Source organism: Zootoca vivipara, chromosome 2, assembly GCF_965207765.1.
Source record: "Zootoca vivipara chromosome 2, rZooViv2.hap1.1, whole genome shotgun sequence".
Taxonomy (NCBI): domain Eukaryota; kingdom Metazoa; phylum Chordata; class Lepidosauria; order Squamata; family Lacertidae; genus Zootoca; species Zootoca vivipara.
This window is the reverse complement of record NC_142584.1, coordinates 6,539,390-6,659,408: the sequence shown is the minus strand read 5'-3', so window position 1 is coordinate 6,659,408 and position 120,019 is coordinate 6,539,390. Positions and strand designations below refer to the sequence as shown.

Here is a 120,019-nt window from a genome sequence, read left to right as displayed (position 1 = left end):
GAGACCCTCGTGCAGGGGTGGGGAACCCCAAGACCAGAACTCTCCCCAGGCCACCTTCCCAACAGCCCTGCTCTATTCCCCCCTGCCCCTGACACAGTGCACTTTTGTAAGGCTGGAATTTGCCAAGCAGCAACTGTGAAAATGCCTCTCGCTTGCCTGCAGAGAGGATGGAGGTGTGTGTGTGTGTTTGTGTAGAAACCGCTAACTTTTGTGTGGCTGGAATTAATATTTAACCTTTCTAAATTCTCTGCGTCAAATACACCTTAGTTAATTATGATATCTAAGTCATTATCATGAGCATCGCAGAGTACAGCGGAGCTCCATTTCTAAGTTGCTTAATGAAGGAAAAAAGGCTTCTAATTGGTGTAAAAACCTGTTACGACAAACATTTAACACCCGTAATTAAAATGCATGATAAAACAATCCAACTAAAACAACACTGCAATTACTGAATAGTGGCAAGAGCTGCAACCGTTGCTCTGCTCACTTTTGTCTCTGGTCACTGCCCACCATGTGGCCCCTTGAAAGATTGTCTACAAAGCGATGTGGCCATCAGGCTTAAAAAGGGCTCCCAGCAGCACTGCTCTAGTGGAACAGCCCCAAAATATATTAACCAGGAAAGAGTGCAGACCTATTTAAAGGGCCTAAGTGACTGTGCTTGCTTGAGTTTTAAGGAGGAATCAAGGTCCATTCCTGCAGAGCTATCGCTGAGAATATGAGCACATAATGTGGTGATTTCTCAAAGGCACACTCTGGTGTAGCAGGAGCCCAGTGAAACAAAGACTGTGAACATAAATCAATCATTCTTGTTTCTTCAATATTTGCCCAACAGTTGCAAGGCAACAGCCAAGATACCATTTCCCCTTTTTCATGTTTACAGTGAAGAATACAGCTAATACAGATGTTAATTGTACAGGCCCTGGCTAATTTAAACCGCCCACTCATACCAACATGAATGTTACAAAGGGACACCAAAAGTGCATAGGTTAATTATGATATCTAAACCATTCTTATGCACTGGTTTAAGCATCACAGATTGGAGCTCCAATGGTGTAGTGTTCAGAACTGTCTCCAAGCTCAACACCACTGTCCATCCTTCATGATTCCTTGTATCCTTTAGCTTCTTCTCACTTCCCTTTGCTTAGAGTGAATTCCCGCACTTGGGTTCCACCAGCTGGTGGGCTGTAGGGTTTAGTGGAAGCCTGCCATGGTCAGCATGGTGAGGGGAGTGCATTTGCCTGACCTCCCATCATCCGAGTTGCTGTGCCTTCCTGGGAAGGAGAGGGGCAGGAGCAGCAAATTTCCTCAGCCTGTGAAATTACAGCATGCCAACCTCCACACCACCTCACCCTCCCAGTAAAGCTCAATGATGCCAGCAACAGGAGGTCAGGTAAACAACGCTGCCTATCCACAAAAACCACTGTTAGTGGAATGCCAGGTACACAGGTGGCAAAATCTTTCTATCTATCTTCTCATTGTGAGTGGGGAAAACCTTTTTTGTGATTAAAAATGTGGTGGGACACACAGAATTGCCTCAGTTGCCAGTCTCTGGGCACAAATTAGCTTTTCCTGCCTGAATCAACACCCACTTCACTTGTTAGAGGATATTCAAAGGATCCTGGTTCTCCTCCACTTCCCCTCCCCCCTTTGTTTAGAAATTTGCTTACAGGGTGACCAACCCCACCTGTCTCATTGAGACCTCGGTCGCCCACTCTCTTAATTTGCTTTCTATTTGGGGCACAGATTATGTGGTTGATGAATATTGTGTATGGATGGTACTGACTGGCGACAGGGGACAGCTAAGTACATACAGATAGACCGATAGATGGAGTGAGGAAGCAGATAGAATAATAGAGTTGGAAGGGACCCCCAGGGTCATCCAGTCAAACCCCCTGCAATGCAGGAATCACAGCTAAAGCATCCATGACGTGGATACGGGTGGTGATTGTGATTGGGTGTGTGAATGAGGGAGAGAAGGGGAGAGATCTGTTAAACACTGGGCAATACTTTAATACAGGCATTGCCAACAAATTGAGAATAGCACAAAGGGCCCAATGCATATATAGAATACCCAGGAAAATCTTGTTGGCACTCCACAGCTCAGAAGCGAAGGTTGCTGGAGTACAATTAACAGGTAAGGGATGATGGGAGTTGTAGTTGTGTGACAACTGGATGGCTCCCACATTGGCTACCTCTGGCACAGAGCAAGCCCTGACTGGAAGAACCAGACTTGAGTTTTCCCCCTCAAAATTTATGACAATACTTATACAGTTTTATGTAAATATATGTCAGGGCCTGTACTCCAAGAACCTAGCAACACCCCTGGCTGCTTCCTTTCTTGAAATAAATGCAATTGGCTCACTAAATAATGTCAGCTTTCCAGATTCCATGTTTCCCACTCTGTGACCCAGACGACAACAAAAAAAATGCCAGCTTGAACCTGTTCATTCAGGCAAAGTTCATTCATTCCTCCTGTGAGTTTCCTCTATGTTTGCATAGTTATTGTTTTTATTGATCTCTTTCTTTTTTGCACCACACCTGTGAAATTTAATAATCATTTATACACTCCCTGAAACCCTTAGCAATGGAGTACTTCATTGTCTTCTTCAATACAATTATCATGTCATCAAACTGTGGAGGTAGGAAATGTAATTACTTCCATTTAGAGGTTGCAGGTTAATCCCTCTGTGACTTACCAAGGGAGGCACTGGAAGTCTGCAAGAGAGCAAACCGAAACCTGCTTACTAGAAGATATTTGCTCCAACACCTGTAGTTACAGTATTGCAACATACCCAAGTCTCAGGCTCCATAAGCCCATACAGTTGAAAGGGAGCCAGAAGACTCAGTGGGTATTGCTGTCTTGAAAAATCTCAAGACAAGAGTTCAGCATCTCTTCGCCTTCGGTGACACTACAGTGCTTGGAAATCATTGTTTATAAGAGGTCTATCTTGGTTTTCCACTACACTAGCCCTCAAAGAGGCTTACAGCTCCAATTAAACATAAAATGACAAGAAAAATAAATAAGATCAGATCAATTTTTTAAAAAAATCAAGCAATGCAAATAAACAGAAGTAACTAATACTGATAAAAAGCCAAGTTGCTAGGACTAACCTATTGAAACGCTAAGGCTACAATCCTATACACATGTACCTGGTAGAGTATTCCCATTAAAGCCAACAAGCGTTACTTCAGCAGGTTGACATGTATAGGATTCTGCGGTAGCGCAAATGGCCTTAGGACCTCGCGACCCTAAAGCCCCCTTTCATTTCCCCCATATTAACCTCCTTGCTCTCTTAGATCACCGACTCAGGCCTTGCTCTCCATTCCTACGGATTCAAAGTCTTCACAAGTAGGTGAATGCAAATCAAAGCCTTCTCCACCATTACGCACAGGCAGGGCAGGGCAGCAGGGCAGGGCTTCCCATTCTGCTTCAAGCAGCGAAATGGGACACACCGCCCTTTCACCCAGGCTCTGGAATTTCCTCATTAGCAGCTCTCCGTCGGATGGGTAAACCTACTTAGGATGAATGCTTTGAGTTCCTGCATAGATTAATTGAGGGGTTGTTGCTTTTTCACTTGCTCTCCTAAACAGTATCACTGGAGGACATCTACAACTTGAGGTTTTTTTTTTTTTTGCTGCCTTTTATTGTTTCTTGTATTCTGCTCAAGGTGCTGGTTTTCTTCATTCATTCATTCCCCCCTCCCAAGATGTAGTGGAGTGACAGAAGCTTCCACCAGTCCAATGTACACAGAACTTTTGGACATGTTTGTATATTCATTTTCTAGTAGTCTGTTGCAGCATAAACAAAGTGGGTGTGTATGTTTCAATGTTTAAGGTGTTATAAGACTGTTGTTTCCCCCATACAACAAATGGCCTCGGTCCAGTATACCTGAAGGAGCGTCTCCACCTCCATCATTCTGCCCGGACACTGAGGTCCAGCACCGAGGGCCTTCTGGCGGTTCCCTCATTGTGAGAAGCCAAGTTGCAGGGAACTAGGCAGAGGGCCTTCTCAGTGGTGGTGCCTGCCCTGTGGAACGCCCTCCCAACAGATGTCAAAGAGGAAAACAACTACCAGACTTTTAGAAGACATCTGAAGGCAGCCCTGTTTAGGGAGGCTTTTAATGTTTAATAGATTACTGTGTTTTATTTTTCTGTTGGGAGCCGCCCAGAGTGGCTGGGGAAACCCAGCCAGATGGGCGGGGTATAAATAATATATTATTATTATTATTATTATTATTATTATTATTATTATTATTATTATTATTACAGTACTTCCTTTTCTCCCTGCTGGTTGCACCTTTGGTCTGAAAGTGGAATCACCTATAGATAAGCTCGGTCACACGCCGTGTGTATTTCCAAGCTGGCAGTTTCAACTATAAACATTCTTGCATCCATCAGTAAAGGCTTTCTTCAAATCAAGGCTTTCAAAGACTGAGATCTTAACAGGATCTCAGGCTTGGGAGGGTGGGAAGGATGGAGACCTGCAGCCCAACCCAAGAAAATCCACCTGGAGGATGGAGTATTGTCTAATTTCTCAGGCAAAATGAGTACATCTTGGGGAACAAGCACATCAACATCTTAGGCTGCTGCTTATGATGGCAGATCTTTCTTGCCAAGGGCCCTGATATGTGTGTCACGCGATGAATATTTCACCAGGGCGTAGTGCTTATAAACCTATGGCCCAATCTATGTCCCTGCAAGCATTTCCATGAGCATCTCCCATCCTTAGCTCACTGAATGGAAGAAAAACTGATTGGTGGACTCCCAACGCTTCATTGATCTTCACAATGGGGAAACCAAGAACGACTACTGTCCATGTTAAACTCCAAAGGTGCATAGCTGCCAAGTTTTCCCTTTTCTCACGAGGAAGCCTATTCAGCATAAGGGAAAATCCCTTAAAAAAAGGGATAACTTGGCAGCTATGCAAAGGTGTTGGCTGTTTTCCAAGCATCAATAAACTAAATTTCTGCACTAAATAGCTTGCATTTCCACTGGTAGAGTTAGGCAAATGCTATTGCATGAATTCGAGCCCTTATCCTGGGGATTTCACAGAAGTAGGCCAAGCATTGTGAGTGGTACAAATTGCATCTTCCCAAACTGACTTCTAGCTGTTATTTTCTGTTTTGATAACATCTTCCTAATACGGTTGTTGCTTTTCTGCCTCTTCTGTTAGCAGAAGGGAATAACTGGCCAGTGTTGTGTGGTCAACAGAATGCTGGTTTTAAGGGTGGGAGATTTAGGGTCATCTATGAAACTCAGGGCTTTTTTGCAGCTCAATTTGCTATTTAAGGCACAAGTAGGGATGAGGGAGAAATTCACTTCAATTCACATTTGAAGGCAAACCTACTCCTAGTGGTGCAATGGGTCAGTGTGTCTGGCTGTTCACCAGAAGGCTGGTGGTTTGAGCCCACCCAGGGATGGCTGTGGGCAGAATTCCTACATTGCAGGGGTTGGACTAGATGACCCTTGGTGCCCGTTCCAACTCTACAATTCTTTGATTCTAACACAATTTGTTAGCATTTCTCCGAATTTTGCAAAGCTGCTCTTTAACCAGGTAATGTGTATCAAAATGCACATATTAATGTAAAATGTGTATTGAATACATATATTAGTGAAAATAACTTAAAATGCACTCTTTGAGGAAATTTGTCAGGAGTATGGGCTTTGCACGACTCGGGCCCTCCTGAGCTTGTTCTGGAGAAGCAAGGCGCGACTGCTCAGGTGAAGCCACTTGATAACTCGCTGCACCTGGTGGCAACAGCAGGGAGGGATAAAAGCTAGCATTTACCTTCAGCTCTTTGCCATGGCAACGCAATCCCTGCCTTGTTGCATCTGGCCTCTTGCTCCTTGACCCTCGGACCTTTGCCTTTGTGACGCCCTGTTTCCCAGCCTTCGGTTCCTCGTCTTCGCGCCTTCCTGCTGCTTGACCTTCAGCTCCGCGCCACCTGGACTTTCATTCCTGCTTCCACACCACCATCTCACCCCCGGTCCTGACATCCTTAGTTGAGACTGCTACCTCCCGCCCACCAGACCGTGACAAAATTGTCTTGCAACAAATTGTGCATATTGGGCAAATTTGCTTACAAAATTGCGGTATATTGGAAGAAATTCAGATTGAAATACTGATGAATTTTCATGAGGACTTTTTTAAAGCAATCTGATGGGGAAATGTGGAGAACTGATTAATGTACCTGTAGGACACATGTGTCTGCAAAATGAAATGTACTGCAGATCACCTGCTGTAGCAACCATGTTAAAGGAGGCCATCTGTTGTCTCATGCCTAATGCGATTTCTCTCTCTGGACAAGTGCTTTCTCAGGAACAAGGAAGGAATTGTGATTTCACAGCAAAAAGTTATTCCTCTCCCCCTAAGGGGGCACCGCTCTTTCAGAAAACCTTACCCCTTTTGAATTGTCGATTTTCTCTATGAAGAACAAACTACCTGAAAAGTCACCTGAGGCCTCTAAATATGCTTGATTCCTGATGCTGGCTTTCCAATTTGACTTGTTTCCGAGCACAATTCAAAGTACGTTTCCGAGCACAATTCAAAGTGTTGCTGCTCACCTTTAAAGCCCTAAACGGCCTCGGTCCAGTATACCTGAAGGAGCATCTCCACCCCCATCGTTCTGCCTGGACACTGAGGTCCAGCGCCAAGGGTCTTCTGGTGGTTCCTTCGCTACAAGAAGCCAAGTTACAGGGAACCAGGCAGAGGCATAGCTGCCAAGTTTTCCCTTTTCTCGCGAGGAAGCCTATTCAGCATAAGGGGAAATCCCTTTTAAAAAGGGATAACTTGGCAGCTATGGGCAGAGGGCCTTCTCGGTAGTGGCACCCACCCTCCCACCAGAGGTCAAAGAGAACAACAATTAACAGACTTTTAGAAGGCATCTCAAGGCAGCCCTGTTTAGGGAAGCTTTTAATGTTGGATTTCTGTATTTTAATGTTTTGTTGGAAGCCGCCCAGGGTGGCTGGGGGAACCCGGCCAGATGGGCGGGGTTTAAATTATTATTATTATTATTATTATTATTATTATTATTATTATTAGTTCTTGGGTCTGAATCGATGCAGTTTGCTTTATGTCATAGAAGAACTGGCCCTTTAATTGATGAATCTCATGCTTGCCTCAGAACCTAGGGTGAAGGAGATTTGTAGAGAACATTTTGCAAATGAGCTTCCATGCCAATCCTTCCACTAATCTACAGTTCAAGGAAGCTCGTGTGTTGCACACAGTAATCCTTAACTTCATTAGCACTAATTATTACTAAAATGCCTGCTTTGTTGGAATGCAGGCTGTGGTATTCCCCATGTAGAAAGGCTTTGTTCCTCGCCTTTTCCTGGCTTTTCTCTAATTGTTTCAAAACGTTCAGTATGTAGATCAGCTGATACACCCAAAAAGAGCCCTCTTCTCATTGCCTTCCAGGCTCTCCTCCTCTTGTATCAGCTGGGTGTGAGATGTATGAGGCAATGCACAGCTTGGGTCCATGGAAGGCACTGTGCTTGGGGTGAAAGTCTCCTCACCAACAGAAATATCAGTAGAGCCAAAGGAGTACTTTGGGGGAGGGGGAGAGCATGGAATTTAGTAAAACTGAGGCATAATGCCTAGTAGTCTTGAGACGTGCTGGAAATAAATTAGGAAAATAGATTTGCAACCATATTCCCCATTTCTAGCCCACCAATGCCCATCTTTGCCAACTTTTTGAACGCAGACTTTTATTGACACTTTGGTGTATGGAATATTGCAGTCATATACGCTTGTTCCAGTGTGTTATTTTGAATTTACAGTGGTGCCTTGCTTAACAAACGCCCCGTAAGACAAAATTTTCGCTTAAAGAAAGGATTTTTCTAGTGGAGGTTGCCTCGCTAGACAAATTCATTTTACGAAAAATTTGTCTAGCGAATCGCGGTTTCCCATAGGAATGCATTGAAATTCAATTAATGCGTTCCTATGGGCAATTTAAAAAAAAAATAATTCAATGCATTCCTATGGGATTCGCTAGACAAATTTTTCGTTATAAGAATAGACCCGTGGAACGAATTAAATTCGTCTAGTGAGGCACCACTGTATTGGTTTTGAGCCTAGCACAGTGGTCCCTCGGTTTATGAACACAATTGGTTCCGGAAGTCTGTTCATAAACTGAAGCGTTCATAAACTGAAGCGAACTTTCCCATTGAAAGTAATTGAAAGTGGATTAATCTGTTCCAGACGGTCCACGGAGTACTTAAACTGAAGTGTTCATAAACTGAAGTGAACTTTCCCATTGAAAGTACAGTGGAACCTCGGTTTATGAATTTTCGGTTTACGAACACCGCAGACCCATCTGGAACGGATTAATTCACTTTCCATTACTTTCAATGGGAAAGTTCGCTTCAGTTTATGAATGCTTCAGATTAAGTACTCCGCGGACCGTCTGGAAAAGATTAATGCACTTTCCATTACTTTCAATGGGAAAGTTCGCTTCAGTTTATGAACACTTCAGTTCATGAACAGACTTCCGGAACCAATTGTGTTCATAAACCGAGGTACCACTGTAATGGAAAGTGGATTAATCTGTTCCAGACTGGTCCGCAGAGTACTCAACCTGAAACGTACTTAACCCGAAGGATGGGTGTAATTGCTTCCGGAGGTCTGTTCATAAACTGAAGCATTCATAAACTGAAGCGAACCTTCCCATTGAAAGTAATGGAAAGTGAATTAATCCGTTCCAGATGGGTCCGTGGCATTCATAAACCGAAAATTCGTAAACCGAGGTGTTCATAAACCGTGGTTCCACTGTATGATAATGCGTAGGGAACAGTTTGAGGCCACATCATACTGTAACACTTTTGTAACTAAACAGGCCCCAGAAGTATTTGAAGGAAGTGTGGGACACTGATATAAATACCTCAACACTTTTAATTGTTGTAAGCTGCTTACATTTCAAGGAAAATGTACTTTCCCCCCAGAATTCTCAAACTTTTCATTTTTCATGCCAGAAACATGGGAGGTTCCCATGTAGGCAGGCTCCCTCATAGCAAAGACTCAATTGGTGAGTCTTTTTGGGTGCAAGTTAGATAAACAGATGTGGTCTGAAGGCACCAAGGAGTACATGTACATTTTAAAAGAAACCGGAAGCATTTTTATTAGGCAATTTCATCGGCAAACATTTCAAAAGAAAATAAAAGAGTGTTTCTCTACGTGTCAACAGCAGCCAGAATACTAATAGCTAAACATTGGAAAAATGAGTCAATACCAAGCAAAAACAAATGGCAAATGATGCTGTGCAAATACCTTGAATTGGCTAAGATGACAGAATTACGGTAATAAGAAACCACTCTGGAGACAAGATTTTTTTTAAAAAAAGAACTGTTTTTAAAAATATCTGACAAAACATGGTTCCAACAACACTTGGCTGTGCCTTGATTAAATTCACAGATATGAGGGAAAGTTCATTTAATTAAATAACTAAATACAGATTACGTAATAGTAAGAGAAGTATAGAAACCTCAAAGAGTTAGAGGGAAGTTAAATGAAAACAAATAACCGAGGAACAGAAAAAATGCAAAAAGTAGAAAAGTATAATTATGAAGGAAAATTTTCAGGAATTTTGTGTATAGATTATATAATACATGGTTTGTAGACCTGAAATGATTTTGCATACTGAAAAAATATTTGTTTTTTGTGGGTTTTTTCCTTTGTCTTTTTTGTCGTGTTTGTATTTTTATTTGTTTTTTGGGGGGGGTTAGTAGTTTTGATCATGCATTGTTACTGTTGATTGTTTTTTATTGGTAAATTAATACAGCATTTTTTAAAACATTAAAAAAAAGGAAGGCACCAAGGAGATATGTGGTCTGGTCAGTGCCTGGGTAGAAGATCACCTGGAAACCACATGACTGAAGAAATGTGGGATATGACTGTAAGAGAATTAATTAATAAATAGACATAGGGTTGGGTGAAGCAACCCTTTTTGATGTTGCTATCAGAGTCAAGAAAGAGAGCCACAGGGACATCTTATCTTTGGGCTGTGACTAGGGTGGAGACTGATAGATGCCACCACACCCTTGCAATCAGCAATGAGTCAAGTCAATTGTGCGGGCAAATCAAAGCCTTATTCCAAGTGAACCAAGCCCAAACAATGACCCCCATTGGACTACTTACATCATCAACACCAAATGTCACCACAATTTATTACTCGTGTGGGTACAGATTAATTTCAATGCAAGCTTCAAAGAGCACAACCCTCACGTTCCTGAATCCGATTTATAGATTACCCAAGCAATGTGGACTTGTATAGCTCTGCAAATTTTATGAGCAGATATTTGCGTGCCAAGACCCCCAGAAAATTCCCCCCAATAACTCAGACAGACACATCATTTTAGGTTTTGTTTTTTGGCATAATTTTGGCCACAACTTTATTCAAAATTACAAATTAAATTTGAGTGTTGGCCTTAGGCTCTGGTTAATCTTCTGCCCCACGGTGGGACAGGACCAGCTCTGACTTCCTACGGTAGGACAGTCAAGTAAACACCCCCTGGTGGAGGAGATAGCTGAGACCAGGCCATCTCCCCCACCAGAAATGTTCCCCAAGGCTCGTGCTCTGTATTGGCCCCGGCCCTGCACCATTGCGGGGGTGTAAGGACTAGAGCCCCGGAGCCCCAGGATTCCTTTAATGGAATACTTCTATAAGAGCAACACTGAAGGGCATGCACCTCCATGCGATGCCCCTCCCAAACTCATCAACCAAGGCCTAACCTGCCAACCTAACAAGTTGTGACTATTGCTAAGCAGTAGGCGAAAAACCAGATGGCAACAACCAATCAGCCAAATGGAAAAAATTCCTACTGGCCCCTGAATAGCAAGGTCACTCTAAACCTGCAAAGAAAAGGAGGTGGGTGGGAGGGAGATTCAAATCACTAGCCAGGAATGAGCTAATACGAAAAACGCTGAGTACTTAAGCACTTGCCCTGTCAATCAATGAATGGATACATGCAATTTACCCCAGCAACACTCAGCCCTCCAATCATCTTCTCACTTTGAGCTTAGACCCACCCCTTAACACACACACACAGTCTTTTCTGCTGGGTCCGGCCGCAACACTCATTATTCCCTATGGCAGGGGTGTCAAACTCAAATTCATCGGGAGCCGCATCAGCAGTTTGGTCACCCTCAAAGGGCCGGTTGTATCTGTAGGACTATGTGTCCACTCTTTATTATCATAAATTATTGTCACTGCATTCAATTATTACTGTTTTTTGTAATAATGTAAGTAATAACTAGCTCTGAAAGCAGAAACATAGTCAGAATAATGGCAAGTAGATATTCAAATGTACAATTATTGTACAATTTATTGAAAAATGATTTTTGGTAACTGCACTGGGTGGTGGAGGCTTGCTAGGGTTTCATGCAGGAGCTTTGCAGAGCTACTGGTACCTGGAGATGTTGGGGTCCTTCTGCATGCAGGACAGATGTTCTGCCAGTGAGCCACCACCCTTCACCAAAGGGACTGGCTGAGGTTGACTCACTGGAGCTGCTCTCCTGGTTCCAGGGTTTAAGGGTCAGAAGTATAAAGCAGCATCCTATGTTTCTGAGGAGAGGGAGAGGGAGGGGAGGGAGGGAGGGAGGGGGGAGGAAGAAAAGAGGGAGTGGGAGGGAGAGAGGAAGGAAGGAAAGAGGGGAGAGAAAGAAGAGTAGGAAATAAGGAAGGGAATAAAGAAGGAAAGAAAAAGAAAGAGGGAGAGAAGACAGAAAGGGAGAAAGAAGGAAGGAAGTAGAGAGGGAAAGAAAGAATAAGAATGAGGGAGAGGAAGAAAGATGGGAAGGAAGGAAGGAAGGAAGGAAGGAAGGAAGGAAGGAAGGAAGGAAGGAAGGAAGGAAGGAAGGAAGAAAGAAAGAAAGAAAGAAAGAAAAGAGGGAGTGGGAGGGAGAGAGGAAGGAAGGAAAGAGGGAAGAGAAAGAAGAGTAGGAAAGAAGGAAGGAAATAAAGAAGGAAAGAAAAAGAAAGAGGGAGAGAAGACAGAAAGGGAGAAAGAAGGAAGGAAGTAGAGAGGGAAAGAAAGAATAAGAATGAGGGAGAGGAAGAAAGATGGGAAGGACGGAAGGAAGGAAGGAAGGAAGGAAGGAAGGAAGGAAGGAAGGAAGGAAGGAAGAAAGAAAAGAGGGAGTGGGAGGGAGAGAGGAAGGAAGGAAAGAGGGGAGAGAAAGAAGAGTAGGAAAGAAGGAAGGAAATAAAGAAGGAAAGAAAAAGAAAGAGGGAGAGAAGACAGAAAGGGAGAAAGAAGGAAGGAAGTAGAGAGGGAAAGAAAGAATAAGAATGAGGGAGAGGAAGAAAGATGGGAAGGACGGAAGGACGGAAGGAAGGAAGGAAGGAAGGAAGGAAGGAAGGAAGGAAGGAAGGAAGGAAAGAGGGGAGAGAAAGAAGAGTAGGAAAGAAGGAAGGGAATAAAGAAGGAAAGAAAAAGAAAGAGGGAGAGAAGACAGAAAGGGAGAAAGAAGGAAGGAAGTAGAGAGGGAAAGAAAGAATAAGAACGAGAGAGAGGAAGGAAGAAAGGGAAGGGGGGGTCGCCACCTTGGGTCAGCACCAGAAAAGAGCGCGAAGGGACCCAGGGGCAAAAAGCATTTCCCGTGCAGCGTGAGGCAGCGGGTGTCCGTTTTAGGAGACGTGCGTAAAGCCTCAGAGTTGCACGTTCATGAGGCTGAGCCGCTGCTGAGCTCACGTTCATGAGGCTGAGCCGCGGCAGGAGAAGGAGGAGGTGGAGGTGAGGCAAGAGGAGGAGGATGCTTGCCGGGTCGGTGCCCAGCAGCGCCGTACGGAGAGTCCTGAGCCTCTGGGACGCAGCAGTGCTCTGTAGCACTTTGAATCCTCCTCCTCCACGCGGCGCTGCTGGGTGCTTTGTCTGTGCTTCTTCTTCAGCAGCAGCAGCAGCAGCAGCAGCAGCTGTTTCCAGGCGCCGAGCCGTGGCAGGAGGAGGAGGATTCAAAGTGCTACAGAGCACTGCTGCGTCGCAGAGGCTCGGGACTCTCCGTGCGGCGCTGCTGGGCGCTGACCTGGCAAGCTGCCTCCTCCTTCTCCTGCTGTGGCTCGGGGCACTCCACGCAGCGCTGCTCCGGCCGCCTTTCTACCCCCCCCCCTCAGGCCCCAGCTGTTTGTCGGCGCTTTGTCGGCTAGGTCCCGCTGGCTGGGGCGCTCGGCGGGCCACATGATGAGGTCTGGCGGGCCGGATTTGGCCCCCGGGCCTTGTGTTTGACACCCGTGCCCTATGGGGTTAATGAGCTTTGTCATAACCAGCATCCAAAATTGGCCCTATTTAAATAGTGCAAACCAAATTATGTGACTTCTAGCACTAGATCTAAGTAAAAACATTGTTGACCAAGGAATTTGTTTTAGAAGGGGATCCAGTCAGTTTGAACTTATGTCAAGTGAGGCATGTACAACATCAGGGATATGCCTCCTCTGTGTGGCCTTGATCCCATGTTGTTCACACGGGAATGAATGATGTAGGAACAGAGCTAAGGTATCCACAACTGCTCCTACATTGGCTGATTGCCAGTGCTTGCAGAGAGCCATGCATGGTGCTTTGCAGCCCCGACTACCAGCAGATTGTCGGGTCTTCAAAGCACCACACGTAGCATGCTTACACCTGTTTGGTTTAATTCCAAACTGTGTAGGCAAAATAAAAATGGATCATTTTACATCATTGTGATGTCAGTTGATTGACAGGTGGATGGCTTTGTCAACCTCTCAATATTGGTCTGCAGGGATGGGGGTACATAAGGATCCATCCCACTCCACCTAGCATTTTTATATTGACATATTGTGTGGCGTAATGGTTAGCATGTTGGACTAGGACCTGGGTGAGCAGGGTTTGAATCCCAACTCAGCTATGAAGTTCATTGGTGACCTTGGGCCAGTCACCATCTCTTAGCCTAACCTACCTCACGAGGTTGTTGTGAGGATGAAACTGGAAATTGGGAGGAGGAGAACAATGAACACCACCTTGAGGTCCTTGGAAGATAAAGGTGGTATATACTGTACATGAAATAAAATAATCAAATCTGGAAATTCTGTTGGCATTAGGTAAAGGTAAAAGGTAACGGGGCCCCTGACAGTTAAGTCCAGTCACAAACGACTCTGGGGTTGCGGCGCTCATCTCGCTTTACTGGCTGAGGGAGCTGGTTTGTCTGCAGACAGTTTTTAAAACCAAGCCTCTTCTGGCAAACCAGAGCAGCGCATGGAAACACCGTTTACCTTCCCGCCGGAGCGGTCCCTATTTATCTACTTGCACTTTGATGTGCTTTCGAACTGCTAGGTGGGCAGGAGCTGGGACCAAGCAACGGGAGCTCACCCCGTTGCAGGGATTTGAACCGCCGACCTTCTGATCAGCAAGCCCTAGGGCTCAGTGGTTTAACCCACAGCGTCACCTGGGTCTGTTGGCATTACTTTTCATCAAATTTTGCATCTCAACTCTTCCCCATGGCAAAGGCCCAAGCCACAACTGTTGTGTCCAGATTTTCATTTTTTGAAATGTGGCAACCCTAAAACTGGCTTATCTGAGGCCATACTGCAAAAGTGTCACAGTGTCTATTCTCTAGAACAGGGGTGGCCAACTCCCAAGAGACTAGTTACAGGTGTCTGAAGAAGTGTGCATGCACACGAAAGCTCATACCTATGACAAACTTAGTTGGTCTCTAAGGTGCTACTGGAAGGAATTTTTTATTTTTGTTTTGTCCCAAGAGACTGTGATCTACTCACAGAGTTTAAAAAGTGGCAGTGATCTACCCCCCATTTTGAGGTTCAGGTCAAAGAGCATTTTTTAGGAAGGAGGAAGGCCCTTTTTCTCAGGGAGGAGGTAAAATGTTGAGCTTTTTTTAGGGGAGCCACAGTTGTTCAGCTTCTTTGGGGGGAGCCAATGATCTACCAGTGATCTACCACAGACATCCAGTGATCTACTGGTAGATCACAATCTACCTGTTGGACATGCCTGCTTTAGAATATTAGCCACTTTTGTTGTGCTGTTTTCAACTCCCACTAAAAACGTCTTTGTTCAGGGAAACCTATCCAGACATGTGGTTTGATTGGGCATATTTGTTTCTAAACTCTGTTAATTTTACCTGCATTTTACCAACTGTGTTGTGTATACTGTTTGTAGAGTGTGTTTCTATTGCCATTTGGATTGAATACTTTATATCAAATATGTAAACCATTTAGATTTTGGGGAGATTAAGCAGTATAGAAATATTATTAAATAAAATAAACTTATTAAATAAAATAACTCAGGACCTCATTCACTTGTACAGCAGAAATCAGACATTCCCACATGGTACTATTAATAATAAGTTTTCTAAGATATTAAAGTGGATGGCAATCCCTGCCCACAGACTCACAATCTAATAAGATGCAATGCAGAAAGAAGAAGAGGGAGCACATTTGGCCAGAGAAAGCAGCCCCTTTATCTCACTGCTGGATGGGGCCAGGCTAGTATCTCCTACATAGTACATGAATGTAAGATAACAGAGTATTATGGTGAATTATTGGGCTGAGGCCCTCCAAGTAAAGAATCAGCAGGCTGACCTTTAGAGCATGTCTTGGAGCCACAAATCAAGGGCTGACAACAGTAGGAAGAAATCAAGTATCAAGAACAGTATCAGGGGTCCTTCCTATGTACAGCAATAGCATGGGAACTCCTTGTCCCACGGCTTAATCTTACTCCGGTGTCAACAACGCAGCAGCACGTGGCTGCTGGCCTTGATCCCAGCCAGATGGCAAATGGGTGGGAAGAGCCAGTGTTGACTAACCAGTGTTGACTAGCCCCACCCATGTGACATTGGGCCTTCAAGCAATGCAGGAGCGGTGTGGCATGGCGCCATAAATAAGTGGCTTCCACACCCCATCCATGCCATAGGAAGGGTTTCCCCTTGAGAAAGGACCAGTGGGAGAGCCTTGTGAAATGTTGTCAGAACACATTAACCCTTCAGAGGAAAAAGGACAACTGCTTCACTGCAATGGTGCAAAGAGAGACTTGAGTCATTCTATAGACAGTATGTAGGACACAGCAATGCAGCTTCCTCCAGAACAATTCAGAATATTGGAGGGGGGGTGGGCATAGCTGCCAAGTTCCGGCCTGAGAAATAAGGGACTGGACCGGAAGTAGCAGACCGGAAGTAGCACTGCCGCCATTTTTGGAACTGGGCGGAGCATGCTCAGAAGCTACTTTTGATGCTGCTCTGCCCTGTTCCAAAATGGTCGCCGCACCAGAAGTCACGCTGCAGCCATTTTGGAACTGGGCAAAGCAGCATCAAAAGTCGCTTCTGAGCATGCTCCGCCCAGTTCCAAAATGGCTGCTGCGCCAGAATAAACCGGGGGAAAACAAAAAAAATCATTTTTTCGGCTGGGGACAGCTGGAAAAACGGGGGTTTCCCGGGGAATACGGGAGACTTGGCAGCTATGGGGATGGGAGGTCTCATGCTATGCTAAATGCTTATTTTGGCTTTGCACTGGGTTGCAGGACTGCTTCATCAGCCCTGTCACCCTAAAACAGGTGCTACTGTTAGGAGAAGATTGTGAAAATTGTTTTCTCAAGTGCTTCAGTCTTGCACATATAAACTACAACATCAAAGCCAAGCGGAGAGCCTATCCCTTGGTGGGTGTTTTCAGAGGTTACCAAATCAAATGGTAAAGCAGGAGAAAACAAAAAGCCACCTTCAGAGCACCCCACTTAGGCTCAGTCTTAGGCTGCAGTTCTGCACAGGTTTAGAATACATCTGATGGCCACCAAATCTGAGCGATCCTGATCTATGCATGCAATATTGACTGCATATCTTTGCTGGCACTCTGAGAATGGCCAAGAGGGGCTGGCACACAGCAGTTCCAGGCTTTGCCAGATAGAAAGAAGATCTGTGTTGTTTTGTGTGTGGTATACACACCCTAAATCTATGCTAATCACACAACCACAAGTAGGTGGCTGCAGGGGGGAAATGTTTTGAGTTTAATTCCCAGCTCAATTGCTATGCCTGTTTTCAAGGGGGCCAGAAAAGTCGTGCATGCTGTGATCTCCCTTGAGCATTGGGGAGCATCAAGAGACCACAAGCTAACTTGGTACATATGTGCTCAGCAGCACACACACATATATATCCTCACCCTGCCTTGTGCAACTGGAAACTTTATCAAAGTTAACAATGCCCCCAATTACTTACAATCTAAGAAATGGATTTGAATGCTTTCAGGGAACTAGCTAAAATAAGAGGTGCCTTCTTCCCACTCCCTGACATTCACTCGCCCCTGTTTGCCCCCATCTCCCAAAATACACCCCTCTCAAAGATAAAGGTAAAGGTACTCCTAACCATTAGGTCCAGTCACGAATGACTCTGGGGTTGCATGCTCAACTTGCTCTATAGGCCAAAGGAGCCAGCATTTGTCCGCAGACAGCTTTCATGTCATGTGACCAGCATGACTAAGCCGCTTCTGGCGAACAATTATAATTATAATTATTATTATTATTATTATTATTATTATTATTGAGATACCTATTTAAAGGTAAAGGGTAAAGGGACCCCTGACCATTAGGTCCAGTTGTGACCGACTCTAGGGTTGCAGCACTCATTTCGCGTTATTGGCCGAGGGAGCCGGCGTACAGCTTCCAGGTCATGTGACCAGCATGACTAAGCCACTTCTGGCGAACCAGAGCAACACACAGAAATGCCGTTTACCTTCCCGCCAGAGCGGTACCTATTTATCTACTTGCATTTTTGGCGTGCTTTCGAACTGCTAGGTTGGCAGGAGCTGGGACCGAGCAACGGAAGCTCACCCTGTCACGGGGATTCGAACTGCCGACCTTCCGATCGGCAAGCCCTAGGCTCAGTGGTTTAGACCACAGCACCACACCCACATCCCACCCCTCTCAACCTTTACCCAAATTCTACTAATTGGCTCTTACACTCCTATTTTGAGGACTGTACATGGTTGGCCAGTTGTAGTGATGGCCAGTGGCTTAGATGCCTTTGAAAGGGGATGAAGCAAAATTCATGGATTGATGGCTCCATCCGTCTCTCCTAGTTATGGTGGCACTGTGGATGCACACATAGACACACCCGTTCAGAGTCAGTATATGCCACTGAGTGCCAGTTGTTGGGGAGCAGCAACCCGAAAGCACTTGTTGCCTTCATGCCCTATGTCTGGGCTTCCCAGGGGCCACTGTGAAAAGCAAAGCATTCACCTAGATCAGGCATCCCCAAACTTCGGCCCTCCAGATGTTTTGGACTACAATCCCCATCTTCCCCGACCACTGGTCCTGTTAGCTAGGGATCATGGGAGTTGTAGGCCAAAACATAGGGAGGGCCGTAGTTTGAGGGTGCCTGACCTAGATGGATCGTTGGTCTGATCCAGAAAGGGTTTACTATCAGTAAAACTAACAAACAAAAATACAGCTCACTTCCTGAGGTTCAGCTCAGTGTTAGAGCATATGTGCTTTGTATCCAAAAGGTTCAAGGTTCAATTCTCAGCATCTCCAGGTAGGATCCTGGAGAGCTGCTTCCTGTGTGTGCAGATGTCAAAACAGAGCTCAGTGGACCAGTGGTCTGACTCGGTATAAGGCAGCACCCTTACTTATTCCATTTGGTTCTGCAGCTTAGCAATTCTTAACAGGGCTCCCATCATCATTTACAATTACAGTGGTACCTCTACTTACGAATTTAATGCGTTCCGAACGCACATTTGTAAGTCGAAAAAAATTGTCGAATCCCATAGGAATGCATTGGGAGAAAAAATTCGTAAGTCGAAGCAACCCTATCTAAAAATTCGTAAGTAGAAAAAATCCTATCTAAACCACATCCAAGATGGCAGACGGAGCTCCATTCGTAAGTAGAAACATTCGTAAGTAGAGTTATTTGTAAGTAGAGGTACCACTGTACATCATTGCAGCACTGTTGAGGGGAACCTGTAACTCATGACTCTTTGACTCTCAAAAAGAGCAGGAGCCTTCATGGGCTGCATTCACACATAATGCTTGGTTTTATAAGCCATCCTGTGTGCAAGCTGGTGCTCACAGCCTGAGCACTCCCACTTTGTTGCTCCCTTTGGATTAAACCATGAAAAGAGTAGTTTACCAGCATGGCAATTGCTCTCTGAATCCTGGTTTATTTCACCCTCACAAACCACAATTGCTAAGCTAACAATGATGGTTTAGGCTGGCTAGCAATAATATTTTATTGGGGGGGGGCATGATCCTCAGTTCAGGCATTGAGTTACCCTTCATGGCTTGTTTATCTACTCGCCTGAAGTGGGGAGCAAAGTGAGAATTCACCTTGCTTACAGTATGGCTTGTGAAACTAAGCTATATGGCTTAGTACTTTGTGTGAACACGATATCATATTTTCCCATCTACTCTTCCATCACGTAAAGAGAGCACCAAAAGATAGATAAGCAAGAGCATCAGCATTGGTGGTGTGGGAATTAAAAACGCAGCTGTAGATGATGAGACGCTCTACCTGGGTAGGAATCTGTTCATGCATATACCTCTACAAACACAATGCAAAACTTTGAAATCACATCACGGGGGGGGGGGGAGAGAGCCCTTTCTGAGAACAGGGAACTGATTGCATCCCATCAAAGCGGCAACATATACAGGCTGCCATTTAACTGAGCTGGTAAATTGCAGGGTTGGGCCAAAACGAAGAAGCATGAAGAGGTGGGTCTGAAGAGGTGATCAAAGGAGCCCGGTCAGGAAAACAAGGCCAACACCTAGAACAACCATTTGTTAACAGTCGGATGCAACAAAGTGAGCTCTGAGCCTGGAATGTGGTTTTCTTACTGCAGTAAGTCTATGTTACTATGTGTAGCTTACAGGTAACACCTGTTCTTGCAAATAAGCATTGCTTGTGGAGCTCCATTAAATATTTCATTAATCATCATAGCAAGAGCACTTGTTAAGTGTATTTGCCTAATGGTGCACTGCTGTAATTATCAGTAAGAAGTATCTTTATTTTTCTTGCCACAGACACACGCACACACAAATCAGCTCTCTGGATTAGCTATCTCAGGATATTTGAGGTAAATTTATGAGGACAATTAGGAAGGGAAATGAAGTACCACAAGGCCTTTGCCTAAATACACACACTTAAGTAGTGCGGACACATTTGAAATGGCATGCGGGGGTTCAGAAAGCATGGCCCATCAATTTCCAAGACCTTGAGAGCTCTGCATGCCCAGGGGCTCCCTTGTTCTCCCCTGTCAGCAGGGGGGGATATTCCATGTGCTCAAAACGTGACTCCTTAGGAAGGGAACACAGCAGTTCAGTTCTGAGCATTTGGAACACTGAGCTCAAACATGAGGTTTCAAGTTAGTTCTCTTTCTGGGGATTTGCATCGTTCTAAATCTGTTTGTAGGGACGCAGGTAGCGCTGCGGTCTAAACCACTGAGCCCTAGGGCTTGCCGATCAGAAGGTTGGCGGTTCAAATCCCCGTGACGGTGTGAGCTCCCATTGTTCGGTTCCAGCTCCTGCCCACCTAACAGTTCGAAAGCACATCAAAGTGCAAGTAGATAAATAGGTACCGCTCCGGCGGGAAGGTAAACGGCGTTTCCGTGCGCTGCTCTGGTTTGCCAGAAGAGGCTTAGTCATGCTGGCCACATGACCTGGAAAAACTGTCTGCGGACAAACACCGGCTCCCTCAGCCAGTAAAGCGAGATGAGCGCCGCAACCCCAGAGTCGTTTGCGACTGGACTTAACTGTCAGGGGTCCTTTACCTTTTTTAAAAAAAGTATTAACCACAGGTGGCACTGTGGTTAAACCACTGAGCCTAGGGCTTGCTGATCAGAAGGTCGGTGGTTCGAATCCCTGTGACGGGGTGAGCTCCCGTTGCTCGGTCCCAGCTCCTGCCCACCTAGCAGTTCGAAAGCACGTCAAAATGCAAGTAGATAAATAGGAACCGCTACAGCGGGAAGGTAAACGGCGTTTCCATGTGCTGCTCTGGTTTGCCAGAAGCGGCTTTGTCATGCTGGTCACATGACCTGGAAGCTATACGCCGGCTCCCTCGGCCAATAATGCAAGATGAGCGCGCAACCCCAGAGTCGGTCACGACTGGACCTAATGGTCAGGGGTCCCTTTACCCTTTAACCAATGGCAGTTAGTTAGGAATGATATCTAATCTAAAACCCCTTATCTAAGATTCCCCAAGGTTGTCAAAAAGCAAGCCCTCCCACTCCTCTCTTTCAGATGTTGCAGCCACCTCCTCTTGCTCCAGTTCCCTGCTAGATAAATCCAATGTGCCCTGTATCAAAAAAAAAAATAACGCAGGGGAGAAATTGCACAGAGTTCTGGCACAACTTTGTCATACGCTGAGACCTAAAAGATTGCCAGATTAGCCAGGCGTGGTGTGTGCCTCAAATCAATGCAAGATGAAACCAACCTTTGATGATATAGATCAGCCTCCTTCAAATTAGCATGTATACATACAACAATTAGACGTGTGCAGAATAGTCTCTCTCACACAAACACATTCATCCCAAGTTAGACGATATTTTTAAATTGGAGGGGGGAATGCAAATATCACGACTTTCTCCCTGGTGGCTCCCTGCTATGGAATGCCCCCCGCTTCCTGGGAAATGCAACTGAAATTGAAGCTTTTGTTATTCCAGTGCCAAGTGAAAAATTCAACAATTGGCCCTGGGCTCTCGTGAGTTATTTCAGTTGTGTACTGGGGAGGGGGTTCCAGGGGCAGTTGCCCCGGGCGCAAAATTGTTAGGGGCGCAAAAATTCAACACCCATTGCTGCCTCAATACAGCTGCATTGAGTGGCTCTGTTGAAAATGGCTTATCCATGCAAACCAGGAAGTGACGTCTCCAGACAACGAAACAACTTATTTTCTTATCTCGGTGGTTGCGATCTCCTGGGTGATGTGGACTCTGTTAGGCAGTTGAATGTTCATGTGTATTCCATCCATTTCCTTCACTCCTACCCCCTCTCCACGCAGTCCCAAGTGTGGGCAACCCACGCTATGCCACTGAATTATTTGATACTACTGCAACATGCTGCAACATGAAGAGCCCATGTCATGGCTCTCTGAGGTGTATTTTAAGGAGACATTGCATTTCGTCTGCCCTTACCATTGTATTCAAATCTGCTTTTATAATTTCACTGCATAGCTGCCAAGTCTCCCGTATTCCCCGGGAAACCCCCATTTTTCCAGCTGTTCTTAGCTGAAAAAACAGGTTTTTTTGTTTTTTCCCCAGTTTATTCTGGTGCGACGGCCATTTTGGAACTGTCGCACGACTTCTGGTGTGGCGGCCATTTTGGAACAGGGCAGAGCAGCATCAAAAGTCGCTTCTGAGCATGCTCCGCCCAGTTCCAAAATGGCGGCAGCGCTACTTCTGGTCTGCTACTTCCGGTCCAGTCCCTTATTTCTCAGGCAGGGACTTGGCAGGTATGTTTCACTGCATTGCAGCTCACCCTGTTTTGTGGTATTGCAACTCATGACCTTCATACAATGAAGAACAGACTAGAAGTCTTCTTAGATAGTATATAAATACATATTTTAAAATTCGCAGTAATGTCACATTCACACCAGACATTTACAACACGCGCACACACCCAAGATAATTCTGGGAATCATAGTTTACCCCCTCACAGAGCTATGGTTCCCATTCCATTAATAAACTAAGGGTCCCAGGGTTCTTTGGGAGGGGAGGCATGTTCTTTTAGGGGGTAAGGAGTAAGTGAGCAGCTGATTTTCTTAGTGAAGTAGTGAACAAGCCCTAGGGGCAAGTTTTCTGTTGTCTGCCAGGCAGTACTATTTTCCCTAATACTCAGGGTGCTTTGCATACATGATCTCAGGACTAAAGTAGATATGACATTTAATGTGAGTATTTAACAAGCCTTGTTTTATCTTTAAATAGTGCTATGTGTGTCAGGAAATGGGTGATCCAAATCAGGACCATGCTGTATTGGGAAGGGACTTTGACCCCTTTCCCCACGACACAACTCCCCACCCCACCCCCCCACCAGAGACCAAGCTGCTATTTGTCCTAGTAGGGAAGTTCCCATAGGCACCGATAACAAGTAAAGAGCAGCTTTGCAGAGAAGAATTTTCACTGGCACCATAACACAAAGCTTAAGACTCCCACATTCTTCAGTCCCGGTCTTAGTCCTCGCCACCATCACCCACAGCTGCTATTTAAAGAACCAAAATCAGGAACATGAAATGCTTACCTGAAATTAAACATCACATCTAGTTTGGCCCTCAATAGGCCCTAAAAGAACTCTGGAAATCCTATGCCCATAGGACAGGTTGCATCCTAAGTATTGGAATGAGTTGGAAGGGACCCCAAGGGACATCTAGTTTGGTGGCTGCAAGTGTTTCAAGTTAATATGGGTGGGGGCTGACGCTGAAAGATTGTTCACCTATGGCCACCCAGGAAGCAAATGGCCAAGTCCATAGCTCATTCCCATAACCACTACACACTGCAACAGCTTATCTGTTTTGTATGTATAGTTGGAAGGCAACTGTCACAGTTGTGGGCAAATTCAGCATGCCTAAAGCCCAGGTGTTGTCATTGTAGTTTTAATTGTCATTACATTACACTATATGTCAGAGGAGTTCAAGGGAGTAAAAGGGAAAGAGAACAGGCAAATCGCCTTAATGGAAATTAGGGGTTTGTGTACAGGGGTGGCTGCCCCACAACCGTGCCTGAAAGTTTGGCAGCAACCACCATGCCCTAGGAAGGCTTAGAGGTATGTGTTAAGCATAGGTTTTTTCCCCATTTATCAGGGCGCAGCTGGATGGGAATATTGCAGGGCTTAAAGAGTTCAGCTAACTAGTCCCACTAGCGGAAACCCACACAAAGGCATCCGCTAGTGCAATGGTGCTGTTCCCAAAAGGATGGGGAGGAAGGGTCTAAAGAGTGATATTAATTAGGAAGGGAAGTATTTCAAATTACAGTGGAACCTCGGTTTATGAACACCTCGGTTTATGGATTTTCGGTTTATGAACGCCGCGGACCCATCTGGAACGGATTAATTCACTTTCCATTACTTTTAATGGGAAAGTTCGCTTCAGTTTATGAACAGACTTCTGGAACCAATTACACCCATGGTTCAGTTTATGAACTCTTCAGTTAAATACTCCGCGGACCCGTCTGGAACGGATTAATCCACTTTCCATTACTTTCAATGGAAAAGTTCGCTTCAGTTTATGAACGGTTACTCCACGGACCGTCTGGAACGGATTAATCCACTTTCCATTACTTTCAATGGGAAAGTTCGCTTCAGTTTATGAACGCTTCAGTTTATGAACAGACTTCCGGAACCAATTGTGTTCATAAACCGAGGTACCACTGTATAGGGAAAGAGAGAACCTTTTTGAGAAGATAATGAAAATATGCATGTGGTTCTAATTAGCCAATCAAAGGGGATATAAATATCAAAATAAATAAATAGAAAGAAATTGCACGCTTTAATTGGACGGGACAGCTTAATTGGTTTTAATGGACGGGACATCTTAATTGCATAAATTAAGTCAGTCAGTGAATAAATATGTATGAGATTTGGTCGAGTTGTTGTGAGACATGTAACAAAGAATTCACTGTGGCCTCTTAATTGTTGACCACATGTATGAGAGAGAAAGAGAGGGAGGGAGAGAAGGAAACGTGCTCATTAGCCAAGTGATACGATGTCTGACATGCAGCAGCATGAAGAGAATTCTTCATTTTCCAGCAATGCCACCTGCAGGCTGCTGTTGTTTTTCTGTTGCAGAAGCCAACAAGTGAAAGACTGCAGCTGCCTGCCCGATGCTGTCTTTAGATTGCATTATGTCCATGAGTAAACAGCTCAAATACCTTTTCAGTTTACTTCAGTAATATATTATCTTCTCTGGGAGCATTCAGATCCAGGATGAGAAGCAGTTTCATGGCGCGCGCGCACACACACGCACACACACACACCTGCCCCCTGTGGGCCTGCCAAACATTAAACAAGGTGTGGTAAAAATATGAATTGAGAAGTCTCCCCTCAACTGCAAAGCTATTGGATACACTGAGGGAAAACAAATCCCTGAAATGTAAGGTGGGCATTCATAATATTGGCCCACAAGACTGTTGTAATGATTACCGTGATACAAAAGTGCTATCTATATATACACTGGTTTCTTTATTTTATCAAGTATGTTGCCCACAGTTATGTTCTCATAAGGAAGAGAGCACTGGCTTCAAAAACTGTGTGTGCAAGAAAGGTTCTGCATTCAGAAACTGAATTCAAATGTCAGTGTTGACATTTTACGATCAAAACATAAAGAACGTAAAAAGAGTTGTCACAAAATGCCTCCAGGAAGCCTGTAAGCAGGACATGGGCACAACAGCAGTCTGCCTGCCTGCGATTCCCAGCCATTGATGCCTTTGTCACAGCTTTCTTCCACCCAATCCTTCTAAATCACCCATCAGAGGTTGATGGATTGATCCAACAGCCTTCTCCTCCATGAATTTGTCTGATCCTCTTTTAGAGCCATCCAAGTTGGTGGTCACCACTCCCTCCTGGGGGAGCAGCTTCCAAAGTTTAGCTACACACTGTGTGAAGAAGTATGTTCTGTTGGATTTTTTTGAATAGTCAAGTTACTTTAGAGCTGGTCTAATGTAAATACTGTCTGTTTAAGAGAAACAGGTGTAGGTGATTTCTGTTAATTGCTCACAGGCGTGGGCTCTGCTTTTTGTATATAAGGCTCTGCCAGAAAGCCTTCTGTATCTCTTAGTTAGATCTTTCAGTTTGATTCATCTCTTAGTAGAGCACTTTCTCAGTTGTTCTCAATTTAAGAGATTCCTTAGTTGAATCTTAGTATGATAGTTGCTTAGTTATAAAGCTAGTTTACTGTTAATTCTTGGGTAGTTTAATGGGAGTTATGTGGGAGTTTGTGGGAGGTTTGGAATGGGTTGAAGGTTGGAATGTTGCTAAGAGAGAAAGCATTTATCTTTAGTTTAAAGTCTCTTTAGAGTCAGTTTGTTTTTTCAGTTAAAGAAACCCAACCGTGTGTATTTTCATCTGCATACTTTTACAAGTGTGCAGCTAGTAAGAGGTTTCATATAAGGGAGATAATACCCTACGCTCTTGGTGGTGTTTTCTTAGCCAGGTCAACTTCTGACTGCGTATACTCTGCGTGAAGCGTACTTTAAAGGGCCGCTGTAAAACTGGGATATATGATTTAGGTTAAGCAGGTTTCAATATCCAGTTTTCTCCAATATTATTCTTATCATATATATATATATTGTTATCCAATATGTTCCTTTATCTGTCCTGAATCTTCCAGCCCTCAGCTTCATGGGGTCTCTACAGGTTGAAGCAAAAGAGGGAGAGAAACTCTTCTCTATCCATTTTCTCTATGCCATGCATGATTTCATGTCACCTCTTACCTTTTCTGTAAACCAATCGGTCCCAAATGCTGCAACCTTTCCACATGGAGATCTTGTCTCATCCCCTTTTTCATTTCTGGGGTAAAACTGGATTTTGTTCATTTGCAATTTGGAAATTTGCAGATATTCATTTAGCTATGTTATATATTCATAGAACCAATCCCCATGAACCAAATGATACCCTCTTCTCCCTCCCCAAGTCAGATTGAGGGTTGGTGCAAACATAGCATTGAAGCAGTGATTGCTTTCTCTTGCATTTACTATGCAAAAGGGACGCGGGTGGCGCTGTGGTCTAAACCACTGAGCCTCTTGGGCTTGCCGATTGGAAGGTTGGCAGTTTGAATCCCCACGATGGGGTGAGCTCCCGTTGCTCTGTCCCAGCTCCTGCCAACCTAGCAGTTCGAAAGCACAGCAGTGCAAGTAGATAAATAGGTACCACTGTGGCAGGAAGGTAAACAGCATTTCCGTGCACTCTGGTTTCCGTCACGGTGTCCTGTTGCACCAGAAGTGGTTTAGTCATGCTGACCACATGACCCGGAAAGCTGCCTGTGGACAAGCGCTGGCTCCCTCGGCCTGAAAGCGAGATAAGCGCCGCAACCCCATAGTCGCCTTTGACTGGACTTAACTGTCCAGGGGTCCTTTACCTTTTTATCTTCATGCAAAAGGCAGACATAAACACCCCCTCTGCCAAACTTCAAACTGGCTGTCCACCTCCTTAATGTTTTAATGTGTTATGCCTATCCATTTACTCAATGGATGGAACAATCCTATGGTGGGAGTGGTGAGATCTGCTGGTGGAGCAATCCCCACATCCATTGGTCTGCCATTTCACCATAGGCAAGGTGGGAAGTAGAGGTGGCCTTTTCCTCCCATTGACAACACCGGTGGAGTGCTCCACATGTCTACTTGGGGTATTCCAACAGTTTTTGCCACACTGGTGTATCTCCTTCTCTGCCAGCTGAGAAAGGAGGAGGAGGAGGAGGAGGAGGAGGAGGAGGAGTTTGGACTCAATATCCCGCCTTTCACTCCCCTTAAGGAGTCTCAAAGCGGCTAACAATCTCCTTTCCCTTCCTCCCCCACAACAAACACTCTGTGAGGTGAGTGAGGCTGAGAGACTTCAGAGAAGTGTGACTAGCCCAAGGTGGCCCAGCAGCTGCATGTGGAGGAGCAGGGACGCGAACCCGGTTCACCAGATTACGAGTCCACTGCTCTTAACCACTACACCATGCTGGCTTTCTTATGCTGCTCCCTATGGCCCATCAACTGGCTTTTTTGTGTGGTTTGGAAGTTCATCCATCACTTTAAAATTAAAATAAAGCATAACAGGGTTCCTCCCATGAACTTCCAAATATTCAGATGTTTGATAGTCACACCCCATGGTGGAAAACCCACAGCCAACTTGCCACCTGGGTGGATCTGTGAGGAAGCACATTTGTTCCTTCCTTACTGGTGACCTTACATCACCCAAGCATATGTCTCTCACAACTGTGAAGTTCTTAATGGTAGGTGGCACTACATTTATCACAGGTTAAATGGGGCAGAGGTCTAACCAGGGGCTCAGATTGCCACTTCCAGGTAATGACTTACTGTTTCTGGAGGACAGAGCAGCCCTAAATAATACTGAATCTGACCACTCCAGCTGAGGAGGTACTTGATAGCATCTCAAAGAAACATTCCATGTCCTGCTACTTCTCAAAACTTTGGGAAACCCACTATCTCTCCCCTGGACCCAATTTTTTTAACAAGTTTCTAGCACCCACAGTTACAAAACAAGCTTGAAAATGTATTGATGCTATGGGGTGACAAGCAAGGAAGCTTAGGAAGACCATGCTCCCTCTGTAGGATTTTTTGGGGTTTTTAATAATAATAAAAACTAGACAGTCAAGAACAGATAAAACAAAGGTATATCAGATGTAGACATATTCTGAACTGGTTTCAACCTCCCACTGCTTTGGCGTAACACTGGTGTGCCAATACTCCTGACAATGTGCAATTTGGGCTGGATTGAGGAACATATTCTGTAGATTTCCTGTGCACCATGGGAAAGGCCAGGGTCAGTATTTGGGAGGTACTTTGCCCCCATCTCTCACAACCAATGAGGGATGAGAGAATAGGACATGCAAATTATCAAAGTGTATTTAATTCCCTGCCCCCAGCTACAGACACCAGCAACATTCATGTGTTAGCAATGCTTCAGAATAGAGACTTGCACTTCCTGAAAGCCAGTAGCGGCTGGTCCATTCGGACAATTGGGGCATTGCTCCACCAACCGCAGTCAGCCCCAGCTGCCCTCTACTTGCCTGCCTTCTTTCTTAAATCTGGTCCAAGGGGCAGTCCCAGTTATCAGTATCCTCCTCCTTTGTCTCAGCACTGCCATTGTAGAGGAGGATAAGGACCAAACTAGCACAAGGTGGCTTTGCCTGTCATTTCACCTACTAATACGATCTCTGCTTTCTGCCCCCTGGTTCCAAGGGCACCAACCGCCACTGTCCAAACCCCAAAGCAAAATGGCAGACTTGCTGTACCCTGCATTTGTGTTCTGGATCCACAGATTTTCCCGGCCTGCTTCTTCCTTTGCTCCACAGCCAGTCTTAATGACACTATATTTACATCTATTTGAGACTTTGGAGCAGCAAACCTGAGCAAGCAGATCTAGTAAACCTCTGAATACCAGTCACTGTCAGATTATATTTTGCAGTTAATTCACGATTAATGACATAATTACCGAGCAATTCCAGGCAACGTATAATTTTAGAATTTATTTGTTCTTTAACAGATTATTCTAGCCCTCACAGCCTTTAAATAGTGAGACATGGGTTCTCTGTCAGGCAATCACCATCTCTCTCTCTCTCTCTCTCTCTCTCTCTCTCTCTCTCTCTCTCTCTCTCTCTCATTTCACTGTTAAGGAAATATTCCATGGGCTGAGGCTACAGCTATAAAATATCCTCCCATCTCTTCCAGTGCAGCCTCATTGTCACTCGACAGAAGTCTTTGCAGGGTTGCTTAAAAACAAAGCAGCTTTGGGGTTAAGTCAGGGTAAAATGGGTAGTGCACCATGAGAAACTAGGATGAGGACAAGGCCCAGAGCACAAAGCAAGTCAAGATCCATAGAATCATAGAATTGGAAGAGACCACAAGGGCCATCCAGTCCAACCCCCCTGCCAAGCAGGAAACACCATCAAAGCATTCCTGACAGATGGCTATCAAGCCTCCGCTTAAAGACCTCCAAAGAAGGAGACTCCACCACACTCCTTGGCAGAACACTAACAGCAAGAGCCTGAACACTAACTGCAAGAGCACATGCAGAGATCCAGTGATGGTAAAAGCAGAGCTCATTCTTATTTGATGAAGGATCAGTGAGAACTGATTGGGTTTAAAACTGAAGCCAGAAGATGTGTCGTTCTGGCAAGTTTTGTTTGTGTGATGTTTTCCAGCTATCACTTTTCCTGGATCTTGGGTCTCTCTGGAAGCTGCCACTGATTTATCGCTGCTACTTCTCTTTCTCTAGGGAATTCCCTCTCTAGACACCTTCTGTAGCTTCCTTGTGATCTGCAACACACACATTCATCTCACTATTGGGTCACCTCCAATGCATAAATGCTGTGAAGGCATCTTTGGGTGTCAACACCTTCCTAAAATAAGAGAGTGGGTGTGATCCCCAAGGGTTACGCCCAAGTGAAGTGTCAGTTCTCTGTTCAATTAAATGCTTCTTTCTCCTTTCGTTAAAGGACTAATGGGCAATCTTACTTGCCTATTTATTCATGTTGCCATCAATCTTTCATTGGGTAAGCTCCTCTTGCTTTTTGATGCTTTCGCAGCCTGGAACAGCTCCTGTAACCAATATCTCCTACGCACTTCTTCAGCTCAGTTGTGTGGGGCTGCAAATTGGCCCATCTGCAAATACGGTGACTGTAGCTTGGTAGCAACTGACAGAATTGCAAATGGGCCTTTTCAAGTCTCCATGCTCAAAAGAATTCTTTCTGCATAGCTCTATTAATCATAGATGTGCATCATCATCATTTTATTATTTATACCCCACCCATATGACTGGGTTTCCCCAGCCACTCTGGGCGGCTTCCAGTACTTGAGTTCTTCAGATTCCCTTCCTGTGAAAGTTAGTTCAGGTACATGGATCTGCCTTACCCTTCAGTCTTCATTTAGCTTCCCTGCAATCCCCCCCCCCCCAAAAAAAATAACACACATTGGATACCCTTGTCACCCAAAGGTCCAACTGCCTTCCTAGCTTGTCTCCTATTACTAATGTATGTAAAGATTTGGTGGTGGTGGTCTTAATGTATTTAGCAATGTGCTTCTCAAATTCTTTTTCCCTTCTTTTCTTTGCATCCCTTATTGTCTGTTAGCATTTCTTTTGGCAAAGTTTGTGGTCTTCTTTGTTCTCGTTTCGACAAGACTTCCATTTTCTGAAGGAAGCCTTCTTGCCCATGACCGCTTCCTTGACTGTGCTCATTATCCATGCTGGCATATTCTTGGCCCTGATGGCAGCAAGCATTTTTAACCTGTTTCTGGTCAGGAATGTTGGTCCCAATTTCCAGCAGGTGGCTTAGAAGTAACCACCTCTGCCACTACTTTCTCCTGCCCTAAACTCAAGTTACTGGTCAGACCTCACCTGGAGTACTGTGTCCAGTTCTGGGCACCACAGTTCAAGAAGGATACTGACAAGCTGGAACATGTCCAGAGGAGGGCAACCAAAATGGTCAAAGGCCTGGAAACGATGCCTTATGAGGAACGGCTTAGGGAGCTGGGTATGTTTAGCCTGGAGAAGAGAAGGTTAAGGGGTGATATGATTTCGATCAGATTGTGATATGATAGCCATGTTCAAATATATAAAAGGATGTCATATAGAGGAGGGAGAAAGGTTGTTTTCTGCTGCTCCAGAGAAGCGTACACGGAGCAATGGATTCAAACTACAAGAAAGAAGATTCCACCTAAACATTAGGAAGAACTTCCTGACAGTAAGAGCTGTTCGGCAGTGGAATTTGCTACCAAGGAGTGTGGTGGAGTCTCCTTCTTTGGAGGTCTTTAAGCAGAGGCTTGACAGGCATATGTCAAGAATGCTTTGATAGTGTTTCCTGCTTGGCAGGGGGTTGGACTGGATGGCCCTTGTGGTCTCTTCCAACTGTATGATTCTATGATTCTACTAGACCTTGGGGCAAAAGAAAGAGGAGGCAGTTACTGATTGAACCCAGGATGGTACTTACAAAGATATGAGCTCATTTCTCCTGCCCTAGAGCAAGCACTCCAACAATGCTGATATACGCACAGTCATTTTGCCCTACTATCACCAAATTTGACTTTTTAGCTGGGACAGAGAAATCAGAATGCCAGTTTCCGAGAGGACAATTTCATTTCTGCTTCAAAGTTCCGAAATGGGTGAGGTTAGATGTGGCTTTATAAAATCCGCATGAAAATTAATGCAAATAGCATTCATTCTGACTACTGTTGCTTGTAGTGTGGGTGAATAGATAAAGCAAAAGAAGCAGATTGCATTGTTGAGTTGAAGAGTTAGTGAAAGACACTCTACTGTGATTTATAGCCTCTCAAACACTGTTTATGCACACCTTCTGTTTATACTATTTGGCTTTAGGGACATTCATATGCTAAAGCAAGTTGTCATGCTCGTAAAGATGGCTTATATTTGAACTAACTTGAACTAAGGTTTCCAGGCCAATAGCTGTGTGTTTAAATGTGTGTGTTTATATCTGCCTCTCACAGTATAATTTCAAAATTTGGTAGATGTTGATGATCATCAACGAATTTTAACCAGAGTGAAGTTCACTACCCCTTGGGGGATCAACCTTATGCTTCAGTAAATAAGTCTTAGAGAAGAAGTGGCTGGAAACTGTTAGTTGATGTTTGTTAATGGTTGTTCAAGAATATTCTCATTGAGGACGTTTTCCATACAAAAGAATATAGATATGCATGACATATTTAAAATCTTCACAGTTTGAGGCGATGTCCTCTTCAAAATTATCAACTTGGAAGGGTGTTATCCCTGAAAGAATCAAAGCCGTCAGTCAGTAGTTCAAATATTATAAATGTTGTTCTGTAGTTTCGTGGCTCATTGGAAGATAAGAGAACCAGCTGCAAAGCAAGAGCCCACTGAGAAGGAAAATAGATGATGGCCATGGAAGAACATGGTGAATGAATAGGTACTCAAAGACCTACAGTGAACTGTCAGCCTAGAGTGTCCAGGGTTGCATCACTTCAGGGAGTTTCTTCATGCACGTAACAGGGAGAGGTCAATGGCGGGACAGACTAGAAATTTATTTAATAGCTGCTGCCTTCTTTGGTGGTGCCATTTTGTCTGGAGTACAGCAATGCAGCTGATGGTTGCTAGGCAGCCATAAGAAATGTTTCTCCAGGCCCATCAAAATGGCTGAAACTTATGCCAAGAGCATGTGCGTGTGTATTGCCTACTTAATGTTCTCACATTACCCCTGGAGGGAGCCCATTCGAGACCTATAATTCTCCCTGGCTTGGGGAACTTGTGTCACAAAGAAAGGAGAGGACAGGCTGTAAATCACTGAGCTGTCTCAGAAAAAAATGAAGTACCACATGTTCAAATCATAGCTCACCTTGCAGGCTATTATTGCATTAACATTACTGTATTATTTACAGGTAGGTAGCTGTGTTGGTCTGAGTCAAAGCAAAATAAAAAAATTCCTTAAGTAGCACCTTAAAGACCAACTAAGTTTTTATTTTGGTATGAGCTTTCGTGTGCATGCACACTTCAGATACACTATACAGAGGGTGGTGGGGGTGGGTGGGAATGGGTGATGGGCTGATGGGAGTGGTAAACCTGTGGATGGCTGTTAACGGCTGCTGATGGCTGCAATTAGTCCTGGGGGGGGGGGGGGAAGCAAGGGCTGAGGCGCTAAAGATATACAAGATCTCAAAGCAGCTGTTTTATTACAGAGAAATTTCAGGAACAGACTGGAAAGAGAAGTTGCTGAATTGGAACTCATTACCAAGCTTAAAACCATGGAGCGACCTGGGATGAATAGAGACATCGGATTCTTATCTCATTATGCATGATCAAGCTTTCTTTAGCGCCTCAGCCCTTGCTTTTCCCCCCGCCACCCTCTGTATATATATAAGGGTCTGACACTTCTGTTTCCAGTGTATCTGAAGAAGTGTGCATGCACATGAAAGCTCATACCAAAATAAAAACTTAGTTGGTCTTTAAGATGCTACTGAAGGAATTACTGTATTATGCCAGACTCACTGCCTCAAAAATCGAAACATGTGGAATTTCCCAACAGGGTGGTGGTACTGCAGTAAATTGTCCCAATACAAGTCACTGTGTGTGATCAGTTCTATGTTTTGTCACACAGGACTTCATCAGTCCATGAAACAAGGCTAAAGAGAGATCTAGGTAGATACTGAGTTATTATTGCTCCCCCTTTCTAAAGCTTGAGCTACACCACAACTTTTTCATAAGGTACTAATTTTCTACGTATACAAAGTTCTTTTTAATATTAAAAAAATAATTCATATTCTAAAATTTGATCTCCCTCCCCTGAAAACCTTGGGATGCGGGAGAAATTTGGTTTTGTGAGCATTGAAATAATATTTATTTATTTATTTATTTATTTATTTATTTATACCCCACCCATCTGGCTGGGTTTCCCCAGACACTCTGGGCGGCTTCCAACAGAAAAATGAAATAAAATAATCAATTAAACATTAAAAGCCTCCCTAAACAGGGCTGCCTTCAGATGTCTTCTAAAAATCTGGTAGAGAGACATCTCCCTGGGACCCCAGAATGTTGCTACCACTCAGAGTACATCGCATTGAGATTGGCGGGGGGGGGAGGTCCTGAGCCGGCAGGTGACCTTGAGCAAATCACCACCTCTCAGATTCTGTTCCAAGAATAGTTTTTAATTCCTTGGAAGGGGGAAGCACTTTCATGAGCAGCCTGCCCACACAGGCAGTGCAATGGAGCAGGGAACACACCCAAGAGAGACATAGGGTGAGTACTGGCACAATAAAATCATTCTAAGAGCTCACACAAGCAGGTTTATTTCCACAAAGTGGATTGGCAGAACCAGCTATCATTCCAGCCTACCTCACAGGGTTGTCATGAGGATAATTTTAAAGCCCTTTGTGCACTGGAAAAAATGCTATAGATTATTCTTAACCAGGGGTCGGCAACCTAAGGCCCATGGGCCACAAGCGGCCCACGGGGGTCGTTTAACCGGCCCACGAACCGCCCCCCAACCAAGCCACCTGCTCAGCAAGTCCCCGCACACTACACTAAACCGGTGCAGCACAGCGCGGGGACTCACTTTCGCGGTGCCGGAAATTGTGTCTGGGCAGATGCAGACAATTGCATCTGTGCAGATGCAGACGCCAAAAATTGCGGGGGCGCACAGGATCCGGCCCACAGAGGGATCTCCGCTGGAATAAACCAGCCCAGGCAAGGTAAACCTTGCTGACCCCTGCTCTTAACAATAGCTGTATGAATGCTAAGAAGTAAACCTGGAGTATAGAGGTTTGTGGAAGGAGACTAACATCTTTAGCTATTTCACAAACACCCTTTCTCTCACACACCCTCTCTCTCTCTCTCTCTCTCTCACACACACACACACACACACAGAGAGAGAGAGAGAGAGAGATTTCTGTAGTTCCACATTTTGAAAAATTTACCATTCCACAATGCATTGCCGAGCACTCATAAAACATTATTTAAAGCTAGTGCCGAAAGGAATCTTGATCTGGAGCAATTATAAGAAATGAATGTCGTCTGCAGTCTTGTGCTTTAAAAAAAACCCCACCAAACTGACAGTCTAATTACTATGAACCAAAGACAACCTAATAGGTCTTCCCACACAATGTAGTTTATTTCGTGGTGGTTCATCATTGCTCCCAGTTTTAAAGGTATCGTGCCGTGGGAGAACCTTCCTAGGGAGCTCTCCCAGAAGTGTTGCATGGCCTAGAGCTCCCTCTAAAGGCTGTAAACATAATTGCATATTAACGTCTGACAATGCATTTCATATTTTGAATACAGTTCTGCTTCCGAGTTTTTATAGTTCTCATTTGGACCATAAAAATCGTAGAATGGTAGAGTTGGAAGTGACTCTGAGAGTCACCCAGTGCAACCACCGGCTATGTAGGAATCTCAGCTAAAGCATCCATGACAGGTGGTTATGCAGTCTCTGCTTAAAAAACTCCAGGGAAGGAGACTCCACCACAGGGGTCAGCAAACTTTTTTCATCAGGGGGCCGGTCCACTGTCCCTCAGACCTTGGGGGGGGGCAGACTATATTTTGAAAAGGGGGGAAAAGAACGAATTCCTATGCCCCACAAATAACCCAGAGATGCATTTAAAATAAAAGGACACATTCTACTCATGTAAAAACACGCTGATTCCCGGACCATCTGCGGGCTGGATTTAGAAGGCGATTGGGCCAGATCTGGGCCCCAGGCCTTAGCTTGCCTACCCAAGGTCCACCACCTCTTGTGGGAGACTGTTCCACTGTCAAACAGCTCTTACTGTCAGAAAGTTCTTCCTGATGTTTACTTTGTATATTTGTAGGAGCTAACATTGGGTCCCCCAGATCTCCCAACATGCCACCAATGGGTTCCACACCTTTTCTTAGGTTTACTCATGTTTTAACTTATTAGGTGCACTCTAGAAGATTTTAGTGCAGCAGACATCCTAACAAATTTTGGTGTAGGTGAATTATGGTGCTGGAGGAGACTCTTGAGAGTCCCATGGACTGCAAGAAGATCAAACCTATCCATTCTGAAGGAAATCAGCCCTGAGTGCTCACTGGAAGGACAGATCGTGAAGCTGAGGCTCCAATACTTTGGCCACCTCATGAGAAGAGAAGAATCCTTGGAAAAGACCCTGATGTTGGGAAAGATTGAGGGCACTAGGAGAAGGGGACGACAGAGGACGAGATGGTTGGACAGTGTTCTCGAAGCTACGAACATGAGTTTGACCAAACTGCGGGAGGCAGTGCAAGACAGGAGTGCCTGGCGTGCTATGGTCCATGGGGTTACGAAGAGTCGGACACGACTAAACGACTAATCAACAACAAGGTGTTAAATATAAGGATGTTTTGATTTGTTTGTTCAATTGTTGTAACTCAGAACTGTTTTCTGCCTGGATTATAATGTGTACTGTAATGTTGCCAGCCGACCAGAAAAATAGCAATATTGCATTGCTGTTGAACCCCTGACAACAGCTTCAGAAATCAGCAGGAAAGCTTCCCACACCCCCAGAGATGGAGACAAGCATTATCACCTACTTATGTGTGCAGATCAGGCTGCCATTAGAAGCACCTGAGCAGGGGCTATTTCAAAAAGTTGGCATCCTAAACCGTGTAGGGTGTGATTTCTCACTCCCCTACAGTCTCTGCTCCAAAATAGGCTAAATTGCAATTAAGGTTCTTAAACATGCATTATAAGGTGTGTTTTTAAATAAATAAAAAAATCAGTACATTTTGTAAAGCATAAGAGATGACAGCAGATAATAAAGATGTTATGGGGAGGATTATGTGATTTAAAGGTGGAAATAAAAATGCGATCAAAAAAATAACTTTACAATGCAAATCCTATGCAGGTTTCCTCAGAACTAAGACTTGCAGAATTCAACGGGGCTTACTCCCAGGTAAGTATAGGGTTGCAGCATGAATCACAGTACAAAAAAAAAAGCCTCTTGTTACACTGCCAGCAAATGGACTTAAGAAGGCAGGAAGGCTGCAAGGGGTGTGTGTGTGAAACTATGAAGAGACAAGTTTGAGGTGTGTCAGGAATGATCTTCAATTGCAAAGCAGGGCAAGCCAGTTCTTGCTTTTGAAACGATGTCTCAACAGCAGCCAAACGGAACAGGAGGGGGCTTAAATGCAAGAGTGGTGGAGGTGGGGATACCCCAATCAAATTGCTAAGCTTGAAAGATAACACAAAATAGACTGGGGGAAGTGGGATAGAGGCGAGAAGACTGGCCGTGGGAAAGCAAGGGATTTGGGGCTCAGTGGAAGGTTTCTGGAGAGTGGTGCAAAAGACCTGGGCAGGAAACTGCATTATACATTGTCAGACCATTGGCCCAGAACTCAGTGTTGTCTATATGGATCAGTCACAGCTCCCCAGGGTTTCAGACCAATATTTTTCCCAGTCCTAGCTGGAAATGGCAAGGAACCCTGGAACCTTTTGTATGGTGGGGAGCAGGCAGAAGTGATCTATGGAGCTACACTCTTTCCCCTAAGGGGAGAAAACATTTCCTGGCATGTCAGGCTCTAGCAAAGAAGCAAAGGCTACAACTCCATGGTCATTTACACCTCTCCACATGGGGTTGCCAATATGTAGGGGGGAAAGGACCACACTTGGCTTGCTCACATGCCTTTCACGCCAGCCTAATTGCAGGAATCAGCAAGTGGGAATTTTCACATCCTGCACAACATTTCTCGGCTGCAAAAACCTGAACATCAAGTTGCTGTAGAACAGTTGCAGTGGTTGAAAAAATGGCAGCACAAATGGCAGGCCAATGGCTGGTCTAGCCTCATACTGTAGACTTGGTTGGAGGAGATGGTCTCTTTTCTTTGGTTCCAGACCTCTCTTTGGTTTTGACCTTCCTGACTGACTGAAGTCTCTACAACAGGCCTCCCCGCCCTGGTGCCCAATTCCTACCCCTCTCTCTCAGCCAGTTTGGCCAGTGGTCAGGAATGATGGGAGCTACAGTCCAACAGCATCTAGAGCAGGCATCCCCAAACTGCGGCCCTCCAGATGTTTTGGCCTACAACTCCCATGATCCCTAGCTAACAGGACCAGTGGTCGGGGAAGATGGGAATTGTACTCCAAAACATCTGGAGGGCCAAAGTTTGGGAATGCCTGATATAGAGGGCACTTATGTCAGAGGAAGCCTGCTCTACACCACCCCAACAGTTACCCATTTTTTAAAAAAATAAATAAATGCAAGAATACTACTTCTCTCCTGCCAAGGCTATGGGGTGCAGTCAGTGAACCTGACAAATTTCTGGAGGTCCATTGGGCAGAGCTGTGAAGAATCTGGAGTTCACTATTTTTTTCAGACCCCAGTATTGGTGACTGGACAAATCATGGTTGTACTGGTCAGATGAGTAAGACACTGGCTGGTTCCTAACAGCAGTGTCTACTGATCTCAGATAAGCAACGAATAGTTAAACAGCAAGCATCTATTAGTGGGATCATTTCCCACACAACATGATTCTGTGCATATTTTCTTGGGAGTTAGGTCCAAATAGCAGAGGTAACTTGGAGGGAGACAGGTGGACATCAAGGGGGGAATTACAGTTCTTATTCCCCGACTCCAGGCAGCAGCCAATGAAGCAGAGTGTATGTATCAGGGGTGGGGAGCGTTTCTCACAACTTAGATTTTCAGCAGCCCATTTCCAGGGAGTTGCGGTTTTTTTTCCTCTGGCTATTGCTATTGGTGGAGGGCTAAGTAACAACATCAGTACCATGGCCATTTGGTGCATGGACAAGGTGAAGAAAAGATCGTGAGCAAGCGAGCTTAGTCTGCTACGGGCATTTCTGCAGGCAAGGCAACTCAGGGGTGGGACGTGAATTCCTGGTGTTTTCTTTTGCAGAGATTTACTACTGGGTGTGGAGCAGACAGCTGCCAAGTGAGCATCTCCTCACATCAGGTGAGTGGGAACGAGAAAGCTGGGTTCACACCACACCCTGACGCTGCCATCGCTCTCAAAGCAGGCCAAGCAGCTTGGCCATTGTCCCCGCCAATCATCAAGGGTTCCCAGGGCCGCCTTCCTTATTTGGGTGTGATGTAGAGGGAAGCTGCCTCGGCTGTTGATGTTGGAGTATCAGCAGGCCATTTCTGCATAAGCAGAATGCCTTGTAAAGAGGGCATTCCCTGCCCCATAAGCCTGGGAACAAACAGTACTCATGGTGCAAAAAACCTCTTTCAACATGGCCCAGTGGGAAATAGTTCAGCTTTCCAAATCATCACAGCAAACAGATAAGCAGGGCTGGAGGTTAAGGGCCTTTCCAGATGGCATTGCTTTGCCACACTGAATGTGTGGCCCGTACCAATGTGTTTTGGGAGGGTTCAGGTGTGTCTCCCCACCCCCCCCACCCCCGCAGCCCCTGAGAAGAGTGCATTTCACCTGCACTCAGGCTGCCATGCAGGTGGGGGGGATGCAGGTACCCCACTCCATGCCACTGCAAGCCACTCAGGTAGTTGAGTTTTAGACCTAGTTTCAGGGATGGTAACACTTGAGTTGTGCCTACAGCACCAATGAGACAGGAGCGCAAGGCCCTCTCTCCTCTACCAGCATCATTTTGAAGACGCAAAAAGACAATACATGAGAAAAGTGTCTATGGCTCAGAACCAAGTCTTCCCCCATCTTTCCCAGGATAAAAGGTAGCAGAACAGGCGTGACCTTTGCAAGGGAAGGCAACATGAGAAAGTTGAAGTCGAATTCCTTGCAGTCAGCAAACATTGCAGGTAGTGATTTGTGAGTGGGCTTAAAACCTCAAGGGAAGGCTTGCTTGTGGGACCGTACGGTGGCCTAAAATGTGCACCCTGGTGCAATGGTGGCTCAAAAGCGGCCCGAGAAGCCTCTCTCCAAACCTGGAGAGACCTGGCACCCGCTGATTGGTCCATCAAGCTACAGCCTGGCAAATGAAGGATCTGGGCCCCTCCCTCTGGGATTAGCACAGAGCTTTGCTTGGTCGTTTACGGGGTTCTGAAGTAACCGCCCGCCCTGCCCCGCAGGGCACGGTGTGTCTTGCCGTGACTCAGAAAGCCTGGCAGCCGGCCATCGCCCTCCCCTTTCCCTGCCCACCCAAGCATTCTCTGTAACAAGGACAAGCTGAGTCAGGAGCTTTGCTCTGACTCAAGGGGCCCCCGCCCTGCTTGCACAGCTAGAACAAACCAGCTCCGTTGCCCATGGTCAGCAAGATAGGAAAAGACAAGCAACGAAGTCTTCCCTTAGGCTGGGTGGGGGAAGCAGAAAACGAACCCCAAAAGCACAGCAAAGAGGGCTAAACAGCTGGCCAAATCTAGTCATTCACGTCTGGGCAATTTTGGCTGTTGCTGTTGTTTTTTTCAGGCTCCCTGGGCCAAACGTTTTAGCCCTGTATACAGAAGCTGGTGTTTCCCCCCTCAGCTGCTCTCAACTCAGAGCTTGTGTGCATGCCCAAAGAGTGACCCATTTCGAGCTCCATCTTAGAAGCTGCTCCAAATACTGTCCCTGTCGCAGGTGGCACAAAGCTGGGGGTTCAAATTTCCTTCCTTTGGGGACTCCTTTCCCCACTAGTTTGTCTCCTATATGTCTGCCCTGGGTCCACTTTGAGCACTTTCTGCAGAGCATTTGGCTCCAGATGATTCAAGGAAGTGGAAAGCAAGCGAAGATAACAAATTGTCCCTAGCCTATTTGACCTTGGAGGAGATTACTTTCTGGGGCCTTTCATCACAGCCAGTAAAACTTCACTGATTTTGTCTCTCCTGACTACTCAAGGCAGTTTTTCTGGAAGCATGCCTTTTGCACATGGGCAGATGTCAGCTTGGCCCTATTTGCGAGGGTTGGGTTGTTCAGGACTGAAATCCAAGATTAGAAAAGGGACTCGGTTTTGCAAGTCTCTTTCATTCCAAACATACTTCTCAAGACAGCAAAATGGCATCTCCAAAAGAACCAGATTTGCATTGCCGTTCTAAGTTCCAAATTCACGAGCGGCTTGCTAGTCTGATGCAAACCCTCAGGCAAACACTGGCCTTAGCACAGCTGTCTGAAAATAGTTCTATGTTCAAGATCCAAAGACCATTTCAAGTATTCAGGTTCTCTTCTTCTTCCTCTTCTTTCAAATTTAACGAAAATAAATAATATATGAACTAAAAAACACCCCAACAGGGTACAATAACCATCCGTGCATTCATCTTATGTTAAACATATACATTAATATAACCCACCAGGTGTCAAAATAAGTATCCATATAAAACGTGTATATATGAAATGTTTTCAGATGTAGCCAGGGCAGTGAGGTCTGTGATAGGTGATGGGTATTTATCCATCCAGGCTTGAAATATGAGCCTCTAAGCGACCCTAAGGACTCACAAAGTCCACTTTTGTTGCCCTGCCATACTACAGGAAAATAATTTTAAAATGCATGAACTTCTGCAGCTATCAAGATGCCTACAGAAGCATTCAAATTCCATAGATAAGCATTCATGTTCTTGGCATGGTTTAGTTTTCACATATAACCATACCCTTTCAGAGTTCACATTCTGGGCCACTTATTTCTTTGTTCCATTGATTCAAAGCATTTTTATCCCACCCGCCAGCCCAAAATAGGCTCCCAGAGCAGCTCTCAAATTAATATGATAAGGCAGCCCCTGCCCAAAGGCTTACAATCTCTGTCCCACCTGACAACGTTTACTAATTTTAGAGAGAAAGTTCTCTCCTTGTGAACTCTGAGGTGATAAATGTACGGTTGGCCCACCACTTGACTACTAAAGAGAAGAAATCTTCCGATGTGGCAATATTCCTGGAACTTTCTGGCGTGCTGAAAGCCAGGGGATTTGCTGCAAACAGAGCAGATCACTGGACCATGAGGAACAGTTGGGAGAAGAGAGCACCCAAGGGAGGCTGGTAGTCTTCTCTGGCCTTGGTCCACAGGGAGTCTGTTAGAACCAAGGATTCTCCAACCCTAAGGCAAACATCTCCAAGAGGACTTTACAATGTCCATAACTTGAACTGGCTCTGCTTTCACAGCCTCTGTGCTTATAGTCGCTTGATATGACAGATACACTTTGTTCTTACGCCCCTCTTTATTGCTAAGACAACTCCTTGGTTCGTCTTTACTCCTTCCTCTCTGGGACTCCATTTGTTTATTTTCTGGGCACCACTGTATTTAGGCCTAGGCAGAACCCCCCCCCCAAATGCTTGCAAGCCAGTCAGCCACCGCCTGCCCTCCCCCAGCAGCCCTTGCTGCTCAAACAGCCACCGCCCAGTTCTAAAAACAAAGCCCTATTCTTATTTTGAGAACTAATCATCGCCTGTTGGATTGCCTCCTCTCTCTGTTCAGGCCTGCTCAGGCAGAGTTGCCTCGCCCCACATGGCTCAGGTGCCTGGAAGCCAGCCAAAAATGCTGAATTGTGCTGTGAAGGCAGCCTGTACTTTCGAAAGCTCAGCAATAAAGGCCCGACTCTCAAGGCTTTGCTCAGCCCAACTGGGTGGAGGACAAGGGAGTCCAAAGTCTCCCTTTCCATTCTGACACCTTTCCGTTCAGAACATGCCCAGTGATACCTCTCGGTGAGATAGCAGGTGACTTTCGTTCATCTCTCTCTACCTGTCCATAGCTAAAATTTAACCCCCTTGTTGTCTGTTTTTCTAGCCATCCTAGAAGCTCAGTGCTCACATCCACACCAGGCTTTTATTCAATCATGGCTTTCCCATAACGAATCCTGGGAATGGTGGTTTATTATGGGTGCTTAGAGTTGTTAAAAGATCCCTCACAGAGCTATAGTTCCCAGGAAAACGAGAAAGCCCTGGGAAATACTGCTGGATGCTAGGGGCAGGAGAAGCAGTTCCATTCCAAGGCTGAACATTCTGGGAGTATCTTACAAAAGGAGACCTTCACAATCCATATATCAAAGCAAGTTTCACACCATGCTTCAGAAACTGGTGTGAAAGGCAGGCTACCGCAGGGCAACTCAGAGCAGGGCTTGGTTTTGTTTCCCTCAGCTCCACGGGAAGGTAGTCTGCACGGCCTAGAGACCTTCTTCTCCAAAGGACCTGCCCGTGCTGCCACTCAGTTCTTGGAGGGTGGCATAAAGCTCCCCTGCGCTAGCATGAGGGGCCCACACTTGGCATAGCTTCCACAAACATGGCTGCCTGGTGCAGAACCCAAATAGGGCAATTCTTTGCTCCGACCCTCTGCACTAGGGTCAACTCTTAGAAGTCTTACTGCACCATCTGGACACCAATTCCTGTTCCATTCTGCTCATTCAGTGTAGTGGGCTGAAGCCAATTGTGAGATGACATGGGCACCCTTCTTGTTGAAGATCATGCACATGACTAAGACTTCTTTGTTCCTGAAGGTATTTTTAAAGGAGAGTTTGGTTTCATGGTTTTTAAAACTTCTTTTATTGTCCCGTTTTCCGTGGGTTGTTTCCTATCTACACTGCTTAGAAAAGCGAATAATTAAGTGGGAATATAAATGTCTTTAAGAAGACACTGGCTTAGTTTCCACATCTCCACCCATCCAGTTCTCTTCCCATAGAATTCCCCAGCTAGCCATTCACCAAATTGGAAGGAGGGCTTTTTAATAATAATTTAAAAAGAAACTGAGGGTAATTAAATGCTATTGGAAGGAGGGACTGGATCGTATGGTTGACTGATAACCAAGAGATTACCCCACACTTTTTTGAGAGGTGCATTATTAAGCAAATTAGTGTTAGATCAAACTTATTTTGATTGGCTATAAATGAAAGAGAAAAGAATGTACAAAAAAAATACTATAGACCAGAGGTAGCGAGCAAGTCCACCTGCCTCCAGATATTGCTGGTCTCCAATTCCTATCAGCCCAGGCAAACATGGCCAATGGCCAGGGGTGATGGGAGCCAACGTTCAGCCACCTCTAGAGGGCGACAGGCTAGCTGCTCCTGGCCAAGACTAATCTGACCGCAGACTTAAATATCAATATGTATTGCGCACTAGAACTAACAGAAAATGGTGGGTGGCAGATGCAAAGAGAAGGAAATGCCTCTTGCCGTCTCACACACAAAACATTTAGAGTGCATTCAGTCATAGCTGCCAAGTTTTCCCTTTTCTCACGAGGAAGCCTATTCAGCATAAGGGAAAATCCCTTTAAAAAAGGGATAACTTGGCAGCTATGCATTCAGTGCACAGGATTTCACCCAAAGAAGCTTGGGAACGGTAGTTTGTTAAACACGCTGAGAATTATAGCTCTGTGGGGGAGAAACTGCAGTTCCCAGGACACTTTAGGGAAAGCCATGTGCTTTAAATATGCAGGGAATGTGCTTTAAATATCAGGGGTGGATCTGCTGCAGCAAGTTATCTGTGATTTAAAAACAAAGAAGCGGGAGGATGCTTTTCTCATAATTATCTCTTGATTCGAATGGAAATAGCAGGTAGATTTATGAGACCGATCGATCAATTAAGGTTGTGTGTGTGTGTGATTGGGTGCATCAGCCCTACTTGTTCCCCCAGTGGGTCAGGACAGGCCCTAAGCTACTGAAGGCAATGGGGCCCTTTATATGTCCAGCTGTCCTTTGTCAACAACAAATTGTCGCTGTTTTTTGTGTTGAATAGATGCTATATGGTAATTTATGGACCTAATGGGTATCTAAAGCCATTTGCACATAACAAAATACGTATTTTATCAAAATAATTGTTGAACTGAAATGCAATTAAGAAGAGGTATATTAATGGCGAAATACAATTAAGAAGAAGTATATTTTGGGGGAGGGGCCAAGAGAGAGGGGCCCTAAACTATAGCTTGTAAATCGGGCACTGGTCAGGACATGGGGGGACTGGGGGTGCCCAGGTCCTGCATGGCTCCCTCCCACAAAAGGGCATGGAGCTGGCGCCAGGATAAGTGCCCCATTTGCCCTGAGGGTGTGTCAGCCATGATGCCAGTGTGAGAAAATGGGCAGGGCACATTTTGGGCAAGCTTAGGGAAATGGCAGCCTGACCTCAGTGACAATCACATGGACACACGCATACCAAAAGCTCTGCCTCCGCCCTACCATGCCACTTAATTGGAGGCTGCCGGAATCCTTTATCACTCCTTTAATTAAGTGAAATTACAAGCTCTGGCAAAGCCGTGCATCTTTTAGGTCCTAGAGGCAGGTACAGAACATTCAGCTCTGCATTTGCTGGCCTGTGAGAACAGGAAAGCAGCTGCCCGGTTTCCTGATAGGAAAGAGAGAGAAAGCAGGAGGGAAAAGTAGTCAGGGTGCCCCAGTTTTGGGTGCTTTAAAAACATGGGTGCTTTAAAACTACGTCAAAGATAAAAAGCGATACATGCAAAAATGGCTAGCTTTCATGCTCAAGTTTTTAAGGAAAATGTTGAGCAGCCTGGCTCTTGGGCCCTACAACAGTATGTAAATATGCCATATATTCTTAAATTTTGCACAATTACCATCTCAAGAACCCTCCAATGTAGGCAAGTATTATTATCCCCCTATTGCAGAAAGGGGCAAGGGCAGGGACTGAGCCTAATGGAATAATGGCATGCCTCAAAACCCCCTAGTAAATTCATGATGGCAGCAGCAGGATTTGAACTGGAAGCTTCCATGCACATACTCACTCCTTGATAAAAAAATAAAAAAGTTCCTTCAGTAGCACCTTAAAGACCAACTAAGTTTTTATTTTGGTATGAGCACACTTCATCAGATACACTGAAACAGAAGCCACCAGACCCTTATGTATAGTCAGAGGGTGGGAGGGGGGTGATGGGAATGGGTGATGGGCTGATAGGAGTGGTAAACCTGTTGATGACTGTTAATGACTGTTAATGACTGCAATTGGTCTTGCGGGGGGAAAGCAAGGGCTGAGGTGCTAAGGAAAGCTTGATCATGTATAATGAGATAAGAATCCTATGTCTTTGTTCATTCCAGGTGGCTCCATGGTTTTAAGCTTGCTAATATCACTCCTTGATATTAGTTTAATGAGAAAGCTTTTCGAGATTGCAGGGTTTCCCCCCGCTACATACAAGCTACTTGGGCTGCCTGCCTCAGTTTGCCCATCTGCAAAATAATAACAGTAATACTTCTCAGTGAGTTGTACAGATAAAGCAAAGACAGGGACCAGCAGCATAATGAAAACATAGAGTGGATTGTACCACACGGCAGGCTGCAGGTAGGTGATTACATTTTAGAATGCCCCTCCTCATACAACCTCCTCCCTGCAAGTAGAACAGTAGTGGAGGTTGGAATAGAGCTTTTCCCCCTGATATGCTTGTTTTCTACTTGTGGGGATTTTTATTTTTACATGGGGGGACTATTCAGAAACAGCATTCCTCTCACCTGTGGTCTGAAGAACCACGCTGGTGGCTTCACATGTGTTCCACTTATGCCTGGAAGTCAAAGTCTGTGGTAGATTCAGCCCCGGCATGGCAAGGGTAGGAGAAATGTAGCTAACGTGCATTGGCAGGCAGTGGCAAGTTTTGGCAGAAGCATTGTTCCAAACAGATAATATCCCTTCAGTCTACTAATGGGGAATCCTGAATTCAATAAAATGGGGACACGAAATTGCTCAGGGTGATGGGGGGGGGGAGAGATTGTGAAGGGCTCCAAAATGCTAAAAGGACATGAAAATGGCAAATGAGGTTCAGTGTAATAATAATAATAATAATTTATTATTTATACCCCGACCATCTGGGTTCCAACAAAATATTAAAATACAATAGTCTGTTAAACATTAAAAGCTTCCCTAAACAGGGCTGCCTTCAGGTGTCTTCTAAAAGTCTGCTAATTGATTTTCTCTTTGACATCTGGTGGGACGGTGTTCCACAGGGCGGGTGCCACTACCGAGAAGGCCCTCTGCCTGGTTCCCTGTAAGCTCACTTCTCACAGGGAGGGAACCGCCAGAAGGCTCTCGGCGCTGGACCGCAGTGTCCAGGCAGAACGATGGGGGTGGAGACGCTCCTTCAGGTATACAGGACCGAGGCCGTTTAGGGCTTTAAAGGTCAGCATCAACACTTTGAATTGTGGTCAGAAATGTACTGGGAGCCAATGTAGGTCTTTCAAGACTGGTGTTATATGGTCTTGGCGGCTGCTCCCAGTCACCAGTCTAGAAAGAATAAAGTGGTAGATATGGGGGTGGGGGGGGACAAACCCTAGCTTCACATATGCACTTAAAGGGTCTGAACTGGTGACAAATGGTCGGAAAAGAGATTTTGGGGTGGATAGCTCAATGAAAATGTCAACCCAGCAGTGAAAAAGACAAATTGCATGTTTGGGGGAAAGGGACTAAAAATAAAACACAGAACATTATATCAGCTCCCTTCCATGACCTCACTGATTTTGGAAAAAGTGGGGGGGGAATGAATAAGTAAATGCAGTTTAAGCCTCTCTGCCCATCCCAGAACCCCGATGGGGATTCAAACCACCTCCTTTCTGGACCTGAGATGCATCATTTGGTTCCCATGGAAGGGACAGTAACATCCTTCTCTTCCTCCTCACCTTGTCTGCACAGATCAGCTATGATGGTAGTGAGGAGGGCCATGCCGTTGTGTCCTGCATGTGTGTGTGAGAGAGAGAGAGAATATGGTGGGGGTGGCCATGCCCCCCCAGTCCCCCCCCCAGTAGCATGCAGTCCCTGAACTGTTGGCGGACATGAATGCAGACTCCAAGCCCCCTGCAAAAAGGTTATGTACCCCTGGTCTTGCCAGAGAAGAGATGCCCAGCCCTAAAAGAAAAGAGAACAAGGTTGTATTACCAGGAAGTAGGCCAATAAGTAGGGAATGCAGGTGGTGCTGTGGTCTAAACCACTGAGCCTCTTGGGCTTGCCGATCGGAAGGTTGGCGGTTCGAATCCCTGCGACGGGGTGAGCTCCCATTGCTCGGTCCCAGCTCCTGCCAACCTAGCAGTTTGAAAGCATGTCAAAGTGCAAGTAGATAAATAGGTACCGCTCCGGCGAGAAGGTAAATGGCGTTTCCATGTGCTGCTCTGGTTTCGCCAGAAGCGGCTTAGTTATGGTGGCCACTTGACCCGGAAAAACTGTCTGTGGACAAATGTCGGCTCCCTCGGCCAGTAAAGTGAGATGAGTGTCACAACCCCAGAGTCGTTCGTGGCCGGACTTAACTGTCAGGGGTCCTCTACCTTTTTTTTAGGCCAGCAAGTAGAGATCCCACTACAGTTAGGGTTGTCTCCAATTAAGGTTGTCTACTTAGAGTAGACTCATTGAACTGAATGAACCTGAGTTCATCATGTTCATCAACTTGAATGTGTCTACTGTGAGTAGGACTAACATTTACCGTGCATTACTGGCCTTTGCAACTTGTGAGCCACCAAGTCTAGCACAGCCCACCAGCTACTGCATGCTGGCTAACCTGAACATTAAGGTCAGTTTGGTGGAACCAAGAACACTAAGCACTTGTCCACATTTATTTTTCCCCTGCTCTTTCTGCAATTGAAAGCTCTGCGTCTGAGCATCCTTCTTTTGCTGCAGAGCTGTCTCTGTGAAAACATGCTCTTTAAAACTCAATCGGAGCAAACTGCAGGCCATGGAAAACCCAAATTGATTTTTGCTCCAATTGAGCAATAAAGAGCGGGTTTTCACCAGGAAAGCTATGGAGCAAAAAAGAAGCTGCTTTGATACAGAGTTTTTAAGCACAGACGTGTACCTGGAAAGAGCAGGGCAAAAAGTATGTGTGGATAAGCCCTAATCACTCATCTAAGCTAATACCGTAGTTCTGTTTAACTTTTATCACTTTGTACAAAATAAAATAAAATCTGCTATTGCATCACATTGGCATTAGGTGGCAGCAGCGGACCACAGACCAACACCTTGTGGATTCCCGGGCCGAAGTTCTAAGATTTAAGGTCCCCACTTTTCAAACGTACTGTATTGGGATGCTGCAGAGGGTCCTAATCCTGCCAGTTTATTTATCATACAAGGTTTTGTGGAGACTGCTGCTTTGATTTGACTACTGATCAGCCCTGGGAGTGAGCACTCTCTTGCCTTTGGCACAAGGAAATATTCCCAATTGCAGTTCCCTGATGATGTGAAGGTCTAGTCCACAAAAGCTTCATAAATGATATTAGTATTTAATGTGCCATAAGAGCCTCTGCTGTTTTCTGCTGCAGGAAATGCCATCAGTAAATCAAAAGTGCAGTCAGTTGAATTCCTTTTCCTCTGCTGCCCCCTAGGGCTAAGTGTGTGTCTTGCAAACTTAATTCACAATCCCTTCCTAGGGGAACCTCAGGATTCCCACATTGTGGCCTCTTCCGCACCACTATTCAAAACTCACGTTTCCCAAACCCATTTTGTTCACTGCAGCCCTTTGTGGTTCACTTTTCTTGCTTTCTGTGGTACCAGAGCCACATTTTCTGCCTGTTTGAGTCATGCTGCTGCTCAATTAAATAACAACAACATCAACAACCCTGTTTATGGACCCTCTGTAAGCAGCCCATAAAACTGACTGATGACACTCCCTTCTGTCATTGTCTCTGGCAGAAACAAGAAAAACACATGCACTCTGCTTGCTTCTCGCATTTTTAGGGCACCGTTAGATTGCTGCCGTGCTTAAACTATATTCAATATCCACATAGAGGTTGTAGATAATACCATGGTGTAAAATAAGTATTGTTAGAAATTGATGATAAACTAATTAAGAAGAAAGATTTGGAGATAATATAAAAGGTTAAGATGTAAAAGATACAGAAATAAGGTAATATTAAGTAACAACTAGAAGTATATAAGATTTAGAGTTTACTACTGAAGATATGTAAAGAATCGCAGAAGGAGGAGGAATGAGGAAGTCAATAGATTAGCAACAATGGTTATAAGTTTGAATTTTTGTTTTTACATTTTTTTGGTTTTTTGTACTTTTTGTATTGTATTTTTGTGTTTTGTATGTTTTTTGTTTTGTATTTTTAAAATGTTTTTTAATTGTTTGAAAAAAACCTTAATAAATATATTATTTTAAAAAATAAAATAAACTATATTCAATATCCACATCCGCCTAACAATGTGTTTTCAGCGGTCATGCACTGCTCTCACCATTAGCAGCCATGCAGGTTGTCTGCTCTGAATATATTCATAGACAGGGGACACATTCATAGACACACACGTGTGTGTGTGTGTGTGTGTGTGTGTTTGCAGGGTCTCTCAACAGCCCCCCTCCTACAAGTGAATAAAAGAAAATTCAGATTGTACCCCTTACTACCACAACCCAGTCAAAGGCACTCCTATTATTTATTATTATTATTTATCATTTACTATTTATACCCCGCCCATCTGGCTGGATTTCCCCGGCCACTCTGGGCGGCTTCCAACAAATACAAAAATACATTAAAATTGCAGATTAAAAACTTCCCTAACAGGGCTGCCTTTAGGTGTTTTCTAAATGTCAGGTAGGGACCCAGGTGGCGCTGTGGTTAAACCACTGAGCCTAGGGCTTGCTGATCAGAAGGTCAGCGGTTCGAATCCCTGTGACGGGGTGAGCTCCCGTTGCTTGGTCCCAGCTCCTGCCAACCTAGCAGTTCGAAAGCACGTCAAAATGCAAGTAGATAAATAGGAACCGCTACAGCGGGAAGGTAAACAGCGTTTCCATGTGCTGCTCTGGTTTGCCAGAAGCGGCTTTGTCATGCTGGCCACATGACCTGGAAGCTATACGCCGGCTCCCTCGGCCAATAATGCGAGGTGAGCGCGCAACCCCAGAGTCGGTCACGACTGGACCTAATGGTCAGGGGTCCCTTTACCTTTACCTTAAATGTCAGGTAGTTGTTCATCTCCCTGACCTCCGATGGAAGGGCATTCCACAGGGCGGGCGCCACTACCAAGGAGGCCCTCTGCCTGGTTCCCTGTAGCTTTGCTTCTCGCAGTGAGGGAACCACCAGAAGGCCCTCGGCGCTGGATCTCAGTGTCCGGGCTGAACAATGGGGGTGGAGACACTCCTTCAGGTATACTGGACCGAGGCCATTTAGGGCTTTAAAGGTCAGCACCAACACTTTGAACTGTGCTCAGAAACGTACTGGGAGCCAATGTAGATCTTTCAAGACCGGTGTTATGTGGTCTCGGCGGCTGCTCCCAGTCACCAGTCTAGCTGCTGCATTCTGGATTAATTGCATTTCTGGGTCACCTTCAAAGGTAGCCCCACATAGAGCGCATTGCAGTAGTCCAAGCGGGAGATAACCAGAGCATGCACCACTCTGGAAAGATGTCTCAGCCTGCGTACCAGGTGGAGCTGGTAGACAGCCGCGCTGGACACAGAATCAACCCGTGCCTCCATGGACAGCTATGAGTCCAAAATGACTCCCAGGCTACGCACCTGGTCCTTCAAGGGCACAGTTATCCCATTCAGGACCAGGGATACTCGGAAATAAGCCCCATGCAGTGCAAAGGGACTTCCTCCAAGGTAAATCCTCCCAGAAAGGAGAGAAAGGGGCAGCTGGAAATGAATTTCAGCAACAACGAAAAAGAAATGAGGCCAGGAGGGTTGATAATTGATGAGTGGGACATGGGCAGGGGCACAGAGGAGGAGCTGACAGAGGGGGATAACTCAGAAACTATTATATGGCACACACATTATATGGGACAGCGGCATGTAATCATTTTAGAAAACCTTTCTATGAATAGAAGAATAGAATAGAATAGAATAGAATAGAATAGAATAGAATAGAATAGAATAGAATAGAATAGAATAGAATAGAATAAATCTTTATTGTCATTGTCCCCTTGTGGGAACAACGAAATTTCTACACAACACTCTTCTATCCCGACAAGCACAGCTTTCGTACCACACACATAAGCCATAAGTGAGCACACTCTCAATGGCACAGTGTTAGAAAGCAAGCAGCAACATTTGCGGAAGGTGATTTTTCATTAAAATTATCAAAAAGCACAGTCTGTGCTGCGCCTTTTTCGCAATTCCCCCTTATATTGACACTCCAGGACAAATCCTCCTGTGCTACTATCAGTTAGGCGAAGAGTGGGTTTTACCTCCAGGTGAACTGAGATGTAACCCTCATGCCCCCAAAATTCAGAAAGAGGCAAAGCTACAAGGTAAAATTTGAGATAGTGTGAATAAACCCTAAGTTAAATCTTCAGGTTTGTTTGTTTGTTTTTTAATGCACACATCTCCTCCCATAATTCAACCACTCCTGTGCAAATGCAATATTATTATTATTATTATTATTATTATTATTATTATTATTATTATTATTCCTGCTCTGGCCTACATTCCAAATTGTGCTAAATGAGCTCGTACCTGCAAAGCTTGCACTTTGAGGTAGGCACCATCCAGACCTCTGGAGTCTGGGAGCAAGCATGGTGGGGTACAGTTTCAACACACACACACACTCCGAACGTGTGAAGTTGGCTTGCAATGAGGAGTGAAGTGAAATGAAGCTTATCCCTTGACTGGGTACTATACAACAGAGAGCAGTCCTCTGCATCGTCAGCGTCACAGAAGCAAGAGCCAGGCCGACCTATACCTTCAGAAAGTTCCTGGGAAGATGACTAATAGCATAAGGAGCCATACCAAATGGTTGGGCCATGTTTTAAAGCGGGGGTAGGCAACCTAAGGCCCATGGGTCACAAGCGGCCCACGGGGGTTGTATAACCGGCCCACGAGCCACCCCCACTGAGCCGCCCGCTCGGCGAGTCCCCGCGCACCGCACTAAACTTGTACGGCGTGGGGACTCACTTCCACGGTGCCCGAAATCGCATCTGCGCATGTGCAGACACTGGAAATTGTGTCGGCGCAGGCGCTGGAAATCGCATCTGTGCAGGCACAGATGGCTTAAATCGCGGGTGCGCACACTCATGCGCGCCCGCAATCCGGCCCATGGAGGGATCTCTGCTGGAGTGAACTGGCCCAGGCGAGGTAAACCTTGCTGACCCCTGTTTTAAAGACATCAATTCGGCTGATTCTTTTGCTTTCAGTTAACAACTTCTAGAGCTGGCAGCTGGGTTCCTAGAATAGCCAGGCCAGAGGTGGGTCAGGGGTGGTGAGAGCCCTAGTCCAGCAACATCTGGAGCGCTGCAGGAAGTCCATCCCAGATCTAAGCAGAAGGCTCAGGGTCACCTTCTTCAGAAAGTGGGAGGGGGAGGACAGTCAGCTGATTCAGACAAGCCCCAATCTAGGCAATAAACACCCTTTGTTTGGAGGAGGCAAGGAACTGGATCTGATTCGAAGTAGAAGGACACAAAGCCTCCCCAGCCTACTCTGGTTCTGGAGAAAAATATTTGCTTCACTTGACCGATCATTTAATTAAAAGAACCAGAGTTGCAAGGTGCTATGCATTCCTCAAGGAAAAGTCAGTATTCTCTGGTCCTTGGACTAGGGCTGCCTGTGATGCCCTAGCGCCACCTGCTGGAGGTTAGAAGTGGCACGTTTAGTGCCCCAAAGAAGGGAAACAACATCCAAAACAGCTGCGGAACATTTCATTCCTAAAGTTCCTGACAGCATTAAAAGAAGCATGTGCATTATAAGGGAATCACTAATTCCTCTTAGCAATGCAGTCTATCTATCATTCAACTGACCATCTATCCATCAGTGGCGGAGTTGCAACAGAGAATATAAAGAGGGACCCAGGTGGCACGAGGGACCCAGGTGCCGCTGTGGGTTAAACCACTGAGCCTAGGGCTTGCTGATTAGAAGGTTGGCGGTTCGAATCCCTGTGACGGGGTGAGCTCCCGTTGCTCGGTCCCAGCTCCTGCCAACCTAGCAGTTCGAAAGCACATCAAAATGCAAGTAGATAAATAGGAAACGCTACAGCGGGAAGGTAAACGGCGTTTCCATGTGCTGCTCTGGTTTGCCAGAAGCGGCTTTGTCATGCTGGCCACATGACCTGGAAGCTATACACCGGCTCCCTCGGCCAATAATGCGAGATGAGCGCGCAACCCCAGAGTCGGTCACGACTGGACCTAATGGTCAGGGGTCTCTTTACCTTTATATAAAGAGAAGCCAATCTCTTTGGCTGTGCCCGTGGCGCTGATTTTTTTTTTTAATATGGAAAAGCTAAGAAATCTCACCAATCTGCTGTTTGGCAGGGTTGTGTCGGTGAGGGACAAGCACCTTGCTCCCATTCCCAAACTGGGTAGCAGAGCAGCTTTCTCGAAAATGCTAAATACAACAACCAGCATATTTGTACGTGCAGTTTCTCACCCAGCTAGGAACAAGCAAGTAGAGCCCAGCTTTCATGCCTTAGCTCAGGCTTCCTCAACCTCGGCCCTCCAGATGTTTTGAGACTACAATTCCCAGCACCCCTGACCACTGGCCCTGCTAGCTAGGGATCATGGGAGTTGTAGTCTGGAGGGCCGAGTTTGGGAATGCCTGAACTGGAGATTCAAAAAAAAAATCGGGCATTTGAGATGTGCTCTGTGTGTGAATTAGCTGGCTGCACCCCAATCTATGCATGTTCATTGCAGAGAGCATCTGTAAAACAGCTCTGCATGGACTGCTGGGAATCGCAGGGGCTTTCTAAGGGTGTTCTAAGGAGTGCATGGGACCCAGGTGGCGCTGTGGGTTAATCCACTGAGCCTAGGGCTTGCTGATCAGAAGGTCGGCGGTTCGAATCCCTGTGATGGGGTGAGCTCCCGTTGCTCGGTCCCAGCTCCTGCCAACCTAGCAGTTCGAAAGCACGTCAAAAATGCAAGTAGATAAATAGGAACCGCTACAGCGGGAAGGTAAACGGCGTTTCTGTGTGCTGCTCTGGTTTGCCAGAAGTGGCTTTGTCATGCTGGCCACATGACCTGGAAGCTATACGCCGGCTCCCTCGGCCAATAATGCGAGATGAGCGCGCAACCCCAGAGTCGGTCACGACTGGACCTAATGGTCAGGGGTCCCTTTACCTTTACCTTTTTTAAGGAGTGCATGGAGGCTTGTCTGGATTGAATGGGGCACTGCCATGCCAACTTCCATCTACCTCCAGCCAGCCAGTACCTGCAACTAGTCCAGCAGGCGGCACAATCTGTCCACTTCCTCCTCTGTAGTCTCAAGGGACAAAGCTAGAATTAGTCCGCTCTGCTTGTTATTGGCTTCTGCCCTACTAGTCCAAATGAGCAGCAGCCACCAATGTTTAGGGGCCTAGCACCTATTGCCAAGATGCCCCTTTTCTGTGCATAATTGTTTCTCCTATTTTGAACACTTGGAAAGTGATCAGGTCAGGTGTGTCCAAATATTCTAATTTACAAGCTGAAGGCAAAGGTGATTTGCCCTTTGAAGCTCCTGCCTCTTGGAGGACTGTTTGCAAGAGGGGGTGCTGTTATTGTTTTAATTTGCTTGTAATTAATTTAGGCTGTTTTATCCACCAGGTGTTTTGATTTTTTACAGTGCAATTCAGTACCGCATGGATTTCAGGGAGGCAAATTTCCAAGTCACTGAGTATGTGTAGGGTTGCCGCAGCCCAACCAAAGCTCAGTGCTTTTTACACATGTTGTTTTGCAGACTATCACAGTTTCATGGGTGGGATTCATCACAAACGGTCAAATTCAGATCTCGCAACTATAGTGTATTGGAAGGTCTTACATAGCAAACCCACTTCCCTAAAAAACCAATTTTGTTGTGATAAAGGAAAGTGATAGAAAATTGCACAGGAAAGTGCATGATAGCACTTGCATCGAAACGAAGTTAGATTATGCCCAGTCTTTATCAAGCATCTGTTCTGATTTGTTTGTTGAGAGGTCATATGACAATCAGCATTCATCCGGAATTCATCCTGATTTGCTTGTGGTGTGGTTGTACATCTTCCCATTAATCACTCACTCGTCCCATGCGAAATTCCCCATCACTCTCCTAATCACAAAAGGTCACAGTTTGTTTGTTTTTAAGTGGATGTGTTCCACCAGGCCAACAGAGCAATGTAATTGACTTCAATTGCATAAGCCTAATTTTCTGGTGTGCACTCAGATCCAACTCACAAAATAATGACAGTTTGGGGGCGACCACAGCCTCATTAGGGATCCCATCAGCAAGGCAGGTTTAAGCATACCTAGCCTGGCAGAGCATCAGAAGAATGGAAGCCTTTCCAGGATTGTGTGCATGTAGCCAATACAAAACTGGCATGTCCCATATTTTTCTGTGTATAAGACAAGGTTATTTTATTTTAAAATTACGCCAAAAAAAATTGGGGTTGTCTTATATACAGATAGTGGAGAGGTGGGGTGGGCAATTGGTGGCTGCCGTGAGCAGAAGATTATCAGTGGTGTTTTTGTGGGCGATTGGCGGCTGCAGCAAGGTCCGCTGGCTATTGGCTGCTGCGGCAATTGGGCATGTGATTGGCGTTTGCTTTTGGTAAACGTGCATACGATTGGTGGCTTCGCTGATGTGCATGCAATTGGCTGTGGCAATCCTGCGGGTGAGCGTTTTTTGGCAAACCCCCCCCCCCTGAAAAAAAGCCCAGCAACTGTGGTCAATCCCCCCCAAAAAGTTCAACAACTCTGGGCAATCTCCCTCCATTTTCTCAGTTTGGAGTCCCAAAACAGAGGGGGTGTCTTATACACGAAAAAAATGCGGCAATACTTAAGCTGCAATCCAAATTGCGCTTACTGGGAAGGAACATGGCGAGACTTACATCTGCGTAAGCATGCATGCAACAGGCATCTTCAGCAGAGTTTCTGCCTTTTCTTATGATCACAGTGTAGGAGCGAATACACAACCCTTCTACATATCCGGATGCTGGTGCAGCAAATGTTGGGAACTGGTGCCATTCATTATCTGTGCTGTGCGTTCTGCCCTCCTGAGTCACTTAATGTGGTTTGGGGATGCCGCATCCTGCTGCTGTCGCTGGGAAGTTCGTCCATCTGGCCTTTTTCCAGGAACCCCTGGCTGAAGTGCAGGAATCTTGGCATGCCACAAAGACAATGGGAGGAAGATCATCGGGGCACAGCGGGCAGAGGCCGCATGGACTGGCGGAAGGGGCAGGAAGCCCACAGAAGTGTAGAGGAAACAGAACAGCAGGAGACGAAAGCACCTTGGGGCACCAGCGACTACCAACAGGAATCATAAAACCTGATGTGATCACCGGGAGCCGGCTCTTTCCCTTCCGAAGCAGAGCTGCCTGGAAGTGGGGGAGGGAGCAGGGTCAAATGCAGACTGGGAAGCCGCAACACACAATTGCTTCTTTGGGTCCAGAGTATTTCAGTTCAGATGGGTTTGCTTTGCCCAAGCAGGGGAAACTGTGATCGAGGGACTAGGAGCAAGGGGTGCAATTTGATTCAATTCTCATTTAAAGGCAAAGTTAAGGAAATAACTCTTTCTAAAACAATATACGAACAACAGATATCCTTTGAATTTTTTATTTCTCCAGATTTTGCAACACGGTTCCCCACCCACACATTCTGCACAAAAATACATATGCTGGAGTAAAGTATAAGCATATATTAAAGGTAAAGGTAATGGGGCCCCTGACCATCAGGTCCAGTCATGTCCGACTCTGGGGTTGCGGCGCTCATCTCGCTCTATAGGCCGAGGGAGCCAGCATTTGTCCGCAGACAGCTTCCAGGTCATGTGGCCAGCATGACAAAGCTGCTTCTGGCGAACCAGAGCAACGCACGGAAACGCCGTTTACCTTCCTGCCGGAGCGGTCCCTATTTATCTACTTGCACTTTGATGTGCTTTCGAACTGCTAGGTGGGCAGGAGCTGGGACCAAGCAACGGGAGCTCACCCCGTTGCAGGGATTCGAACCACCGACCTTCTGATCAGCAAGCCCTAGACTCTGTGATTTAACCCACAGCGCCACCTGTATTAGCAACGTACAAAAATACATTTTTAAAGATAAGGTGGCCACTGGCTCCCCTAGAAATTAAAAGAAGAAAATCCACGAAAGGTCTTAGAAATGGGTTGATTGATTGACATAATCTTTAGTGGCATTTTCACTCCACCCCAATGAAATGCCAAACAGTTTCAGCCAGCCTTCTTCTTAAGGTTTCCCAGGAGAAAAACTCAAATCTCAGGATGAGGAGGCAGAAGCAAACAGGGTGGAGCACCTTCTGCTTCGCCCCAAGAGCTTTTGCTCTTTGTGTCCCCAGGGGCATTAATATCAGGGCTGGCTATTAACATGTGTGACCCACCAGCTGCCATTGGACTCTAGCTCCCAACAGCTCCACCAGCATGGCCAATGGTCTTGGATGGTGGGAGTCATAGCCCAACATCTAGGGGGTGTCATGTTCCTCGCCCTGATCAAGATTCCCTGTTGAGTCAGGAGAGGAGAGAGATCAGCTTTGCTTGGGGTTTCAGTGGGAACCTACATAATTTCCACTTTCCAAAACAATATGCAAACACAGCTATTCTTCAAAATTTGCATGTCTCTGAATTTTGTGATTCAGTTCCCCAATGAAATAATGTTTACAAGTATGTGTACATTAGGGGGAGTTACAGGTAGGTAGCCGTGGGGCTTCCGATTCGTCGCGCTGGTGAAGTTGGACGCAGGGACTTCGTGCTCCGAAGTCCCTGGCTTCGTGGAGGGGGGGGAAGTCCGCAGAGCGAGCGGACTCCCCGAAAAAACACCGGGTAGAGAGTCCCGGTGACATAGTGCCCAGCTGTTTGCTCCGGACGCGAATCCTCTGCTGCCCGAGAGCTCAGTAGAGCAATCGAGAGCCAGCGGAGTGGAGTCGCGGGAGCCATTTTTGGGTTTCATCTTACCTCCTTGAAGTGAAGCTCCGAGTCCTCAGCCTGCAAGCGGCGGATTCTTCCAAGGAAATAAAAGACTTCTTCAAAGTAAGTCAAATCTCCATTCGGATCTTTAAAATTTTAAATTTGAAGATAGGAAGAGATTCTAAAGTAACGGAAGCCGATCTCTTCCAAATGGACAATCGGGAGGCGCATTAAATATTCCCAAGCCGAAAAGGGAAAACTTCTTTCAAGATTGCGGACCCGAGAGAAAGAAAGACTTTTCCAAACCTCCCCAGCCCCCGGTGTCATTGCCCCTTGAGGTTCAGCAGCAACAAGGGGGAGGACGCTTTGACAGCTGTCAAAAGCTGTCAAATTGTTAAAGGACTAAGAAAGACGATTTTATTCCTGTGAATTGGAAAAATTGATTCAAAAGGTTTTAAAAGGATTTAAGTGGACTGTAAATTTGAAATCTGATGAGGTTAAAGACAAAGGATAAGAACAGCCAAGATGGAGCCGACAACGTGGTAGAGAGGAATTTTCGAGTACCCTTCTGCCCTTATCTCTGGTCTGCCTGTGGTCAAGTGAACTATGAAAACAAAATTCTCTCGAGCTTTCCAGGAGGCTGTGCTGGGCTATCTACAAACATGGGAAGATATCTACAAGGAAAGGCAATGCTTCAATCCAACAGAAAAGGAGAATGAGGTGCAAGAGCAAGATTTAGAGGACAATTTTGATTATGAGATTGTGTGTGAGGAGCAACAATTTGAGGACAATTTGGAGACTGATTCAGACCATAAAAAATATGTGTTGGATGATGAAAAACAAAGATCAGAACAAAGAGATGAGGCCGACAAGGAGAAGCAAAGTGAAGAGAAGATTGATGGAAGTGAAAATCCTGGAGAGACTGAAATGTTGAATGGTGTTAGTGAAGGGAGGGAAAGGCAGAAAGAGGGAGGAGCAGAGGTCTGGAAATGGATGTGGGAAAGAATTGGTGTGGGGTAAAAATTTTCGTTTAAGGTACTTTTTTTGGTTTATGAACAACGGTGTCGGAATCTTGGCCTGTTAAAGGATATGCTGATCCAATTGGGAGGAGGGACATTGGGGGGGGGGAGGAGAGATTTTTATAGTTTAAGGTTAAGAGCTTTCTGGAGGGAGTAAAAAGAATGGCTGAGGAAATATGCTTAGAGTTTGTTTTTGAATAATTTTGGTGATCAGGAGGTGTTTGGGTGGAAAACTGCCTGTCTCCCCCTTCTTACTCTTGGTACCCAGTGGCAGGGGGTGCCTTGAGGGGAGAGGGAAGGGTGGAGGGAAACCCAGACACAAAAATGGAACCTTTTGACTGCTGGACTCCTCGGGCTACCCCAGTGGCAGGGGGGGGGGCTCAGAGGGGGACAGCATGAAGAAGGAGGAGGATTGTGTTAATATTATAAGAATAAGATTCTGAATTGGATTAGAAAACCCGCCATAACTATGTAAAGAGGTTGGGAAATCCAGGAGGAGGAGAGTCGTGGAAGCCATTAATATTTTTCCTTTTTCCTTTTTTTTTCTTTCCTTTTTTTCCCTTTTTATATTTTTGCTTTTTTCCCCTTTTTTCCTTGTTTTTCTTTTTTCCAGTACAGTGAAGAAATAGCTGGGGGATAAGCCAATCCCCAGAGATCCTCCGCCTTTGTCCTCTCAGTGGCAGGGGGGGGGGGATGAGGGGGGAGGAAGGAGGGGGGAGGTCAAACCCAGCTTAAAATGGACCCCTTTGTTCCCCAATACCCATAGGTCTCACTGGTGGCAGAGGTGGGCTTGTGGGTGGAGGGAAAATGAAGGGACAGAGTTTATGTTGTATACTTTGTATGTGTTTTCTTTTTCTAAAAATTAATAAAAATTATTTAAAAAAAATACAGGTAGGTAGCCGTGTTGGTCTGACGTAGTCGAAACATAATTTAAAAAAAATATTTTCTTCCAGTAGCACCTTAGAGACCAACTAAGTTTGTCATTGGTATGAGCTTTCGTGTGCATGCACAATTCTTCAGATATTAGGGGGAATTTCACATGAAAATGGGTACATATTAGTGACGATAGCATATGAAATACTTTATCTTAGGGGAAATTGTTTGCCCAAAAAAGGTGTGTATTAGGCAAAATTGCATGCAAAACTGTGCCTATTAGGAGAAATCTGAAATAAAATGCTGATGAATATTCACGAGGACTTTAAAAAATGCAAACTAATGCAGCAATGTGGAGAACTGAAGACTGGGAAAATGAGAATCTGAAAGAAAACAAAACTGATACTTTTGTCCATCCCTGCTGCTGAGACATCAGTCTTTGCCAGAATCATCTCCCAATCTACCATTCACCATCCTGTAGCTTCTAGGTCCTACTCTTCCTTTACTGCCCGAACTCCAAGGGACCAGGCAATGCCACCAACGTCCATTTTTAAAATGATGATGATGGGCCTCTAGATTGGGACAAGGGGCAGAGCCAAGGCAGATGAAGGGTGAGCCTGGAGGAGACACACATATGTGGGGATAGGCACAAAGAGGCAAATGGAATATAGCAGAGCAAGGCAGAATATGGCAGCTGAATGGATGGATGGAGCCAGACAGAATCTGATCAGAGTGTGGACAAAGTAGTAACAACTACTGGCTTTCCGTACCAGATGCTAATTATCCGGGGGGGGGGGGGGAGAGACATTTTTCCTGATCAGACCAATAATATAATGACTGACTGACTGGAAAAGCTAGGGCACATCTTATCTGATGGTGAACCGACCTGGACCTTACAGTCATCATCTGAGGCCCTCCTCCATGAGAGGTCCAGAGGGTGGCAACCCAAGAACAGGGCCTTTCTGTGGTGGCTCCCCACATGTGGAATGTTCTTCCCAGGAAGGCTCGCCTGGTGTCTTCATTAGATATCTTCAGGCGCTGGGCAAAAACTTTCTTCTGTAACCAGGCCTTTGGCTTTTAATTATCTGTTGCCTTTTAGAAGTGGGTGGAATGTTTTTAATGTATTTCTCTCCCCGCCCCCCTTGGTTTTAATGTATCCATGGGGAGTTTTTTGCTTGGTTGTTTGTTTGGTTGCAAGTCACTTTGGGTTGTCCTGGGCAAGATAAAGTGACTAACAAAGTTAATTAATAAATAAGAATAATATACATATTGTCATTCCACTCTTTACAACTGCTTCCGCATTCCTGACACGCTGGAGTACTATCGTGTTATGAAACATACAAAACAGCTTGTCAGGAAAAGGAAAACTCTGAGCATGTGTAGTTCCTCATTCGAAATCCGCTTAAATCACAGCACCGTCATGACTACTGGAATAAAATGGATTTTTGCTTCTGCTACCCTGGTGCTAAACATCAGGAATAGGCACTATTTTGTTGTGTAAAAGTATAATGTGTTTTTTTCCCCAGAAGAGCATCTGTGACCATGGATGTCCCCAGCCGACTGCCCCATTGGCAGCGCAATACTCATGCCAGCCCAGGTGTTTGGCCAGTTTGCCTTTGCCACCACCACCTGCCCTCTCAGTGGTCATTTGAGGAGGGGGCTGCCCCACCAGGCGGCACGTGTGAAAATGCACTTCGAAGAGGATGCCACATGGAAGAGATTTCGAAGAGATTTCACATGGAACCCAAGTGCTGACAAGGTTGCTTGGATGGGAGTGGGGTGAACGATAAGGCGGGGAAACGAAGTCGCCTTCATCAGCCTCTCTTATCGCTCTTTCCTTTCTCTCTTCCTGAAGGCAGTTTATATAACCTGCTATCTGTCAGGGCCTTGGAGAAAGGACCCTTCTCAAGCAGAATTTTTTGTAACGGAAAAGGCTTCTCATTTTATCTCCACTCCAAACAGAGAGGAAACTGATCTCTGGATCCAGAGGAGCCTCAAGCAAGGAGCTACAAAGCAGTCTAAAATGATGCAAAATATAAAAAAATCCTTCAGTAGCACCTTAATAAAAACTTAGTTGGTCTTTAAGGTGCTACAGAATGAATTTTTTTATTTTGTTTCGACTCAGACCAACACGGCTACCTACCTGTAACTAAAATGATGCAGTCCACTTTGCCCTTGCAGAATTCTGCCCCCCCTTCCCTGTATAGATCTAGCCTCAGCTGCACGTAACCAAATAATGAGAAATAAAGTGATCCCTCTCCCTGGCTGAACCATACGAGGCCCAACGTAGCAGTTAGTGTTCTCCAAACCAGTCCCAATTGTGGACAATTACTGCGAGGGGTTGGGGAGAGGGGACACAGTCAAAGGTATAGGCTAAATAAGTTGTTCTGTCGCCAATCCGGGGTACCTGTTTTCCAGGCTTGGTTTATTGTTTAAAAGGCCTGACTTATCTGTGCAAGTGCACTTCCCTGTTCCAGCCGAGCCTTCCTTCCGATCTGATTGTTGACCTCGCCTGAAATGGAGATTTCCAGCAATTGTTTCAAACATAAAGGCCTTTTGGCCCCTTGCTGGAGCCAAGCCAAAGTCCCCTCCTCACCCTCTTCCCTTCCAGAAAGTGCCGAGCCATCATCTTTTGCTGATTAGTTGTGTCCCAATCCTAGCAGCCCTGGGCTTAGACCTGGGTCTGTCCCCACCGAATAACTTAAAGTTTGCTTTCTAGGACATACTACACAACGTCATACCCCCAACTATCCTGGCTTTCCTCAGTTTACCTCTATAATGTTGCACTTGCAAGGGGAGTGAGGAAAATTCGCAGAGGAGGCCTGTAGCCTGGTGTCAGGAGTATGGGCAGGAGTCAGGCTCTGGGGCCTGTAGTGCTTTGCAGGACTGGGGCCTGCCTCAGCTTCTGCTGGAGAGGCAAGGAGTGGTCACTCAGGTGAGGCCACTTGATACCTCACTGCACCTGGTGGCAGGAGCTGGGAGGGATAAAAGCTCAGCATTTCCCTTCAGCTCTTTGCCACAGCAATGCTATCCCTGCCTGGTTGTATCTGGCTTCTTGCTCCTTGCACCCTTGCCTTTGCCGACGCCTTGATCCTTGACCCTTGGACCTTTGCCTTGCTGACGCCTTGCTCCTTGGACCCTTGCCGACGTCTTGCTCCTTGGACCCTCGCCTTTGCCGACGCCTTGATCCTTGACCCTTGGACCTTTGCCTTGCTGACGCCTTGCTCCTTGACTCCCAGACCTTCGCCTCTGCCTTGCTCCTTGACCCTGTGACTGCCTGCTGCTGGACCCTCAGCCCTGCACCTGTTCCTGCTTCTACACCACCATCTTGCCTCTGGTCATGACGTCCTCAGCCAGGGCTTCAACTGCCCGCCGACCGGACCGTGACACCTGGGGAGAGTTTCAAGGGCCAAATGGAAAGGCCTGGGGGGGGGGGAGCTGGCATTGTCCCCTGGTTCTCAGGTTCCCCATCCCTGATATACAGACTATATGGATTATATGGCTGTAGGGACCCTCCAGTGTGTTCTGAGACCCCTGAATACCAGTTGCTGGAGATCAATCGCCAGAAGAAGGCCATTTTTCAGTGGTGTCCAAAAAAAGGGCCAACCTTTTTTAGGTTTGAAGTTGTTGAGGTTTTGCAGGAAATAAGCTGCCACAGAAGCTGGATTAAACCAACCGGCGAGCCTGATTACGCCCCCCCCCAATGGACTTTGGGCATGCCTGCTTTATGTGCTGCTTGTGGGTTTTGCAGAGACATCTGGCTGGCCAGAATTCTGGACTGGATGGCTCCTTGGCATAGCTGCCAAGTCTCCCGTTTTCCCCGGGAAATCCCCGTTTTTCCAGCTGTTCCTAGCTGAAAAAAACGAATTTTTTTTTGTTTTTCCCGGGTTTATTCTGGCGCGGCGGCTATTTTGGAAATGGGCAGAGCATGCTCAGAAGCGATTTTTGATGCTGCTCTGCCCAGTTCCAAAATGGCTGCAGTGCAACTTCTGGCACGGTGGCCATTTTGGAACTGGGCAAAGCAGCATCAAAAGTCACTTCTGAGCATGCTCCGCCCAGTTCCAAAATGGTGGCAGCGCTACTTCCGGTATGCTATTTCCGGCCCGGTCCCTTATTTCTCTGACAGCAACTTGGCAGGTATGCTCCTTGGCCTGATCCAGCAGCAAGGTTTCCCTCTTATTCCACTGCACTTCTTCTCCAGGAGACCAACATGACAGATTACCAGACTCTGCAAGCCAAGAGAGAACTGTGAAGTACATAATCAATGGTTCCTGCCCACTGTGGAGGCCGATGAGCCTTAGCTCCTTCCAATTAGCTTCCAGTGTGGGACAGTTAATTCTGCCACACCTCCAGATCAGGTATGACTGGAACAACCCTGAGCAGAGAGTCATCTGGAGCAGAGAGTCTCCTGGTATGCCCCGCGGAGGACCTTCAGGTCCACAAACAACAATATTCTGGAGATCCCGAGCCATAAGGTGGCTAGATTGGCCTCTACTAGGGCCAGAGCCTTTTCAGTATTGGCCCCAACTTGGTGGAACACTCTTTCACAGGAGACCAGGGCCCTGTGGGATTTGTCATCTTTCCGCAGGGCCTGCAAGACGGAGCTGTTCTGCCTGGCCTTTGGGCTGCACTTAGTCTGACCCCTGTGTTTTCCTCCCTCATGGCTTGGATTTATGGACTACTTGAAATGAGGCTGCATTTTAAATTTTAATTTTATTTTAATCTGTATTTTAATTAATTGCTTTTTATGTTTTATTGTGATTTTGTTGGTGTTAGCCGCCCTGAGCCCGGTTTTGACTGGGGAGGGCGGGGTATAAATAAAAATTTATTATTATTATTATTATTATTATTATTATTAGCTGAATTAATCAAGCCCAAATGAGATGGACCGTTGCATTTCCGCATGTTGCTGCTCTTCCAATCAACAAGTCTTTCTTACCTCATCACACTTTTGAAAAGCTAGCCTTTTCTGGTGAGATGCAGCTCCAATTATCAATCAAAATACAGATGTTGCCCTCCCCCCTTCCGAGGTCTTTCCCAGATCTACTATCTGGAATGAAAAATTTGAATCTGGGACCTTAAATGTACCAAGTATGTACCCTACCCTGGGGCCACGATGACCCCTATACAAGATCTAGTGGTATTTTAAACTTAGGAGCATCAGGCCAAGTATTGTGTGGTCCACAGGCCAGTTGCAAAATCACCTGTCTCTATGAGGAGCTGGCTTCAGGCAGCGTTCCTGACCAACTCCTGTTACAAAGGTGCCTGCAAATGTGACATGAAGGCTGGCAACATCCACACACACACACACACCAATATGTGAGGATCCGTTGCAGACACCATTGCTGGATTTACGTATAGGCTAAACAAGCTATAGCTTAGGGCCCCACTCTCTTGGGGGCTCCCCAAAAAATTAAAGGGGAAAAAACTGGATGTACATTTCCAAAATATAAAATAAAAAACAAATAAAATAAAACCTACATACAGCAACAGTGTTTTGTGTTGTGTAGGCTCCTATGGTGTAGTAATGGGCCCTGCCTGCTAGCCTGCTCTCTAAAACAGGCATACCGTAGGCAAACTTGGCCCTCCAGATGTTTTGGGACTACAACTCCCATAATCCCTGTCCACTGGTCCTGGATGAGCTAGGGATGATGGGAGTTGTAGTCCCAAAACATCTGGAGGGCCAAGTTTGCCTGTGCCTGCTCTAAAATATCACTGGTTTGCTCATTTCTATATACAGTGGCACCTTGGTTTACGAACTTAATCCATTCCGGAAGTCCATTCTTAAACCAAAGCGTTCTTAAACCAAGGCGCGCTTTCCCATAGGAGCGGGGGGACTCAATTTACAAATGGAACCCAGTCAACAGGAAGCGGAAGATGTTCTGCTTCCAAGGCAAAGTTGACAAACCAAAACACCTACTTCCGGGTTTGCAGCGTATTTAAGCCAAGTTGTCCATAAACTAAAAAGGTAAAGGTAAAGGGGCCCCTGACCATCAGGTCCAGTTGTGTCCGACTCTGGGGTTGCGGCGCTCATCTCGCTCTATAGCTCTATAGGCCGAGGGAGCCAGCGTTTGTCCACAGACAGCTTCCAGGTCATGTGGCCAGCATGACAAAGCTGCTTCTGGCGAATCAAAGCAGCACACGGAAACGCCGTTTACCTTCCCGCTGGAGCGGTCCCTATTTATCTACTTGCACTTTGATGTGCTTTCAAACTGCTAGGTGGGCAGGAGCTGGGACCAAGCAACGGGAGCTCACCCTGTTGCAGGGATTCGAACTGCCGACCTTCTGATCAGCAAGCCCTAGACTCTGTGGTTTAACCCACAACGCCACCTGCGTCCCTGTCCATAAACTACGATGTTCTTAAACCAAGGTACCACTGTATAGAGTGCCTACATTCTGCATGGACTGGTCGCAATGCAACACGTAGCAGGCAGCTGCAGACTGCAGTGCAGCCCAGTTGAATGTAGGTCAAGCTGATGTACCTGGTATCTAGTATTAAAGAGTGCTTGTAGACTGATGATCAGGCAGCATAGGCTAAGGGTATGAGTCTTATGTCTACTGATTGATTTCATGTAATACATAATTTATTTATTTTGATCCCATTGTGGCTTTAGATAGCTATTAGGTCCATAAATTACCATATAGCATCACCGTCCCACCACCAATCCTCTGGCTCTGAGCCTTCTTCCCTTGGGGGTTCCCCAGCTGGTGCCTCCCACCTCTCCTCTGCATCCAGCCAGTCTATGACAGCTTGATCCTCCAGATGTTGTTGGACTACAATTCCCATCAGCCCTGACAATTGGCCATACTGCCTGGCGTTGGTGGGAGATGTCATTCGGCAACATCTGGCAGGCCAAAGCTTCCCCACCCCTGGCATAAAGCATAACAAGGAATCATTATTGGCCTCCCATTTTTGCAGACAGGGAAACAGAGGCCAAAGAGAAGGAAAACAACTCGCAACCGGAATCCCAGGGGACATTCTCGGGTTGCATTGTTATGGATGTTCCAGCTCACCCTGTCTTTGCAGGCTGTGGTTTTGACCAGGGAGGCAAGCTTTGAAACAGCAGTTCAGAGAAAGGAAATCAGCCTCAGGAAAAATCTGCATCCTCGGATGTTCTTCGAAAGTTGCCATGGGCCTCTCTGAATCGACTGATATCTGTCGTTGGTGCCTGCCAGGCCATCTGAGCCAAATCTGCATGCATCCAAGAAAAGGGAAGTCCAAGGGATGGGACTGTGTTTGACAGCTCCTTTTACACCAAAGCCTGTGGTCTCAGGATAGCAGGCTATGATGCTCATTTCCTGTGCAGAGGGAGGAAAAGCAGCAGCAAGGCAGCCAGCAGCGAACACACATTCCTGGAAAGACTGCACTGATAGACCCAGCTGAGCTACCAAGTTGGAGAGACTTCAGACCAGAGGTCCATCATCTCAGCACAGCAAAGGGTCGTCTTTGGCTTCCAATAAGGTAAGCAATGCATAAAAATAAACTTCCAAGTTTTCCATCTCTTCTCCAGAAACAAAACGTTTCACCGGCATCTAAGCTTGTATAGAGACCCTCCCAGAGACAGCTCTGTTACAGATGCCAGATTTCCGTCTGCTTAAAAGAAGCAACAATTTTCCCTTCCTTCCTCCAAATGCCCTGGAGAAAGTTCGAATTGTTTTATTTATTTGTTTCCGGTGGCTGCCAAGTTATGAATCTTTTTATAAGGTTGGAGACAGGCAGTGATTGTTGTCCTTTTGGGGAGAGTGAAAGAAGGAAATTTGAGAGAGGCATCGCTGCGTCTTCCACTGTTAAGCAGGTGTGGCAGGACTTTGCATCATTTTAAACACCCTGCAAAAATCTGTTTGACCAGAAGTGGCTGTGAGTCAAAATAATGTGTCCCTGAAAGGGGAAGTAAAGCCTCTTTCAAACTCTCTTGACAACATTTGTCCGTCTGCAGCGTGATACCTTTTATTTGATAAAAGTGAGCCTTTGAGATGCACCAAATTCTCCTTTCATCAAGCCAGAACCTACAGTACTTCGGAATTATGGCAGTTCCACACCATACATTTAAAGGACATCCATTGCACAAGTAAAGTGCATGACTTCCCCCAAGGAATCCTGGGAACTGCAATTTGTTAGGGATGCTGGGAATTATAGCTCTGTGACAGGGCCGGATTTAGGTTTGATGAGGCCCTAAGCTACTGAAGGTAATGGGGCCCTTTATATCCCCAGCTGTCCTTTGTCAACAACAAATTGTAGCTGGTTTTTGTGTGTGTTGAATATATGCTATATGGTAATTTATGGACCTAATAGGTATCTAAAGCCATTTGCACATAACAAATAGGAGCCTACACAACACAAAACACTGCTGCTGTATGTAGGTTTTATTTTGTTTTTTATCTTATATTTTGGAAATGTACATCCAGGTGTTTTTTTCCTTTAATTTTTTTGGGGGGGCCCAAGAGAGTGGAACCCTAAGCTACAGCTTGTTTATCTTATACGTAAATCCGGCACTGCCTGTGAGGGGAAACTATAGTTCTCAGGATTCTTTGATCATGGAATTATAGAATTGTAGAGTTGGAAGGGACTCGGGGGGCCATTGGGTCCAACCCCCCTGCAATGGAGGAATCTCAGCTAAAGCATCCATGACAGACGGCCATTCAACCTTTGCTTATAAGCCTCCAAGGAAGGAGAGTCCACCACCTCCGAAGGGAGACCATTCCACTGTCGAACTGCTCTTGCTGTCAGAAAGTTCTTCCTGGTGTTTAGTTAGAATCTCCTTCCTTGCAACTTGAAGCCATTGGTTCTCCAGAGCTGGAGAAAACAAGCTTGTTCCCTCTTCCATGTGACAGCCCTTGAGGTATTTGAAGATGGCCATCATATCCGTCTTCTCGATGGAAGTGCTTTAATTGTGTGTGGGATTTGCTTTGAGTTCATGGCGTGGAATTTTTTCCTATTCCTGCATGAAGGAAGCCAACCATTCACCTGCCACACATCCGATCTTATAAAAAGCTGTCACCTGGACCACTTTAATAAAAGGTTTTTCTGCTGCTAGGAACAAACCAATCAGTGCTCTCTTTGTCACTGTCTGAGAACCAGCCTCTTCCAAAACCAGAATCAGTGTGGGAAAACTTGAGGATCACAGCTCAGTAGCACAGCATGCAGGTTGCACGTAAAAGGTACCAGGCTTGTATTTTCTGGCATCCTCTTCGATTAAAGGCTCTCGTGTGAAGCAGGCCTGGGATATTTTCAGAATGGGTGCTAAAAATAATGTTGACCGTTTTCTGAGCTGCCCGTGTGAGCTGTAGCTCAGCACTCCGGTTCTTGGTTCGATCCCTGACATCTCTAGATAAAGGATTTCAAATTGCAGGAGAACCTTGGAGAATCAATAGCCAACTGGAGTAAGCCAGAGTTTTATATTGGAAGGCGCACCAAGTGCATGTGCAGAAATGTGGAATATAAATGCCGTTAGTGAGGAAACAGATGCATACATAACCGTGCATGAATGTGCTCTAGCAGCCACCCTGATTTAAACCTGGGGCATTTTAACATACAAGCTCAATGAGGTATTCCTAAGTCTCTTAAGAGATGGGTAAGACAACAACTGTTTGATTATGGATTATATAGGTTAGACTAGAGCTCCGTGCTGATAATGCCAATATTTCAGGTTCAATCCCTGTACAGTATAGGACAGCTGCATATTCCTGCATTGCAGGGTATTGGACTAGATGATCCTTGGGGTTCCTTCCAACTGCAATTCTGTGATAATATTGATTATATTATCCAGTTTCCTAATACCTTTTTTTCAGTATTCAGGTTTATCTGCATTTAAAGAGGGGGGGGTATTAAAAAAAAGGTATACTGAGGGCATATTTACAGCACTGTTCCTTTGTGTGCATATGGCTGAACTGTTGTGGCTTTCCTTATTAATTTCAGGAGTTCATAGAATCATAGAATTGTAGAGTTGGATGGGACAGACCACGAGGGTTGGGAATCTTTTGCCCAATGTGGGGCTTGAACCCACGACCCTGAGATGAAGAGTTTCATGATCCACTGACTGAGCTATCCCAGCTATTGTTCTGTGAAATCTTGATTCTGAGAATCCTAATTAATTGATTCTGAGAATCTTTTGGTAGAGATCCCTGAGCTTTTTCACTAAATGGCACTTTGCAGAATTCCATGGTTGGGAAGTATGAGCTGTAGTGAATGTTAGACCTACTCCAAGTAGACCCATGGGCTCTACTAACTTAATTTCAATGGGTCTGCTTTGAGTAGAACCCAGATGGACACAACCCAGTGGCCCATTGTGTACAGTGAAATTTTTCATAGGGGAACAGTTAGGGCCAGAGGTGCCAGGTTGCAAGCGCAATTGGGGGGGGGGGGCTATATTGGGAACTACAGCTCACCTTAGCCAAGGCCTTAGGGAGTAAGTACCTAAACCTATTTACTAACAGCTGCTCTTTATTGAGTTATTTACATACCCTATTTGAAGAGGCAGCATTAAAATCTCTGTAAGCCTTTTGATTTAGATTTGAGCATAGCTGCCAAGTTATCCCTTTTTTTAAGGGATTTTCCCTTATGCTGAATAGGCTTCCTCGCGAGAAAAGGGAAAACTTGGCAGCTATGGATTTGAGCATTAAATCAAATGAATCGTAATTCTTGAGTGGTTAGTAGCTTAACTGTAGCAATGTGCGGTAAGTTGTCAAGAGATGAGAGAGAGAGAGAGAGAGAGAGAGAGAGAATTAACAGCTAATCCACTGCTTATATATAAATGTGCTACTTACAGGTAGGTAGCCATGTTGGTCTGACATAGTCGAAACAAAATAAAAAAAATCCTTCCAGTAGCACCTTAGAGACCAACTAAGTTTGTCATTGGTACGAGCTTTCGTGTGCATGCATACTTAGCACAGATAAATATGCTAAGTCTCTAAGGTGCTCCTGGAAGGATATGCTAAGTGCTGTAAGCCCCGGTACAGTGCTCTCTCCCCAGATCCTTTCCTTGGAAATGCCTGAAATGGAGCCTGGTACCTTACACCGGGCATAGGCTCTCCCACTGAACCTCCCAGATTGGCCTGCCAATCCTCTGCCTCTTCTTGCTTCCTTGCCATTGCCTCACACTTTCCTCTTCCTCTCTCAAGAGCAGCCAGCACTTCTCTCCCAAGCCCCGTGTTTCTTTGCGACAGTGATGCTCCTCAGGCACACACTCATGTGTCGCTGCGCAGCATTCTCAGTTGCCACTGTGAGTCACAGGTGCACTGGGGAGAGGATAACTCTGGGGTGGAAGGGCAGAGGGCAGTCTGCTCAATGTACTTTCTTTGACTGATCACACTTGTCTGAATGGAAGCTGCTGTCATAGTATAATATCATTTGCAGAAAGGGGGTCACCCAAAATAATGAAAGGACACGAGCAAGTCCCCTGTGAGGAAAGCTTACAACGTTTGGGCCTCTTTAACTTACAGGGGTAAGGCAGCTAAAGAGAGACCTGCTAGGGGCATATAAAATTATGCATAGTGTAGAGAAAGTGAATCGAGAGACGTTTTTCTTCCTCTCACATATTAGAACTAATGAAGCTGAAGGGTTGTAGAGTCAGGACAGGGAAAAGGAGTTCTTCACACAGCGCAGAGTTGTAGTCACTGTAGTTATTAAAAGAATTTATATACCACCTTTCATTTCAAGAAGAAATACCAAGGTGAGTCACAAGCAGCTAAAAACAATGGCAAAATAACAAGAATAAAACCAGTTATGAAAATACAGTTGCCTTTGATTAAGATACATAGAACTACATTAAAACATCTCTCTCTCTCTCTCTCTCTCTCTCTCTCTCTCTCTCTCTCTCTCTCTCTCTCACACACACACACACACACACACACACACACACACACACACACACATAACTATGAAACTTGCCAGCACCAGTTGTGGTAATGGACATCAACTTGGATGGTTTTTTAAGGTGGTTAAGATAAATTCATGGAGGATAAGGCTGTCATTACCTACCCATCTCAATGAAGGCCTCTCATGTCAGGTATCAAAGACAGTGAATGGAGAACATGAGTGTGATAGGACTACTGCATTCAGGCTTCCCAGGTCCTCTGGTTTCCCATGATAGGAAAAGGAATATTGAACTAGACATTCTTCTTACCTAAATAAATAAACCTTTAAAATCCCAAATCAGTTAGGAGTCCCAGTGACCCACATGGATAGGGGGGGAAACAGCAACCCATTATTTTAATGAGCTTGTACACATACACACACAAAACCGCTTAGGATTGATTGATGTAGATTCATAGCAAAGGGTTGCAACTGTGCTAATGAGCAATGCATCTCAAATTTTCCGGTACTGATTATTCCTCCTCAATTTGGTTCAGTGGAAAAAAATCAGCCCAGATCTACCAGTACTGAATTCTCTCCACCATTTTCTTCTTACAGTTAACTTTTTGACCCAAAATGGGAGAGCCTGACCACCTCTTGCCTTTTAATGAATACGGAGAGTACCACAACTTGACTGAGCTTGCCCACCTGCTCAACTACACCTTCAACTACTGCAACTTGGGGCTGGATGAGAGCGTGAAGCGGGTGTTCCTCTTTGTCCTCTACCTCGTCATCTTTGTGGTGGGGCTGGTGGAGAACCTTCTGGTGATCTGGGTCAATTGGCAGACCCGAAGCCACAAGAACCTGGTCAACCTCTACATCTTCAACATGGCCATTGCAGACTTGGGAGTGATCCTCTCCTTACCGGTCTGGATGCTGGAAGTCATGCTTGACTATACCTGGCTCTGGGGGAGCTTCCTCTGCCACTTCACCCACTACTTTTACTTTGCCAACATGTTCAGCAGCATCTTCTTTCTCACCTGCTTGAGCGTTGACCGTTATGTGTCCTTGACAACCTCCTCCCACTTCTGGCACCGACACCAGCACCTGGTGCGACGCATTGCTTGCTGCTGCATATGGGCCTTGGCTGCCATCATCCCTTTGCCAGAGGTGTCCCACATGGAGTTAATTCAAAGCATTGAGCCAATATGTTTCTTCATGGCCCCCCTGGAGACCTATGACAGCTGGGCCCTTGCTCTCACCCTGCTCACTGCCCTCATTGGGTTCCTCATTCCCTTCTCCATCATGGCAGTCTTCAACATACTGACGGCGAGGCACATCAAGCGCAGCGACAAGCCCGAGGGCAGGAAGCACTGCCGTGTCATCTACGCCTACATTGCCGTCTTCCTAGTGAGCTGGCTGCCGTTCCACCTGGTTTTGCTTTTGCTGACGCTCGAAGGTACCAGCATCTTCCTGCACTGCCACGTTTTGGACTTCCTCTACTTCTTCTATGACATCATAGACTGCTTCACCCTTCTCCATTGTGTGGTCAACCCCATCCTGTACAACTTCCTGAGCAAGAACTTCAGAGGGAAGCTAATCTCTGCTGTGGTCAGGTACATCCCCAAAGACCAAATGGATCGAAAGGGGGGCGATGGGTCCTCTTCTAACACCCAACATTCCATTGTCATAGCAAAAGAGAACACCTTGCCAAATTAAAAGCGCGCTTGATTTGGTTTATTGCTGTGGTTCCACAACACGATTCTGCGTATTCAGACATTCTCTCTCGCTAGCAAAGGGCAGTCTTCAGTAAGAACCTCTTTGCACACACACACACCCCTGCATATCAGTGCTTCTTGAAATCTTGGGAAAGCAGGGCCATACAGGGTGAAATATGGTGATTATATGCTGCTGTGCCCTGTTTTCTAGTAACCCTCATCCAATTCCCCACCTCAAAGAAAATAGCTATGGAAATAAATGTTCTGATTTCTGCTACCCTGTATATTTTTATGATTATTTGGAAGATATAGATTTCTGTGAATTTCCTCTTATTTGTGGAGTTTTGAATGAAACTTACATTCTAAAAACATGAGGGTGTCTCGATCATTAAATAGATGGCACAAAGACTGTAATTCTGCCCCTGCAACGGTGGGACAGGGACTGCCAAGGTCCTTTTGTGTGCATCCAACTAGTTACTTCTTGTGGCTGTGGAACCAGGATATCGACAACTCCCTTCTAGCAGTTTGTGCGCAGGCAGCCTTTTATTTAAAAAAGTTGTCACCACAGAGACATTTACACCCAGGGATGCCAGCCTGAGGTTGGAGAAGGGAAGGCAATGCTGGGGCTACGGACCTCTCCTAAGGGAATGCTGGTGCCTGGGATTTATCTCCCAAGGGAATGCACTCCCACCTTGAAAACTCTGTTGTCCTTTTTGGTAGAGTCAGAATACGTGATGATTCCGTTCCCAAGTTAACCAGGAGCATTGCTGTTCCAGTCACTGAATCAAGAAGCTTCTGTTAACCCTATTGACAGGGTTCCAGCCCAGTGGTGCCTAATAAAGCTTTTAAAAATGGAAGTTAAGGATCTGAGGGCCTGTTCAGAAAACCAAGGACTCAGATTTTAGCTCAAAAAACATATTTGCAAAGGCATGTAAAAAACTGGATCCTTGCATGTGATGAGAGATTGCACAACCATGGAGTGAGTGCCAACATATGGAGGTGGGATTTGGTGGAGTTGGGGTGCCAGGCTGCCAAAACGTTCAAATAATAATGTGAATAGGCCTTCGCGTTTTTATCATGGAATCTGCCACATAAACGTGGGATAAATGGACATGTGATTTGGAGATCCCTCATTCTAAAGTGGGGACCCAGGTGGCGCTGTGGGTTAAACCACAGAGTCTAGGGCTTGCTGATCAGAAGGTCGGTGGTTCGAATCCCTGCAACGGGGTGAGCTCCCGTTGTTCGGTCCCAGCTCCTGCCCACCTAGCAGTTTGAAAGCACATCAAAGTGCAAGTAGATAAATAGGGACTGCTCCGGTGGGAAGGTAAACGGCGTTTCCATGCGCTGCTCTGGTTCGCCAGAAGCAGCTTTGTCATGGTGGCCACATGACCCGGAAGCTGTCTGCGGACAAACGCCGGCTCCCTCGGCCTATAGAACGAGTTGAGCGCCGCAACCCCAGGGTCGGACACGACTGGACCTGATGGTCAGGGGCCCTTTACTGTTCTAAAGTGAGAGTTAAGTGGTTATAGGAAGGCACATGTTCCTAGAGGTCAAGGTCGGACATGAGAGGAAGCACTGAGCAAAATGTTCTCAGCGTTTCCTATGTAATACCACTTTGGCCTTTATTACAGCAAGAATTGTGATGGGGCACAGATCCAGGCTAAGTATAATCTCAGAACAATATGAACAGAAGGTAAAAGAGGAGGTTACTACAACTGCTAGAAGATAACAAATCACTTAAAAATAGCACTCTTATCCAAGGGCTGAAGGACATAAGTGAACATCTGGATTATTATTTTTTTAAAAAATACTTGGATAAAGTTTAGGGAAGGAAGACAGGATGTTTATAACACATTGAGTTGACTTTTGCATTTGAATGTTATCTAAAAGTATTTATGAACTGCCCGGCCAAAGGTTTTTCAGGCCAAGGCAGGAAAAGTTAATTCCAAACCATTTTTGATCAGAAATGGCCCAACACATTGGTTCCTTTGCAGGGGGTAGAGAGACCCAAACATTTTCCCCAATACTGGCAAAAATATAACAGTTACAGGTCTGTATGTATGAATATAGAAACAAAGGAAGCTGCCCTATACAGGGAGACTATTCGTCCACCTAGCTCAGTACTGTCTACTACACTGACTGGAAGCAGCTCTTCAGGCTTGCAGGCAGCAGTCTCTTGCAGGCCTACTTGGGATTGCTCAGGATTGAACTTGGAGCCTTCTGCATGCAAAGCAGCCTCTCTTTGTGCAAGGCATTTACAGAAGTCAGGAGCACCAGTAGCCCAGAGCAGAGTCATTTGGCATAGGCAGAAGACTCAGGTGAGCAGCCTCTGTTATCATTTGATCTGAAAATATTTCCATAGCGTGTCAACCACAAACTATGAGCAATGCGCCAAACTCTCGAGTTTTTCATTTTATTATTCTAAATAAAAACCACACTTTTGTGCCAAATGATGGGAGTATAAAAGAATTCGATGTACAACGATTTTAGACATCTACTTTTTTTTTCTTTGAGGAAGAAAGGTTTTACAAAATGTACAAACTTTACAGCAAATAGATATTAAACACTTAAATAACCAGGTCAGTACCTACAATTAACTTAACCAAAAGGTTAGACAGCAATCACAATGCTCTGCTTTGTTTTTGTTTTTTTTAATTCAAGACATCTGGATCTTTGGAGGAAAAGGGAGAGGGCATGGTTTTGAGTTCACAAAAATAAGAGCAATAATAAAGCATTAGTCTCCAAAAACATTGTTGTTTATTATTTTCAAAGCTTTCTGTGTTCGACTGGAACACCTTTTCCATGCCTGAACCCCACCCCACCCCTACTGTGGTGGTAATGGTAGGGATTCTTCACAAATGGTAGCATAGCAAACAGAGCAAAGCTATTTAATTACAATACTTTGTCTTTCTACACGCCTAAGGATTCCAAAGCACTTTACAGACATTTACTACACCTCACAACTTTTCCATTGGTGAGGTAGGTATTCTTTAAATATTCCTCACTCACAATTTGGGGTGAGTTGATGTGTGGGTGTTTGAGGCAGACAGGTGAAGTTACTTGGGCCAAGCTACACTACCAAGCACAATGATTCATATCTTTGTTCATGGCAGAATGCTTTTTTAAAAAATGGAATTTCTAAAGCTGGCCAAGTTTGCATTGGATGCAGTTTGGCACTGGAGAACTAGACTAAAACAGCTCTAGAAGTCGAGAATAAGGAACAGTCCTTACTGGGTGAGATCCAATATAGCTCCTTCTCCATCACTTCCAATGAAGGCATCTTAACTACGAAAACATGGTTCTGTTCCAACACCTGGGGAGTACAGCCATGATTGTTTGGGACTCCAGAACTTGAACCAAGAGCTTCAGAGACCAAGACTGGGGCTTAGCCTGATCTGTGCTACTGTATGGGCTCAGCCCTCTTCAGGCATAGAGGAGCAATAAGAGTGTGTAACATCAGCCCCTCCAGTTGATAGGTAGTATGAAGATTTCTGACTGGCCAGGGCTCGTATAAATACTAAAATACTGCCCATATGCCTGGCATCCCCAAACTGCGGCCCTCCAGATGTTTTGGCCTACAACTCCCATGATCCCTAGCTAACAGGACCAGTGGTCGGGGAAGATGGGGATTGTAGTCCAAAACATCTGGAGGGCCGAAGTTTGGGTATGCCTGCCATATGCCATTAGTCCGCAGCTGGACCTTGGGTTTTCATAGGCTTCAGTTGCTTTCTCAAGCCCTTTGGGTCTAGCCATGTGGCCCTGACATTGACTTAATACTAGTGGTACTACAAGAAGTAGTAAATTCCTATGACAACCCTTACATCCTTACACTGAATGCTTCCAGCATTACTTATGCTTAGGAATACAGTCTTGTCCGCTATATCGCTGAGTTAATTCCTTAGTATGTCCTGTCTGGTGCTCGCTGTACAGACGCCACAAGAAGGAAAGGAATTGAGAGATATGTCAGAACACTTGCTGCATGCTGGGGGGCTATTTTAAGACGGCAACTTTCTCATAAGAAAACAAGAAGGCATACCTAAGTGCTTTTTCTCCTTGACAAAAATCAAAGCGGTCAACCTTCACAACACCCTTAGAGGTAGGTACTGTAAGCAGGGAGCAAAGCAACCTGCCCAGGGCTGCCCTACTGGAATTACTGTCAAAGCTGAGATTCCTGGGGCTGTACAGTTTTTCATTCTCCCCTCTCAATAGGTCAGGGCTAGAGCAGCATTATGTGGATTTCTGGTTTTCTTTAACAACAGTGTTTTCATATACAGAAGCCTGGAAGCCTATTTGTACATACCACTGGTTTTTTAAGACTCCAGGACTTCCTCCTTATGAGGTAGTTTGCATTAAACTTTGGGGCAGATGTCAAGCCTGCTGCTACATTTGTCAACGTTCGCTTCTCTCATCCATACCCCTCCCTGGCCTGGATTTCACATAGTACTGCACTTAGAAAGCATAAAGCACAACCTATAGTTATAAAGCCACAAGTGTAGTTCAAATTGAGTCAGGATCTGTGCCCTGTGATCAATCTGTTCTGTTGCATCCCTCCAGAAAGCACCTGTTAGGGATATACAGGAAAAGGAAAGGGAAAAGGGAAAGGGAAAGGAAGGTAGGTTACAACCTCACTTCAAAAGGCAGCAGAATTGTTATTGTCAATTACACAAGCACACGCTGGTTTTTCATTGCCACAAGGGACAAACACCCAGAGGCATTTCAGATGACAAAAAACCCATATAATAGCACAAATCCAGTACTGTAATAAAGGAGGGGGGGGGAATACTATAGCAATAGTGTAAAAATTTAAAACAAGAAGTGTGTTCCAGGCTGGAGGGGGGAAGTGCACAGCCCTTAAAGAACTTAAAAACAAAAAAAATCAATTGATGGTGCTTTCCACTACTTCTTGATGATGGGCTAAATAAGCATTCCAGCATGAGAGCACTCAAACTCTAAAGACGACTTTACAAATATGAATGAGAATAAAACATTTTAAAAGTTTATATAATTGCTCTGCAGTGGAGATAGGGGGAATTAATGTTGCTCCATGTTTGTGATGTCATGCTGCCCAAGGATGAAGAGACATATAATTTAAGAATGACCCTTGACTGCAAATTCTTTATCCTCCCAGTTTAAATAATCTGTATGACACATATCCTATCAAGTCAAATGCTGGATTAACCACTAGTCTTGTCCTTCTTCCCATACTTCAGAGGGGCTGCCCACCTCTTTATAAAGCATCACTTGCATGCTTACTCATTTTTGTTCATCCCGTACCTTCTAAAATGAGCCTATTTTAAAAGCTGTGGGGATTTGGGTACATGCTTCTTGGTGATGTAATGGGTATTAGGAAATTGACGCCACCCACAGCCAGCTTTTGCTGCAAGCTTGCAGAACTGGGTGTTGCGGATAAATTTGTTTGGGTTTGTTTTTTGGTCAGAGCATAATCCTGGAGAAAAGGTGTATTTGTAGTGAGTGGTAAAGGCACATTCAAGCTGGCCTCACTGCTGCACAAAAATTACATCTCTTCATTCCAATAGCACCTGTGACACCAACACAACCGCATTGTACATGACACGGTCAGAGTGCATGTGCTAGAAGGGGTGGGGTGGGGTGAGGAGAGGGAGTGATTACTTTCCCCCCTGCAAAAAAATGCTATGGTTTGTGTGCTGGAAAATAGGGTACCCCTGCAAGAAAAGTGCTACTTTGAGAAGATGTATGAATCCCTCCAAACAAACGATAAAGAGCTGAATATTTAATACGCAACAAACACACCCTTCAAAAAAGAGAGATAATAATCTGCCCTAAACCTGTCATTCCTCCTTCCAGAGACATTTCCTTAAGGCAACAATATATTTTCAAACAGAACTAACAGTGCAATAATATACATAACTCGTCTGAAGTAAGCCCCACTGAGATCAATGGGACTTATTCCCAGCTGTGTATAGAACTGCAACCTAAAACCCTGGCACTGTCCACAGAGCTATGTCAAAGACTTTCAAGAATGTGACCCTTGAGACATTCATGTTCAAGACACCAGCAGTGAGTTAATATTGCTGGAGGAAAGGAAGGAGCCCAAAAGCTGTTTCATGGTGCCCTAAGAACAGTTTTTTTTCTGAAAGTGGATGTTGGAGATGAAACAATATTGCTAAAGCCTCTATATGCTTATATACTCAAAGCTAAGAGTCCTTTCTAGGGCACCCCTTCAAAAAGAAAAAAAATCTAGAATGTTCACATTTGGCAAAACTCTCCTCCATTCCACCACACCATTTCTATGCCCTCTTTTGATTTTGTTAAAGCGGAACTTTGTAAAACCGACTCAGAGTTTCATGGAAAGGGGCAAAAGGCAAACTGAGGCTGGGTGCGGGGGGGGGGGGAAGCAACAACTGGCTGGGGGGGACGGGGACTGGCCTAATCTGCTTTTCTGGCAGTTTTTACCTACAGAAATCAGCAAGGGACACGGAAATCAGCCCTAGCACCCACAAATGTCTGCAGATCACATGGTTGTTAAAGGCACAGGAGGAAGAGCTGGACAGTGTGTGTGTGTGTGTGTGTGTGTGTGTGTGTGTGTGTGTGTGTCAATCCTGGTGGGAGGGAAAGACAAACTTGTTGACATGAAGCTAAGGCTAAGAATCCAAAGCACACTTACAAGGCAGAGAGCAAGTCACCATTAAACAAAGGTGGACTTACCTCTGAGTAATCATTGTAAGTTTTTATAGAACTTCTACCCTCCCAATAGCAGCACATAAACAATTCCTTTTACCGCCACCCCTTTCCCTCCTGCTATCCCTACCGATGTGTAGCATTAATATATCTTAGCAGCATAAATCTTTTCAAGATCTCAAATTAGAGATGGAGGGAGGAGAGATATGAGGTGTGAAACCTATCTGTTGAAGGAGGGGGGCACAGCCTGTTTCTAAGACTTGAAATAATGAGCCCTGGACTCAGCAGGAGGTAAACAGACAGGTTTCTCAAGAACAATAACACATGTAGTGTGCTGTTGTTTTCACAGAACAATGATTTAAGAAACCCTCTAACAAGGCAAAGGGAAATAAAGTACAATGCTGATGCCTGACCATTAAAATGGAACGTTGTTTTTTAAAAAACAGAAACAAGCTTCTCTGCTACCTGCAAGCAGCGCTTTACTCCGCCAATACTGCTACATCAGCTGTCTGTGTTTTTCTCCGTATCTTTGGAATGGATGATGTACATGAAAGTTTGTTCAATGGTGAAGTCAGGTGGAAGGCTGCCTTTATGCACGCCTATATGCTTGCTCATAAGGTTAAGGGTGGAGCTGTAGTGCCCACAAACTGTGCAACGGTACATGAGAGCCCCAGAGTGTGTCTTCAGGTGGCACTTGATGGTGGAACGCCCGCGGAAGAACTTGTGGCACACTTTGCACTGATATGGCTTCTCCCCTGTGTGGATCCGCCGGTGGTAATTGAATTCGCTCGTGTGGGCAAATCTCTTTCCGCACACCTTGCAGCTGTACTTACTGTTTCCAGGTTGGCTCTGAAGAGCCACATCCTCACTGAGGAACTCCTCTGTCAGCTTCCTCTTCTGCAGAGCTTGCTGGTGGAGTCGGTCGCCAAAACTGGGCCGGACAAGGTCCAAGCCAGAGCTGCACTTGTGCTGGCTCACATGGTAGCGGTAAGCAGCTTCCAGCTTAAAAGCTTGGCCACAGTAGTGACACCGAAAGAGGGCTTCCTCCATGCTTTGGTGGACTGCCATGTGCTTCTCCAGGAGGTGCCTGTCCACAAAACTGTTGGCACAAACGGAGCAAGAAAAAACAGAGATGCCCAAGTGGGAAAGGGTGTGCCACATCAAGCTGCAGAGATTGAGGTGCCGCTGGTCACACACGCCACATGTTTGGCTTTTCAAGTTAACGTGGTCCAAGATGTGGCCCCGAACTATATGAAAATCCTTGGCGAGGGGTTTCCCACAGGTGGCACATGCTAAATCCCCACTGAACAAGTTGAGCTTTCCTATAAGTGGGTCACTAGGATGGATGATAATGTTGTTATCAAACACCCCTTCGCGGCGGTGAAGGCTGAGCTGCCATTGGGTGAAAAACTTAGTCTCACACATATCACAGGAGAAGAGGAATATCCCAATGTGAGACAGGACGTGGGTGACTCTGGAGTTCCTGTCTTGGAAATGGGTCTCGCAGACTTTGCAGTTGCCAGTCAGGAGGTCCACATGGTCTCTGGCATGTTGGCGGATCAGCTGTATGTTGGGCTCCAAAACCTTTTTGCACACTTGACAGGGCATGGCCTTGTTATCACGGCTGTCATTCTCAAAGGATAGCTCCTCTTCACTATCATCGCTCAGCTCAATAACTTCCTCTGCAGCGCCTAGCTCCTCGCCGGGATCTTCAAAATGTAGTTCATCTTCTCCTAGATCTTCTAGCTGCAGTTCATCCATCTGCCCAAAGCCCTGGTCTTTGGAGTGATCACTATTACTAGGGCAGGAGTTGCTGCCTGTTGAGATATCCAGTGATGCATCCGAAGCGAAAAAATTGCCTTTGTTGTAATCCCCATTGTTCTGGAGTTTATATGGATGGCACGAGTTGGCAGTGGTTTGAACAGCCATGCTGACATTGCTGAGACCAGCCTGTGTCATAATGCTCATGGCACCAGTAAACTGTGCTGGTGATTCCTGTTCTTCAGTTTTGGGGGTCTGCTGGTGCATTAAGTTATGGCTGCCTTCATTTGCAGAATCTTCTTTGTAGCCACCTGGTGCTTCAGTCTGCATACTGCAACTCCGCTCTGGTCCCGGGTGCTCCCCACTGTTTCGGATTTCACCCAGGGCATGGTTCGGCTCAGTCGACATGCCAGTTGGCCGGCTATCACCTGAGACAGAAGGCTGTTTCGTGTTGGCCGAGTTTTCCAAGTCTGGGAACGTGGAATGGCAAGCCTTCAGCAAATCCTCCATGCCCAATTTCTCAGCAACCTCGTAAATGACACCCACATTGATCAGATCTGTAAAGAGCTCTGAGGTATAGACAAAGTTCAGAATCTTTTCAAAGTTGGCTGGAGTAATGAAATCCACCACGTAGGTGCGGGCCACATCCAGACCTGTATTGAGGAAAAGGTTCTGGAAGTAGCCTGCTGCACATGCCAGCACTGCTTTGTGTGCAGGGAAGGTACGGCTACCCACCACAATGGTAACATCACACATAGTCTCTGACAACCGGCATTTGTTAAGTTCCCTCAGCAGGTTGTTGGGGTGGTCAGTGCTGTGCAGCTTGATCCTCATGCCCATCTTGACAGCTGCTGAAAACCTCCTTCTCCTGCTCACTTCTTGTTTACTCCTGTCCGTTCCTCAGCTGCACCAGAAGGTGGCTTCCAGGCTCTGAAGCTCACCTGGCAAGGTCCTCTAGAGAGGAGAAAATGAAAAGTTACGTTTCTGTTCTTACTGGTTCTGAATGAAGCCCAAAATATAATAAACCTAAAATCTTAGTATGCCACCTTGGACATTCTGCAAAGGGAAAGGTGGAGTAAAGACGATTTTAATTAAAAAAAAATAAAACTCCACACATTTATTATTTATATTGCAAGAAAACATAGCTGCTTTTGACAAAATGCTCTGAGGGTGTGAGGTGGGAAAGAGTGTGGTGCATATACTACAAATTATAAAGTCAGGATGTAGCATCACTCTGCATAATGTAACATTACACACTTCCATACCATTCTCTACGTCTACTTATTCAGTTCTGGAACCAGTTCATGAGCTATCTTTTCATCAGAGATATAACAGTAATTCTCCAAATTGGGGGCGGGGGGAGTGTGATTGCCAGTTCACACCATTCCCTTTCGGGTTGTTCAAAACTGCTATTCCTGCCTATGTTTATTTTTTTTTCCTTTTAGCCTTTGCCACACTTTCAGAAAACCTCCTTTTTAAAGACACACATTTACTGTGAAAATAAGTTCTACTCACCCCTTTTAACAACTGGACTGAAAGTTTTAAAACTTGGCTGGCAGAAGGCCAAAAGACTAGAAATTTAAACCCCCCCTGCACATTTCCTTCCAACACAACCTGTTGTCTCTTTGTTTATGAGCCTCCAGGTGGGTTTTAACTTTTAACCCAGCTGACCAACACAATAAAATAAATATGTGCAGTGCAATACTCATGTTAAAACTCCGTGGTGTTCTTTCTTAAGGTTCTATGCAGCAAGCAAGCAGGCAGGGATGCAACCTTAGCACAATTTCAAGCACTCTGAGCCCCTTATGCCCACCATGAAAACGAAAGGAAACTCGGGGCGGGGGGAGATCCAACTCTGCATCACAACAGGATGGAAGAAAACTGAATCGCTGTTCACTAAGGCAGAAGACGAGACTCTATGCCCCTTCTTCATGCAACAACATGAGGTGATGGGGGATCTCTTCATAACCAAAGTGAATGATGAGGACGATGGACACCATCACTGCCAAAAAAAAAGAGAGAGATGCAAGTGCAAATAGGTTTGAGGCGCAAGGTTCTGTCAGGGTCGTGAACACGATTTCTTTCTCTTTTTGGGAAGTCAAGGTTAAAATTGGAATGATGGGGGGGGGAGGGCATCTCTCATTTGGCAAGTGGGGAAGAGAAATGGGCCTCGGGGGCAGATGAGACCCAGAGGAGAAAGCGGGGGTGTAGGGGGGGGAGGAAGGAGAGCGGCCAAAAGTGGGAGGGGAAAGAAGTTTGGACTCGAAAGGGGGGGGGAGTGTATGGGATGGAGGGCAAGGCGATGCGCAGAAGGCAGAAGAGGCAGAGGAAGGGAAGCCGAGCGGGCGGCGGGGCGGCGGAGAAGGGGCGAGCGGGGCGGGAAGTGCGAGGGGATCAGCCGGGGAGGCGAGCTGCGCCTCAGGGGGAAAGGAGCTGCTCTGCTCCGGGGAGGCGGCCCCTTACCCGGGAGGCGGCGGCGGCGGGGACCATCCCCGCGGCTCTCGCGCTCTCGCTCTCTGGCACATACACACAAAGGGCTCCGGCTCCCCCGGCCCGGCCTCCCTGCCCAGCCTCGCCGAGGAGGCGCTGCTCCGGACCCGGCCAAGAGGCTCCATCCGGCCCCGAGACGGCCGGGCCCAGCGCCGCCCCCAGCCCCGGAGGGGGCACTGCAGCAGCCCCGGCTGCAGGGGAGGATGCGCGCGGGGGGATGCGGCGCAGGGCGGCGGGGAGAGCGGAGGGGGGATCCCCCCGGCTGAGGAGCGAGCGGAGGGGTCGCGGGAGGGAGGAATGGCGGGGGGGGGGAGGTAAAACCAAAAGCAGGCCCGTGACCCAGCCTCTGGGAGGACTTCCTTCCTCTTCCTGATGTGGGGGGACGCACTCTGCACCCGCTCACTTTTGCCAGCACCCCAGTTTCTTGGGTTGATTAACATTATATGGTTTTTTAATGTGTTGGTTGGGGAGGGTCAGTGCGGGTTTAGGTATAAGCGAAACAAGCGGTAAAGGTAAAGGACCCCTGACCATTAGGTCCAGTCGTGACCGACTCTGCTGTTGTGCGCTCATCTCGCATTATTGGCCGAGGGAGCCGGCGTACAGCTTCCATGTCATGCGGCCAGCATGACTAAACCGCTTCTGGGGAACCAGAGCAGCACACGGAAACACCATTTACCTTCCCACTGTAGCGGTTCCTATTTATCTACTTGCACTCTGATGTGCTTTCGAACTGCTAGGTTGGCAGGAGCTGGGACCAAGCAAGGGGAGCTCACCCCGTCACAGGGATTCGAACTGCTGACCTTCTGATCAGCAAGCCCTAGGCTCAGTGGTTTAACCCACAGCACCACCTGGGTCCCTTAAACAAGCTATACCTGTGGGTTAAACCACAGAGGGCTTGCCGATCAGAAGGTGGGTGGTTCCAATCCCCGCGACGGGGTGAGCTCCCGCTGCTCAGTCCCAGCTCCTGCCCACCTAGCAGTTCGAAAGCACATCAAAGTGCAAGTAGATCAGGCATCCCCAAACTTTGGCCCCCCAGATGTTTTGGACTACAATTCCCATCATCCCTGACCACTGGTCCTGTTAGCTAGGGATCATGGGAGTTGTAGGCCAAAACATCTGGAGGGCCGCAGTTTGGGGATGCCTGAAGTAGATAAATAGGTATTGCTATAGCGGGAAGGTAAATGGCGTCTCCATGTGCTGCTCTGGTTCGCCAGAAGCGGCTTTGTCATGCTGGCCACATGACCTGGAAGCTGTACGCCGGCTCCCTCGGCCAATAATGCGAGATGAGCACCGCAACCCCAGAGTCGGTCATGACTGGGCCTAATGGTCAGGGGTCCCTTTACCTAAACAAGCTATAGCTTAGGGCCCCACTCTCTTGGGGCCCTCCAAAAATTCACTATTAATATACTTCTTAATTGTATTTCAGTTCAACAATTACTTTGATAAAATACATATTTTGTTATGTGCAAATGGCTTTAGATACCTATTAGTTCCATGAATTACCATAAAGCATATATTCAACACACACAAAAACAGTGACAATTTGTTGTTGACAAAGGACAGCTGGACATAAAGGACCCCATTACCTTCAGTAGCTTAGGGCCTCATCAAACCTAAATCCGGCCCTGGAGAGGGTTATTGATTGGTTTGGTTTGGTTTGATTCAGAGGTGGGGTTCCAACATGAATGAAATTTTGGGGGAGCCCATATAAGCCCCACCCTGCACAGTCGATCACAAGACGTGGCACAAGTGCACACACACACACCCATTGGAATAGAAATGCCCATCAACTTGGGGGGGGGGATATTTTATTTGAGAGTGGGAGGTGAAGGGACTCGGCCTCTAGCCTAGGAGTTGGCTGTTCAGAGGAGTAGCTAGGCTCCCTTGTGCCTTTGGCAAGGAGCTGTATTGGTGCCCCCACCCAAGCATGTTCACACTTGTGGCTACACTGGCTCCGTCGTGTCCACAGAATGGAAGATGGCAGGCTCCCCAAGGGCGTACTCTACAGGGAGCTGGCTTCATGCACCAGGCCCGTTTCTGCGTTACAAGTTGTTGTTGTTGTTGTTTAGTCGACTCGTGTCTGACTCTTTGTGACCCCATGGACCATAGCACGCCAGGCACTCCTGTCTTCCACTGCCTCCTGCAGTTTGGTCAAACTCATGTTCGTAGCTTCGAGAACACTGTCCAACCATCTCATCCTCTGTCGTCCCCTTCTCCTTGTGCCCTCCATCTTTCCCAACATCAGGGTCTTTTCCAGGGAGTCTTCTCTTCTCATGAGGTGGCCAAAGTATTGGAGCCTCAGCTCCTTCCAGTGAGCACTCAGGGCTGATTCCCTTAAGAATGGATAGGTTTGATCTTATTGTGGTCCATGGGACTCTCAAGAGTCTCCTCCACAGTGCCTGGAGACAATATAGGTTGTGCATCCCTAGCAGTGACCAGAGGAGGAACGTCCACTGGGAGGAGCACAGAGAGAAGAAACGTCATGGTACATCTGCAGCAGCACCACCTTCACCTGCCCCAGCTGCAACAAAGCATGTCTCTCCTGTATCAGTCTCTGCAGCCACAGCAGACACTGCAACTTTTCAACAGTTTGACTTCACCCCCAAAGGCCCACTGTCTCCCAAGACTGATGGATGCCAACCAGTAATTAGTATTCTCATTTTATGTTTTTCTGTTGTGAATCGCCCTAGTATCTTCAGATGAGGGGCAGTATGTAAATTTAATAAATATAAATAAAAATTTGGGTTCCAGCTTGAGCCCTGGCATGGGAATGGGAGCTGTGCTGCCGAAGCCCTAGCACAGATAATTGAACCCCAGTTGCTGGATGTTTAAAAACTTTTCTTCTTCCTCTTTTCTTATTACATGTGTATCGTGCCTTGCAAGTTGCAGCTTTCCTGGAGCTCAAGGTGGCGTAATGTGGTTGTTGAAGATTGAAAGGTGTTTGTTTGGTTATCAGATTATGCCTGGGGAACAAGGGAGCAGTTAGCTGTGCAGTAGAGGACAATGGTCTCCCATTGGTGGCGAAGAAATGGAGGCTGGTGTCCAGCCCAACAGAAAAGGGGTGTTTGAAATCCTCTTTGCCAAAATGCACACCTGCAAATTTTGTCCCATTCTGCCCACCTGGAAAAAACGTGATGTATTTCATAAACTTCCGCATATTGGATGAAGCACGCAAACGGCTCATTCCCTGGATGTTATGTGCTACTTCTCACCTTACATTTATGTAGGTGTGGGCCATGCAAAACATGTTTATGTGTGTGGAGAGTGTGTGTGTGTGCATGCACATGGCAAATCGGGTGGTCCAAATCGTGTGTGTGTGGCATTAAAAAGAAAAGTCCACGTAGTGCCTTTCTATGGTGGCAAAAATGTAAAACAGTAGTTAAGTAACTACTGCCTAAGGCAGGTCCCAGCACCCTGCCTAATGCCCAGGACTTTGGTCTAAGCAGGACTGGGGAACTTGTAGCTCTCCAGATGTTGTTGGGCTACCACCTCCCACCATCCCTGGCACTGTCCACACTGGTGGGAGATTGAGTCCAATATGTGGAGGGCCACAGTTTCCCTTGGTTGATCTAAAGGAATGTGATACAGCTAACCAGGTCCAGTCATAGCTGTCAACTTCCGGATTGGAAAATAAGGGACCAGCAGCCTCACCCAGCGGCGCGGCACCGGAAATCGGTTCTGCGCATGTCCAGACATGCGCAGAAGCGACTTCCGGTGCCAGGCTGCCAGTGTCCGCATGTCTGGGCACCGGAAATCGCTTCTGGCAGCACTTGGCAAGTGAGCAAGCAGTCAGCCACCGAGCAATGCGTTTTACCGGGCAGCGGCTGGCTGCTCGCTCGCGGGGGGGGGGGGCGAGTGGAGCATCCCTGGCCCCCAAAGCGCTGAGCGCCAAGCGTGGGGAGATGACCAAGCGGGCGGTGATGCAGGCACTCGCGGCTTGCTAGAGCGTGCTGTGCGGTGGCGGCCCCTCGCTCGCCTGCCGCCGCCTTCGTGGGCTCTCGGGGGGACACAGCGGTAGCCAGCCGCCCCCTCTGTCCAAGTGTCGGGACATAGAGAAGAGCGAGGCGGGCATGCTCCCGAGCGGGGCCAGCTGAGCCAAGGAAGTTGTCTCTCCGCACTGAGCCATGGACAGTGACGAGGAGATGTTGGAAGAGACCTTTGAGGGTAACTGCATCCCTTAGGTCTGAGGGGAGGGAGCAAAGGAGGGAAAGTGGGCACAGCGTCTTGGGGCGGGGGTGAGGGAGAGGAGGGATGCGGGTCTCCGAGGTGCCTTTTTGCGCTGGGGCTTCGCGCATCTCCGTGTCGTGACTGTTCCAAGGAGCCCTTTCAAATCCGGGACATTTACGGAGTATTTTACAATCCGGGGTTGCAGTAGGAAATGGATTTAAATTCGGAGGTTTCCTGCCAAAAACGGGAGGGTTGACAGCTATGGGTCCAGTGCCTGGATAACAGATGACCCTAGCTGCTGCCTCAAGCTCTATTGAAAACAGGCAGAAAATGAATTAAAAGTGGCCATGTTAGTGCATGCATAATGGGGGTATAAAGGTTCTAGGTTTGAGGTGCAGAGGCCTGGCTTGCTATATGAAGGTGAGAGTCACAAGCAAGGTGTTGGAGATCGGCATGCACACATAGTGGGTGACCTCAGGGAGGTGAGAATTGCAACTGAACCAAGGGAGCAGGACTGGTTGCAATTCACCTCTGCCATGTGTCTGCACAGTGGAAAATGTGCTTACCAGTGGAAGTGTCCTACAGTACTGAATAACAATTGTAAAGCTATAACAGGCTTGTCCAACAGGTAGATTGTGATCTACTGGTAGATCACTGCATGTCTGCGGTAGATGAATGGTTCCCACTAAAGTAGTTCAACAGAAGCATCTTACCCATAGAGGCTAGTGGCGCAGGGCGCCAAGTTCTGGAGGGCGCCAGGGAAGAGGCGGAGGCTGGACTATTCATATCCCACTATTTATATCCCTCGCTTGCCTCCGCCATGCCGCGCCGAAGCAGCGCTGTGTCCAGAACCTCTGCCTGCCGTGGCCACCATGGCACGAAGCATCCAGCTGAGCCCCCCCCCCCCGAGGGAGTTTTGCAATACGCCTCCCTAAAAAAAGCTCAACAACTTTGAGCTGAACCCCCCAAACTCACTGCCAGTCTTTAACTCTGTGAGTAGATCGCAGTCTCTTGGGAGTTGGCCAACCCTGAGCTATAAGATACATTTCCCATATGCAGCAAGCACTATTCTGCAAACTGGATGAGCATAGTTGCCAGGAATGCTTCATTGTGGAGGAGAAATTCAGTGTGAACCCGCAATCGTGTGAACTGAGGGGCAGAGGTGTTTCCACATAGAAAGGAAAGACTGCACCACACAGTGTGAATTATGAAACTAGAACTTCCGTTTCCAGCTGTGGCACATGCTCTTTTGTGAGATGGTTTTGGCTTCCGTAGATAGGATTCAAATTCAAAACTCACATTGGCTAGAATGTATGTTTGCTGTTGTTAGCAGCAGCCACAAAGAATGTTGCTGAAATGTAGTGCTTTTATTGTTGCTGCTGCTGATTTATTTTGAAAGTACTTCAAACGTTCTACGCATGCAATCCAAACAAACCTATGCAAACTTGGAAAGAAACAGAAAGTGTGTTCCAAACTTGGACTGGACTTCAAAACAAGTCTGTTAAAACTAAAGACTGCTGCTTTCCTCCCTTTTCCCCCTCAACCTAATGCATGTCTTTCTATCCTGAAACAAGTCCCATTGAGTTCAAAGATAATTGTTCTACATAAATAGGCATAGTTTGCAGTCTCAGTAGGATAGTCCTATAGATTCAAAAGAAACATTTCCCCTCGATTCTGATAAGGTAGGAAAGTAGCCGGTACATGAGAAACTTGTCTTGGAAAATCTAGTGTGGTGTGGTGGTTAGTTTCTGACTAGGACCTGGGAGACCAGAGTTCAAATCCCCACTCAGCTATGAAGCTCATTGGGCCACTCACTGCCTCTCAGACTAATCTACCTCACAGGGTTGTTGGGGGGATTAAATGAGGGGCGGAACCATATATGATACCTTGAGTTCTTTCTTTGGATAAAAGGGTGGGATATAAATGCAATAAGAAGCCCTCTCAACCCACCATCCAATTCTGACAACCGGCAACTTTAAAAATTCTTGTTTCCTGCTGCTCCAGAGAAGCAAACACAGAGCAATGGATTCAAACTACAAGAAAGAAGATTCCACCTAAACATTAGGAAGAACTTCCTGACAATGAGCACTCTTGTCCCCTTCACAAATGCTTGGGTGAGTAAAAGTCCTCATTTTAGGTAGCAGGATAAGCACTTCCCAAAGGTGCTTTGATCATTATACATACTGCTAGTCGCTTAATTTGACTGGGGCCCTCTTATGTAACCGAACAATTTGCTCTGGTTATTACAAAGCTGCAATATAAAGTTAAACACACAAGATGGCAGTCTCCCTTCAGTATCCAGAGAACCTTATTTTCCTAGTGTGGGAGCAGCAGCCTGTGTAAATTCTTTTTCCTACAAAGCTCTGTGTAAATACTGTTGGTTTTTTTTTTTGTCGTCCCCCCTTTCTCCCCCATCACTCCCAGGGAGGTCTCTCGGATTTTAAGATGTAATGTACCTTTTCAGATAGCAGAAACAGCAGATAAGGACATTTCCCCCTGTTAAATTACCCTTGTTGCTAATCCAAAATAGGATTATTTATTCTTTCTGAAGTCAGTGGCTTTTGTGCTACAGCAGGCAGACAAAGGCAGAATTTTCTATGGGAACTGATGCTTCTGATGCAGGAGAGAAACAACTCTGTAAATAAGCAGTGTGTTCTTTGATATCCATGATTATTTTATCATTTGTCTTTTTATATTTTCCTTGCCAGTTTGTTTTAGCATAAATACTAATGTGAAGAGTTGCACTGAGAATGCAAAAAGTTGAGGGGGAAGACTTGGAACCATATTCACTTACAAGTGTTTAATTTGGTTTAAATATTTTTAAAGGGGTATGGAAATGGAAAATTGAAGTGAGAAGAAACAGTTCCATTGAAATATATCGAAGAGGGGAGTATAGTAAATTCAGTACTACAATGCGGGTGGCGCTGTGGGTTAAACCACAGAGCCTAGGGCTTGCCAATCAGAAGTTCGGCGGTTCAAATCCCCGCGATGGGGTGAGCTCCCATTGCTCGGTCCCAGCTCCTGCCAACCTAGCAGTTTGAAAGTGTTGTGTATTAAGTTAACTGCAGTACTCCTTCTGGTCACAGTGGCTGCAGTTCTTACCCTGCCCACTGTGGCTGCAGTTCTCACTCAGGTCCACAACATGCAAATGAAGGATTGAGAGTGCTGTTCACGGATTGGGTAGCTAGGGGAAGTTTGTTACTGTTGCAAGTTACTGAGTACTATATAAGCCAGTTGGCTAAGCTACTGTTCTGTCTGGACTCAGAGCTAGAATAAAGAGCTGGTTGTTTTGAGAGCTGTGTCTTCATCCTTCTTACCCACTATTGTACAGAAAGCACATTAAATTGCAAGTAGATAAATAGGTACCGTTCCAAGCAGGAAGGTAAACGGTGTTTCCGTGTGCTGCTCTGGTTCTCCAGAAGTGGCTTAGTCATGCTGGCCACATGACCCGGAAGCTGCATGCCGGCTCCCTCGGCCAATAACGCAAGATGAACGCCGCAACCCCAGAGTCGGTCATGACTGGACCTAATGGTCAGGGGTCCCTTTACCTCTACTTCAGAAACACAAGGTTCTCATCCCATCTGTAAGCTTATCACTGAGAATGTAGACCTCTAATGGGTGGACTCTAGAGCCAAGTGAAAAATTTAAGATTTTAATGTCCTGTGCTTGCTGAATTTGTTGTATAGGGGGGCAGGTGCCAATGAGCTGCCAGCAAGCTGCCTGCCCAATTTGATGGATACATTTTAAGAGGTTTCTGTACTGTGGAATCAAATATAATATGGGGAACCCTTTCCACAGATTCCATGTTTTGATAACTTGCTCACCTCAGCTTACTCTTTAATCCTTACTACAGATCTATTTCCTTGTGCCAAGAGAACAAGACACACCAAAGCAGACAAGATTAGTGAATGCACATAGCAAAGTTTTTCTCAATTTGGATTGAAGCTAGGTTGGGGGAAAGTGCATCAAAATCCATCACTTCATAAGAATTGACAGGATAAATACAGAATAGATATGGATTGTGTCTAACGTCATACGTACACTGCTTCCCAAAACAGTGGTGGGAGCAGACTGAATACCGACTGCCTACATGGCTCCTCCAGAAATAATTAAGTTAAAAGATACATCTAATAGCGTGATGTACCTCACAGCCCAAGCAGGCAAATCAGAAACAGCATATTATGAGATATATTGATATGCATTAAAGAAATAACAGTAATAAAATAGTAATTAGTGAATCATACTTAATTGAATTACCTTACATAAAATGCCAAACAAAATAAATGGGAGGAACAAAATGAACACACTATTAATTGTGATAGAACCACACAGCAAAATAAGATACTGTAGGCTACTAAATATGCATACTTTGCCATGTGCGTTAATTTTACGTAAAATGAATAGTGGTAGAATGTTGAACATAAGGGCTGTTTTGCAAGGGCTGCAACGGTTGCTTTCAACCACTCTTTTGTGCTGTCTGTTACAATGCAAATGCATGAAGCCGCCTTATGCTGAGTTCATCTAGCTCAGTATGGTAACAATTCTGGCCATGGGGCTTTAGCACAGGACAATTTCCTCCGCGGACAGCAGAAAAGAAATGTGTAGAGTAATTTAAAATGAATTCCGTGATAAATTTTGAAGGCTGATGTGGCTGGCCACTGCTGGAAACAGAATGCAGGACTAGATAGAATATTAGTTTGATCCATCAAGGGTTTTGGATTCTGATATTATGCATGGCTATAGAAGGCAGGGGGAACCTGCCCCACTCCAAATGCTGTTGGATCACAATACTCATCATCCCTGGCTAAACTGGCAGGGGCAGGTGGGAGCTGGAGTCTGACAACATCTGAAAAGCCAGAGTTTTCAGACCCTGGGGGGGGGGGGAGACCTCTACCCAGGCCCAGGAACCGAAAGAGGTTACCTCGAACTTCAGAGCCCAGTTCCAGTGAATTAACTTTCAGTGAGGCTGCACTGAACCCCAGGTGGCGCTGTGGGTTAAACTACAGAGTCTTGGGCTTGCTGATCAGAAGGTCGGCGGTTCGAATCCCTGCAACGGGGTGAGCTCCCGTTGTTTGGTCCCAGCTCCTGCCAACCTAGCAGTTCGAAAGCACACCAAAGTGCAAGTAGATAAATAGGGACCGCTCCGGCGGGAAGGTAAACGGCGTTTCCGTGCGCTGCTCTGGTTCGCCAGAAGCAGCTTTGTCATGCTGGCCATATGACCCGGAAGCTGTCTGCAGACAAACGCTGGCTCCCTCGGCCTATAGAGCGAGATGAGCGTCGCAACCCCAGAGTCGGACACGACTGGACCTGCTGGTCAGGGGCCCCTTTACCTTTACCTATCTGGCTCAACTTCCAAGCAGGTCTGAGGCCAGGTCCATCTCATTTGAAAAAACAATTAATTGGAGAACAGAGGTACTGTGTTATTGGCAGAAAGGGGTAGTCAAGAGACTGGTGCTGAGGAGGCTAGGGAACTTAACAGTTGGGGAATGTAAATACATGAAGAAGCAGCTCAAGAGGCAAAGTTCTAGCTCACACTGTGAGACCAAGGAACACTCTAACCTGCTAACCAGGATTCTATAATATTCTCTGAGAGTTTCATTGCCTCAGGCAGAAGTGTTTCCTAGCCATCCGCACCCGAGATAGTTTTCAATCAGAGGTACTGGGGATTGAGCCTGGGTCTTTATGTGCACAGATCATAGCTTTTCATGATTGAATTATGCTCAGACTCTCATCAACAACTTGCGCTGTAGGCCAGTAAGCTACACCATTTTAAAGTGTGTTGGTTCATTTTGTGACAGCAGAATCCCCTCCACAATTGTATTAAATATCAAACAAAAATGAGAGACACACAGTGGCAGGTCATAAGTAAAAACCCTGTAATTATAGAAGATTTTTTGAGGTGTTCTTAATCTGTGCCACAAAAGGGTGGGCAGTGAGGGTGATTTTGCTTGTGGCAAAGGAGTTTTCTGCAGATCAGGTAAATATGTACACAGAGGGACAAAGCACCATGGGGAAGGGTTACTTTCAAAATTTCCAAACAGTGAACACTAGAGAGTTACAGTGAGGAAAAGGCTGGAATAAAGGGCAGAATCAAGGAAAAGAACATGGCAACAAGGAGGCGCAGGACAATATGAGGTCTCCGTAGTACATTGAAGGGTTCTGGTTTGGTTGACAGTGTGCTGGGCTTTGGCGGATGAAATCAGCTTTGTGTTGGTTTCTTGAGGTCCTGCAGACATTGTGATTGTCCACACTCCTACATGGATACCTGTATAAGAGATCAAGAGGGGCAGAGAAGGCTGAAGTTAAATTGGTTCCAACATTCAGCACAATCTTGGAATCAGGTCTGGGCATGGAAGTAAATAGCAGGCTGGAATCCAAATAGCTGCTTAAATTAGGGGGTTGCACAGGTGATTTTTTTTTTACTCCCCCACTTCAACAGCTGATCCCCATCCCATACTACCAACTGCTTGGGAAATGTCCATCAGTTTCAAAAGTAGTTGTCATGTAACATGGGTGGGAGTGGCTGGTCTTTTGGACCCAGGCAAGAAATGTTTAGAGTACAAGGAAGTACTGTACAAGCAAGCTTTTGTGTTTCACTCAGAACACCACATTTCCAATGTTTTGTTTGTTAAACCAAAACTATTACTTCAGTTTCTCTACTGGAGCAAGAATTTCAATGGCACTTGCTCAAGTTAAAGCAGTTTTGTATCAGTGTTGCATTGGGGACGGCACAGGTGGCTGCTTTTGGAACACAATGTGCACACCTGATCTGTATCCACAGGCCCATGCTACCGCCTTGTTCAGCTTTTGTTTATCCCTTAAGTATGTGCAACTGTGAGATCAGCCTGGCAAGCCAAATTTGCACACCCAGTGTGGAAACGTTATTATCGATGACAACTATCAAAGCATTGATTCAACGATTATGTCTAAAATAGTAGCCAATACTTTTAGGTGGGTAATTTAAAAATTCAGATTTCAATCTGAGTTAGAGGGGCATTTAATTTTTTTTTGTACAGGTTTCTGTTAAAAAAATAATGTGTAAAAGACAATTGCATCTGAGTTCAGTACTAATTATGTAATATTAAAGGCAGAGTGGGACAGAGGGGGGAAGGGGGGAACAAACTACCGGTATATTCTTTACTAATCTTGGATCTGAAATATAAAAAAACTTGATTATTGTCTATTCTATATTATTTTTAAAATCCTTTAAAATATAGCAACCATTTTTTACATATTTATAGAGAGATTCCTGCTGCTTCATGGATTGCATAGTACACAGATGCTTCCAGGTAATCTCATTACTGATTATTTATTATTATTATTATTATTATTATTATTATTATTATTATTATTTGTTTGCAGGGATGGTATACAACGTGACATCAAGCAATTGTTATCCCACACTTCCCAGTGCATTTTCACATCCCCTTCCTTACTTCAAAAGGCCTAATTTCCTCAGAATCAGGTTTCTGGCACAAGAAATCTACTTTGTAGAACATGAATTTGTGTGACTATGGTATTGAATCCCACCCACAAAATAGCAACAGTATGGAATTGACCCTTGTTACTTCCACTGCCACTGCCATCTGCAATGTTGGCAGGATGGAACATGGAAAAAGGCCACCACCTGGTTGTATTATTAGATACATCAATGCTTGTTTCTAGTTCTGAATGGCAATGAAATTTGCACATTTTATGGATTTTAGTAGTTGCTGAATACTGTGGTTTATTGTCTTACTTGATTATTTTGGTTTTTACCTACTTTGTGTTCAACCTTAGACAGAGAAAAGCAAGACACAGGTTATTAAAATACCAATTTTAAATTTTTTAGCTGCATTTCAGACTAGAAAGTGTTTTGACAAATTACGTGCCACTGAGTCACTGCCTTATTACCAAGTGACTCATAACTGAATTTGATTTCGTGAACTGACTCCACTGCATTTTTAACTCTGTTTCAATTGTGTTTGAAGTGATGAGGGAGCAAAGTCTGAAGTGTGAAGCCAATGATATAGCCATTTTGCACATGCAGCATCACTTAGGTACTGTATACACAAACATTATACCAACAACATACACCCACATGCGAACAGTGTTCAGTTAAATATATAGAATTATTGTAGACACACACAGAAGCACAGGAGCCAACTAGTAGAAAGCAGTGGGCATAGTGTTGATTCATCTGAGTGAGGTTCTCAAAATGCTTGATTTATCTGTATCCTGAAAATGCATAGTAATTACATTTGGAAGTTAGTGGCTCCGAGGGAAAGCGTTGTTCTACAGTCTAAGTGCCATCGGCTTATCAGCAGCAGCATTGAAATTACATCACAAATTCATAATAATGGAATAACTACTGTCGTTCACCAAATTGGAACTGAAGAGTTAACAGAAAAGAAGGTCATATACCCATTCGCTATGCTAAATGGAGAAATGCCATCAAAAGGAGTTACAGTTGGCTGTTAGCAGCCTGATGTAGATGGTTAATGTTTTCTCAGATGGCTGAAAAAGCAGCTTTGGCATGTAACATAGTCGTGAGGTAACAGAAGAAGAAGGGTAGTTTTATGCTGCAATAAGGACATGTAACTTTCTCTTTTATTTTCTTAACCAAGCTGGAAAGATTGCCTCCTGAAAGTCGCCCCTTGATCAATTCCACCCATTTTATGAATGATATGATACAGTTAAGAGACGAGGGTGAACTTATTTTAAAGACACAAGGGAAAAAAGCTATGAGTTTACCCTCTCTTACTAGCCATATCATGTCATAAGATTTCTGAAAATAATTCCCTGACCACTTCTTGTCCATTGCTTTCTTCCAGAAAAGTGACTGGGCTAACCAATTCTACCGGTAATGTAACTTTCCCACTTGTAAATTGCAATCTTGTGAACCCATCAGAGTTGGACTTGTCATTGTCTCTAGGTCTACATACAGCAACCTATCAAATGAGCTTTGTTCCTTGTATGAGCATTTCTCTTTGAATATCCTTTCCCCCTGCTCCTGTTGTATTGAATAGATTACATTGGTGCCAGGTTTGTGGCATCTGCAATGTGCCTCTGACTTGCACTGGAAATGCCTGGAGATCAACATATTGTTCTTCTATGAGGAGGGGCAGAAATCTCCACTTCAACTTAATCACAAAAGAAAAATGTATGAGCAGGTGTGACTGCACTTGTGTTTGCATTTGTGCATGTGTTGGTGAATGTGTGTGTGTGTGCGTGCGTGCGTGCAGAGCAGTATTTCAAAGAATCCCTCTCTCCCTTCTCTGGGCCCCTTCTTCCTTACCTCACTCTGCATTCAATGAATACTTTAGGTCACCAAAACCAGTGAGTGTTCCCTTATTGACATCTGTGGGATTATCTGAAATTAGAGAAGGAAGCAAGTTAGTTTTTCCCAGAGGCATTTCTGTTCAGTCCCTTTGGTGGTGTCAGAGGGTCGTCGTGGCTACTCTAGAGTAATTCCGTCTGAGAAGAGTTTGGCTTCAAAGAAGTTTATTGTGCTATCTATTTACAGTGTAGAGACAGCTTAAAACATGACCTCTCATCCCGAATCAGAATCCGGCAATGGCGTACGTCTGTTCCTACGCCAGCAGCAAAGTAGCCTGGGCACCCCAAAACGCTGCCCCCTTGACCTGTGTTGTGGTGCTCTCCTCATTTCTGGCGCTGGAAGGAGTGATGCCCTTTCTGTTTCCTCCCCCAGCAGTTGGTTCCCTGGCTCTGCAGTATCCCCAAGCGTCTGCCTGCATCCCTCCGCCTCCAAGCTTTCCCATTGTTCCTCCCTCTGATTTCTCTCCCCCTCCGAGTCTCCCCCTCCCCCTCTGGCTGCTTCAGAACCACTGAGGCTCTCTGTACTTGATGAGGTGGATGTCAGGATGATGGGGGCTGGCTCCCTGTAGGGAGTTCCCCTTACAGGTGGGTTCCACATCTTCCCTCTAACTCAAAGGTAATGGCATCAAAGGGTTCCTTGCCCGGTTTCCAAACCTTTACAATCAGTTAACATGGCAGAATTCATTTCTTCATTCAACTTTTGAGTTATGAGTGAATAATATTTCCATTTCAGACAGTCATAAATAACCACTATAAGCACATGGAGTTTCTTCTGAGACTACAGTATATTGATTCGGACATACATTAGCGATGGGATACATCTCACTCTTGTTGTTACACCTCAAATGGTGGTCATCAAGATGGAAGGTTCTATGAGGAAAGCTGAAGGAACGAGTGTGCTTATCCTGAGGACCAACTATGGAAGGTGAGGGGCGAAGAAACAAGCTACAGCCAGATCCTGTTTCTGCAATTCCATTTGTCCAGGGGCAGAGCAGACCAAACAAGAAATAGAAATCACCCACTACAAATATGACAGTTTCTCCTTCCTTCCCCCCCCCCTTACACTTGTTCTTCACTTTCCTTTTATTTGTAGCTGCTTCACCATGTTTCACCTTCCCCACTGCTGTATGATCTAGTTTAATGCAATCTGAAAAGTAGGTGCCACCTCAGATTAAGCCCTGGATATTGGCCCTTAACCACCAAACCCACCAGGTAATTGCTTTTTTAAATGAAAACTCAGATCCCCATGAAACTGCATTCTAAAACTAAAGCTGTGTTTTAAGTTTTTCCTCCTTCGTTTCCACAGAACTGCATCACACACACAGCCCTGCCTAAGAATTAGAAAGTTGAAAGAAAGAACCCTTGCTGTACATTCCAACTAAGAAATCTACCAAGAAATCTATTGAAACCTATCAAGATTTTCAAGGAGTGTGTTTGAGTGTGAAATCTCTTGGCTTACACACCTACCAGGCTCTGTGGTCCTTTTCCCCATGAGCCCAACAAAGAAATCATGCATGTCTCCTACAGAGAAAAACAAGAGGGTTACAACAGGTTAAAGTATCGGCTGGATTTCAGATTTTAGAAAAGAAACAACAGCACTATTGTAATGAATGGCTTCTAAATCTGCTATGGTGGGGGTTGGGTGCCTTTCTTGTAGACTCTGATACAGTGGTGCCTCGCTAGACGAATTTAATTTGTTCCACAGGTCAATTCGTATAATGAAAAATTCGTCTAGCGAATCCCATAGGGAAAAATATTATTATTATTTTTTGCCCATAGGAATGCATTAATTGAATTTCAATGCATTCCTATGGGAAACCGCGATTCTCTAGATGAATTTTTCGTCAAACGAATTCGTCTAGCGAGGCAACCTCCGCTAGAAAAATCTCTTCGTTAAGCGAAAAATTCATCTTACAGGGCATTCGTCTAGCGAGGCACCACTGTACTTGCATTGTGATCATCAGAGATGACTCCAATTAAACCAGCTTCTCAGAAAGGGAGATATTGCTGATTGTAAGTTGAGGAACTTATGGAACATCAGTATCATGCTGAACACTTCATTCATTTCTTACTATATAATGTTTCTGTTTTAAAAAAGTGTCATGGAGCAGTTTGTGTAACTGACAATAGACAGCCATGCCAACTGCCTCATGATAGCAGTGGGCACAGCGAGCAGGTGAAGCAGGAAAGCCAAGTAAATGTATATATATGAGAGAAAAATCTGTCTTGGGTCATCTGTTCCCTGACATTCATCTTGTGTTCTATAACCATCTGCATTCATTCATCTTCAGGAGATTCCAGCCATCTTCTCTTTGTCATACCACCTGCCATTGCCTATTCTGTGGCCTTGCTCCGTGGCAGCACAGTCAGATGGGCAGGGAATAATAATAATAATAATAATAATAATAATAATAATAATAATAATAGTTGCTGTTGCTATCATCTGGAACTGACAGTGGCAAAGATAGCGGGTTCTTTTCCCCCTGTGGGGCATTGCTTTCGATTGTAATCCTTTGCATGTTTACTCAGAGGTAAGCCCAAAGAGTTAATTGGAGGTTACTCCTCACTAAACAGGTTTAGGACTGCAGCCTTACAGAACAATCCTTTACCCATCTATTTGGGTAAAATGGGACTTACTCCTGGGTAAGTGTGTTTGGGACTGCAGTCTTAATCAACAGTCAAAAGTCTTCTTTTCACTCTCATCACTTTTTATCACAAGCAGAAAACTGCTCTCTTTTCTTCTTCCTGTCTCATTCTATCATTCTTACATGTTGTCCCCAGTCTCACCTGCACACACTTCTTCCTAATTCTTATGCCAGTCATCCTAGGAACTACTTCCATCGCTCTTACCGCAGTGCCATTGGGAATCCTGGCCTCAGTGAAGCCATTGGCCTGGACTGACCATGCTGTAAATGCCAAGTACCATAGGGGAAGAGAGAGAACAGAAAACCCCCAGAGTGAAAGATATGGGTGGCTGGAGATGAGGCACAGAGCCCCATTTCAGCTTCTTCTGCTTTTTACGCATGGTTTAAAAACCTTATTAGACTGTGACTCTCTCATGAAAACGTTTCCTCCACCATGAATTCACTAGGTGGCTTGTCCAAACTTCCACTTGTTCTGTGCCTAGAAAGCAGGAGTATGAGCATTTTTCATCTCATCCTGTGCTTTCTAGCCATGGGTCCAAGCCTTTGCCCCGCTGTTTCCCCCCAGAAAAGCCACTCTTTAATGCTAAATTGGAGCAAACATCAATTTGGAGAAAACCTGGTGCTTGCTCCGATTCAGCGGTAAAGATCGGGTTTTCCCAGGGGAAGTGGCAGGGCAAGCGCAAGTCTGGTTGAGCCCTTAGCCTCATCCTTCAACAGCCACATCAAGCAATCGTTAGGGGTCAAGCCATAGCCCAGGGACCTCCTGGTGTGCAAAGCAAGCAAAAGAAGAGCTGACTTACGTTTCTGGGAAGAGGCAAGTGCCTGAGGATCTGGAAAAAAAGAAAGAACAGGGGTTCTGGGCTACCAAGACACAATACACATCTCCAGGCCATGATTGGTTTGTAAGGTGGAACAGATGCCTGCTGGGACTTAAGTAGTAAATTTTTAATTTAAGATTAAGATCTTAAATACTGTACTTTGGGTGAAGATCTATGGACTTAACTTACTTTCCATGTTGCTTCTGTTACTATGTATCACCATGGAGTTTAAGAAAGGGGGCAGTGTGCTTTTTAATAGTCGGCAGGGGGCTTACTTATCAAGCCCCTCGATGTACTGGATGCCTTTAGAGATTATGCTAATGCACAAGCAATGGTGTTCTACACCTCTTTTAAGTCTTTATTTCATGATTTTTCCTTTGTGTGTTCATGCGTTTATTAGGATTCCAGTGCACAGCCTATTTAACTGTTGGTGCCCATTGGTGTCATCAAGAATATTCTGAAATAATTGGGCTGGAAACTTTTGTCACTGAATGACACTTTCAGGTGTTGACTACATCTTTCGATATCTTAAGGTGTTATTGTTATTCCTGCCAGGAAATACACCTTGCATTTTGCATTAATAGAAATATTCCCAACTCTCTCTCGAAATTTTCCCATCCCAAATCCAAGGATGATTAAACTCAAACATAATGTCCATTTTGTTGTAGGTGTGGCTTGTCCTGCATTTAGATTTACATTTTTGGCGGCTGCTGCAAATCTCCCCTTCGGCCAGATGTTGGACTAGGACCTGGGAGGGAGACCAGAGCTCAATCCCCCACTCAGCTGTTGGGGCAGTCACTGTCTCTCAGACTAACCTACTACACAGAGTCATTGCGAAGATTTAAATAAATCATTAGCATTTTGAAGTGGTGGGAAGGTGAAAAATCTTGAGCTCCTTGGAGGTAAGGCAGAATATAAATGTAATAAATACAATAGAAATCTGAGGATGGTTCATATATGGGAAGGCAACCCCCAAATCTATTCTGTTCCATGCATAGCTTGCCTGGCTCTCTGCTGGAATGCTTGCTGTTATTGTAAAGTAGACTTCATAGAACGTACTTCGAACGAGAAACATAAAAATGTCCCAATTTCCAGTTTTTGATTTCATAAAATTTATATACCTCTTGATTGTAAGAAAAAGCCTCAAAGCAGCTTACAAAAAAAGGCTTTTCAAGTAGCCAAGGTGCCTTGAGTTGCCTAAATGCCAAATAAAAAAATTCCTTCAGTAGCACCTTAAAGACCAACTAAGTTTTTATTTTGGTATGAGCTTTCATGTGCATGCACACGAAAGCTCATACCAAAATAAAAACTTAGTTGGTCTTTAAGGTGCTACTGAAGGAATTTTTTTATTTTGCTTCGACTCAGACCAACACGGCTAGCTACCTGTAACTAAATGCCAAATTTACTCTTCTGTTTCATGTGAAACTGCCGTAACTATTCGGAAGGTGAGGGGAACAGGACTTACTGACTTCCTCTTTGCCTGACAGTCTGAGCAATGCCTCGTAGGAAATCCCTTGGCCATCATACAATCGCCGGAGCAAAGATGGAGGAGCCTTATAGAAGTCTGAGCTCTTCTGTTGGAACGAAAGGAGAAGACAACTTAGAAAGAAGCACCAAATCTCATGTGGCAATGTATAGCAATGTATAGCAGAATCAGCTAAAATCTTCCCCAAACAAATAATTCCCACTGTCACCTTCAATAACCCTAACATGGGTTCAATGAGAAGGCAGTTTTAAAAATATTACTTTCCCCAATCTGTACAAGGTATGTAGCAAAAGAATTGGTTCAGCAATGGCCACTGCCACCTCTTTGTGGGAAGAACTAAAGGTTAACCATAGAATTCAGTTCATGATTAAGGGGTATCACTGCTTAGGAACTAAACTGCTACATGGCTTTATCGAAGCATAATTTTCAAGTGAAAAACTTTGTCAATTACATCTACCGGTAGTTACAGAATTTGAATCTGTCTTGAAGAAGAAAGGGCGGAGATGGGGGTGTCCTCTAATTTAAGCTGGTTAAGACTGCTGCCTATGCTAAGAGTGAAGTAATTTCAGGAGAGATAAATGTGAAATTGGTCCAAAGGTCAGCTGCATCCAAAAATGCGGAATTGCTTCATGAGAGCCTTAAAGCTACAGTAATTTGATGCTTTTTCTTTTTGGACAGTAAGGATGTGACAGGAAGAGAAGGTGATGGAAGAGGGTTGAATTGGATTTCTCAAACCTTTTTTATCCTCAGCAGATCTGATTCAGATGGGATTTGACAAAAACAGCCACTTAAGACTCCAGCTGGGTCTTGTCTACAAAAGTAATTTGCAGAGCTGAAAGCTCTTTTTAAGAGAGATTGGGAGGGGGCTCATCCTCTTTTTAACTACCCCTTTTCATTCCTATGAAAGAATGCCCCTTTTACATCAGATTAGAGACCACCTACACATTGAAAGCCTCTTCAGCAGACTTAGAATATGAAAATATGATTATAGTTTTGGCTACCAAGAAGGTGTTCCACCATGCATGTTGCTTCCAAATGCCAGGAGACTGTAGATCAGCCTTCACCAACCTGTCCAGATGTTTTTGGACTACAACTCCCATCAGCCCCAACCAACATGGCTAATAGGGATCGTGGAAGCTGTAGTCCAATAACATCTGGAAAACCACAGGTTCCCCAGCCTTGTCCTAAGTGATATACAAGACTGAAGCTGCCATTATCTCTGCGTGTGAAAGACAGCAATAGAAATTGTTCTCACTGAACTTTCTGCTTTTGCTTTGAAAACAAGACAGCTAGTGATCAAGCTCATAGATCTCCCTCAACCTCTCATTAGCAAGACATCTAATTTTACACTAGATTGGAGCTGTTTGGTTACAGTATTTTAGGGATTGAGAGATTTGAGTTCCACTAAAGGCTGCCTTCCTGACCTTGGACAAATGATTTAATACTTTGATATCTTTATACAGTGGTACCTCTACTTACGAATAACTCTACTTACAAATGTTTCTACTTACGAACGGAGCTCCGTCCGCCATCTTGGATGCGGTTTAGACAGGATTTTTTCTACTTACGAATTTTTAGATAGGGTTGCTTCGACTTACGAATTTTTTCTCCCAATGCATTCCTATGGGATTCGACTTACAAATTTTTTCGACTTACGAATGTGCGTTCGGAACGCATTAAATTCATAAGTAGAGGTACCACTGTAAATGGGGAAAGGTTGTGGGGTAAACATGTCAACAATATAATTTAGTTGCAAAAAAAAGCAAACAAAGCCAAAAGTATGAGCCTTTGTGAGCCAGGCTCTTGGATGGTTTTAGACTTGCTTCATTTCATGGTGAAGCTAATTTCTCTAATACGTAGAAATCAACCTCTTCGTACATGCAGATGCACTGAAGTCCTTGGCTCTCAAGCCATCACTTGGCTACCAAGAGACCACTGGCTCATAGAAGCTCTCATTTCAGACTGCAGTGGAAGAGATGTTCCCTACTGTGTAGTCATTATCGCAGACCAACATTTTATTCTCCACAGGATGTATAGGCTTTTAGGTTATTGAAACAGCTTTGAGGAAAGAAAGAAAGAAAGAAAGAAAGAAAGAAAGAAAGAAAGAAAGAAAGAACACCAAAGAGACTTCTTTGAACCACTTGTTGTTTCATCATGTACAAAGCCCCATCACAAAAAAGCAGTGAGGGACCAACGACCTAACACTGAGAGATACCCAACTAACTCCAAGGAATCAAAAGCAGAGCAGGATACAGATCAAGATCCTGACCCCTTATATCTCTCCTTTTGACCCTTGAGATCTTTGGGGGAGTAGCTGTTAGTGGCCCCCCATGACTTGGATGCACAGCTTGTACCCACAAGGAGCCCGTGCATTCAATAGTGTGGGCCCAATTTTTTGTAAATCCCTCCCAGTTGAACTTCTAGTCCTTACTGAAGACTTATTCTGTTTTGTATCTCAGCAGGGCTTTTTAAATTTAACTCTGATTTTATAGTTTGAATCATTTTAGTCTAATTTGCGAGGTTTCTTCTACATGACTGTGATCATAGAAGCCAATTCCTAGGGCAGGCACCCCCAAACTTCGGCCCTCCAGATGTTTTGGACTACAATACCCATCTTCCCCAACCACTAATCCTGTTAGCTAGGGATCATGGGAGTTGTAGGCCAAAACATCTGGAGGGCCGCAGTTTGGGGATGCCTGTCCTAGGGGCTGAGGTCCCTTCACCCCCCCCTATAAAATATTTGAGAGGGCCGTGTCCCCCCCCCCCAAGTTGATGGGTATTGCCATTCAAATGGTGTGCATGTGCCACATCTTGTGATCAATTATGTGGGGTAGGGCTTACCTGCCCCTCCCCCCCAATATTTTATTCAAGTTGGCACACCTGTTATTAAGTGGTATATAAACTGTTAAATAAATAAAATAAATAAATAAGAAACTTGTATACTGCTTATGGTGCATGTGACATGTTTTAGAAACATAGGGGCCATTTCTGGGGAAGGCTCCAGTATTCAATAATGGGGAGCTTCATGCCCTTCAAATCTGTTTGCCCCACCCAGCAAATCTCTTGGCCTCTAGTCATGCTTTTCCATCCATATGCCCACGTTGGCTCTCACTTACTTGAGCTTCTCTTCCCATCACAGTACAGTGCTCCCCACCCCATTCAAAATCAAGCATGCTATCATCAATATTAATGACTAAATCTGTTGATATAAAATAAGTGAATGAGTGCCCAGGAGAGGAAATTTGATGTTATTTATTTACTAAAATGTAAACTATGAACCACTGCATATGATGGACAAGATCACTCATGGGTTGGGGGGGGGGGCAGAGGGATGTCAAGCCTGCTCCCTGTGTTGTAGGTACACGTCAGGTATGAATAGCAGGTGGGGTTATCTCTCTTTGTACTGCTGGTGTCCACATCTGAAAGAATCACCTACAAAGCCACATTTTCTTTGTTAGAAACTAGGGCAGGCATAGGCAAACTCGGCCCTCCAGGTGTTTTTGGCCCACAACTCCCATGATCCCTAGCTAGCAGGATCAGTGGTCAGGGATGATGGGAACTGTAGTCCCAAAACATCTGGAGGGCCGAGTTTGCCTATGCTTGGACTAGGGCACCAGTTTTGCATTTAATTCTTCATTACCTCTTCTCTGTTCTCGTCTGTTCATTGAACAGTTTCCAGCCTTCATACCCATGCAATGACTGCTCTAATTCAGCTAGCATAATTTACACTTGAGTCCCATTGTTCCATCACAGAAAACAGAACAGGTGGACGGCTACTTCAGTCTCATCCACACCATACATTTAAAGCATATTTAAAGCACATGCGAAAGGCTGGATCATGTGAAAGGCTGGAATAGATGAATCCCAAACCGGAATTAAGATTGCCGGAAGAAATATCAACAACCTCAGATATGATGATGACAAAACCTTGATGGCAGAAAGTGAGGAGGAATTAAAGAACCTTTTAATGAGGGTGAAAGAGGAGAGCGCAAAATATGTTCTGAAGCTCAACATCAAAAAAACTAAAATCATGGCCACTGGTCCCATCACCTCCTGGCAAATAGAAGGGGAAGAAATGGAGGCAGTGAGAGATTTCACCTTCTTGGGCTCCTTGATCACTGCAGATGGTGACAGCAGTCACGAAATTAAAAGACGCCTGCTTCTTGGGAGAAAAGCAATGACAAACCTAGACAGCATCTTAAAAAGCAGAGCAAATATATTTTCCATTATTTGTTTGTGTTTAGGTCCTGTTGTTCTTCTGCAATAAATAGATTGGTAAGATTTGTGAGCCAAAGCAATCCCAAAGTTCTAGTCGTGCCAGATACGTCTAAAGAGCCCTGCAGCAGCAGACTGAAAGTCCATCTAACACAGCTTTCTGTAGCCAGCCATGGCCAGGCAGATGCTTCTGGGCTCTCTAAGCAGGCTCAGGAGGGTGGCGCTGTGGGTTAAACCACTGAGTCTAGGACTTGCCGATCAGAAGATCAGCGGTTCGAATCCCCGCGACAGGGTGAGCTCCCGTTGCTTGGTCCCTGCTCCTGCCAACTGAGCAGTTCAAAAGCAAGAATTGCAAGTAGATAAATAGATGCCGCTCTGGCGGGAAGGTAAACAGCGTTTCCGTGCACTGCTCTGGTTCGCTAGAAGCGCCTTAGTCATGCTGGCCACATGACCTGGAAGCTGTACGCCGGCTCCCTCGGCCAGTAAAGCGAGATGAGTGCTGCAACTCCAGAGTCGTCCACGACTGGACCTAATGGTCAGGGGTCCCTTTACCTTTACCTTTAAGCAGGCTCAGGAGGGTTAATCCCTGTTCCAAAGGAGTCACAATGAAAAGACGGAGTAGTAGGGAAATCAGTATTTGTTTTCAGTTTCAGGTTTGTAAAGGAGGCCCTGCTCAACATGTTATCATCATACAAGATTAATTCAGCAGCTGCTCGGGTTCTCTGCTGTGGTCTGAACATTACAGAACTTTCTCTCTTGAGAAATTCACTAGTTCAGGAAGGAAGTTTTTCATTTAAGAAGTATGGACTCAAGACTGGGAATACATGGATTCAATCAACACTGAGCCATGAGTCCCATTGGCCAATTTCTGTATAGCAGCCTAACCTACTCCACAGGGTTGTTGTGTGGATAAAAGGAGAAGTCTGAAGTACATTGCTCTGGCTTCCAGGGGTTTGTGAACCAAGCCAAATTATATGCAAAATTATGTTTGTGTTTATGTGCTCTTTTCTGGGGGCAGGGTCCAGCTTTTATCAGATTCTCAAAGACGTTTGTGACCCCCAAAAAGGATAAGAACCACTGCCTTAGATGAAGGATGTATGAATGTCATGCCATGGGGTGTGTTTATGGGGGGAAACAAATTAATATTTTATAGGGAATAAATAGGATCTTCCTCTGTATTATAAACCTCAATACTCCTTCAAACTGTAGCAACTGCAGATGAAGTTTAACAGATAAATTACACAGTACCACATTTCTTTTTAATTGATTCAGGTTTCTAGCCTTGAGAAAGTGACTAGGAATGGTCACATTTCCTGATTCTCTACTGTAAAACAGTGTACATTGGTAATATATTTTCCATGATTTGTTTGTTCTTTCCCATTTTACACTGTAGGAAATCAGGTAAAAATAATGAAATTCGGGGCAGGGGTGGAATCCAACTTTGTGTTGTATGTCAAAACTTGAAATATATCCTGTTTGCAAAACGTTGGAAGAAAAACTATGTTGGAAAGAAACCCATGAAATATAGTGAAACATCAGAATAACTTTTCCAAGCCTTGGACAATTTACTGTTGCAGAAGTCACAACAGGAGAGTGTTTGGGGATTATTATTTTTGTTTAATTAGCTGCTATCTGGGTAAAACAAAATTATGCATTAACTTTAGTATTTTGAGTCCTCAGGTTTTCCGAAGTGGATGATGGGTTCAGTTTCAACTCCTGAAATGCAAGGCTCTAAAAACCACACCGGTACCATGGCAGGAGCGTATTTGAAGCAGATCCTTACCCAGCACAGAAGCCGTTCCACTCACCAGCAACCTCCTATCCCCTCTTCCAACAAAATTCTAGTCACTCTCTCACCTTTGTTTGCATTCCGCTGGGCATCTGCTGCTCCTGAGACTCAATACAGTAAGCATGGCATAATTTTGCTGCTAGTAAGGACAGCAGGACTGTCAGGAGGAGTGGAGTCTTCATTCTCTTTTCCTGAGGGAGGGACAGCTTGGGAAGGGGAGCGGTGTGAAAGGGTTCAGAAAGAGAGAGAAAGCAGGAGAATATCAGTGTGAAAAATGGAAACTGTAAGGTGTGGAGGGAGCACAGGAGTACCAACATACATATCCTTCATCATGGAAACAAAAAGAGAGCAGATAAATAATAGCAAGCAATTTTATGTGGAACTTTAATTAGCCCACTGCCATTTTCACGCTTCAGATTTGTAAGGGGAACAAGAGGTCATTGCCTATTATTCCTTTATAAGTACTACATAATGACAGGCCAATTAATTTCTGGGAAAGCTAGTACTTAGTTTTTTTTTTAAAGATTATACTGAATGCTCTCTAAAGCTAGAAACAGAACACCACCATACTCTACCTGTCAAACATGTTTACTTCATATGCAAACCTGGTTATTTCCTATAGCAAGACACATGAACTGGGGACAATGTTTGTGAGTGTTTAAATTTCTTTTAAATGAACGTGTCACGCATCAGGCAACCCCACCTACAAAAAGGTTCCCATTCTCTCTCTAAATATATATACCGGTATATATATATAGAGAGAGAGAGAGTGCTACTGAAACAGAATCTGGCTAGTGTGACCGTGGTGGTGTGAAGTTACTCTTGTTGCTCCACAGAAATAGTTTCTCTGCACACCTTAGAAGACAATAAAGCAATGCTTTCTTAACTACCTCCCTTCTTTGAACTCTGAGGCTTAAATTCCATCTCTGCTGCTCTCTTTGCACACAATCAAAATGTTGCATTCTGTCTCCTACTCAGGAACAGAACGAATCAAACTGAAATTACCTACCTAGTGGCATTCAATCTGGACTCTCAGATTAAAGCCTTTGATACAACCCAATATAATATTTGTATTAACCTTTATCAGCCAGACATATCCTCTCTACTGAAGACAAGGGCATTACTTCCCCAGCCAATCAGCCCATGTGTCAGAATTTGGAACCCATCAACTGGATTAACAAGCCTAGGTTAATTGTGGGCACAATCTAATAAAACCACCGTGGATCAAGAACGCTGTCTGCCCTGATATTTAATGAGGGAAGATACAGTCTCAGCTGGCTTCATTGGCCACAGTAAGATAAAAAGGTCTCCTCGGTAGCAGGAAGCATTTGGTACACTGGCCACAATTGTTTGAGAATTATTTAAAAGATGCATGTGCTTCTTTTCAGCTTATGCTCTGAAGTGACGTGCAAGCAATAATATAAAAGCAATTAGATTATAAATAATAGAATAAAATAAAGCGCAACAAGATTCGATACAAAACATCAACAGCAGAAAATTGGAAAGGAACTAACTTCCAATGGGATAGTGAAACAAGATTGATTTCACTTGTTTAGGGAATTGCATTAAAGAAGCAAACAGATGGACAGCCCACAGAAGGATTGGAAGCAAACTAGTAACCAACTCAGTTGTTTCAGCACAGGCTCATATTTGTTACTAGCCAAGCAACAATATTCTGCACCTCATGAGTATGCCAACACAGGGCAAGAATCTCATCTGGTGACTTGGCAGTTCCTCATGTAAAATATTGGAGACGCGGGTGGCGTTGTGGTCTAAACCACAGAGCTTAGGGCTTGTCGATCAGAAGGTTGGGAGTTCGAATCCCCACAATGGGGTGAGCTCCCGTTGCTCAGTCCCAACTCCTGCCAACCTAAAAGTTTAAAAGCACGCCAAAGTGCAAGTAGATAAATAGATACTGTACCGCTCTGGTGGGAAGGTAAATGGCATTTCCATGCGCTGCTCTGGTTCGCCAGAAGTGGCTTAGTCATGCTTGCCACATGACCCAGAAGCTGTCTGTGGACAAACGCAGGCTCCCTCCGCCTATAGAACGAGATGAGCGCCGCAACCCCAGAGTCGTCCACGACTGGACCTTACGGTCAGTGGTACCTTTACCTTCACCATGTAAAATATATGAAGTAGGTTTTTTTCTCTGGTGGATTTAAAATATTGTGTTCCTAATTAAGCTTCAAAATAAAGTCCTTGATAAGCTAGCAGTAGCTTGCAAATACAGGTTTGCGGATGAGCTGGTGAAATTTATGCCATTGTTCCTACTGGCTGGAGGCCACTATATAACACCAAAGCTGGACTGTAGCACCAGCAAGGAGAGAAGTTTATTACTGTATTTCAGTTTGGATGCCCCATGGTAAGCTTTTTGCCTTACTGATTGTGCTCCTGAACAGATGACAATAGGGGGGGGGTGGAATCCCTGTGCATGGCAAGGGGAAAGTAATAAACAAATAATTTAAAAATTCAAGACGGGAAATGAGTCATTTTGCCCTTTTCTAAGACATAGATGGGTGCCTAAAATGCAGTTGGGTGACTGCAATGTGCTCTGCCTTTTTGAAATTGCTGCTGGTGCAAAATGCAGCAGCCTGAGAGAGGCATATCACAGAGCACATGCATTATTCTCATTTTGGTTCCAGTGTTTGAAACTCCCATTGTTCTAGGCGCCTTTTGTGACAGGGAATTTCATTAGTGCAAGTAGCTTCTGAGCTCTGGCTGTGCCTAAGATTTCAGATTAAAACTGCAGAGTGGAAGGAAAGGAGGGCCCTTTTCTGCCTCCCCACTTCTAGCTACTCTCTGGAGACTGGAGGAGAGACCCTCTTAAGAATATTAGGGGGGTAGGCAGGGGAAGGACTAGACCATGTGAAAAATGAGCATAATATTTTAGCTGCAGTTCATTTTCAGCTTTGTATTCCTGTTATAAAAGTGTGCCTAGACATTCCGTTGTTGTGCCCATAACCTAGGTTTCAGGTGCCATTTAGATCCTAGCTTTCATATCTCAGTTTCTAACACTGTTTGGTTCAACCACTGTGGCTGCCTGTTTCCTTCTGGAGCTAATTACAAAGTGCTGATATTTAACCCTTAAAGCCCTTTACAATCTGGGACCAATCTTTTTAGACAAGAAAGTCCAGCAAGGGCATTGGTCACCTCCATGGCACCCACATGATGCGTTAAGTCTACTCAACTCCACCATTGCCAGCCTTCCAGAAAAAAAGAAAAATGTGACTTGTAAAGAAAGCTAATCTGGAAGCTATTGTTTTAAACAGCTGCATAGAAAGTATCTTTTAAATCTGCTGGCTACTATTATTGTTTTCCTGTCAGGTTTTATATGGTTACACATTATTTCAGTATTTTATTATGTTTAACTGTTTGCAACTTCGGAGGCAGCTGACAGAGAATACAACTAAAAATGTTTTATATGAATAAAATAGTTGTAAACAAAAGTACGGTAATCGTATTTACATTTCCTCCTGCATGTTTTTCTTTTTATCACTCTTACTTTCCCAGTCCCATTTTCAGTTTCAAAGCTTTTCTAAACTCATCTCAACCAGGATTACAGACTTTTCTGTGAGTTTACACACTTTTGAAAGAAGGCTTTCAAAAACAGAATGCAGGGTTAAAACTGGTGAGGTACCATATGTTTATTTAGCTAGCTACATAACCATAAATATACTGTATACTGCTGTGGTGTAAACCACTGTGCCGCTTGGACTTGCCGATCGGAAGGTCAGCAGTTCGAATCCCCGCAACGGGGTGAGCTCCCGTTGTTCAGTCCCAGCTCCTGCCCACCTAGCAGTTCGAAGGCACGTCAAAGTGCAAGTAGATAAATAGGTACCACTCCGGAGGGAAGGTAAACGGCGTTTCCGTGCGCTGCTCTGGTTTCGCCAGAAGCAGCTTAGTCATGCTGGCCACATGACCCAGAAGTTGTCTGCGGACAAACATTGGCTCTCTCGGCCAGTAAAGCAAGATGAGCATCGCAACCCCAGAGTTGTTCACGGCTAGATTTAACTGTCAGGGGCCCTTTACCTTTTTTATATACCGTACTGCTTGATTGTAAAAAGAACCTCTAGGTGGATTACAAAAACTTGGAGGTACAGTAGCAATGGTTCAATGTAACCCAAATTAGATTATCAGCATTCTCTAATGCAGGGTTAGTCAATGTGGTGGCCTCCAGAGGATGTTGGACAACAACTGCCATCAGCCCCAGCAGGATGGCCAATTTTCAGGGCTGATGGGCATCGGAGTCCAACACCATCTGGAAGTTACCAGGTGGGCTGTCTCCTGTTCTTGTGTATGTCTGAACAGTGTGAATCTGCAACATTACACACTGAAAATTATTCATTTATTTATAGAAGTATTAATATACTGCCCTTTTGCAAAATATCAGGGTGATGTGCAGGAACATAAAATCATATTAAAGCAGTGCAGAATGATAAATCAAAGTGAGTGGCTACTCAAGAGATATTATAAACAACCGCATAAACTGTCAGCATAAAATAAGTTATTTATTTGTTAAATAATTATTAATTAAAAGCACAATGATTCCAGATTAGCAATATTCACATGTGGATACTGTCATTCACCAAATTTCAGGCAATAACTATTCTATGACAATAAAGAACTATTCTATTCTATTCTAACTACAACGTATATGCATGCACACAAACTCACCCTTGCACATAATCCTTTAAAACTCAATTCCCAACTTTACTTACACCTATGGTGTTTTAATTTAAGCACCACGTAATGGATATAGATGTAAACGTGTAAACGTCATCATAATTGAAGGGACAAAACGTATTTAAGGATAACTTTGCCAAAAAACCCACCAACAATCCCTATTTCAAACATAATAATAATACTAATAATAATAATTTATTATTTATACCCCGCCCATCTGGCCGGGTTCCCCCAGCTACTCTGGGCGGCTTCCAAAAAAACAGAAATTCTAAAATACAGAAATCCATCAAACATTAAAAGCTTCCCTAAACAGGGCTGCCTTGAGATGCCTTCTAAAGGTCTGGTAATTGTTGTTCTCTTTGACCTCTAGTGGGAGGGCATTCCACAGGGTGGGTGCCACTACCGAGAAGGCCCTCTGCCTGGTTCCCTGTAACTTGGCTTCTCGTAATGAGGGAACCGCCAGAAGGCCCTCGGAGCTGGACCTCAGTGTCTGGGCAGAACGATGGGGGTGGAGACGCTCCTTCAGGTATACCGGACCGAGGCCGTTTAGGGCTTTAAAGGTCAACACCAACACTTTGAATTGTGCTCGGAAACGTACTGGGAGCCAATGTAGGCTAAGACAAGGGTTGTAGTTTGTAGTCTGGGATTCAGCCTCTAGCACCTCCATTTAAAGGAACTCTGGCAAAACCTGAAAAAGCCTCTGCCTTAGTCTTCGAGCTAATGTCAGCCAGAATGTTATGACTCTACACAAGACAATTTCATACATTTACAATTCCAGCCTATTTTCTTAAGCAGGATAACAGGAGAGATGGAATGACAGCTTTTACTAATGTTCTTAAATTATTTTGTCCAAATATTAAATTATTTTGGGAAAAAATAAATGTGTTTTTTTTATTTAAAGGCTTGTACAACTATATTTTAAATCAAGCATATGCATGCAAAGAACTTACCCCCCCCCCACACATATATATACATTTCTATGCAAAAGCAGGGCCAGGGCCAGACTTAAAGGGGGCTCTCAGCCTAGTGCTGCTGACAAGTCCCCCACCACTCCAGACTAGAGCAGGACTCTTTCCCATTTCTGCATGCAGTGATAGCAATGCCCCTCTCTCACTGGGTCACCTCATTCTCCCAACATTGCCCCTGCCCCTAGCCAGGACAGGACACCTGTCCTGCTTGCCACCACACCTGGGGACAGCAGCAGCACCACTTCCCCATATTTTCTGAGCTGTCACTCACCATCCTCCCTGCCAGTCCCACCTCCTGCCCCTGGGATGTTTGGGAATGAATTTTATAGCTCTATAGGCCAGGGCAGTGCAATTTTTGTTATTAGACTTAGTGGGTGGTGACTGCAGAGGGCAGTCAAGGTTCTAAAGCAGTTCTAGAGTCCTAGTAAAGTGGGTGGTGGGTGGCAGGGCAGGGCAGGGCTGGTATTGGGCCTTCTGATCCTCTAGAGTCCTTAGCCTGTGCCTAACTGGGCTGCCCATTGGTGCTGAGCTTGTGCAAGTGTCTTTGGTCATAGGAAAGGTGTTATGAAAGTGCCCCATATAATGCATAACAATTGCTTCTTACCAGTCCCTTAAAAAATGCAACCCTAATTCTAAATAGCTGATAGTCATGAGATCCTTGGAGAGGAGAGAGCATGCAAGGGCTGATGACTCTGGCTGCCATCCTGTTATTCTGAACATAAGGAGCCTAACTTTGAGGATTGCAGTATTTACATAACTGCAGTGTGCAATTATATAGATGCTCTTACTTACACATCTTAATCCATGCTTCTCAATATATTCACATTACACTATGCTTGCTTATTGTAAGCATTGTGTATGTAATACTAAACAAACACACTGCTATAAAAAAGTTTGCTCTCTCACACACACACACACACTCCTTCCTGCATCCATATTCCTGCTTGTTCCTACCGTGTTTCTCATATTATAAGACATGTCTTATATTTATTTTTTCCTCAAAAAAACACACTATGGCTTATTTTCAGGGGATGTCTTATATTTTTCCTCCTCCTCCTCCTGCCATGGCCGGTATTGCTGCTGTGCCTATCACTATGTCTTATTTTCGGGGTATGGCTTATATTCCTTGAATGCTTAAAAATCCTGCTATGGCTTATTTTATGGGTATGTCTTAAAATATGAGAAACAGGGTAGATATTGTCCCAGCATATTAATGTTCACCCTCATGCTAACTCAGCCTTGGTCGGCCATCCAATGCCACTCGAACATTTGCTTAGACACATACCTGAAGCAGAAGTGTGTTATGTCTGAAATGAGATACTGTAATCCATAGAGGAAATACCCCAAAATATACCAGATTAAAGGCAGCGTTCAAAACTTACTTGCTTGCTCTGATGCCAGCTGTTTTCTCCATTAAGGGAAAGTCATTTGGCAAACTAACAGTTCACCTCCCCACACTTACAGCAAAATTGCTATAACTCTGAAAATGGCAGCACCACTCATATACTGTACACTGGAAAGCAGTTCCTACCAAAGGACAACCTACTGCTCTAAAATGCAGCCAGTCTATTAGCAAACAGTAAACTTGCACAAAGTTGCAGCAGCTGTCCTGCCAAAGATGCAAGTTAGTAAACTGGGCACTCAACAGCACTGGATCCTGCCTACCAAACAGTTCATCCTTATAAGAAAACATCCATAGGCAGCTTGGCCAGGCTAGCACTGAAAGAGACTGGGGCAACTGCTCAGGGGCCCTATGCTATCAACTATACCTTATCTAACCCTCATGGTTGCTCAGAAAAGCTTAGAAATAGGATTGTCTGTGCCTGCAAAATCTCCAAAATAGAGATCAGTCTTCAGCGTACTTTGCATAGCAATTCACCGCACTGAATTGGCTACTCTTCTTTATTACATCATATGTTTTGGCTGCTAACTTTAAAAGTTTGAAATGTGTACATAATAATGTGACAAAGAGGTGTTTTGCAAGCATATGTATCATGCAGATTCACTTGTCAGGGAGCCAGGACAGGCTGCGCCTCCCTGCTAAGTATATAAAGGTAAAGGACCCCTGACAGTTAAGTCCAGTCGCAAACGACTCTGGGGTTGTGGTGCTCATCTTGCTTTACTGGCCAAGGGAGACGACATTTGTCCGCAGACAGTTTTTCCAGCATGTGGCCAGCATGACTAAGCCGCTTCTGGCGAAACCAGAACAGCACACGAAAATGCTGTTTACCTTCCCACTGGAGCGGAACCTATCTACTTGCACTGGCGTGCTTTTGAACTGCTAGGTGGGCAGGAGTAGGGACTGAGCAACCGGAGCTCACCCCGTCGCGGCGATTCGAACCACCGACCTTCCAATCGGCAAGCCATAGGCTCAGTGGTTTAGACCATATACCCATTATGTTTACCTTTGCCGTGTATATCTTCCATATCTGTGCATGGCTCTCCTTGAAGACTCAGGGTGATTGCCTGTTCTGAGGTCATTCCTGCCACGTACCCAGAAGGAGCCCTAAACATTGACCTGAAATCTGAGTTGAATGTATGTCTCTTGGGCAAAGCAAAGGGCTCCTCATGTTCCCTGGATGCTACAGCATTTTTTACCTCTATGTAAATAATACCTCCAGTGAATGACAGGCTACCACCTCCCAAGGCAATCCATTCCCCAGCCAAACAGTCACTTTTTCTACTGTTTAGCTGAAATCTGCTTCCCTGCCATTTCCACCCATGAATTCTAGCCCAAACCCTCCCGTGCAAGAGAGAGAGAAATTCTGCTTGGTCTTCTGTGTGGCAGTTCTTCAGGTATTTGAAGAAGACTGTTATCACGTCTCCCCTTAAGCTTCTCTTCTCTAGGTGTATGAGGAGGACACCTCTGCCCGGATATGCCATTCCCTCTGTTACATATGCATATGGCATCTTCTTACTCTGTGGCAATTGATTCAAAACAACCGATTTCCACCCACTGGTTCCATACTATACCTCTAAGGCATATTCGAAGTATGTTCTTTCCCTCAAAGAATTCTGGGCACTGTAGTTTGGTAAGGGTTCCTGGGAATTGCAATTGTGCAGGGGGCAAACTACAGTGCCCAGAATTCTTTGAGGGAAAAGATTGTCCCTCAAATGTGCCCTCAATGTGTAGTGGCAGCCTCACAGCCACTCATGCAGATTAGAACCCACATTTCCCCACACAACCATAAACCTCTGCTAATGGAGACTACGGCAGGGTGGCTAGCAGATGTTAGGAAGCGACTAATTTGTGTTTCTCCCTTGATTAAGCACCACTCAGCAATCTCAAATGCATGCTGAACCAGAGAATATAACAGGGAGATCAAAGAGTTGCATTCGCACAAACCCTGCCACAAACACACACGTCCCCCAGACTTTAACCAAGAGGGGGGCCATCGCCCTCTGCCTTGAGCAAATTCTTTTGCAAGCAGAAATTCAACAGGTGGAGCTTTCCTCGTGACAGAAACTCAGTGATGGGAAAACGTCTGTCGAATTTTTGCCCTGTGCTCTACACAGTACATTTATTATTATTATTATTATTATTATTATATTATTATTATTATTATTATTACTACTACTACTACTACTACTCAGTATTGGTTGCAAAGCTCCGAAAACTTTGTCAGGAGGAGAAAGTGGCAGTTCTCTTAGAACAGGCATGTCCAATAGGTAGTTCGTGACCTACCGGTAGAACACACTGAACATTTGTGGAAGATGACTGGCTGCTTCTCCCCACCCCCACCAAGAAGCTCAATAACTTTGGCTTCCATTTAAAAAAACGCTCAACAATTTTGCCTTGAACCCGTAAGAAACGGACCTTCCTCCTCCCTAAAAAAAGCTCAACAACTTTGACCTGAACACTGCCAGTTCTTGACCTGATCACTGCCAGTTCTTAACTCTGTGAGTAGATCGCAGCCTCTTGGGAGTTTGCCACCCCTGTCTTAGAAGATCCTGTCCCCCTGTTAAATGATGGCGCATCCTCATCCATGAAGTTCGGTGAGCTCTGAAACTTCCTGCCCCGCACTTTATAGATATACCTAACCCATTTTCCGCACTTTGAGGTCTGCCGCCCGCTCCCCGCCCCCCCCCCTCTCCCAACCACGAGTTGGGGCCGCGAGAATCACCCACCTGGCGGAGGAGGGCGATTTGGCGGCGCGCGCTCTCGTGCGGATGGCAAGCGCTGCCTCGGCTGAGGACGGCAGCAAGCGGAGAACGGCGCTGCTCTCCGAGCGCCTTTTCGGTCCCCGCTGGCTCAGCAGCCTCGGCTCGCTCGAGGAGGGGAGGCGGCAAGCGCGCTTGAAGTCGGAGGAGCCGCGGCGAAGAGTCCCTGGCCGCCCGTCCGCCGCGCCACTTTAATAAGAGGCTGGCTGCCGGGGATTGGAGAGCGCCTCTCGGGGAGGGCGGGGGAGGGGTCTAGGAGCGGCGCCCCCCTTCCCGCCCACGCGCCGCCTGCGCGCGTGCCTTCCTCCTCCGCAGGCGCGGAAAGGAGGCGCGCGGGGAGGGGGATGCGCAGGGAAACTTTGCGCCGTTAACTCACCTCTGAAACGATCTTGTAGAAGTGGAGAAAAGGGCAAATGACCCAGGGCCTGGAACAACTCGCCCGTGATGAAGGCTCGTCGTAGGAGAGGATCTGGTAAGAGGTGCGTAAGATAAAGCATGGCATACAAGGGCGTAGCCAGGATCAAAACTAGGGGGGGGGGGGCAAGCCATGATCATTCAGGGGCGGGGCCACAAAGTGGGAACGTGGGCGGGGCTACAGGGCCAGCTGGCCTGACGACATCGTGGTGGCGGCAGCGGCGGCAGCGGCCACCTTGTGCTTCTGGGGCTGGCAACGGCGGCGGCTACCCTGCTTGGCTGGAGAGGACGGGAGGGTCGGGCAGGCAAGAGGGGGTGACAGGGTGGGCAAGGGCAAGGCAAGGCACGGCCGCAGTCACGACGGCTCCGAGGCGTTGCTGCATATCAGCATAATATTTCAACCATGTTGTGGGTTCAAGCCCCACCTTAGGAAAAA

The 120,019-nt window shown here is 45.4% G+C and overlaps 3 protein-coding genes and 1 long non-coding RNA gene across 8 annotated transcripts; 2 read left to right on the top strand and 2 right to left on the bottom strand.

Moving 5' to 3' along the window:
* Positions 1 to 67,765: 67,765 nt before the first annotated feature.
* ACKR5 (atypical chemokine receptor 5) lies at positions 67,766 to 80,374 on the top strand. The gene is made up of 2 exons (XM_035100878.3): positions 67,766 to 67,961; positions 72,909 to 80,374. The coding sequence occupies exon 2, from the start codon at positions 72,927 to 72,929 to the stop codon at positions 74,007 to 74,009; it is 1,083 nt and encodes a 360-aa protein (XP_034956769.3). The 5' UTR covers positions 67,766 to 67,961; positions 72,909 to 72,926; the 3' UTR covers positions 74,010 to 80,374.
* ZBTB39 (zinc finger and BTB domain containing 39) lies at positions 77,137 to 85,052 on the bottom strand. Of its 2 annotated transcripts, XM_035100819.3 has the most exons (3): positions 84,893 to 85,046; positions 81,134 to 83,383; positions 77,137 to 78,569 (listed from the first exon to the last, which is right to left on the bottom strand). In XM_035100819.3, exon 2 carries the CDS (start codon positions 83,267 to 83,269, stop codon positions 81,170 to 81,172), a length of 2,100 nt encoding a protein of 699 aa, XP_034956710.1. In that variant the 5' UTR covers positions 83,270 to 83,383; positions 84,893 to 85,046; the 3' UTR covers positions 77,137 to 78,569; positions 81,134 to 81,169. The 2 variants fall into 2 exon arrangements, with proteins under 2 accessions (XP_034956710.1, XP_034956700.1); XM_035100809.3 differs by having other exon boundaries at positions 77,137 to 83,383; positions 84,893 to 85,052.
* Positions 83,791 to 100,624, top strand: LOC148686704 (uncharacterized). Of its 2 annotated transcripts, none has more exons than XR_015947925.1 (4): positions 83,791 to 84,375; positions 91,091 to 91,200; positions 96,328 to 96,375; positions 99,711 to 100,624. It is a non-coding gene; the product is annotated as an uncharacterized LOC148686704 (long non-coding RNA). The 2 variants fall into 2 exon arrangements; XR_015947924.1 differs by having other exon boundaries at positions 83,791 to 84,468.
* On the bottom strand, positions 94,946 to 119,671 carry TAC3 (tachykinin precursor 3). 3 transcript variants are annotated; one of them, XM_035100892.3, is made up of 7 exons: positions 119,546 to 119,671; positions 109,426 to 109,563; positions 103,333 to 103,441; positions 101,850 to 101,879; positions 99,872 to 99,925; positions 98,364 to 98,438; positions 94,946 to 95,351 (listed from the first exon to the last, which is right to left on the bottom strand). In XM_035100892.3, exons 1-6 carry the CDS (start codon positions 119,669 to 119,671, stop codon positions 98,365 to 98,367), a joined length of 531 nt encoding a protein of 176 aa, XP_034956783.3. In that variant the 3' UTR covers positions 94,946 to 95,351; position 98,364. The 3 variants fall into 3 exon arrangements, with proteins under 3 accessions (XP_034956783.3, XP_088517361.1, XP_034956792.3); XM_088661235.1 differs by having other exon boundaries at positions 109,426 to 109,548; positions 119,137 to 119,638; XM_035100901.3 differs by having other exon boundaries at positions 119,137 to 119,629.
* Positions 119,672 to 120,019: the final 348 nt, after the last annotated feature.

Excerpts from the sequence above, each read along its gene's own strand:
- ACKR5 (XM_035100878.3), top strand. The coding sequence starts at position 72,927 with ATGGGAGAGCCTGACCACCTCTTGCCTTTTAATGAATACGGAGAGTAC.
- TAC3 (XM_035100892.3), bottom strand. The coding sequence starts at position 119,671 with ATGCCATGCTTTATCTTACGCACCTCTTACCAGATCCTCTCCTACGAC. Across the intron at positions 101,880-103,332 it reads GTCAGGCAAAGAGGAAGTCA|ATCCTCAGGCACTTGCCTCT; the intron begins GTAAGTCCTGTT and ends CTTTTTTTCCAG. Across the intron at positions 99,926-101,849 it reads ACTTGCCTCTTCCCAGAAAC|GAGACATGCATGATTTCTTT; the intron begins GTAAGTCAGCTC and ends TTTTCTCTGTAG.
- ZBTB39 (XM_035100809.3), bottom strand. The coding sequence starts at position 83,269 with ATGGGCATGAGGATCAAGCTGCACAGCACTGACCACCCCAACAACCTG.